Source organism: Gopherus evgoodei, chromosome 10 (assembly GCF_007399415.2).
Source record: "Gopherus evgoodei ecotype Sinaloan lineage chromosome 10, rGopEvg1_v1.p, whole genome shotgun sequence".
NCBI classification, from domain to species: domain Eukaryota; kingdom Metazoa; phylum Chordata; order Testudines; family Testudinidae; genus Gopherus; species Gopherus evgoodei.
In genome coordinates this window covers 21149231-21254669 of record NC_044331.1, presented here as the reverse complement: position 1 = coordinate 21254669, position 105439 = coordinate 21149231, and the positions used below count along the sequence as shown (strand labels likewise).

Sequence of the window (105439 nt, the reverse complement as noted above, 5' to 3'; positions counted from 1 at the left end):
TGTTTTTTAAAGGGACCAAGTGTCTTTACATATAATAATCCCTTTAAAAATTAATTTTATATATGTAACATTTTCCATAATACACATTGTTCATTCTGTGATTATGAAGGGCCATTACAGGATAACAGTCACACAGATTTTTAGTAATAGTAGTAGTAAACATTTCTATTATGAGAGGGCCCAAAATCTTAGGCCCCCCCATTGTGCTAGGTGCTGTACAAACACTGAAAAAAAGATTAATATGTAAATATAGCAACACACAGCAGGAAAAAACCTGCCCCCCATTTTCTCTGAAAAAATAACTTCACAAATAATATTTATCGTATTTATCTAACAATAGTTAAAACTCTATTTTAATTAAAGCAATAAAAAAAACTTTCAAGATATGCATTTATACCAGGACTTCCCCTGTCTTTAGCCTTGAACCTTGTGTTTCAGCATATACCTGAGGTGTACAGCCAGCCAGTGTAACTGCAAACCTTGTCATCCTTGATACTTACTCGGATACCAGTCCTGTGCCACTGAAATCAGTATGAATTTCCAATGGAGTGCTTAATTACTAGAATGCAGGGAAATGGAATGATTAGTTAAAATGTGCGTGAGCGGGTTTTTTAAATTTAATACATGAAAACATAATGTATTAAACTTAAAACAACTTAAAAACAATTCTTCATCCAGTGACTACATACATATTAATATCACCTTCTAATATGGCAAGAAGAATCCTTATTTTTTAAATTTATATTTGCAAATAGAGATCTACAAGACATATGTAACTTAGGCACAAACTCGGCACAGAAGCTTCAGCACTGAATGACAGCTCTTGGCCATGATTATTATTAATAATTATTTATTATTAAGCTGCTGGGAGAAGGGGTGTTGGCCATGCCAGAGGTAGGCACAAAATAAGACGAGACCATCCTTCAGCTCACCCCCGGACCTCACAGAAACAAGTTGAATGTTATGGGCTACATCTTGCTTGTTTACTCCACACCAGTTGCTTGCAGGAGAGCAGGATTTGGGCCCGGGGTATTTAACATGGCTCTTCCGGTCTCATTAATCACTAGATGGTAGAAAGCGTGAGATCTAAATCCGTGACCGCTCCCTCCGGAGATCCGGGGCTGAGGCGGCTAGGATTTTAGCAGTACACTGTTTATATACCCGCGCTGCCTACTTAACCAAACTGCACCCGAGGGCTAAATTAACCGACCTAAATAATTCAGATATCCCACACAGAATGAAAGGCGAGAGCCCCTGCATTGTTCTGGAAATATGCAATTTAATGCAGATAGCACAGAACACCTTAGTTAATTTCAAATCCCGCCTCCTCGCTTTCACTTGCTCTACAGGAAAACCAGCCTGTGAGAAAACCCTTGTCTGTGTGACATTGTTGCTTGCACGGTAAGGATCCTTCTGACACCTACACAGAGGTGCTGCTGTGCCTCCAGATGTCATGTCCCAGAACCTTGTGTTTCAGGAGGGAAGGTAGCAGGCTCCGGTGATCCAAGAGAGAAATCGCTGGGCAGCCGCTGTTGCGGCTGCTGCAGCATCTGGATGGGTGTGCAGCAAAGATTTGCTGATGCCTCTCACGTAGTATTTTGCAGGAAGTTTCCATACTTCTTCAATTCAGTCGGTAGAAGGGGGATTGGAGGGAAGCGGGGCTGAATCATCCAAAAGGGTTTTTTCTTTTTCGTTCTTTTATTTTTATTTATTTTTTTAACCCAGTTCGAGAATTTCCAACCACATCTTAACCAAGTGTTTGGAGAGGAGTCCCCGAGCGATGCGTCCATCCGTCTGAAGAAACGCCCACCGATGACCCCTAGAGCCTCCGGAGGTGGTTGCTGGGGATGTGTAGCCTGGGGAGCCTCATTGGGTTTGTGGCCACAAGGGAGAATCCCAGCAGGCATAGACTCAATCCTGAGCTTTCAACAGCTTGAGAACCTACACTGTGAGCCACTGCAACTTCTGCAGTTCATCAGCATGGGGCGAGAAGACAAGGAAGAACAGGGTTTGTATTGCTAGGTTTTCATTCCATAAGGATGCTTCTCTATCTAGTTAGAAAACAAGAAGGGTGGGGGCTGTGCACATCTTGGCTGGAGAATTGCACTGGTTTTGTCTGTTTAAATTCTGCGGGATATATTGAGCTTGCTATGCTGTTGTGTTATGATTTCCTAGCTATGCTGTAGATTTGCTTTTAATAATGCATATAATGACTGTATTATGGCCAGGTAAGGGATATTCTCAGAGCAAGTCTCTCTTAGGGTAAGACAAAGCAGATAGTTTTTACAGAAATTAAATGTTTTTTTTTCAATGTTGCTCTTTGAAATTTGCTGTAAATGACTATAGACTGAATTCTATCTTTTTGTGTCCTGGTGCGAAAGGATGCCAACGAGAAGTGAAAGCTATAGATATAACAGTTGCCTTGCAGATACTCCATATCTTATGGTACAATTATACTACATGCTCATAGCCAGTGTACTGCATTATTTTATGTTCACAAGTCCAAGGACGATGACACTGAATCTTTTTTTTTTTCCTATTCTGTTTCTCACTTATCCAGGCATCCCTAGCTTATAAGAATAAGTGCATTACAGAGCACAGGATCTACCAGCAAATGGATACTCTAGGTACTGTGCATTTACTATGAGTAAAATCTTATCTTTACAATACTTTGTATATTTGAGGGGTGGAGATGGCAATCCCTTGCTGGCTCAGATTTGCAGAGGAATGCACAGTGGAATGGAATTTTCTGCTCTCCAAAAAGGTGCAGTATGTCCTGTGCTTACGTACTGCAGGCCACACTTGGTCCTACTACACTCTCAGAATGGCTAATTACACCCTTCTGATACCAAACAGTGCTGGGCAGCATGGCACTGGGCTCCCTGCCTAATACTCTCTTGAATGCCAGGTTTGGGATCATCACCTGCTGGCTATATAGGGTGGGAAGAAGAGGCTGACTTTCCTGCAATGATTTAGGGATGCAATATGCATATTAACTGAAGTGAGGTTGCCTTTGCAGTCACAGAGCTGTTCTTGTGACATTTCCAGACCAGTGTTGTCATTTCAGATGGTCTAGATGGTTTGGATAAACTTCCAAATTCATGGAAACTGGAGAAAACTTTTTCAGGTGTACCTATCACCAGTGATGAGCTGCCAAAAAATTAACAACCGGTTCCTTCCTCCTCACCCTACAAGTGGGGTCGTGCCCCTCCTGCCCCAGGGGACTCTTGCCCCATCCAACCCCCAACGTTCCTTGACGCCATCCCCGCGGGACCCCTGCCCCATCCATCCCCCCTTCCCTGTCCCCTGACTGTCCCCCGCCACCCCATCCAATCCCTCCTCTCATTCCTGATGCCCCCCTGGAACCCCGCGTCAATTCAATCCCCCTATTCCCTGCCCTCTGACCGCCTCAAACCCAATCCACCCAGACCCCTATCCATCCACCCCCGAACTCCCCTGCCCTCTTCCAACACCCCCTCCCTGCTCTCTGCCCCCTTACCGTGCTGGAGGCCGAGCCAGGGGTGCTGCCCCAGGCTGGAGCTGCTCGGCCGGGGCCGCTCAGCTAGGGGTGCCCGGCCGGAGTCAGGGCCAGGCTGGAGCCATGCTGCCCGGCCAGCCAGAGTCAGGGCTGGGGCCAGAGCTGGGTTGGGACTGGGCCGCGCCGCCAGGACTGGAGCTGGGCCGCACCACCGGGACTGGAGCCGGGACCGGGACGCACTGCCCAGCCGGGATGCCTGGCTGGGGCCAGGGCCAGAGGTGGGCCAAGCTGCCAGGGCCGAAGCCAGTGCCGGGCCGCATCGCCAGATTGGGACCGAAGTCGGAGCCGGGGCACGCCGCCTGGCTGAGGCCAGGGAGCTGGGCCGCGCCGCCCCTCCCCAGAGCCCTCTTTGCTCACTCCCCCCCACTCACCTGCGCAAAGCCGCCCTTGTCAGTGCTCCCAGGCTTCCTGCATTCACGGGAGGAGGCAGAGGTGAGCTGGGGCCGGGGGTGGGGCAGGGAGCTGCTGGAGATTTACAGGTTGTTAAATTTAAAAGCCGTTTTCGAACCAGTTGTTCCGCATGGAACAACCGGTTCTAAAAGGGCTTCTAAATTTAACCACCGGTTCCTGCGAACCGGTGGGAACCGGCTCCAGCTCACCACTGCCACTAATCCTCTCCCTTCATTATCTCCTTCAAATTCCTGCTACAGCAATTGTAGTGCCTGAAGTGCCACTTCTCCAGAACCAGGTATTTAAAGATTCTTAGAAGCATTAATTTAGAATCCAGGCCATTTGAAGCATCATCAGAATGACAGGGTCACTGCACCACTGCTTCAGCCATGAACCCTACAGTACTTCCTGAATGATAACTATCTGAGTATCATGGAAGCAGGAATGACCTTTTATTACTATTAGGTGAAACTTGTGATTTACAGGAGTTACCTGAAACTCATTAAGCACAATTAGTTTTTTAACCTGGGTTGTAATATGTAATGTGAATTCTCGGTCAACCTGGGCTTGATCATGCAAGGATCTGAGTCTTCTCAACTCCTGATGACTTCAGTGGGACTTAAGTGTACTCAGCACCTCCCCAGATTGGGCCCCTACATGGTGATCTTTACAACAATACCTGTTTGTTTTTGAGGGTAAGGCTAATATCCAGCATGCGAGGAAGACTCTTGAGGAAGTCTTGTAATCAGCAACCTTCGGAGGCTGTGGTCAGACTTCTTAGACCCTTTCCCAAGAATATCTGGAATTACTGTCAACACTTTCTTTTTCTAAAGTCTGGAAATGTGAGGGTGGGTAACTAGGGTTGCACAAAAAGTTCATATCGAAACCCTCAAACCACCCATAATCAGGGTTGAATTATAATGGAACTTTAAACATCAGCCGGGGTCCACAAACATTTGGCGGATATGGGTAGATGCTGTTACAATAATCTTAGGCACTCCAACTTACCTACCTATTTATCTAAGCTTTTATATGGTGCTCACTACCATCTTTTGACCTCCTTAGCACCGTTTATCCAGCAACACCCAGCTGCTTCCCACCCTCTACTTACCTTTGTCATCCATGAGAGTGAGGCATTTCTACCACTCCTGCTTCCTGGTGGCTCCCTTTCTGGTCTTGAAGGGGCATCAGATGGCCTTTTCCACCATAGCAGGCTATTCAGGGATCCTTCCTTCTCCCAATCCAGAGGGATTTTGAGGGGCAGTCGAGTGAAACTACATGGAAGCAAACTGTAGAAACTGTACCAATAGGAATAGGTTTGGTGGCACCTCCTGACAAATGGACCCTGCAAGTTCTAGTTCCTATAATGCATGCCCCACTCTCTGACCTAGCGGTTACCTACATACTTTGTTGGATTAGAGCCCTCTAGCATTCGTGGTCTTTTTGCTCATGATTTCAGACATACTCTAGAACAGATGACATTATGTATGCATAACTGCAGGCTGCGGCCCTCAGTGGCCAATCCGTAAACAGATTTACAATGTAAATATATCCCATTCCCCCAAACAAGTAAAATCTTACCTTTATATGATACATATTTAGGACAAAATTCTCCACTCCAATCTGTGAGTATCCAAGGCCTGAAATGCAGTGGAAATACTACAGCTCTGCTGCTCAGGATGGAGAGAAGGAGAGCTCAGGGCTTAACAGAGAGACACAATATGGATTGACACGCCTAAGGCTCCTGCACAAGAAATATACACTATTACTCCATATAGCCAATGGCACTCACAGAGCCATTCCACTCCACTACCGCAGGTTGGGGCCAAGAATTCTGTTCCTCAGCCCTGTATGCATTTCCTTGTACTCCCTGCCAATTTACTCGGGCTTTGCATGCTGAAGATTTGACCCATAATTGCCAGTGATGATGAAATGAATAATAAATAAATAAAATAATATCAGTGTGGGCTAATAGCAAGTGTTTAGTAGAGCAAGCGTGCAAGGGCAAATAGCAATGGTTGTTTCCTAGTCCGTGTGAGAAATCAGCCCAAATATTGGTCTAACCCTATTAATTAAGCCACAGGTTCCAGGGCATAATACTCCTGTTGGTGCTTTAGCACAGGGTCTTTTGTGTCTCTTCTTCATTCCTGAATTATGTTATCATCCTACCTCATTAAAATAAATGGTATTACTTCCAGGTTTGATTTGATTTGGTTTGTAAACTCTATCTTATCTTGGAACCTGCTTCCGCACTCGTTTCTCAGGCAAAACTCCCATTGACTCCAATGGGAGAGAATTTTGCCTGAGTAAGACTGCAAGACTGGGAGTTTATGCTCCTCTGGGAGTTGGGGGCACAGACCTCTGCACCCAAGCAGAGCCCCACTGATTTCTATGGGCTTCACATAGGCACAAATGTCCCCCTCCTGCAGACCAAGTGCAGAGCCTGGGCTATAGTTTGTCTCAGAGACTTCTGTCTCTCCTAAGGGTGTACTTTATTTTCTGGCACTATGTCTTCTTACTTTAGTGTACAAATCATTTCCCAGTATAAGCCTTTCATTTTTTAATTTCCCAGTATCCCTGGACTCCTGGAAGGGGAACTTTCTTCTTGGCTGGATCCTGTTACATATAACTGATTTGGGCAACAATTTGAGAATTCTGTGATTTTACTTTCCAGTCTCTGCAGCTGTTAAATCTCCTAGAAAAATTGGAAACGTGCCTTACATGAAAACGTGTGAACCAGGTGGTTTCATCTATTTCATTTGTTTTCTTCATATAGATATCAATTATTGTGATTCAGTTGCTGTTGGTATTATTTTTGGTTACTACGGGCCATATACTGGCACCTTGTCTCTCATTCAGTAGCACCACATGCCTCAAGTTGTACCATTTGGTTCAATGGCACAACTCACAGAACAAGACATTAGTCAACAGGAGTAAAGATCTCATGGCTCTGATGGACAAGCCTCTAAGTAAGAGGAATGAATTTTGCTAATGAACAATGTGCAGAGGTTTGGACTGGGAGTCAGAGAGAGGAAAGAGAGGGTGGTGGGGAGCTGCTTAAACCAACATTTTCCAAACCTTAAAACAGGCACAGGTTGCAGGGCCAAATCCAATGGGTATAAACCAGTGTAACTCCAATGAAGTCAATAGCTCTACGCTGACTCACATCAGCTAAAGATCTGGCCCACAGTTTTTAACTGTATCCTTCCTTCCTTCCGTTTTATCCTTACTCCTTATTATGGACTAAGTTAAATGGAAGCTGCAAAAGAAAAAAATAGGTTTGGTTTCTGCCCTTTTCTCTTCTCCCCTCCCTGTTTTTGGCTGTTTTTTAATTTTGGTTCTTTATGATCTATATAAAGAAAAATGGAGGTTATCAGGAGGGAAAGAGAGGATCCAAACAAGAATCTTTTACTGGCTGCTGTTTGTTTTTCAGCTAGAAGATTTCTGGAATGACTTTGAAATTTGTAATGGGAGCTTCCTTGAAGGAAGGGTGTTGAACACAAAGAATGTTTTCCCCAAGCGTTTTTGTTAAATAGGTGTTAACAACAGCCAAAAAACCCAAACAATTAGCCTGAAAATGATTTTTTTTTCACCCTTGGTTCTTGCTATGTTATAATCCTACCAGTTCTCTAGTTGTCCATAGAGTCGTCAGGGTAGGCCGAATATCCATTTCTAACAGGAAACCAAGCAGACAAAAATTATGAAGAAAAGAAAAACCTCTTTGGCCTTCTTTATCATTTTAAAGAAGCCAATAAAAAGTGGTGGGGGGGGGGGAATCCAATTTCTTTCCCCTTTGCAGATCACCTATCATACTCTAACACCTTGAAGTCTGCTGAGTTGTGGTGATGGTGATGAGGCACGTGTGGCACCTGAGTGGAAGTGGCTAGAACATAATGTCCATCTAAGGCTCAGGCAGGCGTATTGCTCCCAAGAGCACAGGAGAAAGCATGTTCAGAAATGTCACTTGGACACCTCTAAAAATTGTGGAATGTGTGCTCAGTCCAGCAGCAGTCTCAAGGCATCAGATGGTGTGTATGGGTGGGGCCCTGGCCATGTTCCCTACCCCCCTTGGCCACACCCTCTTTGCAGCCTCTACTGCCACTACATGGGCTAGCGAGCCCCTCCTCACTCCCCCCACCCACACTAAGGCCTGGTCTACATTGGGGGAGGAGGGGAGAAGTCGTTGTAAGTTACGCAACTTCAGCTACGGGAATAGCATAGCTGAAGTCGATGTATCTTTTCTCGACTTACCTCTCATCCTCATGGCATGGGATTGATGGCCGCGGGTCCCCCGTCGACTCTGCTTCCGCCTCTTGCCCTGATGGAGTTCCAGAGTTGACGGGAGCGCTTTCGGGGATCAATTTATCGCGTCTAGCCCAACAATATATAAAAATGACGTTTTCATTCTGTACGTTTGGTTTATTGCAGTTAGAGTTCTAGGCCAAAATACATGGGCCCAATCCATCAGTCTGACTCAGGTAAAATGCTCATTGAAGTCAATGGGTGTTTCACTAGATTAAGGACTCAGATATTGATAGTGCAAGCTCTCGAGCATAAGTTTCCCATTTAACACTTCACATGGAGGCCTTGCAAGCTCTGACCTGATGAAGATTGGCAGGATTTTGCCCAATCTGATGAAATGCCATTTAAAGCAGCAAGTAGTTTTCTATTTTGGGTGGGAGGGATAAGCAAGTAAATGATCAGTTTTTCATTGTCATTGTCAGGATTAGCAACTCCAACTAGCTTTTGTTCAGGGACTACCAATTTCTAATGACAGTGTTGCCAGGCTGATTTGAGTGTACAAAAATGTACTTTTGCTATTAATGCCCATGCAGATTTTGTTTTCAAATTTTTTTTATGCTGATAATAGCTCAGAGGTCTATGTTACATTTGGCCATAACCAAACTGACTCCACTTTTGTATACAGGCAAAGAAGGAATATGAGTGAAAATCCCGAAGACTCACCAGTATGTGACGCCCAATGATGAGCAGTAGCTACTGCAGCAACGCTTCAGCCAGCATGAGTGTCAACGAAGTGTCTGCCTTCTCACTGACTTTAGAGCAAAAAACTGGCTTTGCCTTTGTAGGGATTCTGTGCGTTTTCTTGGGACTACTTATTATTAGATGCTTCAAAATCTTATTGGACCCCTATAGTAGCATGCCATCTTCCACTTGGGAAGATGAAGTCGAGGGTCTTGATAAAGGAACGTTTGAATATGCTCTTGCATGAAAACTCAAAAGAGTATCCTGCCTTACTTTTGATGTTGATTTCATTTTGAAAACCTAGTGCTGATACATTTGTACTATATATCTATGTTTGAAGATATGATGGTGGCATCCATTTTGTTAAATAAATATTCATTGCAGACTCATGAAAGCATTTAACGCTGCTTTTATTTTGGGAATTCACCTTTTGTGGAGCTGTGGGTAAGAAACAGTTAATGTCAAAGAAAGACTTCAGGGAGATGATTCACTAAACATTCAGTGAGGAGGAGGGGCAGAGAAATCTCTTGAGAATCAGACCTCTCACCTGTCTCTTCATAGGCAGAATTCATGCCACAACATCACGTCAGTGAAAAAGAGGAATGGGTTTGAAATATTTTTGGATAGTAAACATAATAGTAACTCCCAACTCATCCAACATGATTTCTTTAAGTCCAGAAACTGACCTTGGAAATCTCATATGTAAAAACTAATCAGCCCAATGTACTGGACCAGCTTAGTTTGCAAGATTAAACAGCACAACAGGATCACAGCACAAGGGGAGAAGCCTGCAGGTACTCGTGTCTGCATGTGGAAACTCTTGTTTTCAGTTACTAAGAGAACAGAAAAACCAACGTAAGAGCTAATGGTTATTGCAGTCACTAATGAAAGTCCCACCCTTGAACACCTGGAGGAGCTGTCGCATTGGCTAAATCCATGTGAGAGGAGCATGGTGCTGCTGCTACTATATACAGTGTTTCCACAGTCTTTTCAGAACAATGTGTAGGGCTGTTTCTTGCTCCCAGTTTGAGAAAACTGTTTACACTTGCTGAAACAAAGCTTCCCTTCTCCTGCTCTAATCAAATTCTTAGCTGGCCAAGCAAGAGTTATTGGGATGGGAGTGGGGGTGGGGGGTAAATGATGAGTTGGTTGCTATACATAAGATATATGGTACACTCACCATTGCAAGACACATGTCAGCTCAAAAATCCAACCAGAGCCTCTAATTCCATCCCCACATCCTTATATAGCTGAAAATTGGTTAGTAGCTCACATGAGAAAGCAAAGTCATTCTGAGCCTGACAGAGATTCACAGAGATGAGGGGAGGGGAAGAGAAAAAAGCAAATATTAGTTAAGGACCCATTCTACTGGTCTAGTTAAGCTGTGCTCAGAGCAGGACCTAAAGGGGTGTACAGCTGTCTTTGCAGCACCTTTGAGCTCCCCTGGGGACTGGTTCAGCTCTTGGCAGAAGTTGGAACGGCCTTTGCTGCTCTAACTTGTGTTGGATGGTAACAGCCCGCAATGGCCATAATACCAGCTGAGGATTGCCAGAGTACAGAGGCAATCTGCAAGTCTCTCTATACGTGGATCAAAAGAGGATGGAACCTAGACCTGTTTATGCCAGCTGTGCACCATCCAGTTATTCCCCCCATGCTAGAAAAGTCCCAACAGGCAGAGCAGGACAGTTTTACAGTCTCTTTACACTACCAGAGTGGTGCAAAGGGGCAAATCAGGGGCCAAGATCTGGCCCTACTATTGGATTGGATTTGGAGTGTCACCCTGAGGAATTCTGTGGCAGAGGGTCTAGTAAGACAGAAGAGGTAACACAGAGAAAAAAACAGAAGCTGAATAGTAACACCTCAAGGTCACCTCTTAGCACAAATAGCTGCTGTGTGAAAGTGTCAGAACTTGACAGTAATTCAATTCCACTTTTGAGAAACTTGAAATCAGACTTTGTTTAGGCACTGTCACTCTCACTATACAGCTATGTGTGCTAAGAGATGCAGAGACAAGAAGATGAGTTGTAGTGATTGTTTGTTTTACAGTAATTCAGCAAAATCCATATTGTGCCACACGCTATATCTGCTAGATAAGTGGCAGTGAAGGGAACTTGGCTAAGCAAAATGCCATTCACGAAGAAAGACGCTGAATTATATGGAAAAGCAATGAACATCATGCCTGAGACTAATAGCAAGAAAGAGAACAGTACTGGTGGTACTGACTCTTTTTGGTGGTCTTCTCCATCCACTTCTCCAAAGTGTGCAATGTAAAAAGTTGTGACCTGGAACATGTAGCATTTAAATGGCTTGGGTTCCAGTGTGAGAAACCTTTGAGGCCACATAGCTTGAATATACTCTATTTATTTTTGTTTTAATTCAAATATAAATCAAGTATCTACCGTGCAAAATTATCCAATGCAGAGATTTAGCACACTGTACACATGCTCATAATTACCCTTTTCATCTTGATAACAAGAAATAATGTACTAGTTCATTTTTACTCTGGTCCATGAACTGTACTTAGTTCTTTGACTTTACAATATTTTGTTATAGCCATATTCAAATTCCATTTTGATAACAGAGCAACATTAGTTGTTTCTCCCTCAAAAGGAAAGACTCAAGCCTACAAGAAGGAGTGCACAAGCTGGAACTTTTCAAAAGGCTTTCCTCAAAAATACAGGGCAAGATTTTTAACAGAGATAGACTCAAAAAAGTTCACACACAGCCTGATTCTCCTCTCATGTATTCTTATCCCCAATTTACTGATGGGGAAACCAAGGCATAGAAACAGGAAGGTTAAATGACCTCATCAAGGTCACAAGGAGAATCTGTGGTCTCATCCATGCTGGGGATCTAAATGAATTCAAGATTATGCATAAACATGCTTCCAGCTAAACCAGTTTTAAACAGTGTTGACAGGGGATGTTGATGGGGCTAACCGGTGTTCTAAAATGTGTTATAGCCTAAGCAAGGAGCTGAGCAAAGCCATGATTTTAAACACAGTGCTAGCAAAGTGTGACCCCATTAAACTTTGATTTTTTAAACATAATTCCCAAACTCTTTTCACAGACCTGTCCAAAGCTAGGCTTAGAGCGCCAGAGTACCTGACACTCCAGACCTATGCTCCGACCGCTAGGCTATGCTTTCTTCAGCATGAAGCTTTATATTAACTCCCTGAATAGTGCCACTGTCCAAGTCTCAGATGTGGTGATAGGCACATCACTCACACAGGCTGAAGTTCACCCCATCTGGAGGCTTAAGCTCAAGCACTACGCCCAATAGGCATGAGTTTCAATGCCGAGAGGAGCGTTTACTGAGAATGATGTAGCTGGCAGATCCTACAAACACACCATTGCAAAGTCAGAGTAGTCTGTGAACAAATAAACATGCTCATTTCAAATGATACAGCTATTAGGCCCAATTCTGCTACATGCACTGTCGAGATGGACGGACTTGTGGTTAAATCACTGGAAGAGGATTCAGGAGATCAGGAGATTCAATTCCCAGCTGTGCCACATTCTCAGTGAGACCCTGGGCAAGTCACTTACTCTCTGTGTGCTTCTATTCCCCATCTTTAAAATAGAGATCATAATACTGCTTTTCTCTCACTCTGTGTCTATACAGACTCCAGTCCTGCAAAGGTGTCACCGATATTTAACTTTATGCACATGAGCAGTCCCAATCAAGCCAATGGTGTCACTCATGTGCTTAAAGCTAAACACATTTAAACTGTGAGTGGGCCCTCTAGGAACTACCATAATACAAAACATAAATAACCTCAGTAATAATGAGAAGTATCTTATTCCATGAGTCTTTCCCATTGATTTTAATGGGACTACTTGCTGGACTCACTGTTCAACTTCCAAATGCGATTTGCTAAAATCAGATTTCCATCCATGGAGTTTTAGAAATTTCAATGTAAATTCAGCCACCTCTTATTGTACCTCTTCCCCAACCCCTAAGGTATCAAATAAAAAAAATCTAAAATGAAATGATCCATGATCTTAAAGAAAATAAACAGGAAGGTCATACGTACATGCAAGTGGACATAAGCAGATCCATAGTTATGGGACAGTAACTGATACAGCTGCCTAGAAGCCTGTAGCTATATTTTATAAATTCTAAAGAAAAATAAACCAACCTATTTTTCTTCTATGACATGCAGGCACAGTTTTATTCCTTCCTTCCAAGAATTAACAGGTTCATTTAGTAGTTGATATTTAACAAGCTAGAATGTCCCTCTAAATCAGTCATTTAGGAGCGTTTTAGAGCATGTGTCAAAGGCAGGGCTTGGGTGAGTCATTTGATATTTTGCACAGAAGAAAGAATTAGCCAATGAGGTAAAATCCATGCTGCATAAGTGAGAAGGATAGTCTATATACAGAAGTAAATAAGAGGCTGATTGCCCTTCACTACAGCACGGGACCAAGAGGTAAGTTAAACTATCCTGAACAGTGTAAGCTTGTTAACTTATGCATAATACAATAATACTAATAATACTAAATTTAATGGCAAATAACAGCATCTAACAGACCTCTGGAAATCTACTGCAAAAAATAAATAATTATTTGCAGAGGCAGCAGAAAAGTAAGAGACTTTTATTTTCCTGGTGGCAGAAACACTTAACTTAGAAGTAAACTTGGAAGTTGAAATTATGGGTCTACTGAAGCCAAAGGCAAAATTCCCATTGACTTAAAAGGGCCAGGATTTCACCCAGAGTCTACAAGCACAGAGTTAGGACCAAATCTGGTTTTTACTGAAGTCAGCAGTAACACTCTTAGTGACTTTAGTAGGATCAGGATTTGGCCCTTATGTAAGAAAATATTTCATTTCTGTGCACTCTTTCTATAAGATTTTTATGCTAAGGGGAAAAGCATACAATCTATGCTCAGAAATTACCAATCAATAACATAACAAATGTAATATGGATCAGAGGTGACCAAGAAAAAATAGTACCAAACAAAGAAGCTGAAAGAAGGAACTTCTTCTTTCTGGCGGAGTGCACAAAACATTAAGCAGAAAAGAGGAGCTTGCTTTGAAAAAACAATATCTAGAGGGTTATAAAGAAATTTGGTTGTGATGAGAGTTTACAGCAGGATATTCTATATACAGAGACCGAGATAGAGAGTAGATGGGAGTCATGGAATCTGCATCTGATTTGCATTCAAGTGCTATAGCTAAGTCTCATAATAAAGTTTCAGCGTATTTGGTTAAGTGGCTCTTCAAGTTATAATTCCCCTATGTGATTATTCGATATTTTATATAGGTAGGCATATGTAGATCTATCAATAGATATGGTTAATTTATCTTTCAATTCCCAGTTCATTCTTCTAATGGGTTTATTTATTTACCTGACGTTCAGTTGGTATAATCCTTTTATAATATTGCATGTTTTTTCTCCAAAATTTCCAGCTATCAGATATATTTTCAAAGAGACCCAAGACCGAGAATGAGCTCAACAGGGACAGGATTTGACTTTTACTGAATTGTTCTACAGAGGGTTGTAAAATCACATTTCTTTCGTTACTGAAAGTAGTTATCAATATATGCATTATTTCAAGCCTCATATTGGTCTGGCACAGGATTTAGTACAGATCACAAATAATTCGTAATACATGCCATTTCAGAGTCAGCTAACTTGACAGCTTGTTCTCCTTGGACCCAATCCTGAAAGCGTAACTATTTGCAAGACTGGGCCTTATATATACCTTTTTTCCTTTTTTTGGAGGGCGGGGGGCCGTTCTGCATCCCTCACACATTTAGTTCTAACCATCTGCCACTATTTATTTCAAATGGTCTTAAATGGGTATTTGGGGACAAAAGGAATGCAAGATCAGGTCTGTAAAATTATTCTTTGAATCTTGTATTGCCTAAAACTATTGATAATATATATTTCAATAATAAATAACTGTCATTTTGCTACAGTTATTTGGGCACACTCATTTATTGTATTCATTACAATTTAGTAAAAACATGTTTTTGTATACTTCAGTTTTCTAACATTTATTCCTTTATGTGACATTACTCCTAGATACATCTAAAATGTATAGTTTTCAGTGCTTTGGTCACCTACTCATAAATTATCTCACATTTTGGAATTACAAAATTACAGTTAACTTAAAAAAATTGGATTTTTTGAAGAGTCATGACAATTTACTTCTGCACTATGGGTGAAATTAACCAATGTGCAGTGATAGATACCATGTGCAGGATCTCTGGTGAATTCCATCCTTCTTGGTTAGACGTTGCATTCTTTTAATCTACAATGAACCATTGGGCTGTACATTAGTCAAAGAAGTACTATGTTTAGTCCCTGAAAAGATAATATTCTCAGGAAAGTTACTTTTAAGTATAGTGTTAGCCTATTTAGGGCCTGATCGAAGCCCACTGAGATAAATAGCAGGACTCCTATTGATTACATTGACTCAGACTTTGGATAAGGCCCTGTTTGTAAAAAGTTATAAGGTTGCTGTCTCACATGTTTTTTTAAGAAATCATGGAAGAGTTACATTACTGTGTAAGTTAATTAAATATAGAAAAGTTTTACGTATGCTTTTGACGACAGAGTCATGCAGGACAACCTTAAGAAGAATACTTACAAGTGAACAGTTCAAGAAAATCTCCATTCAACTTTGCTAGATTAAGGACCAAGATCTTTCAAATGCAACAGCATTATTGTCTTATTGCAGATAAAGCAACACGACCTCCGACTACAGAAGAATAGAAAGATTGGTGACCTAAGCACGTAACATCTCTGAAAATGTCAATGAATAATTCTCCAAATGTATTCTTGGAACCAAGTCCAAATAGGTTTCAAGTTAATGTAATTAACGAAAGCCATGACAATAATGCAACACCCCAAGAGGATGCCGATCCTCCACATTATGAAGAAACATCATTTACTGAAGAAGCACATGGCAGACACAGGATCAGTCACAGGCCTGGAACTAGAGCATTATATGAAAATTTTCTTCAAAATGGGGATACTGTTAAATCAGATGGAAATTTACATCCCTATGATACTCATAGTAACACATACTACCTAAAAACCTTTGGTCATAACACAGTGGATGCAGTTCCTAACATTGATTATTATCGAAACACTGGCAGCATCAGTGGAGCCAAAATGAATAGACCAAGCTTGTTAGAAATTCATGAACAACTGGCAAAGGTAAGTTGAAAGGAATGATACAAACAATTTCCATTACATTTCCAGGTTACTTTTGTTTATTAATATATCCAGCCCCTTATCTTGTGAACCCTGTGCAAGAGAAAAAACTATAACTAAATACTTCCCTTATTTAGATTTGTACCTGCAGGATGTTCTCTGTTCTGTATTCTGCTAGGAGCAAAGATCTTTGTTAAACAGGTTTGTATCTGGTTGAAAATAATGAATGTACTCAATCAGTAGAAACATATGCCTATTTCTTGTCTACAGCTATAAAACCACAGGATTTATTTTATGTTTGACTTACAGTTAAATGTATAGAAGTAACAACTTAAGCCATAATTATCCTAAATCAAATATGAAAGTGTCTCTTCTAACCTTTAATCTAACACCTGATCATAACTAGAGTTCTATTGATTAGTTTGTTGTGTTCATTCAATAATCCGGTAATAATAAATACCATTATTAACTAGTCAGAAATACAAAGCTTTACCCAATTGTGCTATGAACAAAAGCTACCAAATTGTAAGTGTAACCCTTCTGCCAGGCTGAATTGATAGCAGCAAGGGCCAGGTTCAATACACAGGGGTCCCTTCCCTACAACATAATGCAAAACCAGCTCGAGACCCCACTCAGTGACCTGGGAAAATCTTACACACACCCCTGGGCACCTCGAAGAGGCAATACTTCCCCTCTTGCAAGCACAGAGTCTCGGTGTAGCAGAAAAGGTTTAATTACATGAGATAAACAACAAGCATTAAATTAGGAAAACACCTTAACTAGAGTTCATAGACCAAACCGTGAGCAAAGACCCACCCCAGGAAATTGGACCGTGTCCTTTTCCCTAGGCTCTTGAGTCCAGCAACCCCCAAATCACCCCAAGACTCCAAAGTCCAATACCTCAAATGTCCCTAGAGTCCAGCAACTCAAAGATCACCCACAGTCCCAAAAGTCCCGCAACCCAAAAGTCTCTGTCCCAGGTCAGTACAGCCCCAGAGTTCGAGAGTCTATCTGCAGAGGTCCCCCTCCCCCAGCCTGGGTAGAAAGGGGCACCTTATGCAGTCCGGGGCCAAGTGCCCTGCCTCTCCGTGGGGTTCTGCTTCCGCCTTCTCCACGAACTGCTCCGCTCTACCAGCCACTCCACTCTGCTCCTCCAGCTGTCCCCACAAACTGCTCCGCTCCACCAGCAGCTCTGCTTCACCAACCATCCTGTGATCCGCTCCAGCCATCCCCGCAAACTGCTCGGCTCCGCTCACTCTGTGGCTCCACAACTGCTCCACTCCGCTCTGCCAGCTGCTCTGCTCCGCAGTATAGCTTCAGGCTCCCCCACTAGTTAGCACAGTACTCAGTGCTCTCAGCTCAGCAATTCCACCTCTTTAGTGATTTCAGCTCACAGTAGGGGAACACCAGTGCTAGTGCACCATTAGCCCAGAGTAAGTTCAGCTCAGTAACCTGTAGCTAGATTCTTAAGGGAATCAAAAATCAACTCTGATATTCCACAGTGGAGAGAAGAGTAGATGGAACTGGTGCTTCTAGCTCACACAAGGCACCTACACCACCATGTACAGATACCTATCCCCAGCCTCTCTCAATTCACTGGGTTTTGGAATCCATGTCCCTTGTCTACCAAGTGCTATTTAGTTGATAGTGAAACCCTTTATCCTAAAACAGTTTCGTAGTTCCTCATTTACTTAATCAGGGTGACAACACTTTTTTCCTCCTGCTCCAATAACAAAGAAATTGGGGATCCCACAGCTGTGAAAGTAACAATTTTAGGCTGCCGTGGGCTATGCTAGGCGGAGTGGGTGTGCCCATGCAAACACGATCAGCCTCTGAAATTCCTTTCCATACTCGCCATAATTCACCACCAGATGTCAGGGTAGAGCTCATCCTGACTCTGCTTACATAAGAAAAGGTGACAAGATGCAAATTAAGATGAGTTTCAAACACATAAAAGAATGTGTGTTGGTTCTGAAAGTATTTTCTTTAAAGAAGTATATGTTAACAGACAATTCTTGGGGACAAATTCATCCCTAGGGCACTGGTTAGCCCACTGATATCAATGGATTCACACTAGGGATGACTTTGGCCCTCATTATTTATTGTAACAATGATTTTTGGGAGGGTCTGAGAGGCACCACTTGAGTGATCGTCTATCAACCATTTATTCAGAAATCATTTGGCTAAATCCTTTTTTATTGCCCAGGGCAAAAGAGTTGTTTAGAATTCACTCATATATTATGGTGATGTGACCATGGAAGTATTGAGGCAAGATAGACTTACAGAAAACTAGTTAGAACCACAGAGAACCGCTGCTCTTGAGAAATGATACCTAAACCGCTTTAAATGATTTTCTAGCATTGGGGTTATTTCCCCTCTCCTTTCTAGGGGGATTGTGGCCTTAGTTTTGATTAACTGAATGAATAGGAGAGTTTACCACTGACCCACAAGATTGATGGATCTAATGAACAGAACTTCCCCTCCAGCAGTCATTCGATGCATGCTCCATTTTATCTGCACAGCCACCTCTGGTAAATTGATCGTTAGTTAACAAGAAACAGGCCCTTTGTCGTTATAATCTTCCTTTCTGTTGCCCTCTGCACCTACTTTTCCCACAACAATTCACCAGAAATGCATTGTCTAGGTCTGATTCCCTGCACTCTCAAAATTCCCCTTAAATATATTTGAAAAATGTATAACAGCAAGTCTCGGACTGAATCACACTGTAATGGTCTAGACCAAGCTTCTGAATAGCGGGGTTTCACAAACGTCTGTGTTACTTCAGTGTAATTCATTTCTATTAAAAAAAAAAAACCTTAATGGAATGTTGGGAGCCTGATTCTGCGATGCCTTGCTCTGTAATCACACACATATAAAGTGAGCGAAGAATAGGTGTAAAACACAACTGCACTGAGAGTTTTGGGTGGACAAAGACTACTAGATCAAGCCCTCTATATAGTTTTTCTTTGCAACAGTTAAACAAAGTAATTGAAGACCTACTGGAAGAAATTATTAGGGATGGTTCAACTGATTTAGGAATCCTTTTACCTCCAAACCATGGTGACAAGTTCTCTATAAAAAGCATTGCTGAGATGTAACCTTCACCCCTTTTTTAGAGTGGAAATCAAATCATTTTTTCCCCCTGAGATTCTAAACTGTTCAGATGTATCTTAGGGAAGAGGCGGGAGAAGGGGATTCATGTCTAGCTTCCAGCTGGGACTAGATGTGCCAAAATACAGTAAGAAAAAAACAGTTCCTTTTCTATTTCTGGCAAATGTGGAAGAAGTTGTCTCCAGAGACTTGTGAGGTCTGAATAATTTGGATAAGCATTAGACTTTTGGATGCTGATTCAAATGCAGTTCAAACTACAAACCTCTTGAGGTTCACCCATCCCAGGAAGGATCAATCAGAAGTACTGAAATCAAACCTAAAGTTAACCATTTGGAAAATCAGGGCCTGACTCCCCTCCATTTCCCACATTGGGATTCCCATTTACAATAAGGCCCCTGCCTGAGCTGTGTAAAGTGGCCTTAATGTTAATGAGAATCAGGTTCCTTGTGTGGTCACTTACAGCTACACAACATGAATGCCAAGTGGGTATAAAACACTATCCCTGATGTAAATGAGTGGAGAATTCCAATTTGGTACCTCCACTCACTTTGCAGATGTACAAGTGAAAGCTCAAAAGGACAAGGCAATGAGGAATCTGGCCCTCCATGTTCAGATAAGCTTCTTGTATTATATAAATGAATGACACTGGTGCATGTGAAGTAGCACAATGAAACCCTGGTATCCAGGGGTTTAAGTCTTGAACTTTATAACCTAATTCAGTCTGAGGTTTGCTACTGGACAGCTTTTCAGTTTGGGTATCTGTTTACAGAATTTAGCTGAACTTTAGCTGTTTCGTTTTTTGTCCTTTGAGGATTTTTTTAGTGAACGAAGGCCAAAGCAAGAACTGTCTGGCTCATTTCAGAAGCTTCATAACATTACTTTTTTAACATACGGTTTTTCAGGTCATGACTGTTCTAACTGTTGACACACATCACTAGCAATCAGGATTTTTGGGCTGTAATCCTGGCTCTTCCACTGATTCACTGTATGACGTAGGCAAGTCACAAGTTCCCTGGGTCTTAATTACCCCATTCATAAAATGGGGATATTAATATTTAACTGGACCTGAAGCAAGTGCTGAGAGGTCAAAGTTATCAATGTTTGTAAAGTGTTTTGAGATCTTAACCTGAAACACTGGAGAACACAGGATAAGAACATAGAGAAGGCAATTTTGGTATTTAGAAAAATAAATAAATTAGATGTAATTGTACGATAGGTTAGGATAGCAATCACTATGCAAGCACAGTAATTTTAATTGTCACACTGTTTTTAGTGCACATGGGATATCATGGAATTGTTACAGTAACTGCTTATTCGTGAAATAATCACATTTCATTCCTTTTATGTGGAACAACTCCATGTAAGCTCTAGACCAGTGGTGGACAGTCTGCGGCCTGCACACATCCCATCAGGAAAATGTGGGCCACAAGAAAGTGTTTACATTGACTGTTCGCAGGCATGGCCTCCCACAACTTCCAGTGGCTGCGGTTCACCATTCCCGGCCAATGGGAGCTGCGGGAAGTGGTGCGGGCCTCAGGGACGTGCTGGCCACTACTTCCTGCATCTTCCATTGGCCAGAAACAGCAAACTGCAGCCACTGGGAGCTGCGAGAGGCCGTGGCTGCGGACAGTCAATGTCAATACTGTCTCATGGCCCGCCAGTGGATTACCCTGATGGGCCACAGGTTACCCACCACTGTTTTAGACTACAGTTGACACTAGCAGAATGATTATGAAAAGTAGTTCCTGTGCACAGGAACTTAGGCCAAGAATTGCAAAAATTACTAGTGATTGGGGGCAGGGGAGTCTCAGTTTTGCAGCGTCTATCTTGAGACCTCTTAAAGGTGTGTGATTTTCAGAGGGTGGAATTTTCAGAGCACTTACTGAATAGCAGCCGACTTAATGGTGTCTCAATTTGGGCTTCCCAGAACTGGGGCAATCCAAAATCACTAGTCACTTTTGAAAATTAGAAATTAGTGCTGGAGAAGACCTATCAGGATATCAAGCTTCTCCCTCTGCCTGGGCTAGATTGTTCCCTGGGGTACACTGGTTAGTGCTTTGTGTTAGCATATGCACCAACTGCTTCTATGATGGAAATAACTCAACCATTCCCCATGCAGTTTGTGAAAACAAGCAAGGACTTGATTTCAATGGGACTTTTTCAGTTAGCATTATAATGAGGAACAGCTCAGTGATATGGGCAGGCATAGCTTAGTGGTTTGAGCATTAGCCTCCTAAACCCAGGGTTGTGAGTTCAATCCTTGAGGGGGCCACTTAGGGATATGGACCAAAAATTGGTCCTGCTAGTGAACACAGGGGGCTGGACGTGATGACCTTTCGAGGTCCCTTCCAGTTCTAGGAGATTGGTATAACTCCAATTATTTTGTTTTTTTACACAATGGGCCTGCTCTAACTCCCAGTTAAATCAATCAAAGTTTTGCTATTGACTTTGGTTCTGCCCTCTGCCCCCTAAACATGTTGCTGTTACACTGTGCGAGAGGGAGGTAGGACTTAAAGAGCTTGCACAAGGTATGCCCATCCATCCTTGCAAGCAGTGGAGCCCAGCCTTGTGGTAGCTCCCTGCAAACCACAGTGTAGCAGGAACTTGTTATGTGAGCCAACCTGTTGCTTAAAAACACGTAATGGGGGTTTTGAAGGATGAAGTAGCAGCCATGGCAAACTAGGTGGGAGGAAGAATTCTGCATTATGCAGAGCTTGGCGTTGCTCCTGCTAGACACAGCTGTAGTAGGCTCATCAACCTCTATATGTGGCCTAACCTACACTAGAGGGGAACAGAGCATCACACTGAGTGGTGTGGGTTCCACTAGCAGTCCTAGCTGTGCATGTGATGGTTTGAGGAAGGGTGGTGGCCTTTAAATACATTAAACCTGGGCTTGTGATTTGTATGACCATTTATGCAAACTCCACACAATGTATCATATAAAGCCCTGTAATCCTGCACCATTGCTAGTGTTTGATGCAGTGTATGCCATACCTGGCTGGTGCATTAAATACTATCCCCATCTTTTCTCATTGCTGTTCACATGGAAGTAAGCACATCTCACTAGGAGAAAACTAGATTCAAACAACAAAACCAGACAAAGTTGTCAAACATAACTAGCCTGTCTGAGCCCATTGCTGGTAGCTAGAAGCGATATATTTTGTGACTCCAACTGTCTGAGTTCCACATAAGCATTTCCATTGTGCTTTGATGCTAGTTTAACATCAGAAGATAAAACATTCATCTTTAATACATTTTTTTAAATGTCTAGTTTTTCTGATGCCATAATTTAAGCAGGCTGAAAGGAACATCTGAGCTCCAGCTCGTTCACTACTGCAGTCAAACGTGTGTAATCTTTAACAAGATGTGTCATTTTTAGCTCGTATTAAGGTCCAAAATGCCAATTATAGCTAAAGATATATTTTGTAAGAACTATTTCACAGCTGATAGTGGGTGAGAATTGCTTGGGTCTAACAGTTATCCCACCATAAAAAATAATTTAACCTTCCTTCATCTCCTTGGCTGTTCTCCACACTTATTATGTAGATTGGATGAGCTCATCGTTACTAGCCACACAAGATATTAAAGCTGAAACGTTCTGAAATGAAGAAGGGAAACTGTTTAAAACAGCAATAACTTTTGATTTGGGTGACTTCTTGAAATGTTCTGTCACCTTTTCTCCTTATCCTTAATGCATGAATTGCCCAGATAAAGCCATTTGGTAAATAAATAATCAGTCCCTAAAGCACTCTAATTTAAAATGCAACATGGACGGTTTAGGACCATAATTTACGGTAATGGAATGTGAAAGTACAAATTAATTTGAAGTATGTAAGAAACAACTAATTTCAAGTGGGAATGACTGAACATTTTATTTTTTGTCTTTGATGACTTGATCCCATGAATGTGCAATAAACAAAAATTCATGTGACAATATTATGGCTGCTAATCTTCCTGGCCTCTACTTAATTATTGACTGTATTTTGAGTGAATGTAGCCGCTATCATCTTGGGTGAGATTTTCAAAGGCACAATGAGATTTGTGCTCCTAAATCACATGGGTAGTTTTGAAAATCCCACCCACAGATGCACTTAAAGAGAGAAATTCTCTCCAAAGAAGTTCAGCATTGTTCTTCTTCATCAGATAAGATGGTAGGGAGCACTAGTAGGAGAATATAGAACATCAGCTCGGATATGTAGGTGTTTACGCAGCAAAGCTATCTATTATTTGTGTATCTGATGGCAAAACTAAGCCCATATTTTCTACACAACAAGCATACTTAATTCCCATTGACTTCGTGTTATGGGTGCTCAGCACCTTTGAAAATAAGGTGCCATAGCTCTCAAACTGGACTCTTAAAAACTGAAGTGGCCAAAATTAGAGGCCACTTTTGGAAATGTTGGCTTTGCTCAGTATCACGCACTTAGTGAATGGCAGATCCAGAAATAGAATCCAGTTCTCCTATGTCCCAGACAGGTAGCCTATCCCCTGGAATACATTGCCTTTCATAAGAAGAGATGCTTCTACTTTATGGTACACTTAATGTTGTATGAGGGTCATTGTAAGTAGATGTTCCTGATTTTGTAAGATGTGTGATGTGTTGCTGTTACTGTTATAATGATTGTAATTAATTATGTTCCTGTGGTGGTATCACATTAAAGCAGGTTCTTCACAGTTTTAATTACACATACAGTAAAATCTTATGCATTATATATTTCTACATTAATACATATATGTGTACACTACAAGTCAAATCCTGTTTGGGCATGCACATGCCAGCTGACAATATGCAACATAACTAGGCAGGTGTTGGCGGGCACCTACCCAACAGAGTGGCAGCACAGAGCCCCATTCTCTGACACCTCTCCCTACTTTTCTCCTTCCTAGCAAGGGACCATGATTTCTTCACCCCAATGGCCTTCTTAAGAACATAAGAATGGCCCTACTGGGTCAAACCAAAGGTCCATCTAGCCCAGTATCCTATCTTCTGACAGTGACCAATGCCAGGTGCCCCAGAGGAAATAACAGAACAGGTAATCATCAAATGATCCAGCCCCTGTTGCCCATTCCCAGCTTCTGGCAAACAGAGGCTAGGGACACTATCCCTGCCCATCCTGGCTAATAGCCATTGAACGACCTATCCTCCAAGAATTTATCTAGTTCTTTTTTGAACCTTCTTATAATCTTGGCCTTCATAATATCCTCTGGCAAGGAATTCTACAGGTTGACAGTGCGTTGTGTGAAAACATACTTCCTTTTGTTTGTTTTAAACCTGCTGCCTATTAATTACATTTGGTGGCCCCTAGTTCTTGTGTTCTGAGAAAGAGTAAATAACACTTTCTCTCCTCATACGGCAGCCGTTCCAAACCCCTAATCATTTTTGTTGCCCTTTTCTGAACCTTTTCCAAGGCCAATATATCTTTTTTGAGATGGGGCGACCACATCTGCATGCAGTATTCAAGATGTGGGCATATCATGGATTTATATAGAGCAATATGATATTTTCTGTCTTATTATCTATCCCTTTCTTAATGATTCCCAACATTCTGTTTGCATTTTGACTGCTGCTGCACATTGAGTGGATGATTTCAGAGAACTATCCACAATGACTAAAAGATCTCTGTCTTGAGTGGCAATAGCTAATTTAGACCCAATCATTTTATATGTATAGTTAGGATTATGTTTTCCAATGTGCATTAATTTGCATTTATCAACACTGAATGTCATCTGCCACTTTGTTGCTCAGTCATCCAGTTTTGAAAGATCCTTTTGTAGCTCTTTGCAGTCTGCCTGGGGCTTAACTATCTTGAGTAGTTTTGTGCCATCTGTAAATTTTGCCACCTCACTGTTCACCCCTTTTTCCAGCTCATTTATGAATATGTTGAATAGGACTGGGCCCAGTACAGACCCCTGGGGGACACCACTATTTACCTCTCTCCATTTTGACAACTGACCATTTATTCCTACCTTCTGTCTCCTATCTTTTAACCAGTTACCAATCCATGAGAGGACCTTCCCTCTTATCCCAGGACTGCTTACGTTGCTTAAGAGCCTTTGGTGAGGGACCTTGTTAAAGGCTTTCTGAAAATCTAAATATACTATATCCACTGGATTTCCTTTGTCCACATGCTTGTTGACCCCCTCAAAGAATTCTAGTGGATTGGTGAGGCATGATTTCCCTTTACAAAAACCGTGTTGACTATTCCCCAACAAATTATGTTCATATATGTGTCTGACAATTTTGTTCTTTAGTGTCAACCAGTTTTCCCGGTACTGAAGTCAGGTTTACCAGACTGTAAGTGCCGGGGTCACCTCTGGTGCCCTTGTTAAAAATTGGTGTCACATTAGCTATCCTCCAGTCATTTGGTACAGAAGCTGATTTACAGTCGACAGTTAGTAGTCCTGCAATTTCACATTTGAGTTCCTTCAGAACTCTTGGGTTAATATCATCTGGTCCTTGTGACTTATTACTGTTTAGTTTATCAATTTGTTCCAAAACCTCCTCTAATGATATCTCAATCTGGGACAGTGCCTCAGATTTGTCAGCTAAAAAAAATGGCTCAGGTTTGGGAATCTCCTTCACATCCTCAACCATGAAGACCAATGCAAAGAACTAATTTGGTTTCTCCGCAATGGCCTTATCACCCTTGAGTGCTCCTTTAGCATCTTGATCATCCAGTGGCCTCACTGGTTGCTTAGCATGCTTCCAGCTTCTGCTGTACTTAAAAAAAATATTGCTATTACCTTTTGAGTCTTTGGCTAGCTATTCTTCAAATTCTTTTTTGGCCTTCATAATTATATTTTTACACTTCATTTGCCAGAGTTTATGCTCCTTTCTATTTTCCACATTAGGATTTAACTTCCACTTTTTAAAGGATGTCTTTTTGCCTCTCACTGCTTTTTTTACTTTGTTGTTTAGCCACTGTGGCTCTTTTTTGGTTCTCTCCCTATGTTTTTTAATTTGGGGTATACATTTAAGTTGAGCCTCTACTATGGTGTCTTTAAAAAGTCTCCATGCAGCTTGCAGGGATTTTATCTTTGACACTGTACCTTTTAATTTCTGTTTAACTAACCTCATTTTTGTGTAGTTCCCCTTTCTGAAATTAAATGCTACCATGTTGGGCCGCGGTGCTATTTTCCTCCCCACAGGGATGTTAAATTTAATTATATTATGGTCAAGTGGTCCAGCTATATTCACCTCTTGGCCCTGATCCTGTGCTCCACTTAGGACTAAATCAAGAATTGCCTCTTCTCTTGTGGGTTCCAGGACTAGCTGCTCCAAGAAACAGTAATTTAAGTTGTCAAGAAACTTTATCTCAGCATCCCTTCCTGAGGTGATATGTACCCAGTCAATATGGGGATAGTTGAAATTCCCCATTATTATTATTATTGAGTTTTTTATTTGAATAGCCTCTCTGATCTCCCTGAGCATTTCAGAGTCACTAACACCATCCTGGTCAGGTGGTCGGTAATAAATCCATACTGCTATATTCTTATTATTTAAGCACGGAATTATTATCCATAGGGATTCTATAGTACACTTTGGTTCATTTAAGATTTTTACTTCATTTGATTCTATGCTTTCATTCACATATAGTGCCACTTCCCCACCAGCATGACCTGTTCCGTCCTTCTGATATATTTTCTACCCTGGTATTACTGTGTCCCATTGATTATCCTCATTCCACCAAGTTTCTGTGATGCTTATTATATCAATATCCTCATTTAATAAAAGTCACTCTAGTTTGCCCATCTTATTATTTAGACATCTAGCATTGGTATACAAGCACTTTAGAAACCTGTCACTTTCTAGCTGTCTGCCATTACATGATGTAATTGAATGGGATTTTTTTTTCTTTTGACTGTTTCTCATCATATCCTACCTGTATTTTATCATCTTCCATCCTCTCCTCCTTATTAGGACATAGAAGGATGTGGAAGAAATAAATGGAGATTCCCTATCACCTACATGCACACAACTAAACACATTAATTGGGAACCCAGCTATGACTATGCTAGTATGTCACCCCTCTCCCTCTGCTCTTTGCATAGTTACCTTCTCTGGAAATGTCCTCACACCCCACCAAATCCTGGAAAGCACTGAGTTCCCTGAACTATCAGCTTCCTCCGTCTTCCTGACCCTCTCACTCACCCCAATGGGCTATGTATCTTTCTTCACACAGGGCCTAGCCTGCACCTGGATGTTGTCTGTCCTTATACTGACTCTCCCAGAAACTTCATATGATGAAACCCAGAACCAGAAGGGAGCAATGAAGCATAATTTAGAGGTCAGGGACATGGTCTCCGTGTTAGTCTACAGGCACTCCCTGACCCACCAATGGCTGTAACGTGCAATCCTCTGAAACAACTTATTCCTATCCAAACTGCAAGCTGCAGCCCTGGAGCTGAATTTTCTTAAAAGCTAAGGGGCGGGACACTGGGGGTTTTGGTTGTCCCATTAGAGGGACAGGGACAGATCTAAGTCTGCATCCAGATCTGAACTTTCCCAAAACTTCGGGGTGGTTCAGCCATTCCTCTGTGTGTAGGGAGAAGGCTTTTCAAAGCCAGGATGTGAGCACACATGAACTCTGCATTTGGCATGTGGTTATGGCACCAGCATGCCAGTACTTGACCGTGTATGCTAATATTTCTAGTAGAGCTAGTTAAACAGTAGAACAGATTATTCATTTAGTGTATTATCTGATGCATTTTTGCTACTGTTCATCAAATAACATTCTCACTAAAGAGAACTTAAGCTACAGAGGTGGTCAAATTCTGCAAAGGACTGTATTATCTGATGAAAAATGGTGCAATTCATAAAATAATTTATTTGCCAAGTAGTAGTCAGCAAATCCTAGTTTCTTTAGCCAGCACTACTATTTATGTTATATATTTTATTTTTATTATTAATAACAATAATTTACATTGCAGTAACATTTAGAGGCCAACCAGGTCAGGATCTCAGTGTGCTCTGTGCTATACAAACATATAAGTATGGTATATATGCTGTATACTGTAAATGCTTACCCATACACACCCATAGACAGTATTTAAGTCCAGACTATGATATACTTACTCATTTTGATAATACCTTGAGTAGTTCAGCTACTATTTAGTGTGACTAAGAGGATAACAGTCTCTTCCAAAAAAAAAACCAAACCACTTTTATTTTCGATCCCTATTTTTCATGTGTTCCTTATGTAGCTAGTTGTCATCCTTTCAGTATATTGTTTATCAACTGTACAGAATATATTTGTTTTTTGCGTGATCTTTTAGAACATAGCAGTGAACCCTGGTTCAATCGAGAGAGTTACTAATGGAGAGGGCACTCCAGGAGAGGAAGCAACAGTCAACAAAGAAGAAGAAAGCAAAGGGGGATTTGTGAAGTTTGGATGGGTGAAAGGTGTGCTGGTGAGAGAAACCTAAACCTTCCTACTAGAAAATTATCTGGATCTTACAAAAATTAATATATTAGCAATTATTAATTCCCTTTAAAAAAGAGAGGATTGTTTGCTACTTTTAAAAATCCTACTCATTTTCTGTAATGCACATTATCAATTTTCATAATACTGTTCGTAATTTTATAGTGATACAAGATCATTTGTTTAAAACTTAGGTGAGATGCATGTTGAATATCTGGGGTGTGATGCTTTTCATTCGACTGTCCTGGATTGTAGGTCAAGCTGGAATTGGTATGTATTTTTTCATTATAATTTTCAACAGCATAAAGAATAAAAGGTAGAAACTATACATGATCACAATTAATATTTAATCTGAAATGTGAGTTTGCATGTTGCACTAACTTCCAAGTGTTAGCTAGGGTATAAGAGCTACTGGAATTTTCCAGACTCCCAGCCAAATTACTCCTTAGAGGGATGTGGTATCAACTATATACACAAACATACAACAACTCCCATCTTTGGTGAAATTTGTATTTAGAACCAGTAACAGCTCTCAACTTCATGACTGAAGCCAATTTATAATATGTATAGTCATGCACAGTTGACCTTTCTACTTCACACTTTTCGAATCCATGAACCCAAACTGTCGTTCACACACTATTTTTAACTACAACACAGAACCAGATACTAGTGGCACCAGGAAATATCTTATTAAAACTTGACAAAGCTTTTCAGATAAATTAACAAAGTACATTTTGTGGTGCAGGACCTTTTCTTTTTCATTGTGTCTGCATCCTATCCAAATGTAATGTAATGACTCACCAACCTCAGTGGGAGTTGGACCCTGAGGGCTCAGTCATGCATGGTAACGAGTGCTCTAACTCCCACTGAAGTCAACGGGAGATGAGTGTGCTCAACACCTCACAGAGTCTTCAGCATCTTGCAGCATCAGACTTTTATTCAGGAATGTAGAATCATAGCATCACAGAGTTTAAGGTCAGAAGGCATCATCAGATCATTTAGTCTGATCTCCTGTACATCGCAGGCCATCAACATCACCCAGCAATAGCACACTAAACCCAACAACTGAACAACCAAAATGAAACCAAAGTATTACAGCTCACGGGAGACTAGACTATTATGTGCACAGACAAGAGAATAGCAGGGACCCAGGTGCACCAGTGCCTGAGGTCCCTGCAATGCCAGGAAAATTATTGAGATATACTCAGATAATCCTGGCAAGTGACCTGCACCCACTTGCTGCAGAGAAAGGCAAATTTCTTCCCAACTCCACATATGGCAATTGTTAGACCCTGAGCATGTGAACAAGAACCAGCCAGCCAAGTGCCTGAGAGAGAGAAGGCTTGATGCCACCTCAGAGACCAGGCCCACACCATCCTATGTCTCATCTCCAGCCATGGCCATCCCTGATGCTTCAGAGGAAGGAGTTAAAAAAAGCCCTCCCAGAATATATTGGGGTTGGAGAAGAAATCCCTTCCTGACCCCTGCTGGCAGCCAGCTGACACCCTGAAGAAAGACCTTTTGGAACATAAGACATAAACCAGAAGTGAGCCTCAGGGCTGTTGAGCCCTGCCCCCCACCATCATAAGCAGCCCTGTCATACAACTGCACTCACATTTGTCCAACTCTCTCAAACTCATTAAGTTGTTTTCCCCCCAGAGCTCCTATTGGGAGGCTGTCCTAGAACACCATCCCCTTCCTCTAATTTGCAGCCTGCGCTGGCTCATGGCCAATTTATATCCATATGTTCTTGCGCCTTTTTAGCTTAAACAACTCTTCACCCTCCCTGGTATTTACTTCCTAATGTATTTATAGAGAACAATTGTAATCTCCTCTCAGCCTTCTCTTTGCTAGGCTAAAAAAGCCAAGCACTTCCAGTCTCCTCTCAAAAGACAGGCCCTCCATTCCCCCGATTGTCCTAGTAGCTCTTCTCTGTTCCTGTTCCAGTTTAAATTAATCTTTCTTGAACATGGGTGACCAGAACTATACATAAGACCTGATGTGGAATATTACCAGTGCCTTGTACAATGGCATTAATACTTCTCTAGCGCTATTGGAAATGCTTCTCCTAATACACTCTAGGATTGCATTTGCCTTTTTCATAGCCACATCACACTAGTGGCTCATAGTTATCCTGTGATCAACCCACACAGCCAAATCTCTCTCCTCTGTCACTTTCAGTTTCTGGTGCAGATCATGCACAGATTTACTTGATATAAGTAAGCTCTTTAGGACATGTCTCGCTTTTTGTTCTGTGTTTGCACACTGCTTTGAATAATGGGACCTTGATCGAGGTCCATAGGCACTAATAGAATACAAAAAATGACAGCAATAAGCCGCAGTCTCCATAACATTAATAGCAGGTATTTTCAATTGTTGTTCTACTGGTTTTCTCTCAATATAAATTGGTATTAAAGAGGAACTTGAATCAAAACTTTGCATCTGGGCTCTGACCATGCCTGATCTCTGGGGTGATTCAGAATCCAAACGTGGATGGATCTCTGGGCTGAAACAAAACCAAAGCTCCACGCATTCCCTCAAGACTTTTCAAGGGCTTAAATCTCATCTCAGGCAAAACTCCCATTGGCATCACAGAAGTTTTGCTTGAGTGAGGATTTCTAGATTGAGCCCTGAATTTGCAATTAGGAAACCTCTGTGTAACAGGTCATCTGAAAAGAGAAAAAATATTATAAACTTACTCTGACGTAAGGTTGATAAGGCAAGAAAGTTCCTGAAAGAAAATGGAAGAACTCTGCATATTTTTACAATGTTCCATATTTGGCTCCAGTACTGTGCCTGGCCCTGACAAAAGGGTGCTTGCTGATTTTATGATGCATACCAAATGAGGGTTTGCAGCCACAGGGTACACATAAGCATATGCCTTGCCATGAAAACTCTGCATCTTAACATTGCCAAGACTTTGCTCCAGGGTTTCATGCAAAATTAGTTTTTTAAGGGCAGTTTAGTAACTTATTGAGATCATCAAGAAGCATTACTTTGTTTTGAGGTGTGAGAATAGCCATAGGCAAGAGTAATTTATTTTAATGCAATTTACTTAACATCCATATGTCTGGGTTTCAATATAAACTTTAATCAGATCTTATCATTACTTTGCACAACAGCAGTTACAATGGTCCTGGTTTCATATTTAATTTTACAGTTGTATTTCACTAATAATCAAACCCTCCCTTCTTGCTGTTTATTGGTTTGTTGTTGTTTTATTTAAATTGCACCTTGTACTTAAAGCAGGTCAGTTTCATTTTTAAAATGGGACACTGAATTCTGTTTGAATAATCTCCCAATGCATTTTCTGTATATCCTATAAGCAGTGAGCATTATGTCCCAAGACAAGTTATTTAAGGGGAGTAGAAATGAAGCTCATCACCATCAGGGCTTGGGGATTTCGCTGGGCACTGCTGCTAACATGGAAGTTAAATGAGTCAGTGAAGCTATCATCTGGGCCCCATTTATATCCAAATCATTAGAAGCGAGTAGAGAGCAAACCCTTTTCTTGCTAAGTTGCCTGGGTACAAGCTGTTAAAGAGGAAAAAGCAGGCTGAGACAAGGTTCTCTAATCATAAGAATTTATCAAGTATGAAAAGAGTAGTAAAATCTGCTACTGAGAGGGTTACATTTCCAAAACCATCCTGTTAATTTGCACTTGCCATTTTGCAGCTCCCCCAAACCTTATAGTTAGGTAGCAGTGAGAAGAGGGGCAAGTTTAGGTCATTAGAAAATTTTGCCCCAAATTTTACCGTATAATAATGAAATGAATAATATTCGTAGTATTTTGTTTTGCCTAGCTCAGTTATCTCTTGCATTGTGCCTGTTGAATGTTTCCTTTTTTTCTGGATTGGTAACAAATTCCGTCCAAACAGACACATCAATTGTCTAATGAGCAGAATTTATAGCCCTATTTAGCACATTTGTTTTGATAAAGTATGTCATCAAAATGTAATTGAATAGCTCTGGAAGGTACTTTATACAAATTACAGGGAAAATGTTCAATCTATTTTGAGAGTGATGTGTCTGAATTATTCAATTTAATGAGTTAACAGTTTATTAAAAAGTCAGATCGTGGCCTGCCATTCACCAGAGTGAAAAACACCCATTGGATTCAGTTGGATTTTTGTGTGCAGATTGTGATAGGATATGGCCCCAGGAACTGACTTTGTATACAGAAGTGTATACCAAATAGGTGCACCCTTGGTTAAAACTAAAGCTCACAAATCAATAGTATAAGTGTGATTTATCATTTAAAATATCCAACTTCATGCTGTATATCACTTATATCTCCTGCACGATGTTGCTCCGCCTTAAAGTGCTGTGATAACATGCCTATCATTTTAGAAACAAAGAACATTTGTTTGGGGATTAGATACCTATAATAATCCAATATGAAATGAAGTCAGCTATCTGCTCTGAAATGAAGCCAGCAGGTAGAACTAGGGCAGATAAGTCCATACATTGTAGTACCTCTAACCGTTTGCTAGTTACAGTATCCATGTTTCAGTTCTGACAAACCATGGCCAATATGTACTGCTACAGGCTAAGTTTAGCCTTCCATTTTAAAGTGAAAATGCACAGACCTAATGGAAGCAATAGAGTTACTGAGGCAGGAAATGCTGAAGTAGGGAAGCATGAAGAAGTTCAGATACAATTAAGATTTCACACAGAGAAATTAGATGAAAACAGAAATACACTTGCTGGAAGGTTGCAACTTAATATTATCTTATTTCTTAAAATTCAGAATGATAACACACAAGAACCCAAGACACAGAGAAAATAGGCTGCTCCCTAAGGCAGCAAGGCACAGCTCACCCCACACGACTTTAAGCTGGCTCCTTCCAGCCTGGCTGTTTGCTACTGACTCAGATAATCCAGATCACATGGCTTCCTTCAGAGCCTCCAAACAGGAGCAGAGAATCACTGACACTTAAAGTGAAAGTTTGTCATTTTTAATCAGTTTCCAATATGCCACAGGAAGTAAAAGCAACAAGATAAGAGAAAAGCTGTTATAATATTTCTTGCCTGACTAGAAGCAGGAAAGTAGTTTGGAAGGAAAACCTCAGAAGAAGCCCTATTCTCATGAGCTTTCTAGTCCAGTTTTGCAGAGTTAAGAGAACTGCACTGTATGGATAAGGTCCAGTAAAACACGCAAACTATCTGAACTGTAAAGAACCTCGGAACCTTTCAAGGTTCACCATTTACTAAAATAAACCTCCAGGTATTTGATTAGTTACATGTAATTCCACAGTATGTTGAATTTTAGTTAAACAAATGGATCTCAAAGTTTACCTTTCCTGGTCCTCTTGTTAAAATGAAGATTCTCTCAGAGCTACCTTCCCTCCTAATCCCAGCCCAACCCTTCCCAAAGACTTCAGTCCCAGACAGGGGGCCTGTAACATAAGCCCCAGTGTCCAGGGCTGAAGTCCTTGGGCTTTGGCCTCGGGAGATGGGGCTTGGGCTTCAGCCCTGGGCCCCAGGAAGTCTAAGCCAGCCTTGATGACCCCATTAAAACGAGGCTGTGACCCACTCTGGGGTCCTGACCCACAGTTTGAGAACCATTGATCAAGGCTAAATGTATAGCAGACACCTGACAAAGATGCATATTTGTGTACTATTGTTATGACCAATCATTTGGTGATGGGTGCAATATGAGAACCAAAGCAGAATAAAATGGAAACCAAATTATAACATTTTTTTGTTTTTCCTTACACAAGAACTTGTTTTTCCTTATACAAAATCCATGTTATAACCTCATGACAGAAATATGGTTCTCTAAAATGCTTATAGCTTGTTTATTCCAACCATCTACACAAGAAAAAAAGACATTATAACATTGCTTAGTTGCTTAATTTTTGTAGTATCAAGGGGGTGGGTCAAAGAAAGACATGAGGCACCCATGCAGAGAATTGCTTTTTTATTTTTATTTTTATTAGTTTCAAGAAAGTCTCTGGAAATCATAAGAGAGTCCATGACTAGGCTACTTCTGTCAGAAAACATCACTGCTTGAAGACTGATGGATGCTTTGTTATCGTGATAGAAGTAGCTACATGGACTTGCTGGAATTGCTCCACAGACCACTATCATTTCAGTTCAGAGTTTCGATTCTAGTTTGAAAGTTTAATTTAAAGACAGAATGATTTAGAGGAATATGGATCACAAATAAAATATTTTATCTTTTCATTACTGACAGGTCTTGGAGTTGTCATAATTCTTCTTGCCACCACAGTAACCTCAATTACTGGGTTGTCAACTTCTGCAATAGCAACTAATGGGTTTGTCCGTGGAGGTAAAATCTTTAGGGTTTCTTATGTTCTCAAGACTCAAAAAGGTTTAATTATATTCTTATGAGAGAAACCAGAGGTCGTATTTCCTAAAATACCACCATCACTAAGGATAAACCAAACTGGACACCTAGAACCCAGATGAATCAGCAGGTAACACATTTAGCCAACACTATCCACAATTTTAGAATGTTTGAGTTGTCATTTTAATAAATCCCAGTTTCACTTCAGTTTGTAAAGTACATTTCAGATGTTCCTGTCTGAGACTGGAGGAGGAATGGATTCCACTTTGTCCTGGAGTTATTTTGTTCTTACTCTTTTAATAGATCATTCTTATTCAGAGCATTTCAGGTTGCATTTCCTTGGAGAGAGTGAATATTATGAGCCTCATTCCTTTAGCTTAAAGGCTGACGCAGATTGATGGATACATTAACTTTTATCACTTCCTGTACATTTCCTTATAAAATCCTTTTACATTTCAGGTGCTTCTTGGAACATAAGTGATTACTCTTGGTGCAATACCAAAGTCTAGTACATTCCAGGTACTTCATGAAACTTGTATCTAAAAGTTTAGTGCATTTCAGGTCTTGAAGGTACACCAGGTATTTTCCCCACAGTGGATGATGGTGATTTCTAACTACAGGATTCAAGTGCTGAGCAGGTATTTTGGTTGAATATATTCTTTTTGGGATTTTTCAGGTCTTGGAATCGTGGTTATTATGCTGAGTGTGGTAGTAACAACATTAACAGGTATCTCAATGTCTGCCATTTGCACTAATGGAGTAGTAAGAGGAGGTACGTAAATATAACTATATGGAAAATATGGAGATCTGCAGGGATGATTTAGAATAAAATGGAGAGATTGTAATGGTGTTAGCCTAGTACGGTAAAGCAAAGAGAAATCAAAATATAAACGTTTTGGGTGATCTCTTTTAGTGAGCTAACTCCAAATAACAACATGTCTCTTCAGGAAAGCTGATTTTAAACATTCTGACATTAAACACTATAGTTCATTATGATAGAAGAAACTATTTAATTGATTGATTGAGGTTCCACCTGTGTAGAAATGCAAAAACTTTAAAGACTTTATGGTTTAACTCTGTGGACTATTTAAGGACTGTATTGTTTTTATCTTGGCGAATGAATTTTTACACTGACAACGGAAGGACCCAGGTAAGGAAAAATCCTTTCAGCAGTGATGTTTTCTTTCTAGCATCTGTGTTTTAATTATATACCATTAGTGGCTGATTTGCATACCAAATAATACATGCTAAAAAGATATTAATGATTCCAGTAGCTAGTCATTTTCAATATTTGAAATTCTATAGTAAGTTCCGAAAGCTGAATTTTTGCAAACACTTTTCTGGGCCTATCCACATGCAAATTTGCTCCTTCTATTAATAGGGCAAATTCTCAAGCAAAAAACAAAAATCTCCCAGTGGTATTGCTCACATGAGTAAGGCAAGATCTGGCAATAGCTGAATTATGTTACAGCAACAGTCTCTTCTATTGGCAGGTGGTGCTTACTATCTTATCTCAAGAAGTTTAGGACCTGAATTTGGAGGATCAATTGGACTTATCTTTGCCTTTGCCAATGCTGTAGCAGTAGCCATGTATGTAGTTGGATTTGCTGAAACTGTTGTAGAGCTTCTTAAGGTAAATATGAAAGTATATTTATTGCATGTGGTTAAACCAGGGAATTCTGTCAACTTTTCTAACGCTTCAATCTTTAGCTCTTACTTAGATCTCTCTAATGGACCATGAATCCTACTTAATAAGATTTTCCATCACTTCTAACTTATACCAGAAGCATTTTATATAGTGCTACAAGAGCTCCAAAATTACTAAAGGGAATAGGTTCCTAATTAGTCAACCAGTAATCTCAACTACTAAGGCCCAGCTAGCACAGGAAATCATTAACCCCTGAAACCGTTTAAGCTAATTTACTCATTCCATTTTATTTTACCTGGTTGTCTGATCTATCCATTTGATCATATAAACTGTGTTCTTACCCTTTCCAGAGCAGTGGTGCATTGATGGTGGATGAATCTAATGACATCAGAATAATAGGCTCCATTACTGTAGTTGTTCTTTTAGGCATTTCTATGGCTGGTATGGAATGGGAAGCAAAGGTAAGCTTTAAAAGTTATGTATAAATAAGTATTACTACACTGCAGAACATATTATATAACAATAAAACAAGGATTTGGGGGTAGAGATCTACATCTGACAGGTGGGAATTTCAAAAGTACTCAACAATAGCTTCCCAGCTCCCTTTGAAGTCAATGGGAGTTAGCTATTGATGTCAGTGGAAGCAGAGTTAGGCCGCAGGCTCCCTCTTTTCCTTACACCAAAATTTGTGGGGAAAGAGGAATTTTGTGTTCTGCAGGCAGTTTAATTTTATTTGTTTTTGTAATTTATGGCAGGATCATCTATAGCCTTAGGTAGATGCCCCTTCTATTTTTTTTATAGCTCTATAGAAATAATAATAATAATAAAAATAATACACAGTCTAGCTATGCTGCTCTGTGTAGAATAGTGGCCCCAAAGTGGGTTGTTAGATTGCTATCCATTCGTTATCCTCCAAGGATTCATGCCTTCCTGTCTACTGTTCAGATGTTAAAATCTCAGTCACGTATATTAATAGGAAAACACTCATAAAATAAAGGAAATGTTACAGCTAAAAGACTCGAATGTATCTGTCAAAATCAGATCCAGAATAGCAACCTTATCTTTATGTTCGGCTGTGAGGGGAATTTAGAGCTACTTGTAAGAGTGGTCAATTAGACATATAATACCCATGATGTAACAATATTCACTGAACTGAAACTGAACAAAGAATATAAAATGTTTTAATCTAAATATTTATCTGTCAGCTGTTTCATTTTCCCTTTTCTTGTAAAGGAAGCAAAGTACAAGATAAAGTGGTAGTCATAACTTTCTATATTTCATATTGATTCCTTGTTACAAAATATTCGTTACTGCCATAGAGCTTAAGGCAGTTTGTCTATTTAGTCATCTTGATTATTGAATCATGTGCCCAAGGAGTGGCTGAGTGTGTTCTAATATTGCAGAAATTTGAAATACATCATAAGTAATACATAAATACCACTACATACATAATTACCACCATATTCAAAACAAAAAAAAGTCCCCTAGTAAAATGCCTTTGTCTCTGCTAACAGGCTCAAGTAATTCTTCTAGTCATTCTTCTTATTGCTATTGCAAATTTCTTCATTGGGACAGTCATTCCGACCAGCAACGAAAAGAAGGCCAGAGGCTTTTTTAATTACCAAGGCAAGTGTTGCTATGACCAAATAATATAAAATAAATGAATATTTTTGGCCCAGTCCTGCAGCCTTTAGTTCTGTAAAATTCCCATTGATAAATGCTACAAGATCAGGCACTTTTATCCAAATATAAATGAGCATGTAAACTAAGGGAACCCAGGGTTTTTTTTTAAAATATATTTCTGGGTGACTGGATTGAGTTCATTTTTATTTTTGAATCTGTGAATGCCTCTGAAGCTGACACACTGGCAGTAGCAGTTTGAGCCATTTATATGTGCGTACATGGTTTTGTCTATTTCAATCTGGACCTGGAATGTGCCTGTTATTTCAATACTGAGCTGTAGTTCTGTGATCTGGAGAAATGTGCACTGTAGTGAACTAGAGTGAGATGATCAAATTCATCTCACTTATGAGCTAAAACACACTGGAACCCAGTCTTCCAGAGGTGAAGGGCTAGTTCATTTACCTACTCCATCATGTCACTTCAGAATCAAGTCTTGATGACAGGCTTAATTTTCATTTGTATTTGCAGCCTCAATATTTGCAGAAAATTTTGGACCAGATTTCAGAGGTGAAGGATTTTTCTCGGTCTTTGCCATTTTTTTCCCAGCAGCTACTGGCATTCTCGCAGGGGCCAATATCTCAGGAGACCTGGAGGTATGGATTTTATTTACTTCATAACAGTGGTTAGGCTATGGAAGGGCAAGGGTGAATAAGACACAAAATTATTAATCAACACTATATTCAGTTTCAACACACAATTAATTCCAGGAGGCAAAATTTTCATTTTAAAATGTGTTTTATTATCTAAGCACATCAGTTCCCGTTTTCTTTTTAATGTAATATAGCTATGTATTAAAAATTACTTAATTTAAATTAGGTGTTTCAATAACCCAAAATAACATAACATTAACAGATCCATTATGGAAATTAGCTGTATAATTCCATTACAATTGCTTCGCTAATTCCCCTTATATCATACTGAAAAGTATACCATAAAAATCAAGTTTTACACCCATAAAAACAAGGAAATGGAAAGCTCATGTGAAAAAAAGAGCTTTTTGGTAAAACCAATAGGAGAGCAGACCCTTAAGTGTTTCCTCTTTACCCTTGCAATCAATATAAATTATTTTATGTCACTAATTTTTCAATCACTAAATTTTCAATTAAATGTTTCCAATATTTAAGCAAACTGATAAATTAAGGATCTGGTTTTACCTTTAACTATGAGTGCCATCTAGCTTTTATGGCTTTATTTTAGCTATTTACTGATCCCTAATATTATAGCAGATTGAATCGTACTTGTGAAATACAAAAAATTGGGGCTTTTCTGGCTTTGGGAAGCACTTGATGAAACAGTCACAATACTTGTGAAGCTATTCAGTACTCAGTAATATTCAAAGAATATCACACACAAACCAACGGCTGTCTGTGGAGTATCTGAGACGCATTGGTTGTTTGGATTTAGAATCTGAGTTATAAAATGGTCTCCCAAATATTCTAGTGGGTGGGACACCCATAAATTAAATGTTAAATAAAGTTCTTAAGCCTTATCATGCAGTCTGGTTTTGCAGATGTATGCCTGTTAAAGTGCTCAACTCCAGTCAAAATGATTTGATATGCAAGTATTTGAAAAACATCCACAAACTGGTCCAGTTCAATCTAAGGGCCAGTTGTGTCATCCTTACTCACACTGAGCAGTGTCATAGACTCATCATCTTTAAGGCCTGAAGACACTATCAAGATCTGTCCTCCGGCACATTGAAGGCCATGGAAGCTCACCTGCCCACTCCTCCAATAGGCCCATACCCTCTGACTGAATTACTGACGGCCTCAAATCTTGAGCTAAAGATTTCAAGTAACAGAGAATCCACTATTTACTCTAGTTTAAACCAACAAATGACCTGTGCCCCATGCTTCAGAGGAAGGCGAACCTCCCCTCCCCACTAGGGTCTCTGCTCCAAAAACTTGGGTTGCCTTTGTTTTACTGGGGCTGCTTTTGAAGCCAGGTGCTACTAAATAGGAGTAAGCATGATAGCATCCAGCCAATAGCATTTGTAATGGATTTCTTTTTTTTCATGATTTTTAGACTGGAAGCATTCTGTTGAGACTGAACCAGGCCTTTCTCATTCCAGCTGAGAGAATCCCCACTATTTCATCAAACCTAGTGTCCACAAGAAAAGCAGCTGCTTTGATTTAGGCCTTTGCCTGGCAGGCCACTGCTGTGAAAGGAATCACACATATCTCAGTAGAGCTTCCACAGCAGTATCTCTTCCTTCCCAGACAATGTGGAGTTCTCTCCACAGATCTCAGGAACACTCAGGAACTAGGACAGGGTGGGGAGTGAATGGATTGGTGGGACACATAACGTTCCCTACAGCCCTACAGAGTTGTATTGCCTGCTATATGGATGTTTCCATAGCCCCCATCCACACTGGGAATCCCCCACTGTCCATGCTTAGATGCAACAAGAGCGATCTAATGAAATTAATCAGCCTAAAGAGAAACCTGAAACACAACATAAGCTGTAGTTTAAAATTTAAAAGTAGACAAACTAAACTGCCTCTAAAGTTTGGAGCATACCATTATAAGGTCATGTCTCTGAAACAGGCAGTCATTCATTCATTCATGAAGGGCCTGATCCAAAATTCATTGATGTCCACGAGAGTTTGCTTTGACTTCAAGGGTTTTAGCTCAGACCCTGAAAGGGTGATGGCATATTGAGAAAATGTCCTTCTAGTTAGTGTTTTACGATTGCAGCACAAAATCCTACCTATACAATGGCTACTTGACACATGAACACTGGGACGGCATGTGTTAAAAGCCATTATGACTGAAGGTTAAAGATTCATATGCAACTGAAGTGATTTGTTTGGGGATTTTTAGCCCAGTGACACTTTACTACATTAATTCTTGTTTGATAATGTTAAGAGTTAACATAATTAAGTCATTCATCCACATTACTCACAATGACTTGCTAAATTTCATTTGGAAAAACAAATCTTTTAAGTAAATAAAAAAAAATCCTCACTAAACCAATTTAAAAAGAAAATTAACAATAAATTGCTTTCTAGGCTGAACAAGTATATACCAAGTTATCACCTGCAATAATTTTTTATGGTATTAAAATATCCTAAAAATCATAATTAATAATGGAATGTCTTAGAGCCCTTTATCCACAGAAGCATGAACAGTGCTGATATAGTTTTCAGTTACAGTTTATAAAAAAAATGCTGACCCAACCCACTTGCCTCTCCCAGCAATAACTTTTCTCCCACTAGACTTTTCCTGAATAATCTAATGTAAAAGTAAAAGTAAAAGCAACCTGAAAGGTAGGAGCTCACTTTGCACATAATTCGGGATTATGAGTTTCCAGCAGTAATAGCAGTGTCTTTCTCTCAAAATGACTGTTTGCCCTGATCTTACTGGCTAATTGAATTGTACAATGAGATGGGTAGTTTGGGTGAGTGCTTAAAGCAGATTAAGGGCCACTGCTGTGCTGGTGCAAAGGGGACTTAAAGTTACACTAAATGTACAGCATGGGAGTCTCACAGTGTGGCACTGCCCTAAATGGAGTTCTGGATCTGCAGTGCCTCCTTTGCAGCACTCAGGGGAGAGGGATGGTGCCACAGAAGTGTCTGACTCCACCCGCATGCTGTAGAGTGAGTTCCTTGTACAGATCTAACTGGTAACAATTTCTCCCTCCCCAAAATATTTTCCTATCACAAAGTGGCAGAACCAAAACTTGCTAACTTGTAAATAATCACAGTACAAACTCTTAATTTACAAATATATAAAGCAGCAAAGAGTCCTGTGGCACCTTATAGACTAACAGACGTTTTGAAGCATGAGCTTTCGTGGGTGAATACCCACTTCGTCAGATGCACGTCATCAGATGCATCTGACGAAGTGGGTATTCACCCATGAAAGCTCATGCTCCAAAATGTCTGTTAGTCTATAAGGTGCCACAGGACTCTTTGCTGCTTTTACAGATCCAGACTAACACGGCTACCCCGCATGCTAAATATATAAAGGACTCACAGCAATTTTTGCAATTACAATTTTTAAGGACCCACAAGCTGCTATACCCAAAGGAACAATGTTGGCCATTCTGATTACAGCTGTTGCCTACCTAGGAGTTGCAATATGTGTAGGTAAGTAGTGAACATCTGTTTTGTGTCACAATTAATATAGTTAAGTAGGTTTAGAGCTCTATACACATATGAATGGTCAACCTCATCATTACTTTTGATCTGGAGGATTTGCTATGCAGTTAGACAACTGTTTTGGCTTTATAGTATTTAAAAAACAAAACAAACCATTCAACAAAAGCAAAAATCTCCATGTGGCATCTGGGTGAAATTTGAGCAAATGAGTGCTTACATATGGGTAGAGAGATTCTTTTTATATTATAAAGAAACTCCATAATGCCAAATGATTCAGCAACAAAGACCATCCATGTACAGTACAGAAGAACAAACTGGTTTCATAGTAAAGGGTAGGAGAATTACCACAAATCAATCTGCTCACGATTTTGCTCCTCTGTCACATGGAAGTTCTCCAAGTGGCCTCCAGCTGCTCTCCTGCTGGCATTACTGCACACACAAGTGACAGATTTACATGCAAACTCTGAATCTTCACATCTCAAGACAGGAAAAATCAATTAATTCCCTAAAGAAGAAATGTTAGGCCACAAGGTGCCCTATGGCACTGGAGTTTGGAAATGATAGTTCAACAAAACAGACACAGGATAGAACACAGGCTTGTACTGCAGGCATCATCTGTGTAAGACAAACATTCAATGAAATTCTCATTACAAAGGGTTCAATTAATCTTTGATCAAGAAATAAAGGTTTCTTTCCACTTTAACAGTGCTGCAAGAAACAATTTAGTAAGTGGCACTCTTCCCCTTTGAATATGTGCCCTAGCATGTACTAGGGCTCTGTGAGAAACTTCCTTTTGAAGGAGAGAGAAAAGAAAAGTCTTCCAACATTTTGGGTGTTGGTACTTCATGCAAAAGTAGATGTGCTGTACCTCTTACCCTAGCCATATTCAAACTGTGGTAACTGCATTCTGTGTACCTGCATTCCCCCTGCAATTTCAGTTTCAGAATTCAGAAAATGAATTTTGCTTCAAACCTGTGTAATGTGGCTCTGTTCTGTTAAGCAGTTGCTGCACTTCAACCCTGGGGGGGGCTACATTTCAGTGGTGGATGCGGTCATTTCTGTTTGTAGATCACCTTCTACATATAGAATGATATTTTGGGATCCTTAAACCATTTTTGTTTGGATATGTTTGAAAAAAACTATAGAAAGTTACACATTAGCAGCTAAAGCTGTTGAGATCAGAGCTCCTTAAGTTCACTTCATGTGTTTCTTCCTACTTGTGGGGGGAACAAACAAAAAGAGAGTGATCATAAATATCATTAGTAACAAAGAGACTTTGGACCAAATTCTCAGCCCAGGTAAATCAGTACAACTCTATTGACTTCAATGGAGCTACAATGTTTTAAACAGCAGCTGATGATTTGGACCTATGAAGCCAGTGGGAACCTTGGTTAGACAAGAAATGTATGCTCAGACCCTAAACTGTTTGGCAACATGACTGTTTTTGAATATTGGTAGTTTTAGAAGAGTCATAAATGGACCTTTTACTTCACTACATCAATTCCAAGTTAGTTCAGATAATTTTCTGCTGATTGCCAAAGTACCTAGTGTTCCACTCCCATGAGTAAGGCAGTCCCTCTCTCCCCCACTGGCCCAGGGTCACAAGCTAGAAAAGTGAACTTATTCTACTGAAAAGTAATACCCTGTGGGATAAAATGGAAGCACCCATTTGTACACAGTCCATGCAGGCTAAGCTTCAAAGTATGGGGGGGGGGACATTCTTCTGTTGTCACAAGAAAGGGAAATAATCACATGCTGGTTTTTTCCCCAGCTGCGTGTGTTGTACGTGATGCTACTGGGAACACCAATGACACAGTTGTATCTGGAATGAACTGTAATGGATCCTCTGCCTGTACTCTTGGCTACGACTTTTCCAGCTGTAAAGCCCAAGAATGTCGTTATGGGCTGATGAACAATTTCCAGGTTTTAACGTGTTTTATTTATATACTATGCAAATTCATAAACAATACAAGCACACACACACACACACACACACACACACACACACAAACAAAATGATACATACACATATATAAACCCACACACTTTGTTTACTGACAGTTAAGGCTGCATCAAGACACATGCCCCTAACTCAAAACCTGAAAACCACAGAAATAAGCTACAAAGAGATGAGTCCTGCCTTGCTTGCCACTTTCACACTGCCTACAACACCCAAGAGTTCTCTCCAACACGCCATAAAGCTTTTTAGCTTTACATCCAAAAAATACTAAAAAGAAGTCCATGCCCCTGCATCATGAAACTGACACTTTAGGGAAAAGCCTTAAGTGATCTTAGCTGCTTCTATATCAAGAGATCAGCACACCTGACTGCCACACATTCCATACATCTGAGGAGTTATTTTGCCTTAAAGTTGCTGAGGTCACTGTTAAGGTTTTATGCTGATTGTAATGGGAGTTAGGCACCTAAATACCTTTAAACATTTGGCTCCTGGTCTTTCTGTGCCTCAGTTTCCAAACTGTAAACTGAGGTAATGTTATTTCCTTACCTCACAGGGGGTTTTGCTGAGGTACTCTGGTAACTGGGGCATATAAATAGCGACGATGGATAGGTGTATCCTATTCATGAGCCTGACAGTTCTTTACTTTTGTTGCTTCTAAAGGTTATGAGCATGGTTTCCGGCTTTGGTCCTCTAATCACTGCAGGAATCTTTTCTGCGACCCTCTCGTCAGCTCTAGCCTCACTTGTCAGTGCACCAAAGGTTTTCCAGGTACAATAAAGAGCATCAATTTCCTTCCTACTTTGCTCCCAACATATGTAATTCGCTGAACTATATCTTCTTCCCAGCAGTGATATAAAATATTTTAGAAAGGTCTTATTATTTATATAGAAAGAGGCATGGCATACTGATCTGAGCAAGGGATTGAGAGGCAAGAGCTGTGGGGTTCCTGCGTTTAAATCCCAGCTCTGCTACAGACTTGCTGTGTGATTTAGACAGATCACTAATTTGTGCCTCAGTTTCCCCCATTTAACTACATCTCATGGGTCTTGTGAGACTTATCTGGTAAGTGCCTGTAACACACTGAGTGAGTGTTAAGCATCACTGATTTTATTTAGCTACTGAACTCTAGGGGGTTGATTATCACCTTATTTCAGTGTTTAGATAGCATGATGATAAACATCTTTGAAATAGATAGATACAATTATTTCTTATTAGAGCATGTGTCGTTTTGGGTCAGCTTTCCCTAGTATGAAAAAACTTTTTCTAATGCAAAAAGTACTATTAAATTCTGATTTATCTCCCAGGCTCTTTGCAAGGATAACATCTACAAAGCACTCCACTTCTTTGCTAAAGGACATGGGAAGAACAACGAACCTCTCAGAGGATATGTTCTGACTTTCATTATTGCTATGGCATTCATTCTGATTGGTTTGTATATTTGTTCCAATTGCCTGCTATAATTTAGAAACAAATACCTGAGAATTTAAATTCATTTTCATAAAAATATCTACTATTAAATCCCTCTTCATCTTGGCATTTAATTTAATGTGTTTTTAATTCATTTCATTTTGCAAGAAAGTAAAAAGTACAACGAGTGCAGAACGCATTTTACGTTGCTATTGGTTATTAATGCATCCTATTCTCAAATAATTAAACAAATACTCATCACAGCTGCTAATTGGTGGGCTCAACAACCAATGGTTGAGCTAGTTCTTCCCACACATTACTCTTGACCCACCTACCTGTGGCTCAAGGCAAGAACATTTGTTATTTTGGCCATTGACCTCCTTCTATAAAATCCTCAAAGCAAACACTCAGGGCAAAAGAATCTTAACCGAATCCACTGATGAAATGTTTGATGTACAAGGAATAGGTGAGACATTAACATCCACTTTAGAGGTGCCAGTATTAAGTTATAGTGAGAAGCAAAAGTAATACTGAAATTGTATAAATCAGATATTTTAAAACGTAGCTCCAGGCCAGAGAAATAAATAAACTGGTTAAGAAATTGTATGAGGCTTAATTATACTCCCACTGAAAGCAATGGCAAAAATTCCTTTATCCTTAGATGCAGTAGGATCAGGCCCATAATGTGAACAGGAAATATAAGTGAACTATGGCAATTTGTTATTACTGCCATTATGGTGTTATTTTAAAAGATGCTAAACACCCACAACTCCAGTTAATTTCAATGGGAGAGGTACATGCTCATCACCTTAGGAAATCTGGCACAGACACTAAGACACTTCATACGCTTTCCATTTGGCATTAATTTCAAATCTCTTTTAAGTACTATACAAACCAAACTGATTTTGCAAACCTTCCACACAGAAAATTCCCACTGACTTCTGCATAAGCTCACAGCACCGGTCCTTGGAGATTCCCGCTATTGCTTTCCAGTATTTATTTGATCATTATGAGCAGCAGTTTGGGATGTTTGGATTTTTTGAAGTTAATTTTTCATAATTCTTCAAATTCAAGCTGTGTGACGTGTTGCTTTAGAATGTCTCTTAACAAGCAAAAAAAATGAATTCACCATCAACCTTTTGCTTTTAAGAAGTGCATCATCTGCTCAATTACATTTTTAAAATACTGAAACCAAAATTAAAGGCCAGATTATGATGCCTTTCCATTGGATAGTCTCTTACATCACAAGGAGCGTCATTAAAGTCAATTATATCATTTGTGGGGTCACGTAGTACCCAATATGAGTAAGAGTTTCACAATCTGGCCCTAAATTAGCTCCCTCTCCACCCCTGGAAAGATACCCAGGTTTTGCAGGTGTAACTTGAACTTCTCCAATATGCAAGTATTAGTGCTTTGTGAGGAAACAGCTGTCTAACCCCAGTGCCATCAGAAACAGATGCACATGAAATCTAACTTATGCTTCTTTCTTGCAGCTGAACTGAACACCATTGCTCCCATCATCTCCAACTTCTTCCTGGCTTCATATGCGCTTATTAACTTCTCCTGCTTTCATGCATCATATGCAAAATCTCCAGGTTAGTTTTAGGGCCCACCATGAACTGAATGTAGGCATCACAGTTTGTGATATCAAAATAGCATAATAAGGTAACTTAACATTTAGCTGCTGTCCAGCGAAAGTTCCAGCATCTTTAAAATGACCAGGCTACATGATAGAGACAAGTAGGGTGAGGTCATATCTTTTATTGCACCAATGTCTGTTGGTGAAAGAGAGAAGCGTTCGAGCTCCACAGAGCTCTTCTTTCCCAGACCTGAAGAGAAATAATAAATAAAAGATAAAATAAAATGTCTGACAAAAGATATTAGCTCACCCAACTTGTCTCTCTCAGATCCTGGGACCAACGTGGCTATGACAACACTGCAAACAAATAAAATATACAATGTGCAGCCTGATCATGCTCCCTCTGAAGACAGTGACTTATCTCTACAAGTTAAGATTAATGGTTCTCTCTCAAACTGTAATTTGGCTCTGGAAATATATACCTTTATGCTTCCTGCAGCTGCACAGTATGGAAGGGAGCAAAACAATGGGAAACGCTGTGGTGGAATCCAGTGGAGGGTAAAAGCTACTACATGAGATGCTTTCCCGGCTACATAATCACTTCCATCTCCCCCTTTGCAAAACTCCATGTGGTCCATCAGTCACCGGGGGAAAGTGGGTAAGCCAGGAATGCGGGGAAGGGAAAAAGCCACATCAAGTAGCATGATCTTCTCCCCAATAAATGCTGAAGCTCTGCAGGGCATTTTGTAGTAAGTTATTAATAATAGTAAAACTATTATTTGAAATGGCAGCCCCTATAGTGGGTTACATAGAGCAACAATGAACCAACAAAACAGTGGCAGCATAGTTAGTGGGCCTGCCATAGCTATTAGCAGGGTTGTAGAGAAATTCCAGAGAGTCCCTCCACACAGATGACTGGGATCCATGAGGCCTCTGCTTAATATTTTGGTCCAAGCACTGACCCCTGACTAATCTGTACCACTGGAAGTCCTGGACGGGGGAGGAGAGAGAAGAGGATGAAGGACCTCTCTCCAGTTCTATGCAACAGGGGAGCATCCAGGTGTTATTTGTAGCACCATGGGCAGAGTAAACCTCTTTATTTTCATGAATGAAAGGTTAACAGCCAGAAATAAGGAGAATCATCTGAACGATGCCCTTTTTGACCAGCAGTAAAGGCAATTTTCCGCTGCTGCAAATCAATTAGTTATTTCAAACAGTAGAGAAATACACTCTTTATTTCCAGTGTGAAAGAAGCCACAGTGGTGGCATAAACATACATATCAAGTCCCTTCCCACAAGTCTGCATGTTGCCAGTTGTGCAGAAGGCAGAAAAAATAAGCACTTCTGCTAATTATCTGCCGAGCTGAACAAATGCAAATCTGCTCTGTGCTGTCATAGAGCTCAGTACAAATTACCTCTGTGCTCTTCATGTGTGCATCAGTCATGATTCTGAAACTACTTAACATTTCATATAAAACCATAGCAATTTTTCCCCCTTATTTTTCTTGCTTCCTTTGGCTAATTTCTTTGGCTCCTGTCAATTCACAGTGATAGATGTTCCTAATTGCAAGGCTGCAGGACAATAAATTTCTTCACAGTGGTGCCTTCTCATTCCATCATTATTATTGTGATCCATGTTAGGGTACTGGGGACCTCTTTATATCTTTAGTGTTTTTCCCTCGCCAAAGAATCTGTTCTGAAGAACACCTGGTAGAGACCCACAAACCGTGGAGGTTCACTCTTTGACTCATCATTTTAATTGCTAGCAGGGGAAGTATTCAATATCACTGCTCAAGAACAGTAAGGAATAATACCTTTCTAAAGTCAATTGCAATTTTTTTTCAGTGATCCCAAATGATTTCTAAGTTTAAAAGGCAGGAGCACTTATAATATTGGGATATAGTCTCCTCTTGGAGCATGTGTAACTCCCATTAACATTAATGAGAGTTATATAAATGCATAAAAAAGGAGACAATAACCTATTACCTGCAGTTATAGAAAAATTCATTTTCAGTTCTGAATCAGTGATCTATGATTTGGCAAAAGCATGTAAATGCACTGGCTGTTTAAAACCAAACTGGAGAAAGCCATCAAAGAGGTACTGCAGGGAACAATCCTCCAATAGCCAGGGGAAGGGACTTCAGAGACCCCAATTGTCTGAATATCCAAGAGGTCTCAACACAATCTTCATCCTTTTGCATACAAAATTATATCAAATACTTAACAAGAGCCCTTTTACAACACACTCATTTCCATCTGCAGGGGCGGCTCCAGGCACCAGCACGCCAAGCGCATGCCTGGGGCAGCATGCGAGGGCGACAGGCAGGTTGCCTTCGGTGGCATGCCTGCAGAGGGTCTGCTGGTCCCGCGGCTTCAGCGGACCTCCCGCAGGCGTGCTGCCGAATCCGCGGGACCGGGGACCTCCCGCAGGCAAGCCACCTAAGGCTGCCTGCCTGCCATGCTTGGGGTGGCAAAATACCTAGAGCTACCCCAGTCCATCTGCAGGCAGTGCAAATATACCTTCCACCTTTTCCATCTCTGATTTTTCTGATTCTAATTTAAATAGGCTGGAGACCTGCATTCAAGTATTACAACATGTGGGTGTCACTTTTTGGAGCCATGCTGTGCTGTGGTGTCATGTTTGTCATCAACTGGTGGGCAGCTCTCATCACTTATGCCATTGAGCTCTTCCTCTATATTTATGTGACATACAAGAAGCCAGGTGAGACTGAAAAAGTTGTTTATTGTTTTTTGTTCATGATGTGCAGTTAATTGTGGTTGTCGTAGTCAGCCCTAAGGCTACTGCCTAGGCCCTGTGGTCATTCCTTTTTCAACATAACTTCTGCCATAAGGAGGACTGGAGGCCCCAGGCACTACGGACAGCGCACAGTGAATAACAGAGAAATCCCATTCTACAGATTTCTCAAGGCAAAACCTCATTGTATTGTGGGTATTGCAAGCAGCTCAAGGCCTGGTTTATACACAAAGTTCGTGGCACCAGTTTAACTTAAGATATGATTTAAAACCAATTCAGTTAAGCAGATGTACATTTGTGTGGGGATGCTCTGAAATCAATTTGAACCTGGCTTATATACAGGTGCAATCTAACTGATATAAATTTAGCATAAACAGATATTAGAGTGTTCACACAGAGGTTTGCATGGGTTTCATTAAACCAGTTTTTAATCTGATTCAAGTTAAACCAATGTAATTTCTGTGTGCAGAAAAGGCCCAAGAGTGGTAGAGAATTTGGGATAAGTGGGTATTAAAATGTATAACTAAGAAATCACAAGAATACTATTTTAAAATTTCCAAAACATAGTGCCCTGATAAATGTCCTTTCTCTGTGGCACATTTAATCCAGCCCTTTTGGAAGCAGAAAGGAGATATCCTAATCACAAACTCCAGCTCTTGTTAGAAGGTATAAACTCTGTTACTCATTCCTAGATCAAAAGTCTAATCCTTACTTTCAGGCTGCAGCTTTCATCTGATCCTCTCAGCCAGCCCCTTCTGCTGCTAGAACCACCTCTGGGGAGAAACTTCTGAGGGAGCTTTTTAAGAAACAGCTCCTCTCTGCTCCCGAACACACACCTCCTTATCAGGTTTTGGCAACCAGCAGTCGAGCTCAGTTGGTCTTAACAGACTCACCTTCGCAAAGGAACCAAGCTGTTCTTTCAGCTTTTAAATCCAGAAATGACTAATCTGCTACACCCCTCTTTGGAGTCTTAAATCGGAATGGTCACTACTTTCAGGGTATTTCTTCACAGCAGAGTTAACTGGGCTACTTACCTTAGTGTCGCCCTTACCCCTACTTGCCGTCACACACAAGACCCTCTCACCAGAGTTTGTGGTGCTTTCAACCTCGGTGTGGGTTACAGCCTGGGTTCCTCTTTCACTCAGGTTGGTTACCCACCCATTTTCTAATGAGGATGTAGGCTACCAGAGTGCTGCTGATAGTCCTCCAGTGCCTAGAAGGATGAACAAGTACCAGGAAAGAATCCTAGACCACCTCAGCTTACTGCTGTACAAAGAACCACAGACTATGCCTTCCAGACGCCCTAGTGATATGAACAGGGAAATGCAGAACCAAAGAGAACAGAGTAACTCAGGCAGAGCTTTGCTCTGTGGGTGTTCACACCCAGACAAGACCAAGCAGGTGCTCAGACCTGGATTCCAATTACCGGGGTTAATTCTGCAGTGAAGACATACTCTCAGACTGAAAAAGCAACAAGCTTCCCAGCTCATACATTTGCACATAAACTCTCTCCCCCTTCCACCAGGAGAGAAGCACTTCTACTAACTACCAATATGAGATGTTACATTCTTTACTGACAGCTGAGTGATACTCAGAAAGGTGTGACATTCTTTCCTACCTTGGAAAAGAAAATCAAAAAGGCCATATTCAGAATTCAAAAAGTTGCATCTAATGCTGGTTCTACACTGGTATAACTGCTGTTCCTTCCCATTTACACAGGCATGACAACAGAATTTAGAAACAAGGATAGCAGCAGCAGCAAAAAGATGTGGCTTTTGGAAAGTAATTACATACAGCTGAACGATCACATTCTGCCAGACCAACAGTCTTGAGTATCTGAGCAAACAGCTGGGAAATTGAGCTAGATTTTTATAGCATGCCCATAACTATGGTACCTGATTTAGACCACTTGCAGGATTGTGTAATCCCTGCAGGGTTTGGTTCATGAACTGAGCCCGGGCATTCAGTTTGCAGGGGTTACAATGAACCGACCCTTAGGTTTGGACTTTGAAGGTAACATTCCATGTCCTCTCCCTTACCACAAGCCAAGGACTGACCCCTATTTCATTTCAGAAGTTTCGACTTGCTTCTATTTTCTGCTCTTAGAATCCGCCTTAGGTAACATTGATGGGCTGCCTTGCCAGCAGGCCCTTTAGGAGGCACAGTGTACACAGCTTCTGCTCTCTCCAAATCTTGAGGGTCCCCTTGCAACTATGTTTAGGATCTTAGGGCTCTACTGTTTCCTTTCCTTTCTTCTACTGAGTGAACAGGTACTTCTTGTCCCCTTGCATCCCTCAAGACCATATATGAATTAGGAGTTCAGCAGCCGTGCCAAGAAGCCCAAGGAGTGTTGGATGCAGAACTGCCACTTGGATCCTTACTGAAGCCTAGTCCCAGAATGGAGCAAGATTATTGTCATGCCCAGTGCACACCTGTGAAGGGTGAGGGGATCCAAAGGGTTGGCTGTTAGGAGTAGGGAGAAAGGACAATGGCATGTTATATTGTTATACAAGTATTCCTTTACCATGACACTATTCTTTGTCTCTCAGACACCGTGCGCTATAACGAGGTTGCAACAATATGCGTTCAATAGCAAGGCAAACTAGCTTGTGGGTGGTTGGCTGGCATGTCTCAGTAAGTGAGGCACCGTACCTTCAAGTTTCTTCTTTGAAAGCATGTGGTTTTTAGCTCACTGGGGCTAGTAATGTGCCTTCCTAACAGCTTCACTTCCTCTGCTGAAATATCACATCAAATAACTGCATTACTCAGAGGTGTCCATTTTATATGTGGGAGAAGGGAAGAGAGTTAATGGAACAGAGAGCAAAACATCTCTTAAGCAGAGGAAGAATGTTCCCTATGTTTTTCACACAAAGAACAAGGCAGGATTTGTTTGTATGTTAGTATTTGCATCACACCCCCTACGCCAACATTTATGTGGCTGAGAGCATGATAGAATTCAGTGTGCTATGGCTTATCGAGAAGATGATGCTGACATCTGTTACACCAGTTATTAAAAAACATTGTTTAATATGCAACGTTTTTCTTTGTCATACATAGAGGTAAATTGGGGCTCGTCTGCACAGGCTCTGTACTATGTTAATGCCTTAGACAGTGCACTGGAATTAACTGCTGTAGAAGATCATGTGAAAAACTTCAGGTAAGGTTTGCAGGGAAGTAGTGAATAGCTCAGTCTGGAGTTAGATAGATAGATTCCCAGTTAAATGTAACCTTTTATTCCTTCCTCCAGACCCCAGTGCATAGTATTAACAGGAGGACCCATGACAAGACCTGCTCTGTTAGACATCACACATTCATTCACAAAGAACAATGGTCTCTGCATCTGCTGCCAAGTATATACGGTAGGGTCTATGTATGTGAACCTAAAAATTCAGAGCAAAATTCTCCAGTATGCACTGCAAAGCTCCATTCTCCACTCATTGGGCACACAATACTCCCATTGATGCTGATGGGTAGATGAATTTTGTCATGAGTCTTGACAAGAAGGCTATCAGCTGATTTGGAGCCTGCTGGCTAATGCCTTATTGAGATATGTCTCAGAGTTCAGAGAAGACCAACCAAAAATGAGAGAAGGTTTGGAAAAATTAGAGTTACAAGGAAAGATTTTAAAAATTGGCTAAGCCAAGGTTAGAGAAAGTGCAGGGACAAGAAGTCAGCATGATTTTGGGAATAGAGCATAAGAGTCAAAATACCCAAGTTCTAGTCTCAGCTCTGCCACTGATTTGCTGTGCTGGCCTTTGCCGCTCGGTGCCTCAATTTCCCCCTCTATAATATTATAATAGCAATACTCTTCCAGCTTTTGGAGGAAAGGGATTCTGCTCCAAAATCTTATGAAGAAAGGAGCTACCTAAGTACACCTTTTTGTTATTATATGATAAGTAGCTACAACTATGTGCAGGGAAAAGATGCAGTAAAGATTATAGGGATCATTTAATAATGAGCTTAAATTGCAGCAGTGAAAAGTGTAGTTTAAATGTTAGGACAACCTTTTTCCTGTAATAAAAACTGAATACTGGAACAAGCTACAAAAGGGGTTATGGAATTACTCTTGTTAGAGCTACTCAAGTCCAGATAATGTACCCTTTTCCTAGTGTTACTGTATTGATTATTAAATCAATGCCACCAAAATGCAGAAGGGTGGACTAGAAGACCTAGATAAGCTCTCTTCCAACCCAAACACGTCTTTGGGCTTCTCTGCATGGTGCCTTAGTCTGCACTAGAGGGGTGTAAATTCTAGTGCGCACTAGTGTGTTGTGCAACAATTGGCCCACACGGACCCTGCCACCGCACACCAAGAGTTCCCCAGTGCATGTTAACGTAGTCCCATTTCAAACAGTATTACATCAGGGAACTTACAGTTCACGGCAGCAGGTGCCACATGGGCCAGTGAGCATGCAACATGTAGTGAGCATGAGACTTTACACCTCTCTACAAATGGGAGTTTGCCATTAATGGCCATGGGTGCAGACTAGACAACTTCATAACATGCCTTCAGCAAGTTTTCTTATTAGGCATTTTCCTGTATTATTACTGGTTAGGAGATTTCACTTCTGCCTATAAAACACAAGTTGGTTGTGCTAGTGCAATCATTTTTGTTGTTTTTTCTTCTCTAACAATTTAAGCTAAATTGAGTTTAGTGGGTAATAAAAGTGTGACACAATGAACCACTGTGATTTGTATAACTGTAGAAATAACCTGGTGATAAAAACAGCTATGTGTTGTGAGTGGGAATCCCAGAATGCCTACAAATATTGTAAACTGTTGGATTTTACCCAATTAAGTTATCAGATGATCACTGTAAAGACACAATAACAAAGGAGCTTGTGTGTCCAGTTGGGTAAGGTCTAGTTTGCCCTTACTGTCAGAAGATAGACATTTAATGACTGCCTAAGATCTGTTGAGCCTTCCTGTAGGGTTACTTATGCAGTCAAGTCAGGTAGGGAGTTTATTCACTCAGAGATACTTCATCACAATATTGTTCTAAGATGTTACAATTCAAAGTAGTCTTTCCTTCTGTCAGAATCACTATATTTAAGTAGCATTAACAGCCTCTGTCCTCTTGAACAGAATGTGAATTATGTTACCAGCACAGTTCTTTTACAAGCATTGAATCTCCATGGACTCTTTTTGGAAACGTATTTTTCTGACTCCCTCCATTTCCCCATACAGCAGACTAGGTAACTCCTTCAAAATCACAGTGCGATGTATAAAACAAAGTCTTCTTACTAATATTTTATTGTATCCTACAGGGACCGCGCAAGCTGTGTGTTAAAGAGATGAACAGTGGCATGGCAAAAAAGCAGGCCTGGCTTACAAAGAACAAAAGAAAAGCATTTTATGCTGCAGTGGCAGCTGACAGCTTTAGAGATGGAGTCAAAAGTCTCCTTCAAGTAAGCTTTTTATTTACAAAATGCGTACAAGAGTATTACATCAAAGTTTCCCTGTATGTCAAGCATTACTGTTTACTTGTTAAAAGGTCTTGTATATAAGGGATAATATGTTATAAATGTAGAGAGTGTCCTGAGGATACCTCTCTTTGTAGTACAGTCACTCTACTTTACGAACAGATTTGGTTCCAGGCTATGGAACTGAGAAACAAGGCTGGCTGATTCTATCCTAAATGAATGAGGCCCTATTATGAAAATAGAGGTGCCTTTAGGGCACCATACAAATGTCTGTGCCTGCACTTAGTGCAAAGCAAACGAGTTTTGCTTGTTGGTGATATGCAGTATGTTAGACATTTGAGAATGTTTTTGTATTTCATATCACAGGAAATATTTGTTATCATTTTATATATATCAATTTTGCAAACACAGTGAAGCCCATCTCGATTAATAAAAACTCACTGCCTGAAACATTTTCATATCACTCCAAACATATTCCAGATTGCTTATAAACAGTCTATTAAAATTAGCCTACCTTCACTGAAGATAGCATTGTCAGAGGCTAAACTGGTACCACTTTTAGATTCCCCATTTTCTTCACTTTCACATGTACGTGTGCAAACATGTACGTCTGGAGGCAAAACATGGGGAAAGAATCTCACTATTCTCATGTGCAAAACACCCTGTGAACCTCACTACAAGAGCATGGCCACCCAAAAGACTTTTTGTTAGTTCTCTGGTAACAGTCACCCACTGGTAGCATATTATGGATTTTATCATGTTTGCTGAATGGACAGCAGAGGTGAGTAAGATGATGTATTAATGTAGCAATGTGTTAATACATCTTTCTGTTGTATTAAAGCTCAATGAAGAGACTTTATCTTGAGTTTGTGTACAAAACAGCTTGCCAAGCAGCAGTTCTTTTTGTTGTTTCAAAGAACTATTATTCCTGATGATCTTTTCTTCTTCCATCTCTTTTTAAATGCCATGATCAAAATCAAGTATATGAGTGCAAATAAACACTTCCCTTTCAGCAGTTTGGGAAGGTGGCCACAACACCAGTAGATTATCCTGGAGAAATCGGTATGAAATTGTTTTGCAGACAAGCTATTCATTTAAACATGTACAATATATGAATGTGTCAGTACAACTCACAAAAACAATTTCCCATAGCTCCATGTCGCTTTTGTTAGCAATGAAAATATGCAAATACAATACCTCAAGAGCTAATATATTTGTGTATCCTAAGAAAGTATTCCTAACATATTGCATTTTTTAGTCTGCACTCATACTTAATCAAATTAGATTAACTGGAACCATGGGGAAGCTTGAAGCTAGATCTGGTCCCCTCTTAAATTTGGATCCAACTTTTAGCACTCAGACCCATCTCTACCTAAAACCTGCTGTGAACATCTTTGTTGGAAGAAGCCTGGTCTGATGTTACATCTTGCCAAATCTCCTATTCTTCCTACGCATTTCCAAATTATTATTTACATATAAGGTGTACTCAGCTACTTTTGGATCATCTCCTCCGGGGGATGGTGAGAACTCCTAAACTAAAGCACAGAATTTGTTTTTAACAAAGGACTGTCACTCCTCCTCCCTCTGAGTGCTTCAAGTCCTTAAAGGGACTTCAAGACCTAGTTGATTTACTTTATGTTACAAGCCAGACAGAAGCTTGATGCACACAAACAGCAGCATGAACTGGCTCTTGGTTTTAAGTTACTGAACCATTTTCATAAGAGCATGTCAGAAGAAATGCAAATGAATGCTAAATTAGCAAAACTGCATTTCTTTAATCTAAAGACCATTTATGACCAGAATAATGTAGACCTAATCTTTCTACTTTCTGCTTGGGTACAGGCATGAAGGACATTCACAAAATGCAATCAAATCTTAAGAATCTCCAGAACATTACTTCAGTTATCTTTTGCCATTATTTCTCATTTACAGCAACAGTCTGTGTGTATGCACCTTTTCATGCAGTATTTTGATATCACTAGGCCTCAGGTTTGGGTAGGATGAGACCAAATACCTTGGTGCTGGGATTTAAAACAGACTGGCGGGACGCGTCTGCTGTGCAAAATGAAAACTACATGGGTGTTATACAGTAAGTTATGGTTCAGTTTCATCATAATATTTTCTGTGGAGTCAAATTATTTTGCATTTCTAAAAAGAAAAGATAATGTATATATTTCTAGTAAGTAAAATTAAAAGTATGAAAAGGTACCTGGGCTGGTGCTCTAGCTTTTCACCTCTGCAAATCTGAGCTCATCAATGAAAATATGCTCAACCTAGTTCCTAAAGGATGTATGTTCAGAAGACAAAATCATCCCCAATGTGACACATCAGGCAACGCCTGGCCCATCACTGCCACAGCAGAGGTGGTTTGACAAAGCTGCATAAGGAAGCTGCACAATTCTCAGTTTTGTAGGACTACACTTTCTTCTTTTCTGTGGACTGGTATGGGGAAAAATTAACCCCAAATACATGCTTGGTGGATAAGAGGGAATAATGGCACTCTCCTTGTAGGCCCAAAGCACTATGGAAGCCCCTTCCTTCAAGAATCATGTGGTTGAGGCTCAGCGGCTTTGTGGGTTGGGTTATGGCCAGGGTGCAGCCACTCTGAAGCGTGCTGCTCCCAACAGCGTCTGAATTTCCAGCTGTAAATCTGCCCACGAGCGACTGCTGGTTCAGCCAGCAGTAAAACCCACTCCACGTCTCCTGTTGCTCAGCAGGGATGGAATGGGGCACTATCATGGAGGAGCCACTCAAGGGTGGCACAACTCCTAAAGAAGCTGCCAAGCGGGGGCTTAGAGGCAAATGTGAGAGGAAGGTCCATCTCAGGGACAATCTGTCGGTTTCTCGCAAGCACCAACTCCTCTGTCTGGAGAGGGGGAGGTCACTGGAACCCTGCAAATTCAGATTTGCTTAGTTTTGGCCACATTTCACCTCTGGTGGATTTAGCCGTTGCAGGGCAGGGTGTGGCCCACAATGCTTCATACTAAGCATTAACATTTCTCTGAATGTCTTTAAGTTAGGCAGCTCTATGTGACATCTGTGGGGCAAGGCAGTAGTGTAGGTAAGGGTAAATGGAGTTTAGGTGAATATTGAGTTTAGTTTGGGTTAGCATACCCACTTTTTTTTTTAACCACAACACCACTGGTGAGAAAGTACCCATAATCATTTTATTTTTGTTTTCAGCGATGCATTTGATTTTGAGCTTGGCGTGGTTATTGTCAGAATTAGCCAAGGCTTTGATATATCTCAAGTCCTCCAGGTTCAAGGTATGTAGTGATGGAATAATGGAATTGTACTTATCTTGTATTATTAAGGTATACTTCTTTTTTAAACGATCATTTTCCCACTAGTTTCCAGACATATCAATCTCTGAAGTTCTGTTCAATGACTTGTTAACCTACAGCTTAATGTAATATATCCGGAAGCTTAGAATCAATAAAATATGTGTAACTGCTGGAGCATCACACCATTTTCTCCATGTTAGTGAAAAAAAATTAAAGGTCCACTGTCATCTTGAAATCTAGTAATTCCCAAATAAAGAACTAAAAACAGTTTCAGACAACTGTCCAAAGGTTGTCTGACACAGATTACTTCTCGAATCCCCTTGGTCCAAGGGATGAGACTGAGATTCTCAGAATCACAGTCTGTTTCCTGTCCTTTTCCTGGGGCAACACAGCTACCTACTGCCTCTTACTTGTAAGCATGTAGCCCTTGCCAATATTCTTATTGTGGCTGAGCTCCCACAGAAGTCAATGCAAGTACAGTAACTCCTTGCTTAATGCTGTAGTTATGTTCCTGAAAAATGTGACTAAGTGAAATTATGTTAAGCAAATCCAATTTCCCCATAAAAATTATGTAAATGGAGGGAGGGGTTAGGTTCCAGGGAAATTTTTGTCACCAGACAAAAGACTATATTGTATATAAATATTTACACACACAGTATAGGTTTTAAACAAACAATTTAATACTGTACACAGCAATGATGATTCTGAAGCTTGGTTGAGGTTGAGGAGTCAGAAGGTGGGATATTTCCCAGGGAATGCCTTACTGCTAAATGATGAACTAGCACTCAGCTGAGCCCTCAAGGGTTAACACATTTTTGTTAATGTAGCCTCACACTCTACAAAGCAGCACAAATGGAGGGATGGGAGACAGCATGGCAGACAGAGACAAACACAAACACCACGTGTGAGAGAGATACGCACATTGCCCCTTTAAGTACGCTGACCCCACTCTAAGTACATTATCTTTTTAAGTAAATCAGCAAGTTGAGACAGAAGGTGCTGCCAGAAAGCTCCCTCTGTCCTGAGCCCTGTCGTGTGTGTCCCCCCACCCCTCGCTCTATGGAGATGGGATTAGTGGGGGGCAGGAGCAGGGGGAGGGGGACACCCTGACATTAGCCTCCTGCTCCCCCACTGCACAGCAAGCAGGAGGCTCCTGGGAGCAGCTCCAAGGCGGAGGGCAGGAGCAGCACATGGCAGTGGGGGGAGGGACAGTTTAACTGCCAGTTATTGATAGCCTGCTGGGCAGCTGATGCATAGGGAACTTAGGGGAGCAAGGAGCTGATGGGGGCAGCTACCGGTCCCCCCTGGTTCCAAACCCCCACCAGCTAGCTCCAATGGGCTGTTCTTTCTGCAAGCCGTGGACAAAGCAGGCGACTGCCAAACAATGTTATAAGGGAGCATTTTGCAACTTTAAACAAGCATGTTCTCTAGTTGATCAGCAACGTAACAACAAAACAGCATTAACCGAGACAACTTTAAGTGAGGAGTTACTGTATTGCCCTGAGAAAGGCCTTCAAGGGTGGGCCTTAGAACTGGTCAGAGGTCCTGCACACTGCTTCACAGCACTGGGGTCCTAAGTCACCCACTCCTGGGCATGGATTGAAGTAGTAAAATCAGGCACAACTAGGGGACTGGTGGCTTCAGCATATGTTCCCTCACTGCTCTTGGAGACTCTACAGGGCAGGTCCCCAAGACTGACATTGCCAGGACTTGTGGGAGCTACCACTCTCTAAATCCTGTCTGTGCTACTGTGTGTCACCGTAGATTTCAGCTGCAAAATCCACACAAGGTTAGTGCAGCTGTATGGAGCACCAACTCCCTATTGCAGCTGCAATTCCCCTTTCCAAAGGGGACAGTGCACAGTTCCAGTGGACATGGGGTGGCAGGGTTCTTCTAGTATAAGGGTTTCCTGGATCCACACAGTTGCCATCACTTTCTCTTTTCATCCTTGGGATGTGGAGGGTTTGTAGGCATATCACTGCCTCTCAAGGACACTCAGAGAGAAGAATACCAAATGAAACCCCACCAGAAGAACCCTCAGGATTTCAATAGAATTATTTTCCCCACTGAGAGTTAGTCCACTGAAGGAGAAACATCCATCCAAGATATGGTGATTACGCCACGGTACAGAAAATGAAGTATTTTTCTTTTTCTACTGTACATGAAGTGGAATAAATCTCATACGAAAATAAGTATACGAGTCAATCATAAAACAGAATGATGACTCTTTGCTGCCACCTGCTGGACGTTTGCCGTTCTCATTTCTCCCTGCAGTATCCTGTTGGTACACATACCAAATTCAGTCATCATACCTAAGGGAGACGTGGAATAGCAGAATCTTCTATGCAGAAACCACAAAACTAAAGCCTGTCTTCCTTAGTGAGCAAGCTAATTTTGTAACGCCCAACAGCAAGTCACCTTTAAGATCATTAAGGATTAAGAGATTCCAGAACTTCCTTTTAAAAAACTAAAGCAGATGAGCACTCCACTTCCAAACACACTGTTAAATTCCAAATCAGCTTCTGCCATCTTCCCTGTTGATATCCCTAACACTTCAATTACTTGACAGGAAAACAGTCAAGAATTGACTCCTATTTTAAACCTCTCTGGGAAAGCACATTTTATAAGACTCCAATGTAACAGTGATGAATACCAATTCTGAACATTTACTTAGTTTATCAGGGTGCAAATTGACAAAGAAATATAAATACAACTAGAAATTACAACTGACCCTAAAAAAGCCAACAATGAGAACTTTTTTGAAGCAGATGATACTTACCATACAAACATATCAGGCTAGGAAATGGGAAAAGAAACACTGTGTTCTATTACATTCACTTCAGGGCCGGCTCCAGGCAACAGCGCAGGAAGCAGGTGCTTAGGGTGGCCAGTGGAAAAGAGCGGCACGCCCGGGTCCCTCAGTCCTCTCTTTTTTTTTTTCTTCGCCACTTGGGGAGCGGGGGGGCAAAAAAGCTGGAGGCAGCCCTGTTCACTACAGCATTATGTTTAAAAGAATAACTGAATCTTTAGTTCTGAGTAAGTGTATGTCAGTGGTTATCATCATGTCCTAGTAAACACAGGCACTATGCTATCATACTAGAGTCTAATTTAAAGAAAATTTTAGCAATTCAGAGCACCAACAGAGCTAATAAACTCTAGTGGCCGCAGATGATTTTTTATATCTATACACAGATAATTTACCAGCCAAGGAAGATTACTTTTGTACCATGTCTCACTCCAATGAAAACATCTTTCCTTATATAAAAAAAACATACTACGGACCAGTACTTACAACATATTAACTAGTGCCTCACCATAATAAATTCAATATCAGTGGATGCCACTTTTCCTTGGAGAAAAGCTCATTTTCTCCAAGACAAAAGGGATTTTTTATATTATTATATATACAGAATAGTTTAGCTGACTCTTCTGCTCTGCAGCAAGCATTTCAAAATGCATCAATACAAGATAAAGTACTGTAATATTTTCAATATATACAGTGCTCACATATTCAGTTTAAGTACTCAAATATTTATGAGCATTTCAAAATAGGAGGCAGTCTGCTCTTGTGATTACTGAAGGGGACTGAGAATTAGGCAACTGGATCCTGTTCACAATTTAGAGTCTGATCCACAGCCTACTGAAGTTAATGAGAAAACTCCATTCACTTCAGAGGACTGTGCACTGGGACCTTGGTTAGTGAACTCAGTCAGCCCCTCCGATTCTCTGCCTCTGGCAAGTAATAGTCCAGTCTCCTGTGGGCTGAATACTTCCGTCTAATTTCGGTTATTGGGTTTAGTGTGCAGGTGCTGGGTGGTGGTGGTGGTGGTGTGCAATATACAGGAGGTAAAACTAGATGATCGGGTCGTCCCTTCTGGCCTTAAACTCTATAACTCACCTGGGGCAAATCACTACTTCTGTGCCTTGGTTTCCCAAGCTGGACAAAATCAGCTTTTATAAAGTGCTTTGATATCCCTGAAAGAAAAAAACCTCAAAGTATGATCTTCTTATAAAGTACAGTGATACTGCTATTTCTGATCTGGTGGACTAGCAAACTAAAGATAGAGAGCAATGGAGTAACACTTGATAGCAATGCAATCTCTGTGGATGAGTATGTTGCACCCTGAACTAGAGTTTTCACAAATTTATTGAGTTTCCTGCCACCTACTAGGAAAATCATTTCACAAAAATTGTCCATATCCCAACATTTTTACAGTGTATACTAATAATCATAACAGATAATTTTAACTCTCAATGTTATTACCATCAACAGTTTCATTTAAACTGCAAATTATTGTGTTACTAGTTTCCAGTATTGCTTTCCATTAACAGAGGAATTAGAGAAGTTAGAGCAGGAGAGGCTGGCACTAGAAGCTACTATTAAAGACAATGAATTTGAAGAAGAAAGTCATGGTATCCGTGGATTGTTTGGCAAAGCCAGAAAGCTCAATATTACCAAGCATGTAACCAAAAAAGGTAAGCTTGTAAATGACATAAAACACTTTCACTGATACACAGCTATACCTTCATTCTAGAGAAAAACTTCTAAGGTACAATGGCGTCCTTTGACGTTAGCTAGCGGAGCTGCCATTTAAGTCAGACAACACATTAGGGAAATGTGCCAGTGGAGTAAGAGAATGCTGTGGACTTGGGTTCTGGTACTACATTTTGCCCCCTGAACATAAATATATTAGTTGAGATAACTATGTAATGAGGTATACAGTGATGTCTTCTGGTATAAGATGTTATCTGATATGACAGAACTAATTTCTTCTGTCATTTTTCAGAGGAAATGCACGGCTTTGGTTTTTTACTTTTAATCTAATTGATAACATTGGATATGGCTACTAAATGTTTGAACAAACACAGATCAACAAGTTCTTTTCTTATATTGGGGTCATTTTTCTGAAATTTTATAAAAATGTTGAACTGTGCACAGAATTCAGGAAACAATTATTTATTTTACACAAAACCCATAATGTGTAGATGAAAAATATGTAATAAAAATGGCCATTGTTCTATGTTGTGGGTACGCTATCATACTAAAGGAGTGAACCGATGTATGCATAACCACTGAAAGCAAACATACAACATGTTATGAAACAAATAAAATGGACTGTAAGTAGTATAGTGTGGTAGGATCTAGACTACTGAAATTTATATGGGATATAAACAAACCATATGAGAAATATAGTAAATCTACAGCAAAAGATTTACTGAATGAAGATTCTCATTTCACAATTGTTAGGGTATGATAATGACCCATCCAAAACCATTTTTGCATTCATAAAAATATTTTTTTCAATTTTCTACTACAGAGACTATAGTCTATCTATACACAACTCCCAGAGATATCAAGAAGATATCACAGACTAACAGCAGAAAATGTCGTCAATTCTTTACTTGGCAGTGCTCAGTTAATTTTGCATGTTAGAGTAGAATTCCCTCTCATAACAAATGTTACAAAATATAACATGCTTTAACTACTCTTTTCTGGTCAGTTCAGAAAGAAAATAGAGTAGGTTGGGAATTTTGCACTGGAAAATCATTTTGACAGAAACTGCCCTTTCAAGAAAATTGAAATTTTCTGCAGGAAGGGATTTCTATTTTCTGGTCAGCTCTAATAGGAAATACATATTGCACACTTTTGCTCTGCACACTTTTCAAAACAGAAATATTAAAATACATTATATTAGTAAATATCCCTGTCTTCCCATTTTGTTTGTATTCTCCCTGGAGTTGTTAGAACTCCCAACATAGATGCCATACTACACAGGAAAGCTGATAATTGTTTTAGAATTATCTTGTCAAAACTCTAGGAACACTCAAAGACTGCACAAAGCATCTTCTGAACCTAATACATCAGAGCAAAACCTATAAAGAAACCTGTCTGCTCCACTTTAAATATTGCTCTGACACTGTCTCTTTGAAATCACTGAAAGATAACTGTAATAAAGTCACTGGCTTCAAAGAATGATGGAATGGGAAAAAATATTGTTAGTATATAGACAAAAATCTACATTTTTAGACAGAACCAACATTGCAACAAGAAGCAAATCATATTTTTAAAATTAACACAAAGACCGTTCAGGGCATTATATATGTCCCATGCTTACACTGTCCTCCTACGCTTAGGGTTTGTCTACATGGGGAAATTGCCCAGAAGGTCTTTAGGTCTTTGCCCCACCTCAACCTTCTCTGTATCTAGTTAGTTGTCCATGTCTCCCTTTTGCAAGCTCTATAATGTATTATATGGAAGATTCTATATTTTGCAACACATTAATATTTCTATGATATAAAAGGTAAAAATAATTGTTATTCCTTACATTTTCAATACAGTTCTTATCTGCCTATGTTTCAATGATACCCATTTTAGAATAGGTTATCTCATCCACAGAAACCTGCTCCCTTTTACAGCTGTTATAATTTGATGCAATAAGGTCCCAATATCATACAAACTAACACCAGAGCAAATTAGCTCATGCACGCAGTGCCAATTGGTACCTATGGAAGTGGTGTATGCTGATATATTAAGGTTCAGAAGATGATTTATTTGTGCAGTAAGGGTTTTCAGGATTGAGGCCTAAGAACCATGTTACCAAGATAGTCCATGTACATCCAACAGATATAACTGGAAGCATTTCCCAAAATGACACTAAAGCAAACATCCTGTAAGCATTTACGCACCCGCTGACTTTAAGTAGGAAAGTCAAAGAAAGCTCATATGGTGACAATCAAACAGGAGTCATATCACATGTGATCCTCCTCGCTGACAGAAAGCACCATACCATGCCTTTGTGAGATACTGAACTGAATGCTTTCACTATGTCAATGAAGATGTCTCCTAATGTTTTGTGGGGTTTTTTTGGCTTTACTTATGTGAATACATTTAAGCACATGCATAAAAGTGTGTAGGTTTGGGGCCTGAATCATTTCAATACGTTATCTATATAATAATTAATGGTGAATAAAATATTACCTTTTGCCATTATCTAAAATCAATTCACTGCTTTATAACTCCACATTTAAAAACTAGCGTATATTCTTTGTTTAATGTAAAAGATAATATAAACTATTATAAGATTAGACAAAATTTCACTAATCATTTTTGATTCCCTACAAGACACACCATTATTTTGTCCAAAGGGTTCCAACTCCCAAAAAGAAACAGGAAAAAGAAAAATTTCACCCAGATGACGAGTTTTTTCCCTCCTTGTTTCCTGAAAACAGATTTATCAGAAAGTTGCTTTGCTTCAGTTCTCAAAAGAAAAGAAGATACACAGTTTTCTTTTTCATTTCAGACAGCAGCATTAACACAATCCAGTCTATGCATGTGGGTGAATTCAATCAGAGGCTGCTAGAAGCCAGCAATCAGTTTAAAAAGAAACAAGGGAAAGGAACAATTGATGTTTGGTGGCTGTTTGATGATGGAGGTAAGAGATTGAAAAGGACACCACAGGGAGAAAGATTTTTGCGTTGCCAAATATAAATGCATTATTGGGGATTTATATAAAATGATAACACTTACATTATATAGGTTATTTTTTACATGGCTTAAATATTTTTAGATAAATTTGTGTATATCACTACAAAGAAAAGGAGAAGGCTTTATTTTTAACACAGGCACCAACTTCCGTTTTTCTGGGTGGATGCTCCACCCCTGCTCTGCCCCAAGGCCCCGCCCCCACTTTGCCCCTTCTCCAAAGGCCCCACCCTTGCTTTGTCTCTTCCTGCCCCACTTTGCCCCTTCCCCCCAGGCCCCATTCTTGCTCCGCCTCTTCCTGCTCCTGCTCCACCCCCTGACCCCAGTGCCTCCTGAACATGCCGAACAGTTATTTTTCCCCATGGGTGCTCCAGCACCTGAGCACTCACAGAGTCAGTGCCTATGATTTTTACCACGCAAGATACTCATTTGATCTTCTTGTGATTTAATATGTTTATCCAGGTTTGACACTCCTAATTCCCTATATTCTGACTATGAGGAAAAAGTGGAAGGATTGTAAATTAAGGATCTTCACTGGAGGAAAGATCAACCGGATCGAAGATGAGAAACTAGCGTAAATTTACCTATTTTCCCCACTACTGTTTAAAATGTTTTGATTGCTTATAAATATTATTTGTACATAGTCTCCTCTAGTAGTAACCTTAGCATTTCTGAACAGGTCCAGCTAGCTTTATTTTGAACAGTAATAAAAGTATATTTCATATAGAGATGTCTAGCACTTGACAAGGGCCTTAGGGGTCATTAATCTTAAATATAAATGATGACTAGAATAGGAAGATCACACCCCACATATTCTCTCCCTAATTGGTCATGTTCCCTCCTTAGAGAATGACACTCTTTAATCTGTAATGGGAAAATCATTGTGTTTTATAGGGTCGACATGATTTTGACTAGTTAACAAGTGAAACTGCATATGAAGCCTCCTAGATGCATATGCCATAGACCAGTGATTTTTCCAACTTTTTTTCTGGCGATCCACTTGAAGAAAATTGTTGATGCCCGTGACCCAACGGAGCTGGGAATGAGGGGTTATGGGAGTGGAAGGGGGACTCAGGGCTGCAGGGGTGAGGGCTGTAGGGTGGGGCCAAGAGTTAGGGGTTTAGAGTATGGGAGAAGGTTCTGGGCTGGTGCAGGGGGATGGGGTGCAGGAGGGGGGTTAGGGCTCTGGATGCAGGCTGTTGAGTGGGGCCGGGGATGAGGTGTTTGGGGTGCAGGAGGAGGCTCTGGATTGCACGGGGGCTCAGGGCTGGGGCAGTGGATTGGGATGTGGGGTTGGGGCATGGGCTCACCTCCGGCAGCTCCCGGTCAGGGACAGGCTTCCCGCCTGTCCTGTTACCATGGACCACACTGTGCCCTAGAAGTGGCCAGCAGCAGGTCCAGCTCCTAGGTAAAGGCGTATAAGTGGCTCTGTGTGGCTCTTGCCCGCAGGCACCGCCCCCCCCAGCCTGGCCAATGGGAGTGTGAAGCTGGTGCTCAGGGCAGTGGCTGCACATGGAGCCCCGTTTCCCCCCTGCCTAGGAGCCAGACCTGCTCCTGGCTGCTTCCAGGGTGCAGCGCGGTGTCAGAACAGGTAGGGACTACTAGTTTTTACTGGTCGGCTGCCAGGGTCCCTGAGTGCTGAGCAAGACAGTACTGGGTTGTGACCCAAAGTTTGAAAACCACTGTTATAGACAGACAGCCCACAAAAATGTGATTAGCAAGTGCAAACTTTTAAGAGCTGAAAACCAAGTCATTTAGTTTTAAAACTTTCTAGACCTCTGAGCTATAGTCTGCTTTCCATCCATGTGCAAAAGAAAGTTGCTAATGTAAGCTCATTATAATAATCATTTATATAACACCATTCTTTCCAAAGTAGACAATTTGGAATGGAATTCAGTAACTGTTTAACACAACAGAGCATCACTAGGCAACTGGTTAGGACAGGAAGTGAAGAATAACTATCCAATTATCACTACAAGGGGAATTTAAGCAGGAAGGATATAATTGCATGAGTTGGAAATTAGCCATGACAAGGCTGCTCTGTGGTTTGGTTGCATTCTCTTATGAGGACTTGAATAGCTGACATTCCACAAGGGCATGGATGAAGTTCCATGGAGTGGGGCTGTGAAACCTCTCTCTTCATTGTGGCAGTGAGCTCTGTAGATCCTGCCAAGCTTCCCATATCCGTGTAAAAAAGGCTAGAAAAGTAACTGTGGAGGGTATTCCAATCATTGAGTTGGTATAAACCATGCAGAATGGTTCTGTAGTTTCTAAGCTGCCTGAAAGGAAGGATTCCTTTCCCCCACGGCCACCATGCAATGTCTGGTCTAGCTACTCAGACTAGCAATTGGCTTCTGGATTTTGACCTTGCACAGAAGACAATCAGTTTCATTTAGAGCTGAGGCAAGATGTTTTGGCTTCATTATGGGTATGTCAGAACTTAGTAGCTTTACTAACTAATGGGCAGACACAGGTATTTTTATTGCCACCACTGTTTCTACAAATGCCAGGACTCAATGCTCAAGCTGATCAGTGCAATCTCTGTGGTCAATAACGTCTTTAATGACTACCATTTTATCATTGACAAGTCCCCTGACCTAGTCTTTGTGGATGACTGACACTGCAGACTCAACATGAGTTTACCTCGTTCTCTATACCCATACCCAGATAAGATTAAGTTGGAGGCAAATTGGTCATTCTATTCCTTTTGACCTTAAATATAGGGACATCATCATTTGAAACAAAATCCTTGGTGTATGCCCATTCAATCTGTGAATCCAGAGATGCAAGTAACTATGCATCCTCCTCATCTATCAAACACTAAAAGCTTTCCAAAGGAGCTGAAAGAGACATTGCCTGACATGGTGATAAAGTTTAAAAGATTTATCATCTGAGGAGAATCCACATCAACACAGACAACACTTCTGATACTATACCACAAACCAAACTCTCCACTTTAACTAATCTCTGCACCCACCTCCAACAGCCAGCCATACCTTGGACTAGATGTAGACATAAACTGCAAGAAACATTCCTCCTTAATCCTGTTCAGATAACTTTCTCCTTCAAGTGAAAATAAAAACTCTCCTCTTAGGCAAGAAGAAATCACCACAATGATCTGCCCTAGGAAACTCTTGGATCCTTCCAAATTCCAAAAATTAGTTATAGAAAAGAAAGCAAGGAACCTAGAAAGTGAATCACTGCAACCACTCCCTGACTGCTACTGTAGAAGTAGCCAATTTCAGAACTGAATGCAAAACCAATATCTGACTTGGCTAACCCTCAAACACAGTGCACACAAATAAAACCTGTAAAATAAGCAAGCTCTTTCTCCTACAGACTGGAAAGGAAGAAATGGAGATATATATCTATGTTGTTTTTCTATTTTTATTTTTTTGGGAAGTGCTCAGATACTATAGTAGTGGAACCACATGAGTGCACAGACTGATAAAATTCCAGATACTACTTATCAAGCCTGTGGGCCAAATTCTCCTCTCTAATCGGTACAATTGTGCTGTATTTATTCAATGCACATAAATTCCATTGATAACTCTGATGACATTGGTCTGTACTGTCGACTGGAAGAGAGAATTCTCTCCTATTTTTTTGTCTATGACAGATCTTTTGGAATTTAATCTTTTAGAATATTTGATCAAAGAACCAATGTTTCCCATAAAGTGTAAACATACTTCCCTCTGTCTGCTGCCCCTGCTTTCTGTATCTTTATGCAATTCCCACAGATCTTCCGCTAAGTAACTTCGGGCTGGTCTACTCTACAAAATTAGGTCAGCTTAATTACATCGCTCAGGGCTGTGAAAAATTACATGTGAAATAATTAGCAGTAAAGCCAACCTAACCCCAGAATTCTTCCATCAACCCAGCTACTGCCTCTCAGAGAGGTTGATTTACTACAGTGACAGAAGAACCCCTTCCATCACTGTAGTGTCTACCCTTCAGTGCTACAGCGGCATTGTAGCATTTCCAGTATAGCCAGATCCCTAGTTTATAGTTGATCTATAAAATTCTGTAATTGAAAACAGAAACACTAACTAAAGCATTTCAGATAAATTCACTTGTCATATAGTTAAAGTTAAAACACTAGATGATTGCTTTTGATGACTTAACTCATTTACTCATTTACTCTTTGATCTGAGGTACTTAAAAATGCAGTGATGAAGTGTTCTCCCCTTTGTTTTCAGGATGACTTCACTTCTAAGCAAATTCAGAATAAAATATGCTGATATTAAGATCATTGGCAACATCAATATGAAACCCAACAAAGAGAGGTAAGAAACATTTCCAAAACCCATTATTTCACTGCAGTTCTTTATCTGGGAGGCGTTTCTTTTATACTGATTATAAAAAATTATCAAAGGATGAACTCAAGAGCACTAAAAAAAAAAGTCTTTTAAAAATCACAATACAAAGGTTGATACTACAAACAGCCCTCCATTTTATGTTGTAATGATAAGACTTTATTTTAAAACAAAGACTAATTAGAGACCCACAGTTATGAGCCACTGAATTTAATAGGGATCATTTTATAACTGCTTTTCATATCTGTTTTGGTTTCCATGGCCTTGACTTCATCATGCTATTCATCAGATTTCACTGCAGCTCTTGAAGACTCATCTTTCCCTCTGACTCAGATTTTCAGAGTCCCCTGGGTTTTACCTCGCCCAGGCATTCAGAAGCTTACCATCTTGCAGGCCGAACACACACACTGCTCCTTTCCCTAGAGAAGGACATTACCGCTGTCTCCTATCACTCAAATATAATGAAGGCATAACACATTTTTTTAAAAGCTTATTCTCTAGATAAGACAAGTGAGGACTGAAGAATGGATAATATTCAAAAAATTCCATCTCTGAGTGCCTTGGCCAGAAATATTCTGAGACCTATGCCAGCATTAAATATTTTGCTGTCGTTGGCAAACTAGAAACTACCGGCCCTCACAGCCACTTCACATTTTCTAGCCTTCTATTTTGCTGCCTTAGATGACCACCCCTCTGTTGCCTGCAGGGTAGTAGAAATCCTGTATTTCAGAACCTGTTGTAGCTAACCCCCATTCAGCAGGTAAACGTGCCTCTTCTCTTCTAAAACAAACCACCACCTCTAGATTTCTATTGAACCTTCCCCAAAATGAGTAGACCCTGTAAGTCCTCCTTCAAACTCAAGTTAAGTCCCAACTTTCCCAAGGTAAATCTCTCCTAAATAGAGTATTTCCTCACCAATACTCAGAGAAGAATATACCTCCCCCTATCAGAATCCAGTACAAAATCTCTCCCTTGTTTTTCAAGGTCCTATGTGAAATTTCAGTTTACTCGTACCTCCTTCTGACCTCCAGCCTATTCTCCATGCTTCTCTGATACCATACTTCTTTCTTTCTGTTCCACACACCCATCATCTTGGACTTCAGGTATAACCATGGGGAAACCACTTAATCTCACTGTAACTTCAATTCTCTATTTGTAAAATGGTGATAACAATACTTAACTTGTTTCATTACTGCTTATACAATCACTCGATGGGAGACATTATAGAAATGCAGAGTATTATACTCTTATGAACATATAAAGTATTTACTATTTGATAACTATATTTCTGAAAAATCAGCAAAGCTATTTAAATTATTCATACCCTTTCTGATTCCACAGTCAGTATTTTCTTCTTAATTATACCCAGAATGGCGAAGAGCATTATTCTTTTCTTCTTTCCCATGTTAACTGAGTAATGATCTTCCAAAAGTATATTTGCAAAGGAATCAAACAGAAATACATTTGGCATTCACATGAGCAAATGCATTTGAAAGCTCAGCATTATTTATAACACAGAATAATCATGACTGGACACTTGCAATAGTGTCATATTTCTCCCTGAACCTGTGGGCATATCCCCTTGATTTTATTAAGAGATGTGCACATGGATTACAGGCAGGAATAAGCTCTGAAATTGCTGCTGAAAATGATAAAATTATCTATATAGATCAGCCTGCGAGTACAGTAGTATCAAAATACCTCACAGTTGTTTATGAACTTATTTTTCCAACTCCCCTGCAAGACAGGAGGTATTATTAACCCTATTTTACATATGGGAACTGAGGCACAGAGAAACTGAGGTATGTTCAAAGTCACACAGAAAATTTATAGCAGAGTTGGGAACAGCACCCAGATCCCTCAGTCCCACTCCAAAGCCTTAGTCGTAAAACTTCTTTCCACCTGTCATTAGGGTAAACGTACACAGACTAGCTATTAATTGAATTAAAGCTGTATACTGTTCAGGTAACTTCTAACACTACAAAACTCTGAAAAATATTTATGCATGTTCAGTGGTGGCATAATGTCCTGCATTCTTTATTAAACGTAGACCTTGTCTACACTAGAACTTACTTTGGTATAATTTATGTCACTCAGGGCTGTGAATAATCCACACCCGAGCAATGTAAGTTATACCGACCTAAGCACTGGTGTAGACAGGAGAGTTTCTCCTGCTGACATAGCTACAACCTCTCGTGGGAGGTGGCATAATTAAGCTGAAGGGAGAGCTCACTCCTGTCAGCTTAAAGCATCTTCACCAGAAGCACTACAGCAGCGCAGCTGCATTGCAGCAGTTGCGCTGCTATAGTGCTTCTAGTGTAGATGCAGCCTTAGTAACTAATACTTTCCAATTTGGACTTACGATGAAAACATTTCAGCATCTTAAATAGGCTATGTTACAAAGACACCAATGCTTGCTGTAAATTCATTGTAGAGATAGTGGGCCAAAAGTAGCTCTTAGTTATACCTATGTAAACTCATTTTAGTGGGGTTGCACCGATGTATCTGAGGGCACAATTTGGCCCCAAATGTTTAAAGATGTTGCATGTCATTCAGCTGCAATTCTGCAGTCAGCAGGGACCTGCCTTACCGAAATCATTTGTGAAATAATGAGTTAGTACCCTGCTGGGAGGCCTCTTTCATAATTCTTGTTTCAGCTGGAAATTCTTTGAAGAGATGATTGAACCATATCGCCTCCATGAAAGCTGCAAAGATTTAACAACTGCTGAGAAATTAAAAAGAGAGACTCCATGGAAAATTACAGATGCAGAGCTGGAAGCATTCAAGGAGAAGGTAAATCTTTGCCTAACTTTATTATATATTGCTGACTAGCTAGCTAAAGAAACTAGGGAACTAATCTGAAATATCAGCTAAGAATTTTATATATATACATATATATATATATATATATGTTAACTATGTGTCAGCATTTGATTTTTTAAGAATTGGGTTTGTATTGTATACATCATAAGAAAAGTTATTTTTCCTTCGTACAAAGATCTGGAGAAGACTATCTAGAGTACTCAGTGTGGCTTTAAACGTTTACCTCTGCAACTATACACTCATTCAGGGAAGGCCAAGAGCAGGATTGTTACATGAAGCAAAAGAATGGAGGGTTTTAGCTACGAGGGCAGGCTGAAGAGATGAGATGATACATTTAGAGGAGAGGAAAGAACTTATTGAAGTATTTAGAGAAGAACCTAAACTGGAACTTTAGATCTGGACACCCGTAAACTTGGGAAACTGTATTATCCAAATCCAGACTTTGTGCCTTGGGCTCTTAGTTATTACCATAAGACCCAAATGATTGAATAAAAACCTATTTGAACCAATAAGCAACATGAAACTGCAGGGCCACTCATAGAAATAAGAATAGCAACAACAAAGTTTAGGTTTACTGCATGGAGTTTTTTTCCCCCTTCATCCTCAGGAGTTACTCAAAAGCTGGAATTCTCTGACCACAATTAGAACCAGGATTAAAATTAGAGAGGAAAATAATAGTAGTTATTCAGATACCAGTGGCACTTTAAGGTATCATACATGGGATTAAATGCTTAACTAAATTATGGTGATTCTTATTCATCATACACAGGATTAAACTGAGGGCAAGATTTCAAATTGAGATGGACTATTCCTTAAAAACAGATTGATATGAACCATAGTTTGTTTATTTTTCCTTTCTCTAGAGTACTGGACAGGTGTATTAGGATGAGGAGGCTATATCAAACTCCTTGTAGGTGAAATTCACACCTGTAAAGATATCCCAACTTAAAACCTAGTAGGCGTTAGGCGCCAATTGACATTAGTCTTCCATGTTCTTTTCTTCTCTATTATGTGTGTTGTGTTTTGGAAGCCTTTGGAAACTCAGTCTGATTTTGATATAATCCTGGTTGAACCTCAATATAGCATTCATGAATGCAAGCTATAGTCCATAAAAATACATGAAACAACTATAATATTTTTACTCTTTATATATTATGATCAGTCCTCTAGAAAGTTTTAGTAAAATGAATAACCTCTGCTAGGCTGCAAGGTGGCTTATTTATTTACATAATTTTTCATACAACGCACAGTCAACCTGTGGAACTCCTTGCCAGAGGATGTTCTGAAGACCAAGATTATTACAGGGTTCAAAAAAGAACTAGATAAGTTCATCAAGGATAGGTCCGGCAATGGCTATTAGCCAGAATGGGCAGGGATGGTGTCCCAAGCCTCTGTTTGCCAGAAGCTGGGAATGGACAACAAGGAATGGATCTGTTCTATTCATTCCCTCTGGGGCACTTGGCACTGGCTACTGTCAGAAGACAGGATACTGGGGGCTAGATGGATCTTTGGTCTGACTCAGTATAACTGTTCTTATGGTTCTTATATATTCTTATTTTTATACTCATTGAGATGGCACCTGGGCACCTGACAAATTAAATGTAGTAACAAATTAAAATGCAACTACAGAGAGCAGTTTCCCCAAACAGCCATAATAAGTAATCTACTGCCATAACCCACAGTTAAAGAAATATATGACAGCCATAATCCATTGTCAAATATTTGACCAAAATAACTCATGGCTTCTCAAGCTCTGGTATGTTACCACTGTGACATACATGGGTACAATCCAGACTAATGAGCACTTGTGTCTCCCCTGCCCTGCAACCCTGGATGCCTTGCTGAAGGAGTTCCCACCTGGGCTGCTCACAAACAGCCGTCACACCCGAGTGTCTGTGTGCAACTGCAGCCTGTCATCCACACTTGGGTTATACTCTGGCTCTCCCCAGCCTTGGTTATACTGCAGAGTGACTCCAACATACCCTCATTCTTAGATTCCTCCCAAAAATGTATGTCCTGTTCTGCCCCGCTACCTCTTGGAGAATACAGTTATATTAAGTCTGTTATTTCTTTAATACAAATAATATGCACACTACTTGCCACCCCAATGGAGTTTCCCAGACACTTCAATTTAAACACAATGGATTAGATACAACAATAAAACAAGTTTATTAACTACAGAGAGATACATTTTAAGTGAATGCAAGTAATGAGGCATAAAAGTCAGAAATGGTTACAAGAGAAATAAAGATAAAACACTACTGGTGACTAATTTAACAAACTATTTTAAATTCAAAGCAAATTTTCTCACCGCATGCTTTCAGCAGTTGTACTCACCAAATGTCGTAGGTCAGGATCCCTTCTCTCAGGGTCCAACAAAAACTTCCTCCGTTGCTTCAGGTGCAGTGAATGTGACGGGCAAGGAGAGAGAGAGACGTGTCCCTAGGGGCACTTATCTCCCCTATTTATAGTTTCAGTCCCCTTCTTGAAAAACATTTCCAGCGGGGTAACTGCAGACAAAAAGTCTATGTGGAAGGATGTTCCCTGCTTTTTCCTCATCTGATTGAGCTTCTTTTGTTTCCCTTCCTGCTTGATGACTCTGTTTACTGCTTAAATGCAAATTAAGCAAAGCACCCATTCCTTTGTTTAAGATAGACCTGTTTGCCAACCTCAGTTTGGAACATGTGTTAATAACACCATCCAGTGGAATCTTATAATTTTGCACGCAATGTTGCCACACATATTTTATCAGGATGATACTGATCAGCAAATGATGAGTTTTTGAAAGATACCTTAGAAGGCATACTTTGTGCAAAGATTATTACAATAGTATGTATGGTGTGAATACAGGGGTACATTCTGTCTCAAACACATAGAGTAATTTCCACACCCAGGAAACTGTATTGTCTAATGGAATCTAATTTTTTCCCCCCAGAGTTACCGTCAAGTCCATTTGAATGAACTCTTACAGGAACACTCTAGGGCTGCTAATCTCATTGTCCTGTAAGTTGCACAATTTTAACTCAGAAAATAAATAAGTTAACCTGTATATAGGTTGGTTTTTTTTTTTATACAAGCAACAGAAAGATGTATGTTAATTCACTCAAAGTGAAATTCACTTCTGTCCAGAGGTCCAGCACAAGGGCTATGTATCATTTAAGTCCCTTTTAAGCTTATTTTGAGGACTTTTGTGGGACTTAAGCAGCGCACAAGCCTCATGTTGGTTCTCTGGATGAAGCTGAAGCTCACTCTTAGTTAACAGTTCTTTGCATTTTTTAAAATGAGGTTCTACTCTGAAAAAGAATTATATGAAAATGGCATCTTCCTACCCAACAAATTTACTCTCTGCGTATTCAGAGTTGTATCTGCTTACTATCGTGGCAAAAATAATTCTCTTACTGTTGTTAACATTGCAAGGTCAACTGATATCAGAGAGAGAGAGAGAGAGAGAGAGAGAGAGAATTCTTCTTTTGGTTTATGCATCATAACCAGACTTGTTGCTACGTTCAAATTGCAGGACCCATCTGTTTTTCCCAAGGAAAACCCAGTGGAGACAATGGAATTTACTCCTGAGGGCATTCTGCACCTAAAAATTAAAAATTCTGAGCACAATATTTTAAAATTCTGCAAATTTTATTTGCCAAATAAATATGGAGGCTCCAGCATGGCACTGAGCAGCTCAGGCCACTGGCTGCACTGAAGTGGGAGATCACTGTGCAGCTCCTCTCACCCCAGACATGGACTCAGTGGTGAGGCTGCACCCAACCCTGACACAGAGCAAGGACTGGGCCTGCCCCAGAAACAGGGATCCTTCCCCTGCAGCTGAGGAATGATGGGTACAGGAGGCAGGAGTGGGGGGAGAGTTTGCAGAGCTTCCTGCAGCTGGGGGAGAAATCTGGGGCTGGGTCTGACCCAGCCCCAGATGCTGTGCAGGGGAAGAGGAAGTCCCATCCTCCCCAGCCCAGCCAGGACTAGCAGCTGAGCCCGATGCAGGGTAGGGAGCCATCTTCCCCAGTCCCACCCCCTGCACTACAGTGATTTAACTCTCTGCCGCTCTTGTGACTTCCCTTTGCTTCCCCGTCAGAAAGTCATATTTCTGCGGGGAAGCAAAGAAATCTGCAGGGGACATAAATTTTGCGCGTGTGCACTGGCACAGAATTCCCCCAGAGAAGGAACTGCACAGGTTTTACTCGGGGTATAATTTGGATTGAAGAATCTTTAGGTGAGGTTCTAAGAATCAGATATATGTACTTTTAGGGTCCAGGTTGATGATTGTGCAGGAATGGCAACTAGAAAAAATGCTTACTTCTGAATTTGACAAATAGAATGACCAATACACATGGAACCATGAAGCTATTTTTAAGAGAGCCACTTTTTAGAGCAGAACCACACTTTAAGTGCTTGAATAAGCTTCAGATACTGTTTTGTTTTGATAAGCCTCTCTGACTCTGCTACAACACAATCTCCTGGAGGCAGAAACTGCATTTGCAGTATACAGTTATATGGAAAATTACTCTTTACTGTACAACCCAGATCTCTCGGGAATAAACTATCATAAAATAATTTAGAGCAGACCTTGATTGATACACAGCAGATGGAATGTATGACTTCTCAGTTTTATATTTTCTCTCCTCTGATTCTTATCAAGCTAGACATGTAACTAATTTCTGATTTCTATTACCCCAATCCTGCAAACACTTAACTTTATATGCTTAACTTTACTATCATGAGCAGCCCCATTGATTTCATGGGGATTACTCACATTAGTAAAACTAAATACATATGTAAGTGATTCAGGATCAGGGCCTAAGAGAAACCCCATATATTATAAGATTGACATTTTGAATGTTCATGCTTAGGCTGTGTGATTGTTTTAAGTAGATTGGTTATAGTTTTCTACTCAAGATGCTATTTATTGAAAAGCATATTATCAGGATTACCCTATATTTTTAGCATTAATGTTACTCCTCTTTTTACTTCAACAGGAGCTTGCCAGTGGCAAGAAAAGGAGTAGTGTCTGATCACCTGTATATGGCTTGGTTAGAAATTCTTTCAAAGAACCTGCCTCCAATCTTACTGATCAGGGGCAACCACAAAAATGTACTAACTTTTTACTCCTAGAAAAATATAAATACCTAGAATACAGTATGTTTGATTTCGACACAGGTATTTTTAAAGACAAAGCCATACTAAAGAGACACTATTGAGTAGTTTAGACTCAGAATTTTACCTACTGATGGAGAATGTCCTCCAAATCATAAATATCCTGTTTTAAAAAAAAACTATGTGCCACATATCTGTCACCAAAAATTTAAAAAGCTGCTATTTATATAGAATCTAAAATGCTTTGGGCTTTGTTACTGAAGAGCCAATTAACAGGAGGGGCAGAAATTATTCAAACACACACTACTTTCGGAACTGTGCTGACATTGCTGCTGATAGGTATACATAAAGGAGAATGACAATAACATCAGCCCATATTGACAATATCTCTAAAGTTTCACAGCATTTGACTAAAAATGATAATTTAATGTAATATATATACCTTAAAATAGTCTGTTTAAGCTGCGTTTCCCAATTATATCATTTCTGAAATTACTGTCTATATAAAAATGTACTATATCCAAACACATATGCTGTCTCTTTGAATGTATGCATCTATCTTAGACACCTACCAAATATATTTGCTAGTTACTCAGGAGACAATATTTGCAAACAGTTTCTAACCAACTAGCTGATAAACAGAAAAGTTAGATTTATGGAAAATTAGTTTCTAAATTATAATAGCTGATCATGAATTTTCAAACTATTGTACGCAACCAAATTAAATGTATAATTGCAATAATCAAATATGGTTATGAAATAGATTTCAAAGTGAAGTTAATGAAATACTAAAGTAACATTCTGTTAAGATGTGTTATCAACATTGTGGTTTTCCCAAATGTATACTCTCATATGATTTAAAGGATCACATTTTATACTGATTTGGCAAATTGCTAAACAACTTATAATAAAATAAACATTACATTTACTCTTTAGCTGAATGTCTTAATTTTCCTGGTCAAAAGAGATTATTCCTTTAAATGCTGGGCTTTCTAAAGAACATCTGTTAAAACATTTTAACTTGAAATTAATAATTGAAGTCCATTAAACTATCTGTGTGTCATGTTCTTTCTATATATTCTGGAATATTACAGTACTATATTATCTCATGCATTATCATTAAAAATAAGCTATTTTATTTCCATTAGAGAGAGAATATATGTATAATTAATATTTAAACTACAAATTACTAAAAGGTATAGTTAAACAAATGACCCCAAACCCCTTATCACACATCCTTTACAATGTCTTTTCATTGTAAAGAAAAGGAGCTACCTGCACCTGCCCTACGCTCACACACTTGGCCTACTCTGCTGACAGAATACCACACTTGTGAAATTTAACAATCACTTCCCACTTTAAAGCAACGCATGAGTATGGGCATGTTGAGGCATCACTCAAAGGTGGCAGAGTTAAGGTTACATGGGCATACACCTTAGCTCTGTAGTTCCTTATTTTCTAAAGTTTGAGTTTTCTGAACTTGACATTCTGAAAGGGCACAAGCTACTGGTTGAGCAACCTTAACTCTGCATTAATGAAGGTATTGCCATTTAATTTCCTTGTTTTTTTAAGCAGAAAGGAAATGTTTGTTGGTAGGAGTTAGTGCTCAATTAGGCATTTGTAATTCTCACCTGGGTTTACAGCTGATATGCTACTGTGGTTAGGTAATAATCAAAAGGCCTAGTTTTTATATAGTGCTTTCCAACATTAGATCTCAAAGAATGTTACAGATGGGAAACTGAGGCATAGCAAGTCACCCAAGGTCACCCTGCAGGCCAGTGGCAGAGCTAAGAATAGTTCCAGGCCAGTGGTCTTTGCCCTTGGCCACATGGCTGCTATGTGACTCTTAAGTGCTGCTCTTGTACATTTTGTTACAGTGGACTGGGGATAGTGGTCATACTTTGAAATGTTTTCAATGTGTATCTTCTAACAGGACCAGAGAGAGAAATTTCATCTATGGTCTATGTCCCAGCTTCATAACATGTTGATTACAGTAACTTTAAGCATGTGAAAAGACTGGTATATCTCGCTCCTTCTTTACCCCCTATCCCCACCATTCCCTGCAACATATAGCCCCCCACTCCCTACATTTTCAGCTCACCCTTCCCTTCCCATTAAGCCATTAGTGAGCACTGTAGCAGCCATTAACATGTAAGATGTTGCTCCTTGCTGTTTCCTACCTTCTGCTGCTGTGTACACAACACAGCCAGCAGCTTACTGGAGGGCTACATCACATTATGGCACCGTGAGCTGGACCCCTCACTCCCAATACTCACCTGCAGCTGCAACTCCTGCCCCTGCTTCAGCCAGGCTTCCTCACCCATGCCCCAGGTTCACCCAGTTCACCCCTTTTAAACCAGACCCCTGACCTACACACACTATGGCCAGTCCTGCCCAGGGGCAGCTCCAGGGATTTTGCCGCCCCAAGCACAGCAGGCAGGCTGCCTCCGGCGGTTTGCCTGCGGAGGGTCTGCTGGTCTTGCAGCTCCGGTGGACCTCCCGCAGGCCCCGCTGCTTGCCATCCCAAGCATGTGCTTGGCATGCTGGGGCCTGGAGCCGCCCCTGGTCCTGCCCCCTCACCTCCTGGGGTGTTTGTACTTTAACTATTCGTTTTCTGGACTGCAAATGTTTAAATCTGCATTACCTTCAGCCTTCACCCAGATCCCAGCTCACATGGAGAGAGGCTCAGACACCCCACCAGGAGCCAGGTCCCCCAGATTACAGAACACACAAAAGAGGTGTGTGTGTAAACTCAAAAGCATGCCTCTCTCATCAACAGATGTTGGTCTAATGAAAGATATTACCTCAATCTTCTTGTCTCTATAGTAACTTTAATTACAAATGACACTTGAAAAGACAAGTATGCAAGCACTTTACTCGTGGGGGAATTATGAGCCAAAAAATTAAAAATTCTGAGCACAATATTTTAAAAATCTGCAAAATTCTGCACATTTTAGTTGTCAAAATAATATAATCATATCAGTTTCAATTATTTTGGTAATTTATTTCAAAATATCTGTCAGGAGATATGTCTGTAGCAATACAGACAACAAAAAAAGATTCAGGAAATGTTTTTTGACAAATAGGTTCCTTACTAGGAATATTAATACAGAACTTTGAGTAATAGTTCATTAAAACTACAATACAGAAATGTATTTCCTGCACCCCTTAGAAGCTCTGCAAGGGCTTGGGGGAGTCAGGGGTAATGGAGGAGCTGAGGGAGAGGGAAGTAATTGCTGGGAAGGAGCTTGGGAGTGAACCTGGAAGATCAGTGGGTGTGAGTGGGAGAAGTATAGAACAGTTGTTTTTCTTGGGGAGGGGAAGAGGAAGATGGATTGTTAGGGAGTTGGGGAACCTTCATGCAGACTCTGGCTGACCCCTAGCCTCTCACATTCAGTCAGGCACATCTGCCCAGTCCCCCCATGTGTCCTTGTACTCCCATTCAGCCACCCTTCCTCCCCCATCCCCATGTATCCCTGCACCCGCACTCAGCCACCCCCTCCTGTCCCCATATACCTGCATTCCTATTCAGTCACCCCTCCTCCTGTTCCCATCTGTCCCTGCATCCCTTCCCCCGTGTCCCTGCACCCCCACTCCCATTCAGCCCATATCAGTCTGTCCCCTACACTAGCCCTTCTGAACCTATGTGACCCATGAGCAGCCCCTTGTGCCCCCACCCTCAATCCTGTGCCTCCTCACCTGGCCCAACAAGCAGGGTACTATGAGAAACACAGCTTCTCCAGGGCTGGCTGGCTGCCTTCTGTTCTGGCACCACAGCAGCCCATGGTGGGCAAAAGGCATAACTGCAGCACCTCTCTGGCAGAATGTATTCTCTGCAGGGGAAAAAAAGATCAGTGGGGAACCTGAATTCTGCATGTGTGCAGTGGTGTAGAATTCCCCAGAAGTAGCATTTCCTCTTTTCCCTCATGTTATGAAAGGGAGGACTAGAAAATGCCTAATTAGACAAAGATTTAGCTTCACTTCTTGCAATTTATTTTATAATCTGAAAATCCATTAGCTGGAAAGAGTAGGCACACTTTTACAACATTCATTCTCTCTCTTTCTGTATTTACCCCTTTTCCTTATGCTCTTTTCACTTTCACATGATTTTAAGATTTCACTTGAATCATAGTTTGAAAGGACTGCAAGGTCATCTAGTCTAACTCCCCTGCCAAGATGCAGGATTTGTTATGTCTATTGTTTCTAAATCATTCCAGACAGATACCAGCATTGCTTTGAAATCCTCCACAACCTTCCTAGGTAATCTGTTCCATTGTCCTACTGTTCTTACAGTCAGGAAGTCTTTCCTGCTATTTTTGTATCTCTTTTTGCTGACTCCTGGGTCAGGGTTTCTCAAACAGGGGTCGCTGGTTGTGTAAGGGAGAGCCCCTGGCAGGCCTGGCCAGTGTGTTTACCTGTGAATTTCAGCCAGGACACTAGAGATATTGTTTTGATCCCTGTAGAAAGTACCACGGGATCTTTATTGATCCGAGCCATTAGTTCTACATCTCACCTGAGACGCTGTACCTCACAGTTGCCGTGTGCAGGGGCGGGAGCTGCCTACCGACCAAGCCGACCCCGCTACCTGCAGCACCCTGAGTTCTCCTGGGCGGCTCCCACCTCCCTTCGGCTCATGAGCGGAGACCACAACCGAGGTGATGCCTCAGGGGTGGCTACAAAGCGGCCAGCGCGCAAGGCGCGGTCTGGCCCTCAATGGACAGGCAGCGGCCGCAATCACTGCACTGGCCGGTGATTACGGGGGCGGCTGCGTGCGCCAAGCGAGGGCTACAGCCAGGCACGAGACAGCCCGGCTTTCGCGGCTGTTGAGCAGCTAGTTCCTCCCTCCCCCGAGCTGCAACAGGCGCCATGCTGGGCAAGCGCCTCCTCGGGCAGCTCCTCCGCCGACACAGTAAGCGGAGCGGAGCGAGGGGCTGCGGAGAATATTAACCCTGTGGAGCGCGGCCTTGGCGCAGCAGCACAATCCGGAGAGGGGGGCAGTACGGCATGGGGCGTGGAAGCGAGTTGCAGCCTGGTTTTGAAGGATCGGGGAGGGGATTTGCAGGGCTCCGACGCTGCCGGGCGGGGGAGTTGCAGGTTCCAGTGCTGCAGGCTATCAGGGGCGGGGTAGAGGTTTTGCACGGCGGTGGCTAGAAAATGGCGGGGGTGCGTTGCAGGATTTCCGTGCTGCAGGGCCGGGTGGTGGGAAGATGGCAGGGCTCCGGTGCTGCAGGCCCGGGGGGAGAAGGAGATGGCACAATGCACAGCTCTGGGGTTGTACGGGGCGGGAGGATAGCAGGGCTCTGGTGCTGCATGGCCGTGTGGTGGCTATGGGGGGCGGCGGCGGCGGCTGCAGGGTGGTGGGAAGATGGCAGGGCTCCGGTGCTGCAGGCCCAGGTGGTGGGTTTTTTTGGGGGGGGGGCGGGGGAAGGAGATGGCACAATGCACAGCTCCGGGATTGTACGGGGCGGGAGGATAGCAGGGCTCCGGTGCTGCAGGGCCGGGTGGTGGTTACGGGGGGGCGGCGGCAGGGTGGTGGGAAGATGGCAGGGCTCCGGTGCTGCAGGCCCGGGGGGAGGAGATGGCACAATGCACAGCTCCGGGATTGTACGGGGCGGGAGGATAGCAGGGCTCCGGTGCTGCAGGAGGCGCGGCTGGCGGAGCGTCCCTGTGGAACTTCGGCCTGGCCACAGACCATTAGCGAGGCGACAGGGTATCGCGGTAGGGGCGGGGCCCGGCCCGCCGGCTCAGGGGGTAGGGTCAGGAGAGCCTATTCTGTGCTGGGGGGGGGAGGCTGACTCCGCCTCATGGGCCGGGCCGGGGCGTGGTAACGGTTCGGATGGCGCGGGCGGGAAATACTGGCGCTTCTCTTTCGCTCACTTCTGTCTCCCTGACCCGCTCTCCTCATGCCGTACTCCGGAGCAGACCCCGCCGTGTCCCCCAGCAAGAGGCTCAAGGCAGCGGAGCCTGACTTGCGGCTTCGCTTCGCCAAGCTCTCCGAGAACGCGTCCGCCCCGTCCCGGGGCTCGGCCCGCGCAGCTGGCTACGACCTATACAGGTGAGGGGCGGCCCGCCCCGTGCCCTGCCCGAGAGCCCGCCGCTGGGATCAGCCCGCGTAGCTCCCCCCGGCGAGGGCTCAACAGCCCCGAGGGCGCGCGCGGTGAGCGGAGCGGCCTCTCGTGAGTAGAGGGTGAATGGCTGCTATGCGCCCTGCGGAGCCCGCCACCATCTCCCGCTTTCCCTGTGGAGGGCCAGCTGAGCCCCTGCTCAGCGGCGCTGGGACCTGCGGCCCCCTCCGTTGTCGGGCTCGTGGGCCTAGGAGCCTGACGCGAGACCCCCGCTGGGTGAGCTAGCCCAGCGCTGTGCTCTGTGCAGACACCAGCCCCTCACATCGCAATAAGTGTGTCTGCAGGGATTTGCACCCTGAGAGTGGCCTTACTCTCATCACTTCTCCAGCCCCTCCACGTGGGCCTCTCTCTTTTCCCCAGTGGTCCCCAGCCGTGTTGTGGCCAGTAGCACATTCCTGTTTTCAGAAGAGTGTGGCAGGCACCAACAATTACTCACATACACAGCTGGCTCCAGGCACCAGCGGAGCAAGCACATGCTACGGGGCAGCATTCCGTCCATTCTGCAGAGTCAGAGTGTTGTTTGGTTTGGTTTGGTTTGGTTTTGGGGGGTTTTTGGTGCCAGTTCCGGGCAGTGCAGAAAGGAGCCGGGAGGACACAGAACACTGGCATCCGCAGTCTGCAGCCCTGGAGTACTCTGTCCCTCGTGGGTGCTGGTCCCCGGCTTCTCTCCCCTGCTGGGCACTAGGCGGGCCCCACGCCTGCCGGGGACAGAACACTGGCACCTGCAGCCCTAGAGTTCTCGGTTCCTGGCAGGTGCGGGGCCGTGGCTTCTCTCCGGCTTAAGCCACAGCCCCGTGCCTCCCAGGGACCGAGAACACCAGCGCCCACAGTCTGCAGCCCAGGAGAAACCGCAGCCCTGCGCCTGCCAGAGACTGAGAACACCGGTGCCCGCAACCTGCAGCCCAGAGTTCTCTGTCCCCGGCAGGTGCAGAGCCGTGGCTTTTCTCCCCTGCTGGGCACTAGGCAGGCGCACATAAATGCCCTGGCGGGCGCCACTGCACCCACAGGCACCATGTTGGGGACCACTGCTTTTTCCCTTTCTATTCTCCAGTGCACCCAGCGTGCAGCAGCTCGCATCTTCCTCTTTTGCATTTTGAATCCTTTCATTGGCTTCCTACGAGCTTCTGCTTGCCCTAACCCTTTGCTCACCGTACCATTGCTTTGTCTCCAACATGCTAGCTTTTGTACCTTCTTCCCTATTGCTTGCTGTATTTGGAAAGGACTTCCTAATGCACGCAGAGCCTTCCTTTGCCTCCTCTAAGGCCTTGAACATCAATTCTCTCTCAAGACCCACATGTTCTAGTGTGTATCAGCAGATGAGGTCACTGTAATCCTGTTACCAGCCTTTTGCTAGTCCTGCAATTAGATTAGCACAAACAATATATTAGACTCTGACAAGTTCGAATATCTATCAAATTTTGCAGATTTGTAAGTGGCTCTTACACTAACGTAATAGTTAAAAGAATCAGGAGTACTTGTGGCACCTTAGAGACTAACAAATTTGTTAGTCTTTAAGGTGCCACAAGTACTCCTGTTCTTTTTGCGGATACAGACAAACGTGGCTGCTACTCTGAAACTTGAAATTGTAATAGTTCTTACCCCTCAAACCCCGTTTTTACAATGTGTAATTATGAGTGCCTCTATTTAGTCATTCTGTTACAAAGAAGAAAGTACCCAAAACATTTTAAGTAATTGTTGACATATTTGCTTGCTTGCTTGTTTTATTTAGTGCCTATGACTATGTGATTCCTGCTATGGAAAAGGCTATAGTGAAAACTGACATTCAGATCTCCCTCCCTTCTGGATGTTATGGAAGAGTAGGTAAGTTAGCAGACTGTAGAAAACCTTCATTGAAACAAAAACAACATGCATCTGAAGAAGTGAGGGGTTTTTATCCATGAAAGCTTATGCCCAAAAAAATCTGTTAGTCTTTAAGGTGCTACTGGACTTCTTGTTTTTGTGGATACAAACTAACACGGCTACCTCCTGATACTTCATTGAAACAGGTTCACTTGCCACAGTGGCTTGCCTTGAGGCTTCATCTACATGTGGAAATTGGACCAGTTATCCAAGTCTGTTTCTATATTGATTTAGTTAAATGGGTGCCATTCCTTTGCAAGGATGCTGTTAACCAGTTTGAGTGGCTGCACAGGAGGTTTGTACCCATTAAAGTAAAATCTTCGGAGAAGTGAATGTGGTTAAATGGTGTAATTCCTCTTTAGAGACTGCACCTTACTGGACTCCTTTTTAACTACAGCCCATTGATTGTGACTTAATTTAAATTATCTTTAACCTGGTACTCCAATTAGGTAACATGCTGCTTATCTATTACCACATCTTTTGGTGAAAATATTTGAAGATTTGATGGATGACTCATAGTAAACTGTGTAAAATACTTTGCTAATGAAAATGTGTATAACTTGTTTGAAGTATAATAGAACCTACCAATATGAAAAAATTTGGGGTTTTTCTACTACATGGTGATGTGTAGTAGCTGTAGGACAAAGCAGCTGATCTGGTTAAAATATTTTAAATCTCATAAGGTTCCCCCCCTCAAATATTCTGATCAAAATACAGTACAACTTAATTAGCACTCCCTAGTGGAGAAGTCTCAAGGTCCTGGCCTGCAGGCCATCTGCGGCCCAGGAACCTCCCCACTTGGCCCGCAGAGGAAAGACGCAGGCAGACACGCTACCGCAGAGGTGGGCAAACTTTTTGGCCCAAGGGCCACATCAGGGTTGCAAAATGGTATGGAGGGTTGGGTAGGGAAGTCTGTGCCTTCCCAAACAGCCTGTCCCCCCATTTTCCCCCTCCCACTTCCCGCCCGCCTGCTCTCAGAGCCCTCAACCCATCCAATTCTCCCTGCTCCTTGTCCTGGGACCACCCCCCAGGACCCTGCCCCCTATCCAAACCCTGTCCCTTGACTGCCCTGAACCCTATCTTCAGCCCCACCCACTGACAGGCCTCCCAGGACTCCCACGTCTATCCAACAACCCCATTCCCTGTCCCCTGACGCCCGCCTCCCCAAACCTCCACCCCATCCAACTGCTTCTTGTCCTCTAACCACCCTCTGCCCCTAACTGCCCCCTGAGACCCCACCCCCTACTCCCTGTCCCCTGACTGCTCCAAACCCTATCCACACCCCTGCCCACTGACAGGCCCCCAGGCACTCCCATGCCTATCCAATCCCCCATTCCCTGTCCCCTGACTGCCCCCTCCCCCAACCTCCACCACATCCAACTGCTCCCTGTCCCCTAACCGTCTCCACTCCCTGTCCCCCATCCAACCCCCCTGCCTCACCCTGCTCCCTGTCCCCTGACTGATCTGAACTCTATCCACACTCCTGCCTACTGACAGGCCCTCGGACTCCCCCGTTCCCTGTCTCCTGACCCCGCAACCTCCATCCGATCCAACCACCCCCGTTCCCTGACGGCCCCCAGGACCTTCTGCTCCTTATCCAACTCCCCGCCCCTTACCATGTCGCTCGGAGCGGCAGGACTGGCTTATTGGAAAGCCTGGGAGGTGGGCAGGCACAAGCCGCGCAGTCTGGCAGGAGCAGCGGGTCAGAGCACTGCCCATGCGGCTGCGGGGGAGGGGAGAACAGCAGGGGAGCGGCCATGGACTAGCCTCCCTGGCCGGGAGCTCAGGGGCCAGGCAGGACAGTCCTGCGGGCCACAGTTTGCTCACCTCTGCACTACAGTGTCTGCTGCAGGTCCTGCTGCTGCAGGTGCTGCCCCTGCAGCTCCCACTAGTTGAGGGAGAGGGACAGAGATACCGTCGCTTGTTGCCGGGCAGAGTTAGCCATGGAGGCAGCACCACTTTTTTCCACACTGACTATAAACAAATCAGAATACCTAACACAACTATCTGATGCACACCATGCTGCAATTCTGAAGGTTTCAACTGGTCAGTCACTGAGGCCAAACATCAATAAACTGACAGAACTGAAACATTGCCCAATGTCTGGCAAACGCTAAACTTTCTGGCAGGCGAAGAATTGTGTATGACAGTTTTATTATTTCTAAGAAATTTGAAATAAAAAATACAATATAAACGTTTTCTTTTCTGAACACCATCTTCAGTGACATTATTGGCCTGCTAGGAGGATTTGAGGACTGGCACTGGCCCTAAGGTAAATTGAGTTTGAGACTCCTGCCCTAGTGGAAATAACTCAGATTGCTGTTGGCCAGTTTATGAAAACTTAAATGGTATTATAGTCAAGTTCCTATTGGAACATGGTCACTTTCAGAACTAAATGAAAAGCTCCCTCATTTAGATTCCCCACCAAGTTGTAGACGTAGAAAACTCATATAAACTAATCAAGCCATTTCTTCCACAGGCTTGGAGGAAAAGGATGCATCTGTTTTTAAATACATGAGATGCTTTGATACTACGTTGTAGAGGGTTATAAGTACTTCAGTAATGATTGTCTTACCACAAAAACAACTTGTACAATTGGCACTAGTTTCCTCTTGGTAATCTCAAGCAAGGCCAAGGACAAAATGGCTGTAGTCTCAACTATGTTCTTTAGTGGTGGTTCCTCTGTGTAAGAATTGAGGTACTTCCTTAGGCTTGTGCTATTACTTTGCATTCTTTGTAATTATTATGTGTACTTCGATTTACAAGTGGTAAAGGGGGAAGTCTGTCCTGGGTTCTAAATGTAGTGTATTCAAATATTCAGTGAAATAAAAAAGGACCAGCAACCATCCCAAATTAAGAAAATGACAGTGTTTCCATCACTGTTTACTGCTAAAATTCTCCAAAAAGGGAGATTGGCTGAAGATGAGAAAAATGTACAATTTAAAATTTTTTGGAAATAGATATAGATAGTAAGGTAACATTTAATCCCCATAGTAAAGCAGCTTGAAGTGAAGTCTTAGCAATAATTAACTTGTATTAGCAACTGTCATTTAAAATCTGTTAATAGGTTTCAGGCTACACCAGAATTGCAGTTTTAAGTGAGCTAGGTATATTACTGTTTTGTGTAACTAGAGTGCATTGCACTATACCTGAATTCTTTGTGGTGATTACTATGGTACAGGTGTTTCAACAGTAACAAAGGGCCAAGGAGTAATATAAATGGCCATAGTCTGAACCACCTCTCTTTTAGTGGTGTTTCAAGATAAAACAATGCATTTCAGCTACTCTAAATAATCATACACCCAATTTACTTAATCTGCAATTTTACTATAGCCTGCAACTGTTGATATTGTCATTTATTGCAGCCATGTAATGACTCTTGCTGTACATTTTGTAGGATTACATGTAGGTTTTGGAAGGTGCTAGGTCAGAGTTTTTGGTGGTGGGACTTTTGATTTTGAGCAACCCATACGTAGAATGTATACTAAAATTCATTTTCAGGAGGTTTCTTAAACTTTGAAAAATGTTGTTTTTCATTTTCTAGCCCCACGTTCTGGATTAGCTGCAAAACACTTCATAGATGTTGGTGGTAAGATGTTTATGTTCCTTTCACAGTCTCTGTAAATCTTTTATTCTACGTCTCAAAGTGAGATTAAGATACTAAAACTATAAAGTGAAAACTCAGCGTCATTAATAAACGTTACTTTTATGGGCTTCATTAAAATAAATGGAAACTGATTTAAGATTTTCAATCATATACCAGTATCTAAATTCCCAAACTATTTTGAACTGAATCTTGTTTAATTAAGGTTTTCATTTTCTTACCAGTCTTTCAGATTGATTGATCTGGACTGGTAAGAAGAAAGTTTAGGTCACACTTTTGGGCACCAGTAAAGCCATAATTCTTTTCTAATCTGCATATTGATTTTTTTTTTCAGATTCAGAAAATAGTAACCAAATGACATTCTCTCTGAAGTAATGCCTATGTAGCCAGTGCTTAATGGGCCAAATAACTTTCTAACAAACATTCATCAACCAAATGATGACGGTAATCGAACTAAGTACAACATATGTTCCTCTGTATCTCTCAAGTTTAGATAAAGCATTGGGACCAAATTCAAGTCTGCCATGAGCTCATTTACGTTAGGGTTGCATTTAGACCTCTTCATAACCTCTTGCAGTTATGTGGTTTACTGTAAACAGTAAGTACGTATTAGGGATGATTTTTTTCCTTGTTCTTGTATTTTTCTGTCTTGTTCAGTAGGACTCAAACTTTCTAAAAGGGCTTGCTGTTTTGCACTCTCAGCTAACTACTGACTACCTTTCCTCTTAGATCTGAATCCCCTATTGTTTTTGTTTTCTTGGATTAAAACTAATTGTTTCTTTCCTACCTATTTATTTTTCTGCCCTGAACTTTAACACCAAGCTATAAACATCATCCCAGAATTTCAGGCTTAATTGTGACTGTGTCAAGTATAATTCCCAAATCTGGACCTTAGCGTCCAAAATATGGGTACTAGCATGAATTCCCCTAAGCTTAATTACCAGCTTAGATCTGATAGCGCTGCCACCAATCAGGAATTTTTAGGGCCTGATACCCTCTGGTCCCCCCAAACCTTCCCAGGGGACCTCAAGACCCAGATTCCTTGAGTCTCACCACAAAGGGGAATAAACCATTTCCCTTCCCCCTCCTCCCCTCCAGGTGTTCCCTCCCTGGGCTCCTGGAGAGAGATACAGATTCAAGCTCCGTGAATCTAAACAAAGGGATTCCACCCTTTCCCCCCCTTCTCGATTCCTGTTAAGTACAGACTCAATTCCCTCGAGCCTCAACAAGGGGGAAAAAAAACCAAACAGGTCTTCAAAAGCAAAACTTTTAATAAAAAGGACAGAAAAAGTAAAAGGTTTATCTCTGCAGTTTAGATGGTCAACAGTACAGGGTCTTTTAGCTTATAGAAAATGGATAAACAGCCTTATCCATAAAAATACGATTTAAACTATTTCCAGCAGACTACACATTTGCAAATATAGAAAAAACAATATAAAAGCCGATATTGTCTTTCTACCTCTGTACTCACAACTTGGAGACAGAAGATTAGAGAGCCTGGAGATTCCTGTGGTCACTCTCAGAGCCCAGAAGGAGAACAGACCAAGAACAAAAGTTTTGTTAACCCTTTTATAGGTGAAAGAGACATTAACCCTTAGCTATCTGTTTATGACAGACTGTCCTTGCTTCTGTTAGTCATCCTTTTATTGCTGTTCTTTGTACTCCTATGTCCTCTTATTATGCATTGGAAATAGTCTTAAACATGTTATTTAGCTGCTACTTAGTAATTATTATAAGAACCAAAATATTGCCTTCAAGAGTAACTCATTTCTACAGCCAGTTTTCTCTATTTGACTATTCTTTTTCCTTGCCCATTTTCACCCTTACAAAAAGTTGAATATTTAAAGGTTGTTGGCATATAATAATTTTAAATGGGTATAATAAATCATTATTCCTGAGTATTAATAGTATAAGCAAAGGAAAATTTTATATATATTTTCATATCTAGTTCTTCACAATCAGAAAATGGCTAATTAAGATGAAGACTTAGCTTTGATGTGATAAGATACTATGGTTTTACATCTTATTAATCAAAAATTGGTGGGAAATAATGAGATAAGGAATCCCAGAAGCACCTTTGAAAGATAAGAGTTCTGCTTTGTTGTTCTAGGAAAAAATGCATTGGAAAAAGAATAGTAACTTAAATTTTAGACTCCACTCATTATTCAACCTTTGCATAAATCTAGTAAAATTAAAGTGGTTTTGAATAATAGTGAGGATATGTGATATATACTCAGAGGAAAGTATCAGTTGTAATTACAGATTCTTGCCAGACAGGCTCCCTTATAGCAGTAGATAGGATATGTAAAATAAGTAGGTTATAGGGAAGCTCCAGCTGGTCCACCTTCCCATCAACCACACTCAATGCAGCTCATTATATATGAAGAGCCAGATTCTTGGTGCAGCTGAGCTGCAGCCAGCATAGGACCCATGGAGGTGGGGAAAGATGGATCTAAGCCATTTGTTTCTCTCCCCTGATCCTGGAGCCAAAGCTGAAACCACTCCCAGGATAACTTAGAACATCTTACGGGCCCTGTAAATCAGCTGAGGATCACTGGTACATATTACAGGCTGGCTCTATCACTGATATATTCACTATGCCAGCCTAATGTCATAGGGGATTTTCCTTCTGGGGAATCCTATGTTGACCTCAGGCAGCTCTCTCCTCTTTATGTGTGTCTATGTAAGAAAAAGGAACAGGGACAAGATGTGACCGAAATATTTTCCTGGAGTATCTGGTATACATAGTGTATTGTAGAATAAGATCTATGCATCTAAGGTTGTAGAAAAGAATTGTGATCATATAATAAGACTATCTGCATATGCACAGGGGTAAGAGCTGGGGTAGAGTAACTTTGGTATTTTCTGAATTGAGTGCTTTAATTATAATGTTTACTTTTGTGTTCAGCATTCAAAAAAGGTGACAGTTCAACATCATAAGTGAAAATCATGACAGTTGATAGGGTGCTGCTTATGAAAAATCAGACATTGATGTTTTCTTGGATCTCGGAGTCTCGCATAAGCACACTTAACATAAAACATTTCTCTGTTTCAATACAAATGTATTGTCAGCGGTCCCAGCCTGTAAATAAAGGACCTGGGAAAAAAACTGAGCATGCAGGATTCTGTTCAGAATCCACATCTGGTAGGCCTGGATGGTTTTCCAACAAGTGACATGCCAGAGTCTTGACAGTAAGGGCTTTTGCATGAAGTCAGTATTTCACTGTGCCAGTTCCAATGCATGATTTTTCCAGTAATGATTTAGTAACGACTTTTCACCCCAAGTAGATCATGCAGAAAAGTGTCCTAGTGTTCAAGAGAGAGTGTATAGCCGTTATAACTTGATGTTTTTGAAAATAGAATCCCAAGTGGTCTGTTAACGTTAACCTTAAGCAGAGCAAATGTCTGCCCTGCTACCTCCTGTTAATCCATACCAATTACTTAAATTGAGTGCCTCTTATACAGAAGAGAGGATGTTTTAGCTTCCTGCCCCAAGTACCTTTACATTTTGTGATACAGACAATGTAGTTTGAACACCAAATGGAGGTTGGTCTCAGTGGTGCACTTTTACCAAAAAAAAACACTACAAAAAACAACCAACCCACTATTGGAATACTCTTTAAATTATTTCCTTACCAATCCTTTTTCTGTCTGGCAAACTCTTACCCTGCTGTGTTTCTAATGGAGCTTGAAATTAGCATGGCTTTGACAGCATTTTTGCCACTTCATTCTGCACAGCACTAGGTTAGCTGCAGCATATTCCAAAATCATTTTGCTTATCACATCTTAGATTTAGGTTCCAAGGGCAGATCCAGTCTATAGCATGTATGCTTTCAGGGCAGAAGTCATTTTTCTCTATTCCATCCTGAAAAGGAGAACTTTTCACACACGCTGCATAGCCTGAGTTTGATTCCTGGCTCTATTAAAAAAAAAAAAAAGAGCCTATCAGGCTACAGAATCATTATAACCTCTGTCTAGTTCATAATTTTACCCTAGGAGGTGGTGGTAAATCATTAAACTGGTTCTATCTAGTGTAATGATAATGTCAGTGGTTTATTCTTTTACTACTAGGACTGGTTTTATCAGAGGTAGCCTTTAACTCATGGAGAGGATATTTTTCTGTACCCCACCTGCAGAAGACGAGAGGGACTGAATAGCGAAGTTAACCTATTTAAAAAAAAAAAAAAAAATCAGGAAATCCCCCTCAAGTAGGAGTTTGAGGAGAGCTCTGACTGCAGGGAGTAAAACCTCCAAACTCACAGACCCTGGGAGATTGGTGTGATGGGGTGGATCTCCTTCCCATTTCCTCTGTTAGTACATGGAATCATGCTGTCAGTGGCTGAGTCCTCTGGTGCTGCTTGAAGGGACCCTGTGGCAGTTAACTCTGCTGCAAGCACTCTACTTCTGTGTAGAAATCACATAAGACTATAAAGACTCATGGAGGGTGGTTGGTTCAATGCTTCACCTTTATCTAACAGTCCTGTAGAGAAGTTTGATAATCTGAGAGAGAGAAGCAGATGATGCTCATAGGCAGCGCTTCTGTGTAACCTGGGAATTCTGGCTGTATAGGTGGATATGACAATCTGTGTCTTGCCATTAAGACTTATTGAATCAGTAAATGGGTGGATGATGACAGAAATAGTGCATAACACCTTTTATGAAAGGCAGGTCTAATCATCTTCAGGAAAGGTTTCTACTAGTTTACTAAATACCTTACCTTCTGTGTAGGTAAACTTGCTGTGACTGAATTTGATGTTTTTGGAACATTACTTCAAAGCAGGATTTAGTCCTTAAAATATATGCATTCAAGTCCTGTGAACTTCAGCTGGAGTTATACATGCACACTGGAGTATAGAACTTGGGAACAAAATAGCTGTTTTTAAGTTTGGGTACTAGGGAGCCAGGTGTTGGAGTATGTATTAAACAGACCTGAGCTGTGTGTGTTAAACATTAACTCAGCAAGAAACAGTACATGGAGGCTATTTTGTCTGGTACATGTGCTTTTTGTTTCGGGGAAGTGGTGAAATGGAGATGGCACATCAATGCCAAATTTCCATGGCAACATTTGAGGGAGTGATCAGAAAAAGCAGGAGCCTGTTCTTTAAAGAAAATATTTGGATGGCAACTTTACAGCAAACACTTTCAGCATGTCATAGTGACTAAGCTACAGTACCAGGCTGAGATGGGGTTACTGAAGCTTTCCTATTTTCAAAGCCCCAGCCAGTAAAAGGTAAAGGAAAGATTTCAGGCCTATCTTCCTCAACTAGCGTAAATCATTCCTTTGCCTCCTCCAAGGCCTTGAACATCAATTCTTTCTCAAGACCCACATGTTCTAGCGTGTACCAGCAGGTGAGCTCACTGTAATTACAGTTACCAGCCTTTTGCTAGTCCTGCAATTAGATCGGCACAAACAATTTATTAGGCTCTGCCAAGTCCGAATATCTGTATCAAATTTTGCAGATTTGTAGGTGGCTCTTACACTAACAGTGTGATAGTTCTTACCCCTCAAACCCTGTCTTCACCGTGTATAATTATGGGTGCCTCTATTTAGTCATTCTATCTCCACTGCTCCTCTCAATGAAAATTGGAGTCTGGCACTAAATAAAACAATTATTTATAACAACTCTGAATTTAAAACTTAACTTACGGTAAAGTAACTGTAAAAAGTGAAACGATGACTCTGGCATTGCACTTCACAAACCGTTAAAGGGGCTTAACTCAATGGGGCTATGCCAGTTTACGTTAGCTGGGGACCTGCCCCTTAACTATTGTGATTTTGTTCCCCCATCCCAATTAGGATGCTATGGAGAGAGAGATCTAGCTGTTGGTCCCAGTCATCTTATTTAATGTGGTGGCACTGGTTTCCTCCCTACTGATTATTCCTGAGTTTAGCTAGTTTATTTTTATGAGCTCAACTTTTCTTTGTAAAGCAAAAGGTGAATGTCACTGAAGGTAACTTTATTTTTAGTTTATTGCAGATTCCTAAATAGCCAATTATTCTTATTTTCACTTTTCCCCCCCCACTTTGACTCAATTTTTATTAGAGGCTGTTGGTATTTATTTTAGAACAAACAGGTTCACAATTAAGACAGGTTTTTAAAAAACCTGTGGTTTTGTCTATATAACCAGACTCTTAGAATAACTTGAACTTCACTACAGAGTTAATTAGTTTCCAGTATGCCCAATACAGAGGAGCCCTATTTTTTATTCCTAGGGTATGGCTACACTTACAGTTGTACAGCGTTGGGAGTTACAGCTGTCTTCGTACAGCTGTGTAGGGAAAGCGCTGCAGTGTGGCCACACTGACAGCTACCAGTGCTGCAGTGTGGCCACATTTGCAGCATTTGCAGCGCTGTTGGGAGTGGTGGATTGTGGGCAGCTATCCCAGCATTCAAGTGGCTGCAACGTGCTTTTCAAAACGGGGGTGGAGTGTGACAGGGAGCGTGGGGGAGACAGAGTGGATTTTTGGAGCTGACACTGTTCTCAGCTCCCTGCCTTGCAAGTTCTAAGGACTGGAAGATACACAGCACCTACCTTCAATCATTTTAAAAGTTTTGACCCCTTCCCCCACCACTCTCTTATTCACTAAATGCAAATTATGCACTCCTAAATAGCCTTCAGACCACATAAGCAGCTGCTCAACACAGACTCCCCTCTCTCCTCAAGCAAACAGCTGTAAACATTCCAAAGCAATTCCCCTGCCTTGGCTCGTCCCTCGCTGGAGCAAAGAGCAGCTGTGTTTGTTTTTTAGATAAGTAGCTTCCGGAGCTCGGAGTTCAGCCATTCTTCCAGTTTGTTGTAGACAGGAATTCTGGGATACCTCCTAATACCCTGGAGGCCAATAACAGCGCTTCTGGTGGCCACACTTGATGAGCAGTGCTGCATCACCAGCGCTGCAATCGTTACACCCCAAGCAGACCAGGTGTACAGCCAGCGCTGCAGCGCTGGATGTGCCTTGCAGGTGTGGACAGTTACTAAGTTGCAGCGCTGTAAACCCACCACCAGCGCTGCAACTCTCCAGTGTAGCTGAGCCCCTAGAATAGGCCTGAGGGTTATGTATGCAGAGCTGTATGAATTGTCTGTTTTCCCAGAAAATAATACCAATACTGACAGATTTAGAAAGTAAACTAGTAGTAACTAGTCTGCTCCAGTGTGACCTAAACCAGCATTGCAAGCATGGCTTTGGCATTACATGGAAAGGGAATTCATTTAAGTGTATGGGAGTTAATGCTATAATTAGAATGTTTGAAATTGCCAGAATTCTCTTCTACGGATTTCTGACACAAACTGTAACCAAAGAGCAGCACTAAATTTAGATTTTTTTAATCTATATCTAAACAGGCTCTCTAAATCTCCATTGTACATAAAACTTTAGAGGATGACTGAGCTTTTAAAATTACTAGGACTGTAGTAAGCCATCAATACACAAAATCGAACCATTAAAGAGTATTTTGTATATTACTTTTGGAAGTAAAACCAGCTCTGATTATGACCTGTAAACATATGGAAAATCAACTAAGTCCTTATCCATGCCTTGCAACAGGTAACTATGAAGTCTTCTGCTCCCAGTATAACGGGTGGCATGGAAAGACTTGTAGCTCCAGGACTGAGCTAGTAGTTCTGCCCAGTGGCAATTTTTTCATCTGGCAAATTTCCCTATGGTTCAAGTTCCATTCTTAGTCTTTGTATTAAGTAGCAATATCTAGTTCACATGCTGGGACAGGAAAAAAAAATTTACTTCTAGCTGAACAAACACTTTCAGACAATAAAAGTCTTAAGTAGTTCAAACGCTTAGGTCAGATACTTAGATAAGGTACTTAGCTGTTGCCGCACCCACTGGCAGATGATGGGATTGAGGCTCTTAAATCAGTTATGCACTGCTATGCTGAGTGCAGCAACACCTAAATACCTTTAAATATCTGGGCCTTAATGATTTTAGTAAGTATTTTGAAGCTTACTTGTGTGGACTGTGTGTGCTTTCAACCCTCCTATCACATTGCTTCCATTCAGAAAATGTTCCGCATTAGCTGATGTTCTATTTAAAGAAGAGCTTCAGTAAGGCTAAGAATAAGATAGCCAATCATATTTTTAACTTCATATGACAGCCAAACTACGTTTTCCATCAATAGTGTCCATTTTAAATCCAGAAGAAATCTATTGTTCTAGGCAACCAATTTGATGCAGTCCCTTTCTCAGCTAAATTAGTTTAATCTTATATATGGGATAGCCAAAAGAAACCATCATGTAACTTAACAGTGGTATTAAATGCTTGTTGAAATACTCATGTTACATTTTAGAAATAACACTCTAGAAAAATGCGATGAGGTCTTTTTAGTTCATAATCATTACAAATTAGACTTGCATTTGGATATTCCAGTATTTTAATATCTGTTCTCTTTAGAGGATGGGTGGATACCTTTCAGCACATTAAGTGTATCTACTAATCTAACTAACTTAGTATTTCATTAATATTTTTCTTCCTCGATATTAACATCTCTTCAGCAATTGTAGATACAGTTCTGAATTACTCCCTTTATTACAGCTGGGGTCATTGATGAAGATTACAGAGGAAATGTTGGCGTTGTACTTTTTAATTTTGGCAAGGAAGATTTTGAAGGTAAGTGCAACCTCAAATACAGGTTTTTTCCACAATCTAACAGTCAGCCACCTAAACTTGATATTTGCGTATTCCCTCAGGAAAAAAATAATCCTTAACTGTTCACCCAAGGTTAAGAATATGCCTCCGTCTTTGACCTGTAAACATATGGAAAATCAACTAAGTCCTTATCCATGCCTCGCAACAGGCAACTATGAAGTCTTCTGCTCCCAATATAATGGGTGGCATGGAAAGACTTGTAGCTCCAGGACTAAGCTAGTAGTTCTGCCCAGTGGCAATTTTTTCATCTGGCAAATTTCCCTATGGTTCACCAGGAGAGGAGTCCCAATCTGATAGACCCAACTGGGACAATGGGACAATAGTTGAGAATGATGATAACCTCCCTGGAGCCTGGGAGATTAGTGTGTGGGGAAAGGGTTGGTTTACCATCAGTTATGCTACCTTCCCCTTTCCTTCCCCACAAACACAAAGATGCCCAACTCTCCAATGCTTTACTGTTCTATTTCCCCTGTGCTTCTAGATGTAATCAGAATATATTTTGATTCTGGAGACAGTTATCTATTTAGAGAAATTCAAAGAAAGGTGAAGAAACTAGGATTGCATTTCAAAAAGGGAGCACTTAATGCATAGTCTGCAAAATTAATAAATATTTTTCTGGAAAATTTGTGTCTGAAGTTATTAAACTAAATTTAGTAATTAGTGGGAAGTTGAGTGATTTTTAGTCTTGCTTAAAAGTGCAAATTTCTGAGCATAACCTAAACTCAAATTGCTACAGATGCCTACATAATTTAAATTTCAAATGTAGTGCTAATGCCATAATGTTTTATGGTAGTCTTAAATATGGAAGTTGAAGTTGTATTGGGTTTGTTTTAAAAAAATAACCTATTAACTTCTCAAGTTAAAAAAGGGGACAGAATTGCCCAGCTGATCTGTGAACGCATCTTCTATCCTGAGCTGGAGGAAGTTCAAGTAAGTTACTGGAATGAAACACTTGCATTAGTCTGAGTATATGGAAGAGCTGTATTTAATCTCTCAAAATTCAGAGAACAATTGGGCTTTTCAAAAAGTTATTCACTTCCGTTGCTGCCTATAACAACATGTAAATTATTGTTTGAATTAAAAAGGAAAATGTCTGCAGTTTAACACTTTACACGTCTTTACAAGCCTGTTAGGGAGGTTGGGGATGTGAAGAGTTGAAAAATCAGTGATTCTTAAATATAAGAATTACAAACTTTATTTTTTACTAGAAATCTGGAATCATTTCAGTTTGTAGGCATGTCTGCTTACAGTTCTATAATTTATGACAACCATTGCAATTTGCCCATGTCACTGCAAGAGAAGGAATGGGCTGATAATCCCGCGCTGAAACAACCGATTTAAAGAAATAAACTGAAGAGTGATGCAATTTTCCTGGAGATGAGCAATTTACAGTTTTAAAGTATTGAAAACATGGCAGACTGACATATCTTTACTTTGGACCTGTAAGATATTGTAAAAATATATTTTAAAAAGTGTGTTCTGTGGACTCCTGAACTTAATTTTAGTTTAAAAAAACAAACTTATTTATGCTTGTGCAGTAAAGATCTCTATAAAAGAAAATGTACTGATTTTTCTGTGGGGAAGATGAAGAGCATGCAAGAAACAAATGAGTATATTACAAGTGTAAGTTTTTAAAAAGCTAACCTTATTAATTTATTTCAGGTTCTGGATGACACTGAACGTGGTACAGGTGGCTTCGGTTCTACTGGCCAGAATTGAAGAGAGATGTTAGATGTAATAAATTCTTACTGTATTTTGGATTTTATTGATTAAAGGTTCTTTTTTTAAACAGTCTTTCAAGAATTGTTTCAAAAGGGCAGTTGGGATTTTAGAATCTATGAAAGTAAGGGGACTCATAACTCAAGCATTATATAGGCGTCTACAAATCTCTGCCCTCTTGTCCACTTCCAAACTGATAGCAAGTGATGTTGAACAGCATGCTGGCTTGCAGTACAGAGAAATCTGCACAAGAGATTTGACTAAGTATTTTGTGTTAACTCCTAGGATCCTGAATCAGTGTTTCTATGGAGATGGAAGTTTAATGGTACTAATTACATTATCACCTTTGTGCAAGCTAGCTTTTCTGACATCTTCAGATAAGTATGAAGCTATCTTGCAGCAGATTAAAGAAAAACATAACTCTCTTTTTTGGAAACTAACAATTTATCTTATGCCCAGATGCTGCCTGGTGTAAAGACTGCTTAATACAAAACTTGTCAATGACTAAGTACTTCTGCAGTCCTGTCAGTTTTTCTGGTAAAAATGTGACCTTCTCAAACTATAATGAGACACTGAAAAGATGCTTAAACACTCAAATCTTTCATGTAAATAAGCCCGTAAGACTTCAGTATAATGTTCAAAAGACAGTTATGTTGGAGAAATATGATCCTCAAATGTTGTAAAGATGACAAACTGTCATTCAACATCCAACAAACAAGGTTTGTTTAGTTGCAGTTTGATCTGTAAATACAGTCCTTCACCTATAGGTGGCTTCAATACATGCAAAGAACAGAATTGCCATGTCAACGAAAACAGTTCATACAGGGTGGTGTAAATAAATACTTCACAGAAAGGGGACTCAGTCATTACTGGAATGGTCCATCCAGAGTTATCTTTTAGGTAACAATAATTCCACCAATTAGAATGTTGTTTTGGAGTTTATCCCAAACCTGATTATTTCTTAAAGTGTAGGAGATCTATAGCTTAACTCAGTGTTTCCTAAACTTGGGACTCTGCTTGTGTAGCAAAAGCCCCTGCTGGGCTGGGCTGGGCTCGTTTGTTTACCTGCCATGTCTGCGGGTCCAGCCAATTGCTGCTCCCGCTGGCTGCAGTTTGCCGCTCCAGGCCAATGGGAGCTGCTGGAAGCAGTGGCCAGTACGTCCCTTGGCCCGCGCTGCTTCCAGCAGCTCCCATTGGCCTGGAGCGGCAAACTGCAGCCAGCGGGGTCTACAGACCTGCGAATGCGGCAGGTAAACCAGCCCGCCAGGGGCTTTCCCTACACAAGTGGCGTTCCAAGTTTGGGAAACACTGGCTTAACTGATCTGTTAACATAGAGGTGAAGGAGCATGCACTAAAAAAGGGGTAAGGAGGAAGGAATGTGAAGTCTTTTCTGTAAAATGGTTAGAGTTGTGGGGAAATCTTAAAAAAAAAAAAAAAAGTGCCCAGAGGAAGAACTGATTAACTTTCCTGCATTTGCCTGTATTGTATTGCACATCAATAGTAAGAAAAGAGTTTAAGTGAATGTTGCAAATCTGTGGAAACTTTCATTTAAGGATGTCTGCTTTACAACTTCCCATTGCTGAGAAAGGTAAGGGATCTAGGGCTATGATGAGTGTATGTTCCTCCGCAGCTCTACACTAGAATTATTACAGCCAGTGCTGCTAGAGCACACATACTGCCAATGGAAGAGAGCTCTCCTATCTGCAGAATTACTCCACCTCCCTGAGTGATGGCAGCGGGAGAGCATCTCCCGCTGACATAGTGTTGGCCACACCAATGCTTACATCAGTGTAACTTTTTCCACACCCCTGAGCAAAGTTGTATCCAAGTAAGCACTAATGTAGACCTTCCTGTCTCAAGCTTTGTGGCTTGAGTGCTTTTAGTCCTCTCTCCTTTTCTAGGCTTAAATCATATAATGCTGAAGATCTAGACACTTACTCAGTATCATATATGGCACTGTTATCCATGCCAATTTCTCAGTATTCTAATGCCACTCATCTCTTGCATCTTGTAGTTGTCCTAGTGTCTGTTGGAATTTGGAACCTAAATACCAAGTGACTAGAGTTCAGTGGTTGGGCAGGATAGAGAACTTTGATGTACATCTAGCTGTAGTGACTGCTTTTTATTTCTGCAACACACTTAAGGTATTTGATCACAAAGGCCTTAGAAGTTGGCTCACCATGAAACAGCCCATTTCTGCTGAGACAGTTTGAGGAGGGCATGTCTCAGTGACCTACTTTTGAATCCATGTTAAAGTGCTAGTCCTGCTCTTTACAGCAGTTAGAAAGTGAGGTCCAAGACAGCTTGGTTATCTTGTCCTTTGTGACCTGCTAAAGCAACCGCACTTGTCGAAGATTGTGAAGGTAGGTTCTGTTTTAGGATAGAACTTACAAATATAAATGATTGCTGTTGTACTTTAGATAAGTGATCCCACTACATACATTCATGGAGGAATACCTAAAATATTGCAAATGTTGGAGAGGGGAGCTTAGTTAGTCCACTCTCAGTAGAAAGACAGCTTTAGAGTGTAATCTCATGAACAAGAAAGGATGTATGCAATAACTATGATACTTTATAGAGGTGGTTGGTTATGCTCATACTGTAAAACAACTCCCTACATATGTGGACCATTGTGAATTCTTGGCAGAGGATCAGAAAAGCTTTAAGTGTTTCACTCCATAGTCCATTTCTCACTACCTATTCAGAAAAGTCAGTATGTAGCTGAAGTGAAGCTGCAGGCTCATGCCAATAAGGAGCTGGGAAAAAGTCCACGCACTTCAAAGGGAAATTACACTGCCTTTCTCCCTGTGTGAATCAAACCACAGTGCTGAGGGGAACTTCAACTGGAGTCAGTCACTGGGAGTCCCTGTCCCGCACCATGGCTTTGGAGCTGTGTATCTGGTTCAATATTATAGTTTTGAATGGCAAAATTTTATTCTCTTGTGAAGAGGATAGTTACTTTTTATAAGCACCTAACTTCTGTAACCCAAAGAACCATGGAGTAAACAGTTTACAATTCATTATTTTGCAGTTAGTCTTAACATTTACTGTTGAAGGCCCACTAACTGTAGATTAAGGCCTACAGGATCCCTTCATGGAAGGGGAAAAGTTATTTAAAAAAACAGTAACTTTTTATTTCCACATGGGAGAAGGGTTTGCTGGCCCTATCACATCCCCTCTCCCCCAACTGCACTGTGAGGCCCATAGTTTTAAGAACAGGGTGCAGAGGTTCTGCCCTTCTGTTGTAATTTACATTTCCTCTTTTTGACTTGCTATGGGGCCATGTTGTAACTTGCCATCCAGCTGAGCCTCTAACACTACAAACAGACAACACACACAAAACAAGAGTTAGTGGTGAAACCGGCCATTAAGTCCCATTGGAATTTCTGATTGAAATCCTGCAAGCGTCAAGGAGAGTGCCTTTCAGAGTAGCTGTCCGAGTCTTTCCAGTCTGGCCATGCATTGTTCAGTTGGATTCATTTCCCACCCCACTACTTGCCAACCAGATTTGGTTTGTATTTATGTAAATATTATTCCCACCAGAGCAGGAAAATGGACGTAGGAGGAAAAAGGGGCCTTACAAGCCAGTTTAAAAATCTGGGATGTGTAAGAGCAAGTGTTTTTAAATGTTAGTGTACAGATTGAATCCTATTTTAATCATAAATACATTTACTGCCGTGATTGATTGAACTAAACTAATGGGGGATGGCTTTTGCATCACAACTGTCTATAAAAATGCCGTCATCAACATGTTTTCTTTGAAACCATTCAAATTAAGTACAAATTAGCTTTTCAAAAAGAACAAGAGGCTGAACAGCACAGTGGTGCTTGCCTGCTGTGTTGCTGTTACATCAGCTGAAACCTGGTTTTTGGTCTTAGTGACATAAGCTAGCTGTACAAGTTTGTGAAACTAGTTTGTGTAGTGCCATGTGTTTGGCCACCACAGTTCAGAAGAAGCTAAGAACTGTTCTGAATAGCTGTTAGCTAGTAGTTTTTCCAAATTAGGGCAGTGGACAGGTTGTTTGAAATCTGCCATACCTATTACAGGATGGCTGATCTATTAGGAAAATAAATCACTTCAATTTTAGGTGCTTTCAGTGCCCAAGTTCAAGTTGTTAAGTAGACAAGGCCTGCTAGGTGGGGATGGGAGAGGAGCAAAGGAGAAAGGTGCCAAGAAATTGGAGGCTTGATTGCTTAATTCACAATAAAATCACTTAAATCAAAATGTTTATGCGTGATGAAAATTTCCCCCCATCTCCCTTCAGCAAGTTTAGTCTGAACTTTATTTAGTTTAGTTTAAAACATCAACCACTGGGACTGCTTTAGAGGGAGTGCTGTATCCCCAGAGGGGAGAAAGAGAGGTTTGATGTTGGACACTCTAGGGATGAATACAAAGCAGGCAAAGATGGGATGGCTCCTTCACCAGGGCTCTTCAGCATGAATAAGTGGGATCTGGTGCCTTCATGGAGAGAAAAGTAAAGATTGATGGGAATTCTCACTGTCAATGAAGACCCCTCAGGGAAAGGAAAGGGAAATTACAACACAATTTCGATTACGACAATAAGATCTGGTGTCCTGTTTAAGAAATGGTCTTGTTATAACTAGAGTTGGATGAAATCTGAACCTCAAATCCAAACCCTAATCAATGTGCATGGGAAGGGTGGCTTTTGAATTCAGATGCTTGGCTCCAAATCCATACCTGTGATTTTACTCCCGGGAGACTGTTTTCTAGTTTGAATTGAAATACAGCTGACAGCTTGAAACAAATATTTTTACAAGATATGAAATTCCTGAAGGAACAGATTATTGCTATGAAAGTTCCACCATTCAATATCTCCATTTGGGGGCCAAAAATCTTACAAGGACTGCTTAGAAATCATTGATACCATTGAATCCAAGCCCTTCAGCTTATTCCACACCATACTGAATCCTATAGCCTAGCTGTGAATCTGAACACAGCCTCCACAACCCAAGCATAGATATA

At 41.1% G+C, this 105439-nt stretch overlaps 3 protein-coding genes and 1 long non-coding RNA gene across 10 annotated transcripts; 3 read left to right on the top strand and 1 right to left on the bottom strand.

The window, feature by feature from the left end:
* Nucleotides 1-1888: 1888 nt before the first annotated feature.
* On the bottom strand, nt 1889-6494 carry LOC115659125. Its single transcript, XR_004002450.1, has 3 exons — nt 5510-6494; nt 5040-5202; nt 1889-1965 (listed from the first exon to the last, which is right to left on the bottom strand). It is a non-coding gene; the product is annotated as an uncharacterized LOC115659125 (long non-coding RNA).
* On the top strand, nt 1922-9407 carry CTXN2 (cortexin 2). 3 transcript variants are annotated; one of them, XM_030578948.1, is made up of 4 exons: nt 1923-2008; nt 2561-2627; nt 6501-6668; nt 8856-9407. In XM_030578948.1, exon 4 carries the CDS (start codon nt 8910-8912, stop codon nt 9156-9158), a length of 249 nt encoding a protein of 82 aa, XP_030434808.1. In that variant the 5' UTR covers nt 1923-2008; nt 2561-2627; nt 6501-6668; nt 8856-8909; the 3' UTR covers nt 9159-9407. The 3 variants fall into 3 exon arrangements, with proteins under 3 accessions (XP_030434810.1, XP_030434808.1, XP_030434809.1); XM_030578949.1 differs by lacking the exon at nt 6501-6668; XM_030578950.1 differs by lacking the exons at nt 2561-2627; nt 6501-6668 and having other exon boundaries at nt 1922-2008.
* A 6264-nt stretch (nt 9408-15671) lies between these two features.
* Nucleotides 15672-78865, top strand: SLC12A1 (solute carrier family 12 member 1). Of its 2 annotated transcripts, none has more exons than XM_030578915.1 (26): nt 15672-16082; nt 28467-28601; nt 28807-28882; nt 35602-35697; nt 36419-36558; nt 36924-37034; nt 38088-38199; nt 38725-38849; nt 42262-42346; nt 44130-44281; nt 44979-45086; nt 45623-45746; nt 47219-47320; nt 49871-50026; nt 53117-53216; nt 53307-53418; nt 55327-55467; nt 57465-57571; nt 58666-58748; nt 63099-63242; nt 66068-66199; nt 66712-66823; nt 70449-70535; nt 73223-73358; nt 76324-76391; nt 78374-78865. In XM_030578915.1, the coding sequence occupies exons 1-26, from the start codon at nt 15672-15674 to the stop codon at nt 78507-78509; spliced, it is 3291 nt and encodes a 1096-aa protein (XP_030434775.1). In that variant the 3' UTR covers nt 78510-78865. The 2 variants fall into 2 exon arrangements, with proteins under 2 accessions (XP_030434775.1, XP_030434774.1); XM_030578914.1 differs by lacking the exon at nt 35602-35697 and adding an exon at nt 34812-34907.
* Nucleotides 78866-83035: 4170 nt separating this feature from the next.
* Nucleotides 83036-100527, top strand: DUT (deoxyuridine triphosphatase). 4 transcript variants are annotated; one of them, XM_030578436.1, is made up of 7 exons: nt 83036-83146; nt 84414-84546; nt 86346-86437; nt 90021-90065; nt 98623-98697; nt 99596-99666; nt 100399-100527. In XM_030578436.1, exons 1-7 carry the CDS (start codon nt 83125-83127, stop codon nt 100453-100455), a joined length of 495 nt encoding a protein of 164 aa, XP_030434296.1. In that variant the 5' UTR covers nt 83036-83124; the 3' UTR covers nt 100456-100527. The 4 variants fall into 4 exon arrangements, 3 of the variants coding, with proteins under 3 accessions (XP_030434296.1, XP_030434295.1, XP_030434294.1); XM_030578435.1 differs by lacking the exon at nt 83036-83146 and adding an exon at nt 83221-83400; XM_030578434.1 differs by lacking the exon at nt 83036-83146 and adding an exon at nt 83661-83885.
* Nucleotides 100528-105439: the final 4912 nt, after the last annotated feature.

Bases quoted from the DNA above. Each gene is read 5' to 3' on its own strand.
- CTXN2 (XM_030578950.1), top strand. From the start codon at position 8,910: ATGATGAGCAGTAGCTACTGCAGCAACGCTTCAGCCAGCATGAGTGTC.
- SLC12A1 (XM_030578915.1), top strand. From the start codon at position 15,672: ATGTCAATGAATAATTCTCCAAATGTATTCTTGGAACCAAGTCCAAAT. The intron at 58,749-63,098 runs GTATGTAGTGAT...TTCCATTAACAG, and splicing joins TCAAGTCCTCCAGGTTCAAG to AGGAATTAGAGAAGTTAGAG. The intron at 66,824-70,448 runs GTAAATTTACCT...CTTTGTTTTCAG, and splicing joins ATCGAAGATGAGAAACTAGC to GATGACTTCACTTCTAAGCA.
- DUT (XM_030578434.1), top strand. From the start codon at position 83,699: ATGGCAGGGCTCCGGTGCTGCAGGCCCGGGGGGAGAAGGAGATGGCAC. The intron at 84,547-86,345 runs GTGAGGGGCGGC...TGTTTTATTTAG, and splicing joins GCTGGCTACGACCTATACAG to TGCCTATGACTATGTGATTC. The intron at 86,438-90,020 runs GTAAGTTAGCAG...TTCATTTTCTAG, and splicing joins TGGATGTTATGGAAGAGTAG to CCCCACGTTCTGGATTAGCT.